Source organism: Anabrus simplex, chromosome 2, assembly GCF_040414725.1.
Source record: "Anabrus simplex isolate iqAnaSimp1 chromosome 2, ASM4041472v1, whole genome shotgun sequence".
NCBI lineage: Eukaryota > Metazoa > Arthropoda > Insecta > Orthoptera > Tettigoniidae > Anabrus > Anabrus simplex.
In genome coordinates, this window is record NC_090266.1 from 834,263,530 (window position 1) to 834,407,708 (window position 144,179).

Sequence of the window (144,179 nt, forward strand, 5' to 3'; positions counted from 1 at the left end):
TTTTCTGTTCAAATTAGTCACGGTGTATTGTTTCCGGATCCACGGCTAAATTGTCAGCGTGCTGGCCTTTGGTCCCAGGGGTCCCGTGTTCGTTTCCCGGCAGGGTCGGGAATTTTAACCATCACTGGTTAATTTCGCTGGCACGGGGGTTGGGTGTATGTGTCGTCTTCATCATCATTTTATCCTCATCACGACGCGCAGGTCGCCTAGGGACGTCAAATCAAAAGACCTTCACCTGGTGAGCCGAACCTGTCCTCGCACACTCCGCCATTTCATTTCCTTACGGTCTATTGTGAATGATGAAATCTTCCCATTTATTCTGCATCCTAACACTTAAGTGTTAAAAATAACTTTGTATAAACGGCATGGTGGTGAGAAAGGGATTTGCAGACCGCACGAAGGGAGGGGGCGCCAAGTAGAAATGATTGTGAACCACTGTATTAGGGCATCCGAGGTCAAGATAGTCTTACAATTCCCTCTTCTTTCATATTTCCCTCTCCTCTTGTTCTTCGAGCGATCCCTCCTTTACGTTTTCCTTCTCATTTCGATGGTCATCATCATTATCTTCTTGACAAATATGGACTCATGCCCAGCAAGTTTTGCATTTTATAAAAACGATCACAACTACCATCACCATCGTCAGTTAAGTCATGACGAATAGAACACCTAGTGAGACCACTCACAGCGCTCCCGCAGAGTTGCGCTAGTGGAGTCTAAGACCAACGCTACACGGTCGGCTGCTATAATGAAGGTTATATTGTTATACAAATACTCAAATACAACATCCAATTGTTTAGACTTATGAATAATATTGTCAGAGAATTGTATTAATATTCTCAGTCCCCATGTAGAAATATGTTTGGACTTTAATAAGAGAACATACGAGATAAAATGGGACATTATAAAAAGCAAAACCAATAGTATGCTTTCCATAATTTAAAAAATACCTTTTTAAACAGAGCGCGTAATAAATTAAACACATACCAGACTGAAAATAACACTGACACTTTCCTCAAGAAAATATATTAAGTAAATTACCTACCAAAACTAGTTTGAGGCCACTTTCGATTGTTTACATATGGACTTAGCAGATTGTCGAGCTTGAAGATCTGTGCGGATTTCTCTCGCTCTGATGAAGAATCGGTACTTTATATAGTGGTAAACCAGTTTAGGAATAATATCCAAAGTGTATTCAATACAACATCCAGCTCCTGGACGCCACAATTCAAGTCGCTTCCATCGAGTCAAGACACTCGTAAACAATTATCGCCCCTCATTGACCTAGACGCGCTCAGTTTTTCATCAATTTTCCTGTCAGTCTGCAAAGTAATGTCACACACACACTCTTAGAGGGACGTGTTAGAAACCTCGTGCCACTGCTGGATCCGTAATCTTTAATTTCCGCAAGAACTGACAAACGGCTTTCATTTCATGACGGAGAGAACGGACACAGGATATACATTTGATCAATTTTGAGGATTGCCTAACAACATACCCCGCCACATGATAAACATTTTTCAATCGAATATTCGGGAATGAGGCTCAGTTTCGGCGCAGCCATTTCCCTACCTTCAATATTTAAACAGTCTTTAATAACGATTTTTTTTTCTTTTATTGAAGATTCCACTGACACTCTGCGGTCTCGTTGCGCACTTCCATATTCCAGGCCAACATTTCCATCTAGTTTACAAAAGACGTCATCACGAATTCCCTTTTCGGCTCACAGTTTCCTTCAGGTATTATTGCCTGATTTGCAGGAACATACAGTCCATACATTGTAGTAAATCTATCATGGATGGATGGTCATCTGAATCTGAGTGAGCACATGATTCTAAAGTGCCGCTCCAAAGGATCTTGAGTGAGTTTTCCTGTCAATAAAAATGCATAACCTCTTTCTCAGAGCCACTAACTCATCTCTAATGTACTTTGAAGTGTTACCATTAAGAATTGCATGGTCCTGGATGAGGTAAACGCGTTATCTACAGATTTTAGGTTATGAAAGAAAGTGAAAATATTTCTGTGGGATGATGAGTTCTATAGAGAGCTTTGGAAGTTATGAATGCATTGAGTGCATCAGAAACATTGTTCAAGTCACTTGTAAATGCCTCAGCGTTCTCACTTCCTAAAAGTCCTGTCAGTCATATTTCTCGATAAAATTTTGGTCCTTTGGTGACACTATCGCCGAATACTTGGAATACTAGCCTGGTATTCATTCTCTGAAAGGAGGAAGGATATAAATGAGCTTTTGTTAGCCTGGTGCAAGCCCTAAGTCCTGGATACGTAGAGAGATCTTCCTTAAACAGTTCCCTATAAAAGTCAAAATTGATATTTTTGCTATTGTAAGATAGTCCTGCTTTCTAATGGAAAAAGTTTCTTATACATTTCAATATATGCAGATTTACCGTTTTACGTCTGCTGGATTCAAAATATAATATTTTGCTTGATATTTCTTCCCACTAATTCCTAATGATTCCCAGGCTTTCTTATTTTCCTGACTACCATCACACATGAAACGTACCACTCTCGCCCCAGCCTTCTCTAGCTGCATTATAGCCTGAATTAGATTTTTAGCAAGGATATCTCCTTCAGTAGCATATCTGCTTGCATAAATGGCGATAGGTTGCACCGAGTTATGATCTGCCATCTGATTTTCTTCACCTAATCGACCGAAACATCCACTTTCAGTACAAAACCATTAAATCGAATTTCTTCTCTCAGTTTAACCTCATTTAATATAACTACCCCGTACCGTTTATCACGTCCATTTCATCCTAAAATTTATCTGAAGTAGCACTTATACAATGAGGATTTACACCATAGGGACATTAAAGTCTATTGAAGAGTTTCCTCAAATGGTTTTGTGAGGGAAGAGGTAACATTCTACGCCACAGACACTGCCTATATCTTTTAAGTGATTTTATTCTAAGTAATAAACTCTCTAAAAGAAAGTCTCTATTGTGTCTAACACCATTGGGAGATTTTACTTGGCATATCTTTAACATAAATTCTATCGTAATTTTCTGCTTCTTACTAAGAAAAGTACAATCTTTAAATTTAAATTCCGTGTTCTTAATCTGACCCCGTAGGAAATTAATCTTAGCTTTGGCTGAGGAAAGACCGCATTTAGCTCGCTTTAAATTACTAGTTGCGTTCTTTTGTCGCCTTTTGGGAGACGATATTGTCTTTTCTGCATCGATAACAGAACTAGAATGGCCCTGAATTTGACTACAGCTAGGATGACCTTGAACTTCACCGCTTACTGTTGCCATCACTGCTTCACTCACATCGTGATTCTTGTTCTTGTCCTCTGGATTCTGTCTTCATGCCTTTTCCTACTGGGTGCCTTTCACGATTTTACCTCAGCGGCTAATTATTTCCGTAAATTTGGAAAAAGATGAGGTACCAATCCTAGTTTTAATTTCCACCTCACACGAGGAAGTTCCTCCTTTCCATCATTCACTACGAAACAGTCCATACTTATGATTCAATCTGCCGAAAAAATGCAGATAACGTATTCTGCTTTTGGCCAACAGTTGGTCATCCTTCCACGGAATAACTCTCGCCCACTTCGCAAAGAGATTGTTTTATTTTGGCAGTGTAAAACAATCGTCTGCCATTATGTTTCCTTCCGTAACCCAATTTACAACCAGAAATGAAAGAGTACGACATTTCCTCGAAATAATAGAAAACTAGTTGATAGCACACACAAAGCACTGCTCAGATACTAACACAGATTTTCGTAAAATATTAAAAGAAACGAATTTAATCCATAGGTGTTTAAAATTATTATCATGACTTTCGTCGACACGTGCTGTTGCAGCTGGTTCCTGGCGACTGCAGCGCCACACTCTGGCCGGGCCGCTAACGACAATGCTGAGAGAGCGGAGTGATCACACTAGGTATTCTATTCGTCATGATTAAATCGTTACCGTGGCAGCTGAAAAATATTTCCTCATCAGTGAAGCTGGATATTGATGAACTTATCAATAGAAATGTAAATTTATTAATATCTCTGCTAGCATAGCTCGTGCGATAATCTTCTATCAGATAGAAATGATCGGAAATGGCAGTTTCTATAATTTGCCTTACGCAGAGTTTTAACGTGGAACTGAATTTTCTGAAGGTATTTAGAAGTTTGTGAAAAACGTAATAATCGCAAATATCTCTGTTATTTTGCCTAATACGGAAAATAATTATGAAATGTAGATCAGAAATTATATTTTGAACCACTGTTATTATTTTTCGATTCAACTAATATTAGCGGAGATATTTGACACTTCTTTCCTTTGACCCCTTATACGTCACTATATACTGATCAAATAATATATATCCCAATGTGAACAAACAGAAATCTAACTAGCTAACAAACAAACAAACAGAAAGAGACAAAACAGAAACTGAACCTACATTCGACTTTTGTACACATAATCAGAGAAAAAACAAGTATGAGGCGAAAATATGAAGTGTATAGACAAAAAATTTAGTTTTATATATATACATTATCACTTACGTATGAAGTCTAAACTGTCCGAATACATTCTGCTTAATCTTGCATTAACTAAACCAAAGGAAACAAACGGCAAAGTAGGACGGGTGATTTGGGGATCAATACCTAAACTTTAAATAGACCTAAATGAGTGCTTGAATTCGATATGTTTGTGTCAAAAGATTTACAGTCACATTAAAGACGTACTTTTAAGGGGAAAATCCTGGTGCATCTTTAGACCACGAATTGACAATAAACGAATAGCAGTATTCAAAACACGTAGAGTGTACAATGATTTCAACTAGAGAGTAAGAAGTTGTTACCACACAGGTTCAATCCCTCCCTTCGAATAAAAACTTAGGAGGGTTATGGAGAATACTTATTTCCAAAGGTAATTATTCTTCGCGCTAAGCACATTATCCTAATAACACATAGCCAACGTACATTTAAGGCCAACGCAAAAATGTTTTACGCATTAACGAAAACTAACAATTTATTTTAAACATACAAACTAAAAGAGAGGTAAATATTGCTTCTTTTCCATTCTTAACATACAATTATATATAATAATTCAAATGGCTTCTGTTTCTTTCTCGATGGGTGTATCCAAACATTTATCTGCTGTACGCGTAATCTTTCTTTCGTCACAAAAGTATTTTCATTTTGTATTATTACTCTTATGTTAAAACTAGAGGAAAAACAAATTGTTCTTCCTCTCAGGGCGTATCGAGAAAATTAAGAAATCAAGCTGTAATTGTATGTTTAGGCTGGCCTTAATTACTGGCCGTGTCCCCCTCTCTTAAGACTGTAATAGCTGCATTATCAGGGACCTCCAGCGATGCAGGAGGAACCACTTGACGGACAGGTGGATGGAGAGGAGACGTCTTCATGTTACTGCTTGGAATCTTGTTTCTTGGAAATAATGACATATCTCCAATTCATAATCACTTGTATCACTAATTAGAGGAGGTTGTGTTATGCAAATACAGTAGCAACAACGATTAAATAAAAATTCATCAAACCTCGTGCTAAACTCCGTCCGGTTATTTCTCACATGCACCGGGTGGTAGTTAAGTAGATCTCCACTCACACTCAGTTTCTATCTCACAAACACAGCATTATTCTTAAGATCTATTCACAATCAGATGCTTAATAATAATAATAATAATAATAATAATAATAATAATAATAATAATAATAATAATCGTAATAGTATTGGTTTTACGTCCCACAAACTATTTCGTAATATTTTTCAGAGAAATTGAAGTGCCGGAATTTTGTCCCGCATGAGTTATTTAACTTGCCATTAAGTATACTGACACGAGGCTGAGGTATTTCAGCAACTTCAAATAACACTGGACTGAGCCGGGATCGAACCCGCCAACTTAGCTCAGAAGTATGAAATATAGAAGATCAGAAATTATATTTTTTACAACTGTTGTTATATAGTCTACAACTTTTCGATACAACTAATGTTAACGGAGATATTTGACACTTCCTTTCTTTTGACCCCTTATACACCACAGTATACTGATCAAATAATATATAGTTCAGTGCGAACAAACAAAAAAGTAACTAGCTATCAAACAGACAGAACTTGAACTGAAGCTTCTTTGGACAATTGTACAAAGAGAAAAAACGACATATGAGTCGAAAATTTGAAGTTTACAGACAAAAATTATAGTTTTATTTATATAGATTATCACTTCATCGTCTGAGCTATTAAGCCCGGTATTCAAATTCTTTCTTGGAACACTTAGTAATACTTAACTCTACTCCAAATGAGTTTCTTTCTTCAAGCACTGGGTAATACTTCAGTATTGCTCTCCCTCACCCACGATAACCCCTCTCATTCATGGTGTAATATGAGTAATAAAGAAGCCAGATGCAGAACGCGATATGCCCAAAAAATAAAAATTTTGGTTTTAATGCCAGGATGGTAAATTTTGAGACGAAGATTATTATGACAAAACTCGGTATGATTCTAGTGCCCCTAGAATACGCTGTTCCTAAAATAAAGATTCCGATACTTTCATTACCGATAACTTGAAACTGGTCGTTGGCAAAATACAATAAGTTATAGCCTACATATCGGGCTCTGGCATTTTTTCACAGCAGCCAAGCAATGGGGAATTAAGATATGTCTGAATTATTGGGTTGTGGAAGATTCTCAACCAGTCATAACCTGACGTATTCTAGGCTACATAGGGCAAAGTAGTTCCAGGGAATATATTCCAGCCGGCTGGTAGCTATTGACGTAAAAGGTGCTTTGAAAACCTGAATGAAGAACAGTAAAGGGCTTTTTATGTGTTTATTTATAAATGCTAGAAAGTGGAACAAATTTATATTTTGACCAGAGGAGTAACAATCTCGGAAAAATGTGGTGAAAGCAAATCTGTGGGAAAACAGGCATCAATCATGACTAGCAAATCTCTGCTGAATGTTCTTTGAAATTAGATAGGTGAACCATAGTTGTCTGTGAAGAAGTGTTCCAGTGTGAAGTAACGAAATTACAAATACATTATTTAGTGGAAAAGTTAAACTTTCTGTGCCACTTGCTTCTCTTGAGAGTCGAAGACGTCGACGTGAACCCCTAAAATATAAAATCGAAAAACAATGTCAGAGCACCTACAGAAATACCCGAATTCTGAATGTAGCTAAAGAAGTAACATAAGAATGCTGTATAGCGGATACAAAATGGAACATCAAAATTCTGGCTCGTGTGACTTATTGCGAGAGGTATTCAAGTCAACAGTCCTGATGACGGTTGTTAGATATCTCCTTGCAATGTTGTTCTTCTAGAACCAAGGTTTATTTCGGTATTGTTGCTTGTAGTGTTGAGCAATGTGTGTTCTTTGATGGCCAGTTCTGGTTCTTATTTTAAACTACCCTGATGAAGTCAGTATATGGAAGTTGAATCTCTTGAAACACGCCACTGATGATACATCCTTTCGAAAGTTGATCCGCAGCTTCATTGTGTCTTATAAGGATCTGCCCCTTTACCCATAGAAAATATATTTGAGTGCCGAATATTTTGGCTTAACAATTTTTTTTTAAATATAAGGTCTTAAAGACAAGGCTGCGTGGTAATGTTTTGGATTGGGTGTTGCAGTGTTCTCAAGGACACTTCTCGCATCGGTGAGTATGAGCATGTTGTTAAAGTGAAGAAGTAGACCATATTTTACGATAGCAATGATGGCTAGAGTTTCGGTGGTACGGGTAATTTTTCTGGAGGAAGTTTGAAAGTTCTGTAAGTGAACAGTGAAATGCACACCCTGATCCTTCTGCGATTTTTAAGCCGTGAAAATCTGAATGAAGTTGGGCCAGATATTATTAATGAAGTGTGAAAGGGCGATCTTCAAAGTGTTATACTGTTGTATTTATATATTATGGAAGGTGATACATGGAAGACATCAGAAGAGTAAGATTATAGTCATATTGGGAGGTAACGTTGAGGGCACTTTCAAAATCAAAGGTATCCTTGTATTATTTCCGTTGTGATTACTGAGGAGCAAGGGAAGTGGTTGGGACAATGGTACGTCAGCGATTACCCCTGCCAGGCTCTCCAATTTATTCTGTAAGGGGTGTTCTGACATTGAAGCTATACGAAGTATAAAAACATCCGTAAGAACTTAATGACGTAGAGAGAGAGACATTTATGTTGCCTCAATCAACAAAACATTTATGGGAGTTGGCTTCATTTGCTCCTACACATAGCCTGATGGATCGGTGATGGATACAGGCAGTTGCTGAAAAATATGTTTTGGTGTGTTCCGAAGAAGGAACAACCATAATCAAATATTGGACGAATCTGATTTCGGTAAAGAATCAAAAATTTCGCAGGGTGGGCTCCCCACAACGTACGTGTTACAGCCCGTAACATATTCAATGATTCGTTGATGTTCGATGTGCCGTCTCCATGTTAATCGATTCTCGAAATATAATCCGAGCAGATTTAATGACGAGACACAGGACCAGTCGAATATTTCTTTCATCGTATGTAAGTAATTTTCTGGTGAAGATATTGACTGAGGATTTCGATGGAGAAAGAGTCAGGCCATGTTCTGAAGATCACGAAGAAAGATCTGTCACTGATTCATTTAGGCAAAAAACAAGCTCTTAACTTGCATTGGGGAAATAGTCGGTTCGAACCCCACTGTCATCAGCCCTGAAGAAGGTTCTCCGAGGTTTCCCATTTTCACAGGGGCTGTACTGTAATTGAGGCCATGGCAGCTTCTTTCCCATTCCTAGCCCTTTCCTATCCCGTCGTCGCCATAAGACCACTCTGTGTCGATGCGATGTAATGCAACTTGTCAAAAAATATAGACAGACCGAAGAATCAAACAGTTACAGATTGTGCGGAAATGCTCATAACTTTTCAAATTCATCTGTTTTTTACATGGTCCATGACAATTTTTAAGATTTATTCATGTTTTGTGTACATTTCGAAGCAAAGATTAAACGACTGGTAAATGGGGGCTCTGTTGGTAGCGCGTTAAACTAAAGACTTATAGGTCGCTGGTTCGATCCCAGGTTTCGATACTACGACTTTTTTAATGCCAGTTTGATTCGAATGAAATTGACAGGCGAACGGGTACAATAAAATTCACACAAGATACTTAAATGAGCACTAAAATAATATGTGTAAATCTACGCTCGAATAAAATTCATCCTATCGGGAAAACTTGAATTTATAATCAGGAATATATTTGAAGAAGATATCAAATGGAAACCTCTGTCAGACCTTCTATGTTGATTTTTTCTAATAACACCGAGTGAGTTGGCTTCACAGTGCGATTCTTGTAGCTGTAGGCTTGTATTCGGGAGACAGTGGACTCAAACAAGATAGTTCTCCGTGTTTTCTCATTTTGACGCTGGGCAAATGCCAGGGTTATAACATAATTAAGAACACGGGTGCTAATCCTTTTCCCATTCCACCAAAAAACGGCATTACCGGTACGTTAAACAAATATAAAGAAACTTTTCCGATATTTAGGAATATTGACACGTTTTATTCCTTTTCAGATGATATATTACATACCCTTGCTTACGTAAATCTGTATCTTCTGCCGTCTGGGAATGAGTATGAAAGAGTAAATCCGAATTTCTGTTTCGAACTCGAATTTTGTTACAAATATGCTACTTGTGTGATTCGGGATTCTAAAAAGTATTCCTGGTTTCAACCCATATTTGGCACAGGCATTACTATAACATTAGAAAGGAGATTTCCACTACTGGAGAGATTCACTCAGCCTACACCAAAATGAGTAACAGTTTAATTCCAGGGAACAAAGGCAACCCGGTATGGAAATGATTACTCCATTCTGATTAATGCCAAAGTTACAAATTGTGGACCTCTTACCCGGAGGTCCCGGGTTCGATTCCCGGCCAGGTCAGGTACATTTACCTGCATCCGAGAGCTGGTTCGAGGTCCACTCAGCCTACGTGATTACAACTGAGGAGCTATCTGACGGTGAGATAACGGCCCCGGTCTAGAAAGCCAAGAATAACGGCCGAGATAATTCTTCGCGCTCACCACACGACACCTCGTAATCTGTAGGCCTTCGGGCTGAGCAGCGGTCGCTTGGTAGGTCATAGCCCTTCGGGGCTGTTGCGCCTTGGGGTTTGGTTTGGTTACAAATTGTGGAAACTACCCTTCACTCCTCAAAGAGCCTTTCGAGGTGTGTCAGGAGAAGGCTTATCTTATTATTATTATTATTATTATTATTATTATTATTATTATTATTATTATTATTGTTGTTGTTGTTGTTGTTGTTGTTGTACCAGAGGTACACCTTCTCCGTCCGTTTGAATTGCGCGCCTTCTACAAGGCCATCTGTGCTGTGAACCCTGAACTATGTATCACAAGATACTTGGACCGGTAATCGTTAGGTGTCTCTACTATCGGCTCATGTGCCCCCTCTGGCGAGAGGACGGATTATTAATTTTTAAGGGAATTTTCTATTTTCTAAGTAGGTAAACCTTAAGTATTTGTAGATTGTTTTTTATGTGCTGAGATTGTCAGCACTACTATGGCTGCCTTCTTCCTTAAGTGATTAACCAATCAGAAATGTTTGTGCATTTTTCTCTGGCCAATTAAAATTGGGGGTGTATACAGGCATTCTGTCTTGGTCAAGAGAGTTCTGGAACTTTCCCCTCGGAGTTGCTATAAAGGCCGGGCGCTTTAGGGCCGTACTGTCATCTTCATCGCTCCGGTCTAAGCGTGTGTACGGCGTAATATGCGCAGGGATAGTCTTGCCTACCTCGGAAGGCCCAACATCTCAAGGTAATGGCAGACATCTTTTATTGTGTAATTGCTCCAGACAGTTAACTTGAGGGGTAGGTTTCAAACTTATTTCTAAATGTAAAATTCTAAAGTTTAATTATTATTGATTTAAGCCCACTAAGGAGCGCTGATGACTAGTTCTTCCTCGATGCTCTCCTTTGTTCCCAATATCTCTTGAGCCCTGCTGATAATTTCTCCTTTCTCTCCTGTGAAAGGGCCTTCCGACTTCTAGGAACTCTAGGTGGTGGGGTCCAAGACTGTACCATAGCACAAAATTTGGAACGATCTTCTATATCAATGTCTGAAATTCCAGCCGAATCCAAGTCCTTCTGTATTTCATTAAGCCACAAGCTTCCAGTCTTGTAGCTTTTAACCAAAGACAAGATCTTCTTGGTAAGCCTGTTGCTGTCCATTCGTTATAGGTGTCCGTAGAACTTAAGCCTCCTACGTCGCAAGCTGGTATTGGCTGATTCTAACTCTCGATACAGCTCAGAGTTCGATTTAAGTCTGTAGGTTCCATCTGGGAGCAATCTCGGTCCATGAATTTTCCTGAAGATACGTCTTTCGGCTTTCTCTAGATCATCCATGGTGCCTTTTTTGTTAATCAGGAGGGTCTCTGAGGCGTACAAAAACTGCGGTCTGACAACAGTTTTGTAATGACAGATCGTAGCATTTTTCGAAATGCACCTCTTATTATAATGGTTGTGGGATAGTTGGTACGCTGCATGTGAGTTTATTACACCTTTCTAGGATGGATGTACCGTCTCTACCACTGGGGTGGACCCATTCACCAGGATAGCGGAAGCGATTGACTCTCCCAATCGTTCCATGTATCGTCGTCAAAGGGGTGTTTCCGGGATGCCGAGTCTCAGAGTACTTAGTTTTGTCGTACGATATGTGTAATCCTGCCTTCACCGCTATCTCGTGCAGGGCTTCGATAGCAATGCCATCATCCTTAGAGTTGTTGGTTAGGATTGCAATGTCATCTGCGAATGCTAGGCACCTGATCTCAATCTTTCGGGTCCCGGCTCCAATGGCAACTGGTTTGATTTCTAGATTCCTGAGTGTACATTCCCAGTTCTTGATGACTTTATCAAGCACTAGATTAAACAGAATGAGTGAGAGCCCATCACCCTGTCGTACTCCAGTTTTTATCTTGAAACTCCGAGATAGTTCTCCCCTGAACTTCACCTTAGATGTTGTATCCGTAAGAGTCTGTTGGATGAGGGTGCGTGTGTTGTAATCAACACCTCGTTCTTGCAGTACGGAGAAGAGTGTCTGGCGGTCGATGGAATCATAAGCTTTTTTAAGGTTTAATTTCACCTTTTAAAAGGTAAATTTTCAGGCAAGTCTGAAGACTTGGTACAAATCGCTGCTGGGAAATATGTAAATTAGGGAATAAAGAGTGTTCACCCTCTATTAATTCCAATTCAACTTGGTATGGGGGTGGCTATGATTTTCTAAAGCTCTAAATTCTTCACTCTGTTTGGAATCTAATATTTTGCGTATAGTCACCCCTCTGTAGTATAGGCTTATTGTCTGCAACTTCTGACCATAAGCCCATTTAGGATTTTAAGTCCCTTTCAAAAGGTGTGCAAGTGTTCCGCCTCCTAGCATTTTGTTCATGACCGATCGTTTTGAACCTTTCATGCTTGTACATTAAGGCCATTTAGAATGGGCACTCATTGCCCCTGTGTAAATATTCATTATTTATAAACGAGTCTGTAATAGACTGTCGAGCAGAAATGACAGTAAACACTGTTTTTGAAGTTTATCAATTGTAAAATTTGACAGGAAATGTGTGCCTCAGAGAGGGTAGACTGTAGTAAAATTATCGAACTCAGTCTCCTAGAATGTGTGTAGAGCAATAATATGCTCTTATGAAATAATGTATATTTAGAGCTACAATGCTCATTCCTTTGTAAACTATTGTACCGAAAATCTTCTCTATTGTACCTGATTTTTTGACTTATAGACCACCCTTCTTATCCGAGCTGACGAGCACTTTAACTGTTATTTGTTGTTGCTTATTCAGATTATCTATCAATTTTTAAAAACTCAATAAAGGAAAGAAGTACAATTTCAACATTTAGTGTTTTAAATTATGCTCTCGTCTTTTCTCTGTCCATCCAATCACACCAGCGCCTTCTTACACCTCTGCGAACCACGAAAATCCCGTATCATTTATTATTATTATTATTATTATTATTATTATTATTATTATTATTATTATTATTATTATTATTATTTCTTTTTCTTCTTGAGTTCCGGCCTTCTAAGAACCACGTTACAATTTCAATTGTTCCTCCTTAGTTGTTCATTCCTTTTCTTTCAGTATTCTTTCATTGTTTCACTGTGTTTCTTTTTCCTGTCTTCAGTCCACTTTGTGCCTGTTTTCTTTTCCTTCCTCCCTTGGAATCCTTCCATTTGTAAGACTTTCTTCCTAAAAATCTTTCTTTCCAATAATTCTTCTTCTCGTATGTTGTTCCTTTCCAGTTCTTTCTTGACTTCTTGAATCCAGGTGGTAGTTGATTTCTTTTCCCTAAGGTACTTGAAAATTCGTTTAGATAGTCTATTGTCATCCATTCTGTAAATGTGTCCAAGAAATAGCAATCTCCTTTTTCTTATTGTTTCTGATATGTTTTCTACGTTCTGGTAAGTTTCATTGTTACTACTTAATTTCCAAAACTCTGCACTTCTTAGAGGACCTAATAATTTCCTTATAATTCTTCTTTCTAATATTTCTAATTTATCAAGCTTGTAGTTCAGTGCTAGACATTCACTGGCATAAAGGCATTCTGGCTTCACTAATGTGTTGTAGTGCTTTATTTTAAGTTTTCTTGATAAGCACTTTTTGTTGTAAGTATTCGTAGTTATACCGTACGCTCTTTCCATCTTTTGTATCCTCTTCTCTATAACAGATTTTTCTAAACCATTTTCTTGAATTGTCTCACCCAAATATTTGAATTTCTTTACCTTTTCCATTTGACCAATATACGTTACTAAAAACTTTGGGGCACTTTTTATATTCGTCAAAAATTTTGGTTTCTCGGCAGAGATTCTCAAGTCTGTCATGTTGGCTGTCTTTTCAAGCAGATTGACTTGCATTGCTGCATCTGTAAGGCTTTCTGAAAGTATGGCAAAGTCATCTGCAAATGCTAGGCAATGGTAATAATATTAACCTGTTCGTCCGAATGAAGGAAGAAAGGAAACACGGATTTCTTAGTGAGATATGTAACATTCTGTACAACTTCTCGAGTTCGTTATTGAAATGTGTTGTTTACAGAAGATTATGTTTGGACATACGAATTGAAGAGAAGGAGGGATATACCATGGGGGAAATGAGTGATGTTTCTAGTTTTAAAGAGGTTGGAAGACAACGTCTCAGCACGGGAGGTCCACCTTGGCGAGGCAGGTACTGTAAGCGCTTGGCGCCGGAGTCGCGTGACAGCCTCGGGTTCGAGGACAAAAACGTCAACAGCTTACTTATTTAGTTAAATGGATTGGTTTAATGTTTGGAACAAATTATGACCTTTTTTTAAGTAATGAATGGAAGTCTGCTTCATCAAATCCTTCAAAAATATTCGTCTCTTTTTTACGGAATCTGTTCAGTTCTTCAATTTCTTGTGATCCTAACGTCCTATCAACGTCAGAATTGATGTCTGTGATCATTTATATGACGTGCAATCTTTAGAACTGAGGGAGCTTGCTAGGCAGCGCGCTCTTATCCTGTCAGATATAACGAAGAACGTATTTGTCCGATATTTCAGCCATGTATAGCAAAAATTAACCTTGAGTATGAATGCAAAATATAATTAATTCATTCCCACGTCACGATGGCTTTCGCCTTCGCTCTCCCCCCCCCCCCCCCTTCCCAGACCTTCCACTTTGTACGGTTCTTCTTACGGTTTTCTATGACAACTCACAAAAATGCAAGCATATTATTGTATTACAATTTTCGGTACACCGCTCCTGTTCAAGTCCCTTTGAAAATGCAGTCACTCATTTGAACAAAATGTACACTGAAGAGTCTTTCCCGTGACTGACGACCAGATTGTTACAAATTGGTATTTAGAATCTCCTTTAAAAATAAAGAAACACGTATTTTTTTTCGGAAAATCCCTATAGGAGGGGTGAAAAGAAGTGAAAAATGGGTTGAATGCCTTTAATGAGGATACTTATATCTCAGAAACTGAAGATATTACAGACCTGAAAAAGAGTATTTGGGATCTCCTTTAAAAATAAAGAAAGACGTAGTTTTTATTTTGGGAAAATCCAAAGAGTGGAGGGTTGAAAGGGGGGTGAATTTTTAAAATGAGTGGATCTATATCTCAAAACTTATAAGTTTACAGATGTAAAAATTGGTACATAGAATCGCCTAAAAGTAAAGAAACATGTATTTTTTGGGAAAATCCCAATAGGAGGTGTGAAAAGGGGTAAAGAATGGTTGAATGCCTTTAATAAGGATCCTTATATCTCAGAAACTGAAGATGTCACAGACCTGAAAATCGGTATTTGGGATCTCCTTTCAAAATAAAGAAACATGTATTTTTGGTTTTGGGAAAATCCGTATAGGGGAGGGGGTTAAAGGTGGGGTGTATAAAAATGAGTGTATCTATACCTCAAAACTTTAAATGTTTGCAGATGTAAAAATTGATATTTACAATCTCCTTTAAATATAAAAGAACAAGTATTTGTTTGTTTCCTGTAAATCCTAATAGGAGGGCTGAAAAGTGTGAATAAGTGGTTGAATGTCTTTAATGAGTATACTTATATCTCAGAAACTGAAGATATTACAGACCTAACAATTAGTATATGGGATCTCCTTTAAAAATACAGAAACATTAATTTTTTTGTTTTTAAAAAATATAATTAATGGGGGTTAAACACTAGTGACAAATTGGGGTGAATTTTTAGAAGGACTATATCTACAGTATAGCTCAGAAATGTAAAATGTTACAGACGTAAAAACTAGATTTGGAAACTCCTGTTAATATAAAGAAGCAGGTATTCTACAAAAATCCAATGAAGGGAGGGGGGAGGTGAAAAAAATTGAAAAATTAATTGAATTAATTGTATGAGGATACTTAAATCTAATAAAAACTAAAGTTGTTACCGACGTGAACATTGGTATTTAGATCTTCTTTAAAAATAAAACGACGCGTCTTTTTTTTGGGGGGGGGGGAATCATCTTTGGGGGCGGGTGTGAAAAGGAGTTGAATTCGTTTCGTGAGGACACATATCTCAAAAACTGAAGATAATCGGTATTTAGAAGATCCTTTCCTATTAAAGAAACAAATATTTTTTGCCGAAAATTTCACTAAACGGGGGGGGGGGGGGTGAAAGTAAGTGAAAAAAGTGAATTATTTTGGTGGGAATACTTATATCTCAAAACTGAAGCTATCACACGTGAACATTGGTATTTGGAATCTCCTTTAAACATAAAGAAACACGCCTTCTTTTCTCAGGGGGGGAGGGGGAAATCAACTTAACCGCGGTGGGGTGAAAAAGGAGGTGAGACCAATTGATTTTACTGTTGATAATGTACTTATAAGGAGCCTCCGTGGCTCAGGCGGCAGCGCTCCGGCCTCTCACCGCTGGATTCCGTGGTTCAAATCCCGGTCACTCATGTGAGATTTGTGCTGGACAAAGCGGAGGCGGGACAGGTTTTTGTCCGGGTACTCCGGTTTTCCCCGTCATCATCCATTACAGCAACACTCTCCAATATCATTTCAATTCATTTGTCATTCATTAATCATTGCCCCAGAGGAGTGCGACAGGCTTCGTCAGCCGGCACAATTCCTATCCTCACCGCTAGCTAGGGGCTTATTCATTCCATTCCTGTCACGACTGAATGACTGTAAACAGGCTATGGATTTTCAATGTACTTATTCTGATCATAAACCGATCATTTTGAACTTTCCTGGGTTCATTTTCAAGAGCCATCTTTTCCTTTGGAGAACCTTCCTAGATTACAGTAGATTCTCCTCGCATATAAATAAACATTTAAACACATTTGAAATAAACATTAGGAATAAGGTTGACCGTGCAATTGTTCACCTCTATGATAAGGTCAATAATGCACGGAAATATGTCATTCGTATCGCCAAAAATCCTGCGCACTTGCTTACGGGCGACAATGGTTCTGGTCATACTGTCATCAATGATAATGGCAGCAGATGTAATTTACCGCCTGAACTTTAACAACCACATTAATTCTAAGGTTTCTCAGAAGATGTCTTTACTGTAAATTTTGAAGTGTTCTAAACTATGTCGGTTTCGATTTGTTTTTGTTGCATCTTGCTGTGGGGTCCAGAACATCAAAAATAAAGGCATCCAAGACGACACCACCACAGATCTCCTCAAGGATTTGATCCACATTAAAAATGCTTATAGGAAAAGATGGCGAAGATTTAGGGACTCAACTGACCGGGTGGAATACCTGGACCTAGCCCGGGAAGTACGAAATCGATTACTGGAAAAAAGATTGAAAATGGGAGGAACGTTGCCGTAATCTGTCAGAATAATAATAATAATAATAATAATAATAATAATAATAATAATAATAATAATAATAATAATAATACTACCTAAATTCAACTAATTTCACCGACCCTAATAATAATAATAATAATAATAATAATAATAATAATAATAATAATAATAATAATAATAATAATAATAATGTTCTGGACCGTCGTCAAAATATGCGGACCGCGCTGGAAATGGGTCCTGGACGGGTAATGACTACGAATGCAGTCCGGCCGCGGGTTCAGTACCGCCAAGGCATCCAAGACGACACCACCACAGATCTCCTCAAGGATTTGATCCACATTAAAAATGCTTATAGGAAAAGATGGCAAAGATTTAGGGACTCAACTGACCGGGTGGAATACCTGGACCTAGCCCGGGAAGTACGAAATCGATTACTGGAAAAAAGATTGAAAATGGGAGGAACGTTGCCGTAATCTCTCAGAAAAGGAGTCAGATCGCGAATTTTGGCGCAATCTCTCAGAAAACGAGTCAGATCGCGAATATCGGCAGCTTATATATAAAAAGTTAAGCATTCAATTATAAACTTCAGTATAATACCGTAGAGAAGCACGGGTATCTTGCTAGTATTATATAATCTTGCACGTTGAATACATAACATTGTACATCATGAATAAACATCCACTTGTCAATTTGACTAGGTACTTTGTCGTGCATTGACAGATTAGATTTTCTGCGTAGAATTTATAATAGAGGGGTATACATTTCAATACAGTACTGTAGGTGTTTAACCTTCTTGCAACGATCTTGCTTCTTGAACAAAGCTGTTATACTCTTTTTGTAGGTACCTTAGTTGGATAAATAAGCCCTTAATTAATCTTACTACCTGGCGAGTTGGCCGTGCAGTTAGGGTCGTGCAGCTGTGAGCTTGCATCCGGGAGATAGTTGGTTCGAACCCCAATGTCGGCAGTCCTAAAGATGGTTTTCCGTGGTTTCTCATTTTCACACAAGGCAAATGCTGGGGCTCTGCCTTAATTAAGGCCAAGGCCGCTTCCTTTCCACTCCTAGGTCTTTCCTATCTCATCGTCACCATAAGACCTATCAGTATCGGTGCGACGTAAAGCAAATAGCAAAGAAAAAACTTTTTTTACTCGACACTTATAATGTGAGAAAAGGACGTACAATGTCGAGCATAATTTTAGATAGACGTTTCAAAGCTGACTTTAATTATAGGGCTTGAATTCAAATTCAAATCTCTGACCATACTTTCTATTCACTTGATTTACAAATGAAACATATTTTCGAAACGGTGGTAAATGAAGTAATAAAATTAATATTATTGCCGACTACTTGCAACATACTGAGTGATTGATCTAGATAGTTTATTGAACCAGACATTAGCTGTTTTATCTATCAGATAATGTAGTTCTTCTTTCCTTGCTTTCATTGGGTTCTGTTCTCTGATTTCTGTATTTGAGGATCACTTAAAGGAAATCTTCATTAAATCAGACACATGCAGTGGGAAATCCACCAAATGTCTACGCTAGCAGGGTACTGTATCTAAACATATATGTGCCATTAGATGAATTTTCAAAGCAAGCTAAATCCCTATCTCTTTATAATACTGTACCGGGCGGTACACCTCCACGCCGCTAATTCAAACATTGCGCCAGTTGAAACTCCTCTACTGGAGAAAGCCTGAACTTTAACAACCACATTAATTCTAAGGTTTCTCAGAAGATGTCTTTACTGTAAAATTTGAAGTGTTCTAAACTATGTCGGTTTCGATTTGTTTTTGTTTTCTCTGTAGTAAGAAGTGTGAACATTCTCTCCTAGATGGCACTACTTAAGAACTACAATTGTGCACCCTAGTGCGAAGTGAAGGAACTTTTCTTTTGAAGAAATTTGGTATTCATAAGTTTGTTCTTTGTTAAATTTCTTTCAGTCATTGTTTGGGTTGGCAGTATAACCCTTCTCTTTCCGCCAGTTTTGAATTTGACCAATAAGGAATTTCTGTTATTAATTTTCCACCAATAAGGTGTTTCTTCTTCGTCTGGTGTATTAGTTTTTGCCATTATCCAATAAAATTTTGTGGGCGGGTTGTAATCATTCATGAAACGTCTCGAATTTTCCACGAGGGTATATAAACTGCTGATTTTCTGGTCTCCTGGCCACTTCAGGAACATCTCTCCTCGTGTGATTATGTAGCAGGGGGCGGGAAGCGCCTCTTTCTTCGGGCAGCAGTTCATCCACAAGGTAATGGCCGTTTAATAACTTTATTTCTTGCTAGCTCAGCAGTTTAACCCTCGGGGCAGGTTCGAAACTTTTCTCATATAACCTATCCTTAAAATGTAATAGACACTTGGTAAAACTTCGGCTCTTTAACTATAAATTGGGATAGAGAGTGCAAACCCTCTCCAGCTCCCACTCCTATTGTTTTGAGGTGACTTTGTTTCACAACCGTTTCTTTTTTTTAAACGTAATAATGTCTTCTTATACAAGTCACCTCTTTAGTATGGGATTAGCCCTTGTGTATGCGGCCTAGTACCAAGTAGGTTTTAAAAAGGTATTAGGAGTGCAAGTTACGCCTCCATTCTAATCAGAATTTTGGGCCATGTAATTGACCTGTTTCTTTACTGAATAGGCCTCAGTAGGTTGGGTATCATTACCCCTGTTCTTGTATGCCCGGAGGGCAGCTTAAAGGTGGAGTTTGGTGTGGCCTTTGAATAGGCTTGAACTTTGAGAGCGGGTTGCTCTTTCTTAAATTTGGTTTCTGTGTGCCTCGAGCAGGCTTAACTGGGTAACTGGGAGCTAGTGCTCCTTGGCATGATTGGGGTTTTCTGCCCCTTTGTTGAACTTTGTACATAGGTAAAGTTGGGCTCATTGCTCAAAGATTGCGTGTCTGGGCTCGAAGCCCAAATCCATTAACAAATTGCAATTGTACATTCTTAATTTGTTGATATGCTACTGAGTACCTGTTATACTTGTTATTCCTTGATCTTGAAAAGAAAATATAACCTTTGTTAAATTTTAAATTAACTTTAATTTCGTAGATGAGACCTGTTCCCGCCCGCACCTTCTTTCACCTCTAACTACCACGGATATTTCCGTTACAAGTTATAGCAGAGCGTGGTTGAATGGGTCTCAATTTAGCCCCCTTTGACGGCTAAACATTGTTTTTAATTCGAACTCTAACAATTTTCTCAGTTGCTGGAATTTTTTTGATTTTTTCTAAAAAAAATCTGTCATCATGACCGGCCCTTGCGAGGTTCTCCATCCTTTCTATTTGCGTAAAGAAGAATTAATTTATGAACTATCTCTCAGAAACGTTCAATCTGGAGGCACAGTTGCAGTCGATTCCAATAAGCTAAAAGATTACCTTGATTTGCCGATTACCATCCCAACTTTGGGAGAGAAAGAGATTGACGACGCTCTCTCCACGATCAATGATAATATTACTGAGCTAGCATCTGTAGTTAGTTTTTTTGAAGTAAGTGATCCATCTCCTAATCAACTCAAAAGAGTACAGGCCAAGTTGTACCACTTTTATAACAGGGTATGCGATCTATTGTCTCTGAAGTTAAATGACCTTCAGGGTAAGGAAGCTAGTGCCCTTGCTGAAAACTTGTCCAAAATGTCTAGTAAGGTTAGTCAGTTGTTATCTGGATCTGCGACTCCCAAAATCGACCAGCCTATGGTCGTAAATATCGTAAATGTGGAGGATTCCTTTAAAGAGGAAGGAAGGAAGTAGTACTGAGGCGACTACACAGCGAACATCTGCCCCATTAGGAACCGAGTCCGATCGTCGCACGTCCATTCCACCCTTTGTGTTAAATAGGGCAACTTCGGAATCTGCTTCTCCGCCAATTAGGCCCCTTTCTACTATGTCACCTGGTTTCAACAGTTTACCCCATTCATTAGCTATGTTACTTAGAGGTACTTCCTAGTTTTCTGTTAACTCCACAACCGATGTCATTGCTTTCTTAAGGTTTTTAGTTGAATTCCAAGATCATGCCCTTGTTTTTTCTCTGTCTCCGTGTCAAATCCTTCAGATAATTTACCCTTATTCTATTGGTGTCCTCTCAGAGAAAATAGTTAGGGCAATTGCGGAACAGTCATCCATAGAAGGCTTCCACGCCCATCTGTTAGCTAATTTTATTCCGGCTCGAGCTAGGTCATCTCTAATTCAGAAATACTGTTATAGAGTGCAGCGATTTGACGAAAACCTGGCAGACTTCATTCAAGACATCAAATTCTATACTAGGGTATTTGCCCTTCACTTCCCTGCAGATCAGATTGTACAGGCAATTGTGGAAGGTATTTCTCCACCGTACAGATCATACTTGTGTTTTGCGTCGCGTCCGCAAACTTTTGCTGAGTTAGAGGCTATGGCTGTCTCAGCCGAAGGAGTTAGATACACCGATACCTTGCGTGTCGCGAGAGAACCCCCTCCATCCTCTAGTAGTTTTCGGCCTCCACCTCGCCGACCCGCCACATCCCGTAAATATTACGCTTGCGGGTCGCCTGACCATCTTCGCAATACATGTCCATTGATTAAGTCTAGTGGGACAAGGAATGGAGCACGGTCATCTCAAGGTTGTTTTAAATGCGGCGCGTTTTCCCATATAGCCAAGAATTGCCCAAATTCGAATAGCACCCCCTCCTGCTCAACTTCTGGTGCAACTTCCACCAAGGCCAATAATAATAAGTGACTAATGGCTTCGGCTGAGTCGACTAACTCCTCTGTCCGAGGCTCAGCCCCAAGTAAACATGTCGAAATTTCAGGGAAAACTCAGTTTTCAAATTTATCTTTTGAAGGTCCCAAAGAATGTCTTAGGATTGCGGCGGATACCCCCGCACCTGTTCCTTTTCTCAAAATCGAATTGAATAATGAATCCGTAACTGCTCTCTTAGATTCAGGCAGTGTTTGTTCGATTATTTCGGCTGAGTGGTATTCCAAATTAAAATCTATTTGAAAACTTCCTGATCTTTGCTCGTCTTCGGTTCAATATGTTTCGGCTAATTCTTCTCCATTAGAAATTTTAGGTTCCTTAAAGGCCAAAATTCGTATTTCTAAATTTACTTGGAAGGTTAAACTATTGGTGGCAAAGCACTTGTCTTGCCCCTTTATATTGGGAGCAGACTTCATGTCATATACTGGTCTAGTGCTCGATCTTCAGAGCAAGTCGTGCACATTCAAATTTGCTTCTAATGTCAAAATTCCTCTGTTAAAGTGTAGTTTTGTATCATGTTCATCTATTTCGCCTACCCAGGATGAGATGTTGATAGACCTTAGACATCTACCTGAGGAGCAGGCTGACAGTATTCGTAAGTTGTGTCAGTCGTTTCCAGAGGTGTTCTCTAATACTCTTGGTGTTACTGACCTTATTGAATACAAGATTGAGGTCACGGATTCGATTCGAGTCCGGTTTCCGCCTTATAGGCTGTCTCCTCCTAAAATGAAAGCCTTGAAGGAAATCATCGATCAGATGCTAAAGGATGGTATCATTCGACCCTCTAAGTCGGCTATTCTTCGCCTATTTTTCTAGTCCCGAAACCCCAAGGGGGCTTCAGGCATGTGATTGATTATAGGGCTCTCAATCGGAAGGTGCTGTTAGAATCTGTGCCACTTCCAGACCTTGACTCTTGTTATCCATGGTTTCGAAAGGCTAAGTTCTTTACCATCTTGGATCTTAATCAGGCTTATAATCAAATTCCTCTGGCTGAAGAATCTAAACATCTTACAGCGTTTGCCACGGATTGGAATTTGTATGAATACAACCGCCTGCCTTTCGGGCTCCCCACGGGAGCAGCTGTACTCACTAGACTGCTAGATAGGGTCTTCTCCGACATCAAATTTGAGTACTTGTACCACTATCTTGATGATGTCGTATTTTTGGAGACCTTCGAAGAACATCTAGATCATCTGAAAGAAGTTCTAAATCGCCTTCGTAAGGCTGGGTTAACTGTGAAGTTGTCCAAGGTCGCCTACGCCAAGCCTTCCATTTCATTCCTAGGGCATATTGTGTCGCCCGATGGTGTTGCAGTCGATCACTCTAGAACACAGGCCATCCGTGATTACAAGCCTCCCAAGGACATCAAAGGTATTGCTAGGTTCATTGGTATGGTGAATTTCTTCAGGAAATTTATTCCAAATTTCGCCAATAGAGCGGCGCCCTTGAACTTACTACGTAGGAAAGGCGTCAAATTTGAGTGGGGACCTTCTCAACAAGCCGCTTTTGAAGATCTCAAATTAGCTCTGTGTAATGCCCCTGTTCTGGCTATGCCCGATTTCTCCAAGAAATTCATCGTCCAAACCGACGCGTCGTCGTCGGCGGTAGCTGCAGTCCTTCTTCAAGAGACTGAACTAGGAAGGCGACCCATCGCCTATGCCTCTAGGATTCTATCGGCTAAAGAAGCCAAGTATTCCATCTATGAGCTCGAAAGTTTGGCAGTCTTATTTGCCTTAGAAAACTTCCACCTTTATCTGGAACATGTCAAGTTCGACTTGGAGACTGATAACCAAGCCTTAAGCTGGGTCTTAGGTAGGCAGCGTCGTAATGGTCGTATAGCCCGGTGGGCCATCCGAATTTCTGCCTTCCAGTTTGAAGTCAGGCATGTAAGAAGTACTGAAAATGTTGTGGCAGACGGACTAAGCCGTATGTTTTCGAATGATGTAGAGCCCCTTGAACAGGTTCATAGCTCTTCACCTCCCGAGTCCATACTACCTGAGGTTCATGCCATTCTGACTGATGCTCCCATGTTGTTTGGAGATATTGAAAAATATCAACGTGAAGATCCAGTGCTGGCTCCCATTATGGAAACCCTTTCTTCTGGGGAACATGTCGTCCCTTATGTATTGAGGAATGGTGTTTTATGTTGATCATCGAGGCATGATCAAAAAATGAAGGTTGTAGTTCCAGCTGTTCTTGTACCAATGATCTTCAAGTACTATCATGAGACCCCATTAGGGGGGCATTTAGGCATCTTCAAAACCCGAGAAAAGATTCGTGAAATGTTCATCTGGAAGGGTATGGACGGAGAAATCCGTGAATTGGTAAAATCTTGTCAATCATGTTGGCTTAGTAAACCTACCATGTCCACTAAGCAAGGGCTTTTGTCTTCACATCAAGCGTCGCGCCCCATGGAACGTCTCTACATAGATTACGTAGGACCCTTTCCCCAGTCAAAGGGGAATGCCAATAAATTCATCCTTGTGTGTGTAGATGGCTTTACTAGATTTTCTTGTTTATTTCCCACTAAGCTGGCTACCGCGCAGTCCACTATCTCTTGTTTAAATTCCATTTTTGCTTCTTTCGGTCCGTGTCAATATATTGTGTCTGACAATGCTAAAGCTTTTACATCCAATCTCTTTCGTAAATTCTGTTTTGATCTGTCCGCATCGCATGTAACAACATCTGCTTACTATCCTCAACCATCTCTAGCGGAACGGGTCAACCGTAATCTGAGGTCGGCCCTTATTGCCTATCATCACGACGATCATTCTAGGTGGGACACGTCCTTGCATTGGTTAGCTTTTGCTTTGAATTCGGCGGTTCATGAATCTCATAAGTTTACTCCAGCTTCTTTGATGTTCAAGTTTGTTCCCAACACGCCGCTCTCTAACCTTTGGTCTCTTAGTGACATTCTACCTGAGACAATAGATCCTGATAATATTAAAGATCTTTGGAAGAAGGCTAAAGCCAATCTTAAAGTGTCTCATGAAAAGGTTAGGGAAAGATATGATCGTGGACGGAGACCCACCCATTTGAAGGTAGGCGACCAGGTTATGGTCAAGAATTTTGTTCCCGCGGGCAAGCTTGCCCCCAGATTTCATGGGCCATGTATTATTCCCGATTTCATTACACCCGTTACTCTATTATTAAGCAATCCAGCCACCGAGAGGATTTTTAGGGTTCACCTGTCGCAGGTGAAACCTGTGTAACTTCCGCGCTAACTTAGCTGTTTTTTTTGTTTTTTTTTTACATTTTGAAACAATTCGGAAGGTTATATATTTCTTGTTTCAATTTTAGGCCTTCTGCCCCTTGAATTAGGTTCCTTGTATATAAATATTCATTGTACAACCTCCCCCAACCAGTTAAACTGCTATCCTGTCCTCGCCACGGCCATTACCATGCTCCCGTCTCCTGCTCAAACACACCAGTGGCTAATTAAAATGAAATAAAAACTTCCACGCCGCTGGCCCCTCAGCCTCATCACAAAGACTGTACCCTAAAAACATTTCTGTCCAACAAAATTCTGCCGCCGAGATCTTAATGTTTCAGTGCCCCCGCAGCCGTGCGGCGCCGTACCGCTAGTGGAGTGGAGCACGGGCCCGATCTACTCCAGTGAGGTCAACCAGTGTACGGCGAGCCGGAGCCCTCCTCCCGGCCAAGGCTGATGTTCGGCGCTCCTCCTGCAAACTGCCCGCGGCCTGTAAACAATCGTCGCGTGTGCGGCGTGCTTCACCACCACTACCCCTCTCGTAGTGCGGGAGAGCGGTATCTCAGGGTACTTGAGGGGTCCGAGCGGCCTCCTCTGGACACAAGCTGCCGCGGCTGGTCTCGCCGTCAAAGTAATTGGCAACTAATGAACTTATCCAGCTACATGGACATTCCATCTCCACAATGACTACATTTTTGGATTCGGCTGCAACATGCGGTGGACTTAGAATTTTTTTTGTCTATTCCTTTCACGAATTAAAAGATTTTTTTTTCTGAATTCAACTACTACAAGCATAAAGACATTTCATCAAAAGCTACTACAAAGAATTTTGAAACTGGATCAAATCAATTTAAGAAAATTTCTGATACGGAAAAATTTATGTCCTTTTGGTGAATCCTCCTGCAATTAATTTCTATATCAACATCATAACTTGGACCTTGTTTAAAAACAAATTTGGTGTTCTTCTGCGTCACCCCTTGGAAGGACTTTTGGGGGGGGGGGGGAGGTCTGTAACGGGCGGTACACCTCCACGCCGCTAATTCAAACATTGCGCCAGTTGAAACTCCTCTACTGGAGAAAGCCTGAACTTTAACAACCACATTAATTCTAAGCTTTCTCAGAAGATGTCTTTACTGTAAATTTTGAAGTGTTCTGAACTATGTCGGTTTCGATTTGTTTTTGTTTTCTCTGTAGTAAGAAGTGTGAACATTCTCTCCTAGATGGCACTACTTAAGAACTACAATTGTGCACCCTAGTGCGAAGTGAAGGAACTTTTCTTTTGAAGAAATTTGGTGTTCATAAGTTTGTTCTTTGTTAAATTTCTTTCAGTCATTGTTTGGGTTGGCAGTATAACCCTTCTCTTTCCGCCAGTTTTGAATTTGACCAATAAGGAATTTCTGTTATTTATTTTCCACCAATAAGGTGTTTCTTCTTCGTCTGGTGTATTAGTTTTTGCCATTATCCAATAAAATTTTGTGGGCGGGTTGTAATCATTCATGAAACGTCTCGAATTTTCCACGAGGTATATAAACTGCCGATTTTCTGGTCTCCTGGCCACTTCAGTAACATCTCTCCTAGTGTGATTATGTAGCAGGGGGCGGGAAGCGCCTCTTTCTTCGGGCAGCAGTTCATCCACAAGGTAATGGCCGTTTAATAACTTTATTTCTTGCTAGCTCAGCAGTTTAACCCTCGGGGCAGGTTCGAAACTTTTCTCATGTAACCTATCCTTAAAATGTAATAGACACGTGGTAAAACTTCGGCTCTTTAACTATAAATTGGGATAGAGAGTGCTAACCCTCTCGAGCTCCCACTCCTATTGTTTTGAGGTGACTTTGTTTTCACAACCGTTTCTTTTTTTTAAATTTAATAAAGTCTTCTTATACAAGTCACCTCTTTAGTATGGGATTAGCCCTTGTGTATGCGGCCTAGTGCCAAGTAGGTTTTAAAAAGGTATTTGGAGTGCAAGTTACGCCTCCATTCTAATCAGAATTTTGGGCCATGTAATTGACCTGTTTCTTTACTGAATAGGCCTCAGTAGGTTGGGTATCATTACCCCTGTTCTTGTATGCCCGGAGGGCAGCTTAAAGGTGGAGTTTGGTGTGGCCTTTGTATAGGCTTGAACTTTGAGAGCGGGTTGCTCTTTCTTAAATTTGGTTTCTGTGTGCCTCGAGCAGGCTTAACTGGGTAATTGGGAGCTAGTGCTCCTTGGCATGATTGGGGTTTTCTGCCCCTTTATTGAACTTTGTACATAGGTAAAGTTGGGCTCATTGCTCAAGGATTGCGTTCTGGGCTCGAAGCCCAAATCCATTAACAAATTGCAATTGTACATTCTTAATTTGTTGATATGCTACTGAGTACCTGTTATACTTGTTATTCCTTGATCTTGAAAAGAAAATATAACCTTTGTTAAATTTTAAATTAACTTTAATTTCGTAGATGAGACCTGTTCCCGCCCGCACCTTCTTTCACCTCTAACTACCACGGATATTTCCGTAACAAATACAAATGTGAAAGCACGCTGGATTGCCCACGTCGTTTATGCCTCACTCTAGAGGTCTATTTTGAGTCTCTGTTCAAAAACGTTGTAATGCTGTTACACGGCACCGTAAAATCGGGGAGATCGGAATAAAACTAGGGATTTATAAGATGTTGGTGTGGGTTAACGTACCGTACTGTAATAATATGTTTCCGAAAAATTAAATGAAGTGGTCTCACTGTACACTATGCTGTATCACGCAACAGAATTTATTTAAACACTGATTTAACTAATTACTTGAATCTTTCATACGGGGTAGTGTAACCGAATACCAGTGAGGGTTGTGGGAGATGGGATTGATAGCCTCCCGCTGGGTCAGGGGGTGTAACAGAATCCCTGTTATACATGTTTAGGAGCCTTGATAAAGAAACATTGTAGCCATAACAGTAAACACACTGGAGGAAAGATTAATTTGTGTTGTTAGGAGTTCAGCAACGCAAATCTTCAAACTTCCAGATAACATTGTCAGGAGTATCAAAGACATTACATTTGATTGTGTTTAAATTGTGTCTTCTAGTATTAATTACAGTAGTATTACTTATGACTTTAATCTATACTAATTGGTTTAGTGTAAGAGAAGGCCCAATAGCCTCAACTATGCCAATAAAGACATAAGACATTTATCTTATTTTATTCTCAAGAGGCACGCTATGCATACAACATAGGGGTAGGGTGATGTGTTCACCCACCTGAAGTAATTTAGAACTTTAATTCAACAGACAGACTTTAAAGTGCAATTGTTTCTTTTCCACTAAACAGAAAGCGATAAAATATATGGCTTCTTTCTAAACACATAAAAAACCTATGCAGCGGATATGCTACATCATGTAGCCAAGCCCAGTAATGCTCAAAATGCGAGAGAGCTGTGTAAAGTAAGTTTACTGATTATAGATCCTATTTTCAGGTCAAAATTGTAGCATTCCGGCGTCTCTTAAGACAGTTACAGCAGCTGAAGGGACGTCAAACACATTTCATTAGAGTAAATTAATTTCTACGCCGGCCCCGTGGTGTAGGGGTAGCGTGCCTTCCTCTTACCCGGAGGCCCCGGGTTCGATCCCCGGCGAGGTCAGCGATTTTTACCTGGACCTGAGGGCTGGTTTGAGGTCCACTCAGCCTATGTGATTAGAATTGAGGAGCTATCTGACGGTGAGATAGCGGCCCCGGTCTAGAAAGCCAATAATAACGACCGAGAGGATTCGTCGTGCTGACTACACGACACCTCGTAATCTGCAGGCCTGCGGGCTAAGCAGCGGTCGCTTGGTAGGCCAAGGCCCTTCAAGGGCTGCAGTACCATGGGTTTTTAGAAATTAATTTCTATTCCCCGTCAGGAAGTCAAATCATTTAGGAGACGAGATTTCCACTTCTGGAGTGGCACATATCCTTGAGGTCCTCTCAGCCTACATCAAAAATGTGTATCAGGTTAGGTCTTGGGGGCAAAGACAGAGCTAACTACTCTAACACTTAGTGCCGACGTTGCGGGTAGCGGAAGCCTTTACCTTCCACATTTGCAAGGGCCTTAATGGCCAGTAGGCAAATGGCTTTGCTATTGTTATTATTATTATTGCTATTATTATTATTATTATTATTATTATTATTATTATTATTATTATTGTAGGTTAGAAGAGAAAATTCATACATCTCTTCATTTTTCGCTGGATATTACTGCATGGGAATAAAAATTTGAGTGGATTCCTGGTATTACTTTTCGTAACCTGGAGGTAACAAACATTTATATTGTCAGAAGTACTGCTGACATGAACATTACTTCCTTTAGACATTAAGACGCGGAGCGAAATCTCTGCGAAAAGTAAAGTATTCTTCCTTGTATTTTTGACACGGCAAAAGGCCAAAAGCTACATTAATGTGTCCATTAATACGGCCCATGAAAGCATTATTCTAAATATTACTTACTTACTTACTTACTGTTCCCGGTATTTCTGAAGTCACTGGAGTCACCATGCTCGTTTTGGTGTTCAGTCCGTATTCCCTTATTGATGTTACTTGATTTTCCAGGAGAAAATTCCGACCCGGTATCCACCGGGATTCGAACCTGTACTTTTCGGGTGTAAAGCCAGAAACAAAGCCACTTCGCTAGTATCTCCCTCCAATTACTGCTCAGAGAAACAGGTGGGAACGATGACTGGACGGAATCGGAGGTACAGGAAAGGGAATGAAAGCAAGCAAACAGCCCTGGTGAGTCCTGGCCTACCAAGCGTCCGCTGCTCAACTCGAAAGTCTGCATATTACGGGGACATTATTCTTGTCTTTCTAGAACGGGGCCGATATCTCGCCGTCAGATACTGTAATCACATAGGGTGGTTGGCCCTCGTACCAGCCCTCAGATCCAGGTAAATATCTAGGTCTGTCCAGGAATCGAACCCGGCGCCTCCATGAAAGTGGTCGTTGTGGTAGTGGTTGTGATTACTGTATTAAGAGGAAATACAGCTGGGCAACCATCTTCTAGGCCACTGGTATTCAAACTTCATTGTCAGCGTACCTCCCTCCCCCCCCCTCCCAAAAATCCATTTGTACCCCCAGGTACGAGTATTCTGCGATTATACCAGAAATAACACATTATTGTCCCTGTATGCCAAATAAAATTAACTATAATCATCATCTTCCGCAGCTTATTCCGCTTGGTCAGGGTCACTGCACGCGCTGATGCATGAAAGTGCTGTGATCGGGGATTTAAGATCGCGTGCCCTTTTTGACACCAAGGGGTTTTCAGCTGAAAATCCCACCGCAGGTACATTTGGAAATCAAACCACGGTCACCGGAATGATAGGCAAGCAGCTAGTCCGCTACACCACCCTGTTCCCCGATGATAAATAATGTATTGCATATATATATGTATATATATATATCGTCGCTCGGCAAAGGATACCTCGTAACTCCTTTGGAATAAACTTTACTGAAGAAGCCCAGAAATGAGCGGTAATCAATGTCCGAAAAAATGTTCCTGCCATTTTCAGTGCTTAATGATAGACCAATTATTCTTCCATAGGAATCTTCTGTTCCCTTCTCAGACAACGAAGTAAGGCAGATGGAGACACGTGATTTTCTCTTCATTTTTCACTGCCTAACAACGGTATACAACCTGTGACAATAAAGTTCGGTGAATGAAGTCAGAACGGTCTGGCAACACTCGCGACACGCAACGTTGCACCAGCGCAGCAGCAGGTTTTGACCACGTGCTCCCAATGTTGTTCAGTTGAGCATCGTGTGTGTGCCGTGTAAGACCTGTTTGACACAGTGCGTGTTTAGTGAGTTGGTTCTGAACTGCGAACAGGAACATGTACGAGTGGTTCGCCCGTGTTCGAGGAGGCCGGGAAAGTGTTTCTGTTAGTTCATGGCAAAAAGAAGGGTGGTGCAACTTGAACATCGCCCATACTCGCCAGATCTCAATCCTCCAGACTTCTTCCTATTCCCACAACTCAAACTCGCTTTGAAAGGATAGAGATTTGACGATATTCCTGACATCCAACGAAACGTGAGGAGGCTTTTGAACACTATCCCAAAGGAAGCCTTCTTGCAAACTTTCCAGGGCATGTTTCGCCGATCTCAGCAGTGCATAGGTATGGGAGGGGACTATTTCGAAGGACTGTAAGGTCACTATCGTGCATTGTTCATCTATGTTGATAGGTACAAGACTATTCGCCGAACTTTATTGTCACAGGTTGTATATAGGCCTACGAGTATTTAATATTTATGCAACAATTACTAGTGTACACTTACTGAAGAAAAACTGAAGTGATTTAGTGGATTTCGAAATACAACATTAAATAAAGGAACAGTGCGGCACAAGTAATCAATTTTAATAGTTCAGAAAGGGGATTTTGTGTAGTGATAGACAAAAACACACAATGTAAACAATATTTGATTGAAAATGAGCTGGTTCAACTCTTTTCTGAAGTGCTCACTGAAAACAAAATCTACGATAAATATGTGTACCCCTTCAGTCGAACCCGCCTACCCCTAGTGGCACGCGAACCTCACTTTGAATGTCACTGCTCTAGGCCTCCAGGAAGGATGGAGGCTTCCTACCCTGAGACCACGGAGCCAACTCAAAGAAAAGAGGAAGACTTAAGAATTTGTCGTACAGCAAAGTAGGAAATATGTGACAGATGAAGGAACTTTCCGGTACGCAAATGCAGCAGTGGAACGCAATGTTGCCCATTGCTTTCCAAGTGTTTATTAAAGAATATTATTTGGTTTCTCTTACAGGATGGTGTTTGTGTAGTTTCTTGTTGTTTTGATATGCTGTATCGTTGTTTAATGGGGAACAGCCCGAGTGCTGAGTGAATGTTGGTGGTCAATCTAGGTCTTACTAGATCCTTTGGTGAACTGCGTTTCACGTCGAGTCAGTGTAGTATATACGTTTTCCCCTACCTAATCCAATGTAAATATTTGTGATATTTTAAGTATGTTGTGATTATTGTAAATGTAGCGTAGGTAAATGCCACTAGTATTTTTTGTAGTTCATATCATGTCCCATCGCGTCTTAATTTTCGTTTAATGGTAACGTTTTGCGGTAATTTCCCTGAAATTCAATCCGTATTATGGTGATACTTAAAATCGTGCTATTCCATACGCATATAAATATGAACAAGAACATTGGACAGTAATGTGACGATATTTGAAGCTCACAAATATTTCAGATGTAACGATTTTGAACTTTCATATAATTGTGTGCGTAATTAACGTTTTGTTGTCCACATTCCTTTCAATTTTATCCCTTTGATAACTTCATACTCATTTCTTTTATTTGAATTTTTATTTGTTTTAGTGTGATTCGGGGTTATTTTATGTAATAAATTCATCTTGCCCAATATTATTGTTTCTTATTCGAGTTAAACCTCCATTATACCTGTCATATGCTTATAGTTAAGTGATAAACTTCGACATTTAGACTTACCCTCGACAATCAAACCACTTCTCTGCCCAACTCTGAGTTAGTCGGATGTTTAATCAGGAAATGGAGGCATCGTCCTAGAGTGTTATTACCCCTGGGTACGGTATATCCCACTTTGATTTACAGGATTTCTATAACAGGTAATATATTGGATGAATCTCGTAGTTTTTGGCCATGGAGTTCCCTAACCCGATGTGTTTGCAGCAACTACAGTATAAAGGGAATTCATCTTTCAAAATTAATTCCTTTTTTGCTATTTTGCTTTACGTCGCACTGACACAGATAGGTCTTAATGGCGACGATGGGACAGGAAAGGCCTAGGAAAGGGAAGGAAGCGGCCGTGGCCTTAATTAAGGTACAGCCCCAGCATTTGCCCGGTGTGAAAATGGGAAACGTCGGAATACCGTCTTCAGGGCTGCAGACAGTGGGGTTCGAGCCCACTCTCTCCCGGATGCGAGCTCACAGCTGCGCGCTCCTAACCGCACGGCCAACTCGCCCGGTAAATTAAAATTCTAAGACCCGGTCAGGAAACAAAACATGGACCAGGATGACCGAAATCCAAAACGCCGACCAGTCAGCCATGCAGGTGGGCAGAACAGGACTGATTACATTCAGCGTTATTGTTTTAGTTTGGGCTCGTGAAACAGCCGTGGTGCGTTTCTCCACAAAAACAGTCGCATGTAGATATATAATTGAACTCCACATGTTTTCGCCGTAATTACGCGACAATGAGACTTAATTCATTAATAGCTCACGTAGGCCTACAGATACACATTTTTCTCATATTTCCAGAAGTATTATGGAGAGGCAGGCAACAGGCACTGTGCACGGTCCAAAAGACGACTTCGCTTGGCTGACCAGAGTGCAGACCCCCACTCCTCGATTTGGAGCAATAGCGCTGTCTCGCTAGCTCTCCCTGTCTTCCTCTTCCTCACTTGCTCCGTAGCGCTCCAAATCCGAGCTGAGTTTAGCCGAGTTGAGCCGAGCTTAGCCAAGTAGCAGAGAGACGAAGCGTTGGTCCGAGCGGAGCCGAGGGGTCCGATGCACTGTGCACAACAACTCTGCGCCGCTGTTTGCACGCGTCAGATTTTGGGCGTTTGAGAGGCCCTGATCTAGAGCGTGCTCTTAAATCACGCAACAGTGAGACAGGTGTTATATTTGATTTTAAAGGAGGCAAATCCATCTCCGTACAGACCGTTACAGCCCTCGGACAAATGACACCATAACCTCGGCACTATGTGCCAGGTTGAGTAGCTCGGACACGGTAGGGCGCTGGCCTTCTCTGAGCACAACTTGGTGGTTTCGATCCCGGCTCATTCCGGTGGTTTCTGAAGTTGCACCAATACGTCAGCCTCATGATGGTAGATTTCCATGCATATAAAAGATCTCCTGTGGGACAAATTTCCGGCACACTGACGTCTTCGAAAACCGTCAAAATGTAGTTGATGGTTGCAAAGCGAATAACATTATTATCATTCGGCACTATGTGACACACAGTGCTCAGCTCTGTGCCCGGTTGTCCTTGCCTCCGAGGAATTAACATGGTGCTCATTTTTGGTGTAAGCTAAGTGAACCTTAAGGCTATGCTATGAGCATCTCCAGAAGTAGAAAATTCGTTTCTAATTTTTCGACTTCCTGATGAAAAATTGAACCCACGTCCTCTCGGGTGAACAAAGCACTAGGCAGCCCCTGATGTATTCGATAGCATGCTAAATTTCAAAATTTATATACAGACATACACAGCCAATACCACGAAATCACTTAGCATTCCCTACTACGGCCAAATTATTTATTTATTATTATTTATTATTATTATTTATTTATTATTATATATTTCGGAAATTAATTTATGTGACCTAGAGAAACCGTTACATTTCGTGTGCTTGAAATAGCGCGCCTGACTACGCAGGTCTGCTGGGCGAGAGATCATGCCACTAATCTCTTTCATCCCATTAATAACTGCGTAGCACGTCGTAACAATGATATCGCGTCATTTAGTGAAATAATATAACTTATATTGAAGTGCATGGTAATATATTTATATAAACCATATGTACATAAACAATATGCTCTTGGTTCGGCTCCTTAACTGAGTGGTCATCGTAGTGGCCCTCGGTTCAGAGGAGCCCCAGGCTCGATTTTAACTTCGCTTGTTCAATTCCTCTACCTCGGGGGTTGGGGATTTTGTTCGTTTTAATACATATCTCCATTTACATACAACTCATTACACCACAAAGCACTCCAGGAACACGCAATAGTAAATACATCCCCCACATAGTGTTGGCTCCAGCAAACGCATCCCACCGTAAAACGGGGCTAAAGCTATCAGGAAGTGTGCCGACCCCAAAAACTAGGAAAAGGCTAGGAAGAAGGAGAAACAATATGCTCTAAGATCTGTTTTATGACACGTCTATTTGACTTTGCATAAATAATAATTATTTCTGCAAAAGTTAGAAGAAAATATAATTTATGATCTAATATTTTAGATATTCAAGAGAATATTGATTATATAAGTAAATCGTTCCTATAAAAGACACACATAAATATTTAATAATTGGTGGTTTTTGTGAGATAAACCGTATTAGGAATAAACAGATGTTTTTAGAATTTGTTTTACGTCGCACCGACGCATATAGTAGGTCCTATGGCAACGATGGGATAGAAAAGGCTTTGGAGTAGAAGGAAACGGATGTGGTCTTCATTAAGGTGCAGCCCCATCATGTGGCTGGTGTGAAAATGGGAAACCACGGAAAACCATTTTAAGGGCTGCCGACAGTTGGGTGCAAACCCACTACCACCTGGATGCAAGGTCACAGCTGAGCGCCACTAACCACGCGGCCAACTAACCCGATAGGAACAAACAATAATCATACTTGATAACACTTCAACAGGTAGTTAGTGGGGCTTTGTTTAAAAAATATGAATATTATTTCATGAATGGTAATGAATGTATGTTAAGCATGCCGATTTTGTTTTAGTAGTATTCCTAGAGCTGAGCTATAACATTTTGAATTGTACTAAATTTAACTCAGTGAAAGTTGTACGTGCTCCATAAGTTAAAGACGGAATGTGACGTTATACGCAGCATACCTTCTGCAGAAGTTCTCCATAAACATACTTTATCATATATTTCATATTAATAATGTTGCTGCTCTTATCTTGCAACTTGATCAAACTACTCTTGAAATGAGAAACCATTACAAGAATGACCGACAGTGCAATTCCTGCCCACCTGTTCTCTAAGACAATAGAAACTCGCCACACCGGCTTATGCTTTAGCATGCTGAGTTATGTACGAGCTGTATGTGTAAGTGCTGAATCTAGAAGTGCAAGGTTTACGAGAGCCTTAACGACCATAACAGTTTCAACTTAAATCATGACTTTGGAGGAGTGCTTCCAGATACTGGAGAAACAGCTGTGATGCAAGCATCCCGGGTTGAAATCCTGGCGGCTACCGGTGGACTTCTCAGTACGACCAGGGCATGGCTGCAGGAAGGAAATCCGATGTCAAACCCACAGTCAGGTCCAAAATTCTGTGAGAGAGCTCCATTGACCCCATATAAACCCCGAAAGGTGACGCTGGGAAAACAGACATTTGTAATAATAACGTGAATAAGTTCTTAGATGTCACATAAGTTGTAGGAACGCCCACAAATTTTCCATACATTTTACAATATGAAAATTCCTGTACGTGTCTGTCCGTGGTTTACGCGCATTAATCCGAAGAAAAAAAGAACAGATTTCTATGTGTTTCCCACCGTTGTGTAGTGAATGTCGAGTAATGTCTAGGTGTATGAAATATTAATCTGCTGTGATAAAAGGGAGCCGTGTAGTGGCAACTTAAGTGAAGAAAAACAAAGATAAAACTGACATCTGAGCACTTTCTTGACTAATGCTGTCTGGACCTTCAATAATAGACCGCAAATATATGTGGAGGAATATCGTTGAAAATAAATATTATACAAAAAAATCCGCGACGATATATCGACCTCTAATTCCTGAAACCCACATGAAAATGATATATTTTAAATGATACTTTTATATTAATAAATTTATTGCTATGAACAAATATTTATTTTTAACACAGTTAGATACGTTATTTTAATTTATTTTAATTTTTGCAGTATTTTTACGTTACACCGACACAGACAGATTTTATCGCGACAATAAGATAGGAAAGGTCTAGGAGTGGGAAGGAAGCGGCTATGGCCTTAATTAGGGTACAGCCCCAGGATTCGAATGGTATGAAAGTGAGGGAACTACGAGAAACCATATTGAGGGCTGCCGACAGTGGGGATCGATCCCACTATCTCCCCAATGCAAGCTCACAGCTGCACGATCCTAACCACGGCCAACTCGCTGGGTGCTCTTAGAAGAAATAAAATTTTGCACAATTTTAATACATGACAAATTAGAAGGATCAAACTCTTGAATTAACCTCTCAGAGGAATCACAATTTCTGCAATAATATTGAGTAACATCGAGCCACATTCCCCAGCTAGCAAGGATAGGTTGAGAGGAAGTGGTAGTGCATGGGCTATTTATTTCATCTTCTGTATTCGATGTGGTTCTTGCAGGAATATTTTCTTCCCATCAAAAATTAGTCTATGTTGAAGAAGTTGCCTCGAACCTCTCCTGCCACTCTGTGCAAACCATGCGGGAGACACATAACATGGACCATTTTGTGGTAGATTAGTTTAAGCCCTTTCCCTGCCTTGGTCATGCGCGGGGTGGTATCGGTTTAAAACAGCAGAATGCTTCCCTCCTTACACCCTCTGACCAGAGTAGTGTCATAGCATCATCAAACAGCACTGCAATGGAGGAAGTTAGTGGCAACCCTTCACTAGGCCGGTCCTCTCTCATTATATCAATAATAACATTAGCTACGTATCTCCCACATTCATCGGTTGTTTCGTCCACCAAAACCCAAATCGCTGCTCATATGCCAAAACCACGAATGAGATAATGCTCTTCCTATCCATTATTTCCCTGAAGACTGGTCACGCTTCCCAGCCACATATTGATATACTGTACAGTCCATCACAACAATTTTCGTTGAGTTAACTTTCCTATGCGCGTGTGTAAACGAAAATAAACCTTACTTGACCGTCCTGTAGGAATGAATGTTTGCAGAACATATTCACCCACTCCTAGAGTATGATGTATTTAGGGTTAATTTTCCTTTACACATGAGTATAGGAAAATGAACTCAACGAAATCTGTTCTGATGGACCGAATATCGGTATGTGGCTGGGAGGCTTGAGCAGTCCTAAGAGAAATAATGGATAGGAAGAGCATTGTCACATTCGTAGTTTTGGCATAGGAGCGGCGATATCTCATTGTTGAGAAACGTAGATCTTATCTTCTTTAACATATCTTTATAGCTAGAGGATATAGTCATTGCGCCTCTAAATACCGCAATGTGACAATGTTGAGGGGAGAAATACTGACCCGCAGCACATGTATCACAGAACGAAGGAAAATTCGTTGATGCAATAGTGGACCCTAGATAACAGAGCCTTTCTGGTCAGAATGCTAAGCTGAAATATGATCACGTAGCGATTTTTCTAGGCGTAACGCCGATATATAGTTTTTCTAAGTGTTGATTCATTAGGTATTGGCTAACTGATGTACTTCTTTGAGAAGGATCTGAATCTGGTACTATTTACTTTTTATAAGAATATTGGAAGTAACCAACATAATGCAGATATCTTTACAATATTATCTTACAATGTTATGATACTGCCTGTTCGCCGCGGCGTAAAATCGTTTTAAATACCTTTGATGCTGGCCAGTATCGCAGTGTTGTTGCACAATAAAACGCCTTTGACCCGATACCTTAACTTCACAGAGTTTACAGAATAAAATAACATCATTACTACTAAAAATCCTTCCCTCAAATCCTTGAACGAATTGCCTCAGTTTCGCACTCTCTGAACACTTCCCTTCAGGCATGTTAATATCACACTGAAAGACTGATGTTGCGATCAAACCAAGGACAGCTGAAGGGTGGAGGGGAATTTGGTTCAGTTGTCTCCGCTTTTCCATGAAACAAAAATCCACAGTTCTAGTCCTTCAGGCAAGAAACACACTGTTTAAAACTTCCTAGGGATATGAGCTACGAATTTTAGGAAAATATAAAATAATATAGTATGAGAATATATTCTTTCTTTTTTTTAAATTACAATCCTTTTGTTAATCTTCGTTATTTGGTCGATAAGATTAGCAGTTTTTCCTTCTCTACCACTACGAACGCTACTGTGAGTCAATGCAGAGTTTCACTTAAGCCCTTATAACTACTTTCGGTGTGGACAGTTTTCAGAAAATCAAAAAACGCCTCAGGGCATTGCACAAAGAGAAACATTACAGAAATAATTATGCAAATAAATTAATTTGGCTACGATTTGAATAAAAAAGAAAACGAGTAAAGAAACTGCGATTTTTGGCTACTTTTCCGGAACTGTATTTAGGCCGGAAGTGATTTTCAAAATTTGCCTTGCCCCTTATCCCTTCAACGATCGGCACAATTGAGGAAATTGCTTAATTTAACGTTTTTCGCATTATGGAGACCCCTACTTTGTCTGCTACGAAATTTTTTCAACCTTAGAAAACCTGGCGACGTGACTTCAGATAAGATTGAGATTAAGAAACCCCAAGTGAAGCTGCCTTTTTCAAAATACTGTCTTTCACTGTCAAGATTGAGCTCATTAGGAATTTCCAATAAGCCTCCTTTATTCATGCTTTTACTGATATCCGCTTCATGCTAAAAATAGACTACCGAAAGACACCATCTACCTGTTGCAGCAATAGTATATGAAAGTTCACCACAGAAACTCACGTACCATTAATATAAAATTCTTTTTAATATGACAAATGTATGACTTCGTTCAGAATTAAGCAGAAATATCACCAATGACTCAGAAAAGTCCAAAATATGACTTTTATGGCAAAATAAATAACCCACAATTTCCTTCAGAAATCTTACACCCCATATGTTTTTACATAGTCAGACATGAAAATAAACCTCTTAGAAAAATAAGACATACAGGAATCCGCCTCACACTTAAATCTCTAAATTCAGCCAGCATAGAATTCCACGTGCGTATGGTCACCAGTACAAATACATTGTTGTGCATATTGTATCGTCGTGATGTGCGAGGAATGGACAGTATGGATCGTGTTGATGACATTAAAGGTACTCTACCTGAAGGCGAGACGTAACTGAAATCTATTCTGAGCTGTTTGCAGTACTTGTTAATGAGTGGAACGGTACGGTACTTAAGTCTCGGGATTGCTAATGGGAGGATTGGGCTAATGCGCGAATGGAGTGGAACATTTAGAATGAATCTAACGCAGGCATTATGCGCCCGTTCAAGTAAAGTACCAAGGGAATAACTTAAGTTGTTGTAGACTATATCACCATAATTGAATATAGGAAATATTAGTCCCTGAGCAAGCAATTTCCTTGTGTTGACTGGTAGGAAGCCTATCATTTCGCACAGTGAGTTCTATGGACAGAATACACGTTGGCACATTTTTGTAACGTGTTCCTGTCAACTCAAGTACTTGTTTCACTGATCCTGATAACCGGTACATTTATACTTACTAATTTGATATGTGCTTTGTTAGATCCTCTTGTGATGGCTTGTGATTTTAATGGGTTTACCTTCAGGCAGTGGCTAATAGTCCATTCGTCCATGTTTGATAGGTCTTCGTTGCTTCTTGTACGTCATTCGGCTTGGTAAATATATGCAATTGAATGTCGTCAGCGTATAAATGACATATTTTACAGTCCGTAAATCTTTTTGCTGTCGCTCGTAATCCTGTAACTTATTTAATACATTATACAGTGTGACATCGTCCGCAAAAAAACCTTATCTACGATCCTAGTTATTTACTCATATCATTTATATATGAGGAAATATATAGGTCCAATAATACTGCCTTGCAGAACCCCTCCCTTAATCACAACATGATCAGATAATGCTCCATCTACTTTAATTCTGTGAGTTCGATCTTCTAGAAATTTAGCCTCCCATTCAATCACACTTTCAATGAATTATATTAACCGTATATTATAACTCATGTATCAATGAATCAATCAAAGTGCAATTGTTCAAGGTGTGAATTTTAAAAAGTGGTAAACCCTCTCTCTTACGTACGCCACTGATCACGACATCTCCATTGACTCAATGGAACACTAAATTAAGATATTTATTACTTTGCAAGCACAGCTAGGCCACTTTTAGACCATCCTGTAGTTGAGATGGTGTCCTCTTTTAGAACGATACAGTTTTGTTCGGGGTGGGATCAAGGGAAGGTGAGGCTGCGAGCTAGCTCCAACGTGCCCACACACGACGCAGGATTATCATTCCCATTCGTTCCGCTCGCCTCTTCCCCCTCACACACTCCTGCTGCCTATAGTTTCAACATTACGTCCCATCAGTCACGGTCGGATTCTGGTCTGCTAACCCCCTCATCAGCAGCACACACCGTACAAAATATTACGGGAATTAAAATATTTTATGAACAGTTAAATCACTTTATTACCGCTCAAAAATAGAAGACTACCTGTTTTCTTTTAAAAGCCACATTAAATTTCCCAAACTTGGAGCTATCCCAAGATTCACAATTACTTTCTCTGGATAATTCTAGGAAAAACAAATTTATTCAAGACAGTATACTTCTTAAGTTTCTTTCTAATAATTAACGAAATAGAAATGTTTTATTGATCACTAAAATGAATGTGTTTTCCTTGGATTACTCTCTTTCATGGAATTCTTAATTTTGACAATTTAACCACTCCGGGGTTAATTCATTATTCTACGATGTAATGACAAAATGATGAGAGTCGATGATCTGAAGAAGAAGTAACTATCCAGAAAGGAGTGAGATAGGGCTGTATTTTGTCCCTTTATTTATATACAGAACATGCTGTAAATGTAACCAAGGAGGAGTCAGAGTTCAAGGAGAAGATTCAAAATTCTGAAATTACGATGATATTATTTTAGCTCCGTCTGCTTCAGTACAGAATAAATTACTGAGTGGTATGGACATACTCATGGAGATGTAGTACGTGATGAAAGTTTTTTAAGTCCACAAAGTATTACTATTATTATTAACTTATTATTATTATTATTATTATTATTATTATTATTATTATTATTATTATTATTATTATTACCACCGTGATTTCGTAGAGTACAGAGGTGAAAGAAGGTTCGGGCATGAATGGGTCGATATACGACAACCAGAAGTTTTTTAAAAGTTTAAAATTATAGGTGTATTTCGATCTCAGCTATCTTTTGGTTTCTTTTCAAAGTTAGATTTTATAATTTTAGGTGCCAAAATTTTGCTTACAAGCTAGATGACAACGTTTAGAAAATCAGAGCAATCCACTAATGACAAATTAGCAAACTTGAGTTTACAGCTCCATAATTATCAATGTTACATGAGCGCAACTGCTCCCAATAACAAACAGTGAAAGAGACGGGTCTTCCAAGATCTTTTACATCAATATGAAGAGCGTTATCGCTCAATCAATTTACACTTAGAAGTCTATTTCCGAAACTTCACACTTTTCAGGCCTATTGACGGCACAACCTACATTTTACAAAAATCAAGCAGTATTCACTGTCTTAAATGCTCAACAGTCTAACATTTTAACATCAAAGGAATGAAATCGAATTTCACAGGGGTATTGAATACCCATTCTGCTGGGCCTTTGTGAAAATCAATAGGTTAAAATTACTGGCCCAAAAATCACAACGATGTGGAGCCAGACATTTTCACTCCTTGAAATTTGCAATGGAAAGCTTAAAACCCTATTTAGACTTCTGGCCCGAAGTTACAAAGGCTGAGCCGATACTACTGAGGTGACTAGATGGAGAAAATATTTAAGTTACAAGCAGATAAGTGTTACAAAATCATAGTCACCTCAAAATCAAATTGATAGGGAACACGAGAGGGTAGATCACTCTCTATTTCCTGATTAAGTTCCTTTGGATGGTTTGAAATTTACATTTCAGAAAATTAAGGTTACATTATTAAAGATTGGAAAACTTCCCCTCGAGCTAGCTTTCAAAGACTATCACTTAGTTAAACCAGGACTGCCATTACCTTCAACCGATGGACGTCTCGACGATGAACGAGGCACCCCCGCCTCCCATTACAATCACACACACTAAACTGGAGCGAAGAATAAGACCACCTGGCTCGAAATATATGCCAGCTTATATACCCGAGGAGAAGGCTCCAGAAAACACCGGGCTAAAGCCCGACACACCCCTAATTTCCATTGGGTAATTAAATAGACACAAGGCAATGCTTATTGCCTGAAAAATAAATATACAGAATTTTCTATTGGTCAACATTTGTAGTTGAAGGGCAGAGATAGAAGTGTTGCAAATTTTAACACCCCACAAAGAAAGAATAATCCATTCAGTTTATGAAACCTAGGAATACCTACAAAATTACTTAATAAAGTTAGTAGTCAATCTTCATACCAGAGGGCATAATATAAATTTATAGTAGAGACATCTGTAGGGAATTGTCCAAACTTCTAGTATTAGTTGTTGCGTGTTTTAGTTGTAGGTGGCATTCTTCAAGGCGCTTCAATTGAATGAACGGGCCGGGTGTTCATACCGGTACTATTACTATTAATAATAATAGAGAATTGGCATTAGGCACAACAATTTCCAAATATGTACGCAAAAGGACACTAAAATCTCTAAAACAGGTAAGATTATAGGCACTAAAATTATGTATGTATGTATGTATGTATGTATGTATGTATGTATGTATGTATGTATGTATGTATGTATGTATGTTTGTATGTATGTGCTTACGTATGTATGTATGTATGTATGTATGTATGTATGTATGTATGTATGTATGTATGTATGTATGTATGTATGTATGTATGTATGTATGTACACCGGGGCCTGGGAAACAACCTAGGGGTTCACGCAAATCTGGAGATTTTGACATATGGGAGTGTTATGAGATGATGCAGGCCAACAGCGTCAGTAACATAAGGATTCAGAATAAGTGAATCCTCACAGCCTCTCCAATCCAAATCCAAGCATTGACCTGCCCGGGGTATCCCCTGCTAAGCCGAGCAACCTAATGGAATGTTGGGTATCTAACCCCAGCGGGAAGCTGGATCGGTGAACAGACTAGTGTTTGGAGGGCTGAGAGTTTCTATTCTCAGTTAATTCTGTTTTCCCAAACGGATTATGGGTTGGTGTCAGGAAGGGCATCCGGCTATAAAACAGCATGCACAACCAAACAAACATGGCAAGTTCTTTAAGTTCGGCCTCGGAAACAGCTAGGGCGTTCCTCATAGACGACGCGCAAGGATATCGCCTGCCCCTTGTGAAAAGTGTGCGAAGGCTAACGAGTCAAGGGCGGGCTCGGTTAAAGAAGCAAGCTCAACTTAGAATACGTACGTTGAATATAGGGTCATTGACTGGACCAGGAAGAGAAGTTGATGATTTAATGGTGAGAAGCAAAATTGAAATTCTCTGTGTACAGGAAACTCGGTAGAAAGGGAACAGTGCTAAAGAGGTTGGTAATGACTACAAACTGCTGTATAGCAGAAATGGTGAAGGAATCATTCTATCAAAGGATATGCAAGGTGAATGCAAGCGACCGAATAATGAGTACTAGATTGTGCCTTGATGGAATGATTAACATCATATTATGTGCCAATGCTCCCCAGATAGGATGTGGGGAGTAAGAGAAAGATTCTTTCTGGAGCGATTTGGAAGAGGAATTTAGTAGCTTACCAGCTGAAGAGAGAGTAATTCTGAGTGGAGACTTGAATGGACATGTGGGTAATAATTATAATAGCGGAGATCTATCAAGGAGGGTTCATGGAGGCTGGGGAATAGATGACAAATGCAGAAGGTGACAGAGTGATAAATTTTGCAATGGGATCAGACCTTGCTATATGGAACACTTTTTTCAAGAAATGTGACCAGCAACTGGTAACCTATAAAAGTGGAGGAAAGGAAAACCAAATAGATTATCTCATGTGTAGGAGACAACATCTAAAGTAAGTACAGAACTGTTAAGTGGTAGCGGGGTAACACGTAGTCCCACATCACAGGTTGTTAGTGCTAGGGTGCGAATAGTATAATTGCAGTAAGCTACGTCTAGAAAGGAAAACGATGCCTAAAATTAAGTGGTGGATATTGGAAGATCCTGATATGAGAGAAGAGTTCAGAAAAGTCTTTAAAAATATCAACAAATACTATGAGTACGGAAGTGGTAGGAAGTGAACAGTGGAGTGATCAAACGAGCGAGAGAAGCTTTCCTAGGCAAAACCTCCGGTAAAGCTGCACCTAGGAACAAAGAAACATGGTGGTGGAATAATGAAGTAAAGGAAGCAATCAAGGCCAAAATGCTTGCCAAGAAGAGCTGGGATCAACCTGGGTCTGACGACGACAGAGAACTTTACAGACAAGCAAATAAAGCCGCTAAACGAGCTGTAGGAAAGGCAAGGTCAACCGCACGGGATGATGTGTACGAGGAGCTGGAAACTACCAAAGGAGTAAAGAAGATTTTCAGGATAGCAAAGGCAAGGGACAAATCTTCGAAAGATTTCACGCATATCAAGCAGATGGAGAATCGAGAAGGAGTTGTTTTTGAAGATGATAACCAGATCAAAAGGAAAGATGGGAAGTGTATTTCAACCCCCTGCTTAATGAGGAAAATGAAAGGCTGGTTTTTGAAGATTGTGTCCCCAGTCAGGGTTTAACAACTGAAATTACTAGGGAAGAAGTAATGGTTTCTCTTAGGAAAATGAAAAATGGAAAAACAACAGGTCCTGACGACATTTCAGTGGAAGTCTGGAAGTGCCTTGGAGAAACAGAAACGGATTTGCTCTGGGATCTAATGCAGCAGATTTATGAGGAAGAGAAAATGCCCATGGAGTGGGGGCAGACAAAAATAGTGCCTAATTACAACGAGAAGGGGGATCTCCAGGACTCTTATAACTATAGGGGGATAAAACCAATGTCCCATAGGATAAAAATCTGGGAGAAGATTGTTGAGAAAATGCTTCGAGGAGAAACAGCAATCCGGGATGAACAGTTTGGTTTCATGCCGGAAAAGTACTATTGATGCAATTTTTGCGCTCCGACAAACCATAGAGAGGCACAGGGAGAAAAATAAGAGGTTACACATGCTCTTTATAGACTTAGAGATTGAGTCCCGAATCAGGAAGTCTGGAGAAGTTTGAGGAACAGGGCAGTATCGGAAAAGTTTGTGAGAATTATCCAGGAAATGTACGAGGGAGCTATAACGAGAGTAAGAAGCAGTGTAGGGTTGACTGGATGGATACCATTTCGAGTTGGGTTACATCAGGGATCCTCACTGAGTCCATACATATTCAACCTTGTGATGTATGTCTTATCTGATGGTGTACGAACTAAAGCACCATTATGCATGATGTTTGCTGATGATATTGCTTTGTATCGAACCAGTAGGATAGAACTGGAAGAGAGGCCGGAAAGCTTCAGAAAATCCTTGGAGGACAGAGGCCTAAAATTAATAGAAGGAAAACCGAATACCTGTGCCTGGGAGGTGAGGAGAATGAATTGTTAGAGATGGATGGTACATGCATAAAAACAGTGGATGGTTTCAAGTATTTAGGTAAGACAACCTAAACACGGAGATTAACCACATAGTGCAGTCTGCCTGGATGAACTGGCATCCTGTGTGACAAAAGACTTGGCATAAGGGTTAAAAGAAAAGCCTACAAGACAGCAGTGAGGCCAGCTATGTTGTATGGTGCAGAGACTTGGGCAACAACAAAGGCACAATGCAATAAATAAATAAGATGTGATGATGATGATGATGATGATGATGATGATGATGATGATGATGATGATGCTTGTTGTTTAAACGGGCCTAACATCTAAAGTCATGGGCCCATAAATTAGACGTTGCAGAGATTAAGATACTAAGATGGATGAGTGGTGTCACTAGAATGGACCGCATCAAACATGAGAAAATCAGAGGAACAGTTAAAGTGACGGAAGTATCTAAGAAAGTACAGGAGAGAAGACTGCTATGGTATGGACACATTATGCGAAAAGGATGAAAGCTATGTAGGGTGGAGAATGGTGGATATGACTGTGGATGGGACCAGAAATAGGGTCAAACCAGGAAGGAGGTGAACAATGTTCGAGAAGGTCTGAAGGAGAAGAAATTAGGGGAAGATGATGTGTGGGATAGGATAAAATGGAAAGGACCTGCCAGATACATCGACCCCGCTTGAAGCGGGATAAGATGAAGAAGAAGAAGTTAGAAGTATGTACACCGGGCGAGTTGGCCGTGCGGTTAGTGGCGCGCAACTGTGAGCTTGCATCAGGGAGATACTGTGTTCGAACCCCACTGTCGGCAGCCCTGAAGATGGATTTCCGTGGTCCCCATTTTCACACCAGGCAAATGCTCGGGCTGCCCCTTAGTTAAGCCCACGGCCGCTTTTTTTCCACTCCCACCCCTCTCCTATTCGATCGTCGCCATAAGACCTATCTGTGTTGATGCGACCTAAAACAAATTGTAAAAAAAACATGTACTCTGCTTAAGTGTAAATTGTAAATTGAATCCATTGAGGAATAAGTACGATACTACTCGATTACAGTATATGTCTTTAACATTCGTGTGCTGTGAGCGAAGAGATCATCGTTGGTTACTGTTCTCCTGATTTCCTTCCACACAGAGCAATATTATGTTTCGCAACTCTCACATGGTGCGAAATATGGCACTTCTTAGCACAGATAATTGGTGTTTCACACACTTTACAGGATTGGATTGATCCGCCAATCGAAAACACATCACCAGTGAATTCTTCAACGAATGTTATTAGTTTGGTACTTAAAGTTGACATTTCTTTAGGCATGGTGAAATAATTAAACTGTAAATATCAAGAAGAAACTACTGAACAGAAATAGCAGATTTCAATGGACGAAGAAGGAGAACTGAATGCGCTGAGAGAAAGTTTGGCGTTTTACTGCTGTCGTTGATTACGACGTGTGAGAAAATGTAATTTTACGTCTCTGTCCAAATTCATAAGAACAGAGGTTATTCACCGTTCTTTCTAACAATAAATAGGGGAGGTCATACTGTAGTTGCTGAGCACCTATTTTTCACAGAGGGATGACAGGTTAATGACACCATACCGTCCCTTCGAATAGTAATATTGGGCCTCTTTAAACATCATCATCATCATCATCATCATCATCATCATCATCATCGATTAGTAACGGTGCAACTCAATCTTAAGGATCAGGGCAGTCTCATTTTTCAGTGATTGTATGTTGCGTAATTTTGAAAATAACATTTTAGCTCTTTTCAATTCAGTGCTATGTTAATTTCGTAAAAGGTAATCAGCACATCCGAGATTCATTGCGAGGGCGGGTTCATGCACGTACCGATGTTAAAAGTGCGTCCACACTGCCATCAGATCGGCGTATCTGTATTAAGAATTGATTCGCGATCATGATACAGCCTTATTTTGACAAGGCTGTCCGATCTGTATCGTGTATCTGTATCATCTATGCGTATCTGTTAGTTTTCCACCCATTGGTCTTGTATCATCAGTTGAGTGTTGGTTCCGATATGGTAACAATGGCTCTCTAGCAACAGTTGACTCGTGCCAGCTCTTCAAAGAGTCGCAAGCAGATACTCCATTTCCTTTTTGCACTATTCGATAGTGCTCCCAACCTCATTGGGGAGTTTCTTACCATGCAGCATTCTTTTTCAACGGATTGCAATGTTGCGAATACTTTGGAGCCTTCAAAACGGTATTTTTGTTGATAATAACTTATCAGATTATCAACTGATGAACTTTTTCCCTGGACCACCCCGCATCCATTTTTCTTCAAATCGGAAGATCCCCAAACAGAGCATTCTAAAACTAAACGAGGTCGGAAGGACGGTGAACAAGGTACGGGTGAAGGGAAGAGTAACGGAGGCTTGAGCATGGGCAGCACATGAGGCGATAATACGGAGTGCTGATTGGGGAAACGCTCTGTCCACACTCTCCGTATCTCTATCACGCATCTTCCCTTTGATGCGACGGCAAAATACCGACTCTCAGTGGGAACATTCCCGATCTGATCATTGTATCATATTTGATCCACGAACTTGATACAGAACTCTGTTTTTACAAGGTCGATAATGATGCAGATACGGTGATCTGATACAAGAGTGGACGCACCTTAACGGAGGGCATTTTGAACATTTCATGTAAGAAATAGTTTCATGTTGTACGCTGGTACGTTCTGTTCCTGTGGGTTCCCCATTATTAACATACTATATAGAGTTGTAGATAATAAATTATAACGTGAAAATGAAGCGTTTCTGGACCAACGTCTATATAAAAAAAAATCTTCATTAACGTGCGAGGAAAGTGTCCTGAAAATTTGGCCGTACATTATTGTTACACGCTATGTTATCTTACATGTAAATGAGCTTAGCACTACTGATAACATAAGCAAGATAAAGCCGACTTCGAATTTTAGGCATTGTGTAATTCTGCAACGTTATTGGGTAAAATAAAAAACTTAAATTAAAATGAAAATCTCAGTACTGAAATAGTAAAATATAAAATTCACGAACACAATATAAATTTAACAAAATCCCTAAATGATCTAATCCAAATAATTTTCAACATTTTAGAACCTAAAATACGACTGATGTAAATAAATAAGTGGCAACGTAGTCCAAACACTCACAGGAGATCGGGCATGGGAGCGGTTAGGTGTCACTGTTGTTAATGTGTAGTGGGCATTCGGTGGATTTGGGAGTGTTTTGATGCGTGGCGTTGAAGTGAAGAGTGTCCATTTCATTACTCTAAAACATGTTTTCAAAAGGTGTTCAGCGTTAGTGGGTTAAAACCGAGATTACCCGTGGCAAAACTGCATCAGCATGTTATCGAGGATTACGTGAAAACGCAATACCGTATAGGACGGTTGCATGATGGGTCATGGCGTTCCTTGCGGGTCGGAATGATACTGCAGCGGTGGCATTGGGAGGTCCCGGAAAATCCTCCGTACTCACCAGACATGATTCCTTGTGACTTCGACATGTTTCCGAAGTTGAAGGACCCTCTCCGAGGCAGTCGATTTCCTGACGTGGCATCTGTACTCCGTGCAGTAGGGTGCTCCCTGACTGTCATCAACAGAGAACGCCTTGCCAACGGTCCTCAACGGCTTCCCGACATTCGGCATAAGGTAATAGACGTTGCGGATGACTTCATTGAAGGAATGTAATGCAACTGTAGTAGTTAGTTCATTAAATATTGCATTCTATCAATATTGGTACTAGTTTATTTACAGCACTCGTATACATAAATGCAGTCTAATGAAGTCAGGTGATACAAGAATAGAGCCAGAAATGAATTAGATGAATGTTGTAAATGAGCATCCGAATAACAACGATGGCGAAAGTAATAGCACATAAAATGCAGAGCAGTACAAGCAAGGAAGGCCTTCCCTAAAAGGAATTTGCTCACTTCAGACATAGATTTGCATATTAGAAAGATGTAACTGGGAAGGCAGAGGAATGTAAGAAGTCTTCTTAAGTGGCACAATTAATATAATGGTACCCAAATACAATTATGCTCACGAAAGAGTATTTTTGGTTTGTAAATATCTTGAATATATTATATCAATTATGCGTGTAATAAACCTAATTGTGAATTTGTTGTTCGCATACTGTTTTTGTGATTATTTAGTTAGTAAATTTACTTGAGAAGTCTATAACTTAACTGAAGCATTCTAAAGGCCTCAATCACAAAAAAGTTTTTACTTTTATATGAAAAATGTAGTAATGCACTAACTCCAGGAAGAACTCAACCCTACTCCAACCGTAACGTGAGGAGGAAACAATACATTCATTATCCAATCCAGCCGGTTTCAAGTGTCAAGTAGCACCAGTTCCGTAAATGCTCCATACAATCGGTCACCAAATTGGACATAAAGCTTCAGATATCAAGGCAAAAGAAACTGGAGTACTCAGAACCTCACAAGTATGCAAAGCGCGTGGCAGAAACAATGGCAGTATCTATATAAGAGTCTCGCTGTAACCTGTTTTGATCAAGTAACACTGATTTACAAGGCTTAGATATCTCAGGTGATATTTACCGTTTCTAGTGCAGTGTTTCATGCTGATTTCAAATCTGAAATGCGTTTTGCTGTATCACGTCCGATTTTGAAGATATTGACAAAGTTTTATTTTCCATGCAGCAGCGTTCATCGATAATTGCTTTAATTGCTTTTCGTTATTTTTCATGTAAAGCCGAATATTTTAATTTGTTTCTTTTCCAATTTTCGGTGACACTGGACATTATAGAGTCCAGAATTTTCATAAATTCACCAGATCTGTTTTGCTACGTGTGCGGCTACGTAACGAACAAATCGAGTACGTGCCATGTGTTGCATTTGCACTAACCTTAGCCAAAGCCTTGTTCATAACTACTCCATGTAGCAATCAATGCTCTAGTGAAACTTCTGGCTTTGAGTTGTTTTCCTTGATGTATTGTTAAACGTATGCAGATGGTTGATGTATATCTCTAGGACTCTGGCCGATAGAGACAAATGGTTTGTATATTTTGAATCAACATGTATTAGTTGTCTTAGAACACTTATTGGTTACCAAGATATCCACCAAAAGTATTTTTTGTTGTTGTTGTTCAGTGTAATCAAAGTCAAACGTCATCAAGTAGCTCCTCTAGGGAGAAGGCGCTACTTCCTCCATTCGGGACGGCTGGCTGCCGCTTGGGCAGAGATAAGTGGACGAGCGGGTTGCACACCCTAGCGGTACATGCAGTAACCGCACGGAGATAAAGTTTTCATATGGACAATAACAAATAATACTAATAATAATTTCGAACATGGATCATGAGGAACCAACAGAACACAGATTATAGAGTATAACATGATAAGAAAATTATTCATCGCCAAAGGGAAATACAGCAGTATTCAATATGTCCTGAATAATTTTCCTTTCACGATTAACCAAAGGTTTGGGGATACGTGCATTTATTGAAATAAAATTTATGTTGAACGTCGTTTGGTGTGAGAATAACGTGCATCCCCGCTGGCCTTCAGTTCGTATTACGTCATGCATTTCCCCTCCATGCTCACTCAGCTGCTCTCGTTCATCAACAGCGGCGATCAAACTGGCTCCGAAGTTGTTTCGCTCTGAGTTGACGCTAGCTGATCTAAGTTACGTGATGTTAACACACTATGTATATTATAGTATAGTACAGTCCCAAGCTGTTATAGGTTCTCTAACAGAAGAAAAAGGTGAAATACACAGTGATTGTGAAAATTGATGTTGATGATAATGACGATGATGATGTTGATGATAATGATGATGATTGTTGCTGTTTAAATGGGCCCATCTGCTAGGTCGTCGGTCCTGGTGAAAATTAATGTTTGAAGCTCCTCAGTACACAGACTAATTATAGTGCTTTAATAACCATTTTCAATTTGTATTGAAGGAAAGTTGTGCTGTAGTGTCAATACAATTACATTTGCATACACTTCCTAAAGATCTGTGTGTTATGGAGTTGAATCCTTCTAATATTGGATTCATCAATAATTTTATTGTTCAATCATATGCTTGCAAGTTCTCTTGCATGATCATATTACTTAAAACAGCTGAGAAGGTCCCTGGTTTAATGTTCTGTACATGGAATTATGAATAGGATTTTATGTCCTCCTATAGATTACTTGAATAAGGTCAAGTGAAGTGCGTTTGTCCTTTTGTTTCGTGATATCTTGAAGTATGCACAGCAGTAGACCCAAGAGGTAGACTCTGTCTTATCTACATTTGTTCGATAAGACTGTGGCAATACAAGGTTTGAGTTGTTTACAGTATGAAGAATATTTGCAATCTGAATTACAAAATGAAAATACTGAACTAATACTTTAATTAACAATTTAATTAGAAATATTTCTTCTCGTTTCAAAATAGTTTGCATGTGTTGCTAACACGCCGGTTGAGTTTGCACGACTTCATACATATAAGATACGAATGAAACCAGGATGACGTATGACAATAAATTAAGTGTTAAGAGTGAGCACGTGTGTGGGATATCAGCAAATAACTAAGAGATTACTTCACTTTATAGACTACGTGCATAAAGAGAAACTGCATACGAATTTGCACACAGAATAAAATATAGCGTCCGAATTCGTTCTCAATTTTTCTTCGAATTGGCTCCCAAGAAAAGGAATTCGCTTCCGAATTGGCTCCGAAGCACTACATCGACCCACATTTGTCAGCATTTTCCTTCTCGGTTTAACATACTTAGGACAGTCTACATTACGTGGATCTGCTTAGAAATGTTATTACAGTTGTGCAGTACTTCATCCGTTAGTCTTATCAGGCCTACTAGCTTTAACATTAGTAGTAAGCTCAACATATAGTAAAATTAAAATCACTGTTGCCATAATATTCAAACATCTAATATCTAGTGGCTACGTAGGCCTATAGAAGTAGCCGATATAAAACTGTAAATTAGCTCCAAATGACCACTGGCGCAATTTATACAATGGTGAGGGTCATCACCCGACTCAGCTACTCCCCATTTCAGTGAGAATTGATCCCGGCTGACGCCGATGGCTTTTTGGTATGTTTAACACTTTTTTACAAGTTGCTTTACGTCGCACCGACACAGATAGGACTTACGGCAACGATGGGATATAAAATTGCTAGGGGTTAGGAAAGAAGCGGCCGTGGACTTAATTAAGGTACAGCCCCAGCATTTGCCTGATGTTAAAATGAGAAACCACAGAAAACTACCTTTAGGGCTACCGACAGAGGGTTCGAACCCACTATCTCCCGAATGCAAGCTTGCAGCTGCACGCCCCAAACCGCAAGGCCAACTCGCTGCTGTTTAACACTCATAACCGTTATCATGCACTTAATTCGGACATTCTGAACCTTTGAGTTATTATACGCTGCGTGCGCAACATTCTAGCAGCCACCGGATTAATTAAATGTGAACTTGCCGCTTCATTTAGATAAATGGAATCATGAATGTAGGGTAAGAACGTGCAGGGGAAAAAATTAAGGGGAAGTTCCGTACTGTGCTGTGTTGTAGGGTGTTCCAGTAGGTACAGAAATACTACTTATTATGTTATTAATTTCCAAAGAGGATAACTGAGGCAGAAATGGAGCAGAAATGGATTCAAACAGTGAATTGTAAAAAGTAAGTTTTGTCCTTTTTCACTCATTGACAGAAATTACAGATCTACTCAAAAAATCTATTTTCTTCTTTCTATTAGCCCAGATGTTTGATGGTGGGAACTAACACAACACTGAAGAATTTGCAGTGTACATTTCATTGGTAAAATGCGGTCTGGTCATCGTGAAAATCCTGCACATTGCACCCGCTCACGCCTGAGTCCCAGACTATCATTTATTACAGGGGTGATCGGTTTTTATTAAATGTCTAAAACAAACTAAAGTATTCAAATATGGCGCTGAAGTAACTACAGGGATGAACGTGGCATGCAAATTTAAATAGGGGCAAGGGATCATTCGTAGACACTCAAATGAAATACTCCACAATAGGACTAGAAAATGACAGAATTGACTACCATGGGCATGACTATATATCTATAATAGAAAGATAATGTAACTTTTGAATTGCTGAAAGAAGCAATTTAAGTAAAAAGGCAAAATGGCAATATTGTCAATATTGTGTTATGACAGAATTTCAAATGCGGCACTAAACAAATCTTTAAAAAACTACAACTTGTGTTTTCACCATCCTACCACTTTGATGGTGGGAATAATATTATATGAGGTCGATCAGCGAACCGTATGCTTGTATATGTAAATCTGAATCAGTCGAACACCTGATTCGTATGGATCGAACAAATGACCCATATACTTAGACACGTAAAACTGAAACCATTTGAGGAGACGTGCACAAGCAGAACTTGCGATGCGGTCACCTCCACGTTCTTTAGATGAGTTAGACTACCTCCGGGTTATTCACACAGAAGATAGTTCAGAATCCTATCCTAGAAATGTTATCGTAACAAAGGGGACAACTAGACGGAAGGACCCTAACGTAATTATCCAGAGTCACGAACATACCAGTAATAGCTCGACAAATTGAGACTCAATTTAATATTCACCATTGTCAGTGAGACCTATAAAAGTATCGGAAGGTGACTCTAAAAACATCATATTAATCCTGACATTTAACAGCCGTGGTGTCACTCATGAAGTATGAACCTAGGCATCCAAGGGAAGCCTAACTTGTTACTCAAAATCAACCCGACTCCCTGCGACTGTAATTATTACTTTGTTTACAAGCGTCGAAACATCAATATTATGATTATTATTACTGATGTACAATCGTAAATTATTATTATTATTATTATTATTATTATTATTATTATTATTAAGATTATTATTATTATTATTATTTGTCCCATTAAAATTCGTTTAATCTATCATGATTAATCATTCCAACTCACAGTTACTCATGCGGACTATCAACCTCTCTGATCTCTAGGCCCGTAGTACTTCAAATAAGTACGCATGCAGCCTATCCTTCTCGTACATACGATGACGCGGTGCGATCCCTACACTCTCCGTAACTCAGTCTTGCTCTATCCCACGGGCTGATAATTTCATTTTCCAGTATTCGGACACTAACATTCTCTGTGTTTCTCGTTGACTTCTTTCTATTACTGAATCGAGTTTTCACACTATATTTCATCGTAGCTTTATTCTAAATTTCCCTGATGCGGAAATCCTTCTTTCCTCATACATCAGAGTAATATTCCTCAATTATTATTTACAGTGTTCACGACTGATTATATTCCATCGACGACATAGTACGACATATTTATTCATTAACTGCATGATATTCCGAATTATCCGCATTACACTTGATTTCCTGTATGAGACCAGTCTCCACAAATGCTCGTAGAGGTGTAATTTTAAACTCCCATAACTTTGAACGATTGTGAGTACGTAATTATTACGTGGTCCCAAACCGCTATTTGCACAATATAATTTTGACCATCATTTATAATTCATTAGAACTGCGATTTAAACAGTAAGTTTAAACCCCTATTTATCATTTATTATAACCGGCGGCAGCTTTCTGACTCATTAATTAACAAAAATTTAATTAACACATCACTTAGAACCCAATTCGAAATTACGTCATTAGTGATTCCTGGTCATCCCAGTATTTTATCCATTTAAGGTTCTAAATTTAACACTGTTTACATTTGAATGTCGTATTTTAAATCCCGACAATTTAATCGATTTATAACCACCGGCAAAATCTCGGCATCGCAGTATTATTATCCGACCTTTCGTACGTAAGCCACACATTTAAATTCACTCGCAATTTCATATCTCTAGATATAATGTAACAACATGCCTTATTCCTAACAATAAAATCTAACATTGACCAAAGCGGTCGAGAAATTGTTTTAAATAAATGAGTGAGCGTACCACTCTCCGAAACACAACAGTGAATAAATAATATACCGATAGTACATCTATGTACAACAAAACAAACTTTAATTAAATGATTTAACCCATATTTACAGTTAATTTAATTATGTCCATCCGTCTTATCTAAACTAAATCATGGAACCGAGAAGCGGTCCATGTGTTACGGCATTTCCCCATTTTAACGCGATTACCTTTCCACGTAATTAATCAGATTATCGTCCTCATCGCTTCTGTAGGCTTCTTGGCGTTGATCGGAAAATGGGCTCAGGCCCCCATCCGCCTTACTCTACGGTGTTGCCCTCCAGAACGTGGAGCTGAATTAATGCTATACACATATATCACACGCATCTTCAACTAAATTTTACACAAGCATATGCAAGTATTCTGACTTCTCGGTGGCTAAGACCATCAACTGAATTCACTGAATTGTCTTCGTTTCTGTCCGAAATAAGAACTATTGATACTATGCGACGAAGTATCATATTGTGCGACTCGACGCGCTTCGCTCGTATCGAACGCGGCACTCCCGGAAATTATCATTGTCTAAACCGTCTAGTGTTCGCTGCGCTGATACGGTCTTCCTCCATAGATGACGAAGTATCACCGTGTGAAATATTACGGCTAGGTTGTTTTTACCTACCTACCTCCCTTCCAAGCGAATGCTGGAAATGTTCCTTCACATGTCTATTCACAGTCTGGCTCAAACGACGAAAATCTCACGCTTGCAGATAGAGGCGCAATAGCTCCGTGCACTGTGCATCGGTTCCACTCGGTTCGGCTCGGAACAACGCTTCGTCTCTGGGCTACTCGGCTAAGCTCGGCTCAACTCGGCTCAACTCGGCTCGAATTTGGAGTGCTACGGAGCAAGTGGGGCAGAGGGAGACAGGGGGAGCGAGTGAGACAGGCGTGGGGAAAGAGAGTCAGCGCTATTGCTCCAAATCAAGGAGTGGGGGTCTGCACTCTAGGCAACCAAGCGAAGTCGTCTTTTGCACCGTGCACAGTGCATGCACCAGGCGCACGCACCCTGAGAGGCCCTGGTCTAAAGTATTCTGACTTCTCGGTGGCTAATACCATTTACATATTCACTGAATTGTCTTCGTTCCTGCCCGAAATAGGAACTATTAATACTACCTCCACGCTAGGCACATTGCCTTCATTACAAGTGTTTCCGGCGTATGCCGGTAATTTACACTTAATTTAATCACTTCCTACGTGACGAGAGACATTTTAACTGTGAAACTGAATTTATCACTGTTTCTTTAACCAATACGAACTCAAAGTACTCGGGTTATATGTTGTAAAAAGCTTAAGTGCGCGCGGATAATTTTTGCGCTGAGCGTCAGAACTTCCGCCCTCGGCTAACTGTTCAAGTGTTGTTTGTCTAGTCTATCGGGAGGCCTTATTTATACTTTCCTGCCCTCTTCCTCCAGTTCATACGAGGTCATCCCAGAGAGAAGGGGTGGTTTTATTGAGTAGGTATTTGGAGGCCGGCCTGGCTGTTCAAATTTTCACCATTGAACGGTCCGATAATTTTAACTCACACGTCGTAACCTTTTATCAAGAATCGATCCTGGATTGATAAGATACCACTAGATTTCCGTCTTCCACGTTTCGCGGGTTTCTAGTGTCGCTATCGGCGTGGTGTAGCTCTGGCTAATAGCAGTCCAGCTGGGATCAATTCCTTGAAATTGATACCTAAAATTATTAAAGTTATTTTAAATGTTCATGATGATCTTCTAAAATCCCCACAGTTGAAGTTCTGTGATTAGTATGTGTTATTTATTATTAATTGGAAAGAGAGGCAGATTTCATATTTACAGATTCATAGCTGGTACACCTGGAGAGATGGTCAACATACTCACCAGAATTTTGTCATTGGCCTAGAAAGTAAAGCGGGCATTTTAAATTTTCCTTATTGTTTCCGTAGCCGACTTTACGAATATATGCCCGTAGACTGATAAATGTTGCTTCCCCATTTCTAGAATTTTTGGCGTTGTGCCACTTCGCACTGAGCAGGAATATCGATATTCTTCTCGTGGTAGCAATTGGTGCCTTAGTCATGCCTCTACCCTTTCCACTCTCGTAGTTAAGGGAACAGGCACTTCGTGTGATTTCTCCCGAGATAATCACCTTAACTAGCCGGGCTGTTCGGAAAGGAAATGTTCATCTCAATTGTCCATATAATCCTCCTGTTTCCAGGTCTGTCTGAAAGTACTTACGGGTGTGGTAATATTCCCCAAGTGAGCAACCAGCTTTCCAATGTGTATCTCACTATCATATAAATCATATCAAATCATGATAAAATGGCCCATCCTGCACGGGTACAATATGTCCCTACGATCCATCCAAAATAATATAAGAAAAGGAGAAGGAATATTTCAAATGATTTGGCTGATGAGCATTTCAAAAGCTGTTAAGTATAGGCGAAAGGGAATGTAAGAGAAGATAATGAGGTCCTAGATGTAGATGGTAACAGTAGGAGTAAGTTTGTGGATGCATGTACGTAAACTGACATACGTAATAGTGTGACGCAAGAGCTTGTTTTTACCTGCACGATTGATGGTAGTGATATTGCTACTCAAGCATGTATTCCCGTCAGCTTTGGTCTAGGTGGGGATATAGTGAAAAAACGTAATAATGATGATGGATTAATTGAGTCAATAGGTTTCGAAGGTTACGCGTCAATAAAAGAATATTCTGAACGCAGAGATTTGACGGGTGTAAATAGAGAGGTTTTCAAGTTGTCAGATCAGAGGGAAGTAAATGTTATTAAATCAAATCGCTTACTCCTTTTTTTTATGAAGATGAAAACTGGTTTGTCTTATTCAGCATTGAGAGTATCTAGAATTTTTACAGAGACCGTTAAGACTTTTTGGAGCGATTGTGGCGAACTGTTTTATCTGACCTAGTAAGGAAAGTATGAATGAAACTATGCCCTCATTCTTTCAAAATAAATATACCCATATCAGAGTAATAATAGACTGCACAGAAATAAGAGTTGAACAACCAAGCAGAATTTGACCATAGAATATATCTGTACTCACATTACAAGGGATGTTACACAGAGACATTTCTCATAGGAACCACACCAAATGTTTAGTTCTACGCTGGCAGGGCCAGTGACACATGTATTACTGCTAATGATAGCGGACTGCTGTCATCATTAGAAACTGGTGATGAGATAATGGCTGACAAAGGGTTTCCTGGAATAAAAATAAACAGTCGCGGCATAGTTGTTGTAATGCCACCCTTCTTACATGAGGGAATAAACAAGACTCACTGTAGTGCTAGTGTCAGAATTCACTTCGAAATATGTATTCAACGTATTCAAATATTTCATATGTTAACTAAATTGCCTATCGAAATTCTTCCGTATGTGGACGATACAATTCAAAAGTGTTGTGTGTTAACTAATCTTCAAAACCAATAATTAAAGAATAACATTATTTACTTACGAATGTACTTAGGAATTTAAAAATAAGTGGCAAGTAACAATGCAAATATTAGCTCAGCTTTGCGGTAAACTTGTCTTGGAGAAGGAGAATTCATTGTTGATATAATAAAATACAATTGCTATTGAACCCTTGAACTTACCGTTCCATCGTTGGTAGTCCTCGGATCTTGGGGTCGTTACAAGTTTTCTGTCACTTCATTGACCAATCGATATTGTTCAGAGGAGAGAATAACTACTTGAAATGAGGAGCAAAAAAATGCTTACTGAAATTTTATTCAATGTAATCACGATAATTAATTTTACTAAATAGGCAAGAAAAATAATTTAAATTTGTAACAACATGTTATAACGCAGTCACAATGCGTAACGTGAGTGGAAACATATATTGAAATTGTTCTTATTATTGTCTTCCAACGAATGAAAACGCAATGTAAGATTCGTGGACAGCAAAAACCAGAAAAAGAATACAAAGACTGAAAATAGGGCAACATTGATCCAAACGATAACTGAGAGTTAACCCACACGATCCGTGGAAAATCTGGCTTTCAACAAGTAGAATTCCAGATATACATTTAATTAAGTTTATCCAGCAGTCAAGAATCCTGTCGGATAGCGGAACATACCCCGAATGGATCCTTAATCGAACCAAATCGACTATTAGGTGCTTCGGATACGTTGCGAATTATTACTTGAAAGCATGGTGTTCACTACAAATTATCAGCAATTATCACAATCAAAAATAAAATTTCACCATATATTGTCATCTTGTAACACCCTAACGTTTTTTTGTTCTTGGCTTTACGTCGCACCGACACAGATATGTCTTATGGCGACGACGGGACAGGAAAGGGCTAGGACTGGGAAGGAAGCGGCCGTGGCCTTAATTATGGTACAGCCCCAGCATTTGCCTGGTGTAAAAAATGGGAAACCACGGAAAACCATATTCAGGGCTGCCGACAGTCGGGTTCGAACCCACTATCTCCCGAATACTGGATACTGGCCGCACTTAAGCGACTGCAGCTATCGAGCTCGGTACACCCTAAAGTTACAGAGGAATACTGATGCTGAAACACGCATCACACCAAATAGATGTTCAGAAGGAACCAACAACACTTGATCCGAGGGGATCTTACGTTACACCGTTCTGAAGGAACAAACGTGCGAAATGCAGGAGAATTCAATATGCGTTTAGAAGAAATGACAAACACTGAAGTTAATGAAAAGTGATAAATCACTTGGGAATGTTCTTAATAAACCAACTTTCAGGTTATGTAACTATTACGTCATTAAATTTGTTAAAATACAAGCCCACAATATAAAACAAATAATATGAAATCTTTCCCATTCTCTATAACTGCGACTACAATTACAAATCTGTCTTCCTACACTTGTCCCATTAAACCAAACTGCAAGTGATCGGTAGATCAACGTCTCACATACATAATGTGAATAACGAAAAATTGAAACACAATATGATAACAGCTGACGAATCGACACCGCATTCGTAGTGTAAATCCTACAAAATTAACAGAGTGTCAACTCACGGCACTATCATAACATACCGTACACCCGCACAATAAATCTTAAAGTAAAGAAAAAGAAACAAATAGAAACAAAAGATCATCGAACTTGTACGCACGCGGCTAAGTAGTAGGGATCAGCCTCCATTAGCCAGGTTTCCACGTTGGGCAACACTTACATTCATTCTGCTACTGATGCAACGCTATTACGGGAGCACCTTCTGGCTTGTAAGGATTGTGCCGAAACATGGCCTAAATAGTACCTGCTAGTATCTTCCACACTAGTATCCACTACTGCAAACGCTAACATCGTTGAAGTCGATTCGCTAAAATGCCTAACCAATGACTTGGCTGTGTACAGACGATGTCCTAATCCTGTCGTTGAGTCAACATTACTGTGCCTACTCACCCTTAACGATTATTATAATACACACGGTGTCCTGAATCTATCGTTGAGCCAACGTTATGGTATCTACACATCACTCACACTGCCAGGTGAAATCAAAACTTGAACACAATGTCCGGATATTTTTATCTGATCGTCGTTGAAACTCTAATACATGAAGCGAAATTCGCTACAGAAATGAACTCGAATCTGGAAATATTACTGTGTCTATTTCTTACGATAAAGCGTGAAATCGAAATTAAACAACAGGTTGGAAAATTGTAATCCATTCCTAATTACAACTTACACACATGCGGTGAAGTTCGTTAAATAATAATAAACTCAAATCTCGTTTGATATGATGTAATATCAATGAAAACAATAATCACCACCATTACGACATTCAGGGCATAACTCGAGTGTGAGGCTCCACCTGACCTGCCATATCAACACTACGAACATGTATCATCGTAAACTGTCCAGTGAAGCAACTTCTCATCAATCTATGCAGGCTAAACTCTCATTCCAATAACATTCATTCTCGCACTCGCCATGTTTCCAGTCCGCGATGTCTTCGTCTCGTAACGATACAGAATAACATTCAGTTTACAATAATTAGATATTATCTTGACCGTGTGTCAGAATGCATTTTGTTCGTGAGGGCGGCTATCACAAAATGCACTTCGCTGGTATCAAATAGAATCGTCACCTAGATTTAACTGCTGTTACTTACGGTCTTCCAGAAAATAATAATCATGGGAGAACATCAACTTATACTTAAAATAGGCGTTACAACGCACTCACTTGGATTTGATAACCCTTACATACTTCAATCCTTGTGGATCGCTAAATGACATCGCTCGTCTTGTACAGCCTGTCTCAGAAATATTACACATCAAATTATACACCATGTCACAAAAATTCCTCTCCATCGAACTACAGGGCCTGTTCTCCTCGCCGTCCTGCTTATCCTATATCACTCAAAAATACAGGCTTACTCTGCATTTAACTTCTTCCTAATTATTCTCATAATATTGCATTTCTATTCCAATCCATTTTCTTCTTACTTGAAACTTTTAAAAACAAGCGATCCCATAACCAAACAACTTTATAATGATCTCAAATTTAACTTCTCAAATTTTTTCCACGTCTTAAGAGCAAAACAACGTACCGTATTTATCTAAATCACAAATGCACGGTGCCACAATATTTAAATTTCCCAAAATGCCAAACTTTACCATACTTCACTGGATTTCGATATAAACAGTAAATCACTCTTACCTAACTGCTGAACGCATTATTATTATTATTATTATTATTATTATTATTATTATTATTATTATTATTATTATCATTATTATTATTATTATTATTATTATCTCAATTTAATCCTGACGTGAATATTATTATGATTGTTATTGTCGTTGTTGTTTTTGTTCTTGTTATTATTATTGTTATGTGGTTATTTGTCTTTATCACATTTATAATAGTTATTTTTATAGTTATCATTATTATAATTTTTACCGACCCGAATATTATTTCATTGATTTTCATTATAATATTTGACATCACTTTTTAAATACATTTAAACACAGTTTAACGTCTCGCGCGCTAACATAAATAACAGACAATTCGCCTCCAACATAGAATAACGACAAGACACATCATCGTGATCGCAAAATGCTAAATTCTACACACGCCACATATACAACGCGATGTTATGATTTATTAATTAATTTAAAGGGCAAGCATTTACATCTCTAACTACAAAAACACAGGAGGCATTCTTCGCTTAAATACTACGTTATCAATACACTGATTCAGCACTCGTCTTGAAGCAACACACACCAATTTTCTTTAAATAATTAAGTTAACAAGAAATTTTATTTACTTGCCCAAAAATTAAAACCACACAGCCTCGTGTCCAGTATTCAACTGATGCAGTTTGCCGAAAATTCCCACCTCCATTTCACCAGGTGTTCCACAGATATGGATGACAGTGAAACAAAGGATGTTATATACCTGCCAGACTCCAATAGTCCTCCCTTACAGATTATCAAAATAACTTTGTCCGCAAACAATTCAAAAGAGCTATCTATGACTCCGCTGTCTTCCTACGCAGAAGTTCAGGAATCCTACAAATATTAACTTATGGTATTCCCACCCACCAGGATGGATGTTTTAAATAAAATGTTTCAGTATCTAAGTTGTCTCCGTTCCCCCATTACCCCTTTGTAAAATTTTCACCTCTCAAGCCAAATGGCTTTTGAGATTTCCCCGTCCATCCAACACTTTCATTTTAAAAGTCCTCTTCCTAATATCATTCGGCGTAGATTCACCCGCTCGGACAACTGAATGATGACTGACTGTCTTGCTTGTAAAGGGGCGATTTAAGCATTATGTAGAGATGTGCTGCATTGCATTATCTACAGTTGTGCAATCATTCCATTTGAAGACCGCTGGACCGAATTCTTTGAGACTCACCCCAGAGATTCCGCCAATTTTTGCAGTCACGATGGTGTTTACCGCTTATTTTTTTCTGTTTCTTTAACGTTCGTAATTTATGAATATCGTGTACGACGGTTCCTGCGCATTTTGACCGTATGTCCTTGACACGCGTAAATCCACTCTGCCTGGATGGATGCTGACTTCTCTCCCAGCATAATTAAATACATTTCCACCTGTGAAATTATCTTCATCAAGTGTTTCCTAAAATTCTTAATTACTTATTTCCTCATTAATGACAGTGCCGAAATATCTCACAATGAGGATTATTAACCAGAATTACATTATTAATTGCCCGAGGTCTTCCGAAAAGTTCCGACCTCGTTCGATGTTTTGAGGGATCGCCTCTCGTTGGGAGTTGACACGCCACGGATCACGAGGTGAGCTTGGAATAAAAAAATGTATGCGCATTATTTTTCTCCATCTCGCAGTTGACATGTCAGCAATGTAGAATTATGGGCTCACTATGTGTTTACATTATCCAACTCCTGCTGGTCAGGGACTTTCTCCACTACCGGGCGAGTTGGCCGTGCGCGTAGAGGCGCAAGGCTGTGAGCTTGCATCCGGGAGATAGTAGGTTCGAATCCCACTATCGGCAGCCCTGAAGATGGTTTTCCGTGGTTTCCCATTTTCACACCAGGCAAATGCTGGGGCTGTACCTTAATTAAGGCCACGGCCGCTTCCTTCCAACTCCTAGGCCTTTCCTATCCCATCGTCGCCATAAGACCTATCTGTGTCGGTGCGACGTAAAGCCCCTAGCAAAAAAAAAACTTTCTCTACTTACTGTACAACACTGCGCTCCGAATCAATCTAAACAAATTCCAATAAAAGTTAAAATTTCATATTTACTTAATGCAATTGGAATGCAAGTGGAGTCCAAATGGAATGGATAACAAAAATACACACAATTATACGGTTATCTGGAATTTACTGTGTACGGCGGTAGTATCACAGACGTATGCCATATCACATTTGCAGAAATAATTTATCTATCATCTGTCCTTATTTCCTTCACTTAATTTACATGTCCACATATGCACGAAGTTTCACTCTTAGGAAGTGACGCGAAGCCAAATTTTATACTATTGATGGGTAGAAATCCGCATTCAATGCTCAGATCCATAATTTCTTAATGCCACTCCGGAACTCCTCAGTAGACGCAAAGTCCACATTTAATTCGCCTCAGTAACGCTGTGCGGCGCCACTAGTACATCCCGCACGGTTCTTATAACCTCTATCAGGTATTTAAATCGGAAATACATTACTGTAACTAGTCTCTCTATGTAATTCTATTGTCATTTTGTGAATTAATTTTACGTTGGCAGGAAGCACTAATTTTGTTTATGGGATTTTTATCGGGAGGCCATTTCTCCAATGTACTTCTATAAAATAGACCATCTGGATCTTCAATCCTTAAATTATATCGCGAGTTTTGAAAATAATAATAATAGTAATAATAATAGAAATATTTGCTATGGCAATATACGTCTTATCAAAACGAGGAAATGAGAGAATTTTTAACTTCCCAGTTACTTACTGATAGTAGGGGAGATGGCGGCTTCTTAACTTCGATAATAAGTTGGAAGCTTGAGACGATTATATGCCTATCTAAAACGAAAGAGTTGAAAATGAAGTCGTTCTCCAGGTTCGAACAAGAAATCTCGTCTCCTACTGCCGAACTGAATGGCTCAGGCTGTAGAGCGCTGGCCTTCTGAGCTCAAGTTGTTGGGATCGATCCTGACTCAGTTCAGTAGTATCTGAAGGTGCTCAAATACCCCATATTCACGTTGGTAGATTTTCTAGCAAGTAAAAGAACACATGCGAGTCAAAATTCCGCCATCCCGGCGTCTCTGATAGCCGTAAAATTAGTTAGTGGGACGTAAAATTTAAAGCAATGTTATTATTACTTATCTACTCCCGTAGGATAACTGTAAGACGTCAGTTAATAAATAGGAGCCTAAGCCAATACAAATGTTATTAGTCATCAAATTAATAAATATATACGAATAAATAATCGGTTTTCTTCGTGCCATCTCAAGCAAAATACAAGGGCAAATCGAAGTTCCCCCCCCCCCCTGTTATTTAAGTCACAATAATAAACCACATAATTCAATTGTGAATGAATTTTATGTTGGCACTCAACTAAGTGTCACCATTGTGGGTGGGGGTGGTAGATTACAACCACGCTATCACACGCTTGTCGTAACAGGCGACTGAAAGTGGGACTTGGGAACTTGGATTGGTGATCATGGTTCCCCTAGCTGAGTCTTGGATTGCTTCCACTAACTTGTGTCAGGCTCCTCACTTCCAACTTTCCTGTCCGACTTTTCTTGGTCAACTCTTTTTCTTTTTCGACTCCGACACCATTAGGTTTGCGAGACCTAGGGTGTCTTTCATTTTCACGCCCTTCGTGGCCATTCCCCTTCTTTTGCCGATACCTTTATTATTCGAAGTATCGGACCACTGCTGTTTTCCTTCTGATTAATGGAGGATGGTTGCCCAGTTGTAGGCTACTTCCTCCAAAAACAGTAATCACCACTATTCTACTGCTTGAAGATCTGGCCGAACACAAGTACAGTAATTCCTCTTCTTCCACATCTATGGGGTCGTGGGTGCTGACTGTGTCGCACAAGTGGATTTGGCCCTGTTTCATGGCCGGATGCCTTTCCTGACGCCAACCCTATATGGAGGGATGTAATCACTATTGCGTGTTGCTCTGGTGGTTGGTAGTGCAGTGCGTTGTTTGAATATGAAGAAGAAAGTGTTGGGTCGAACAGAAACATCCAGTCCCCGGGTCAGGAGAATTAATCAGACGCCATTAAAACCCCCGACCCAGCCGGGAATCGAACCCCTAGGCCCTCTGAACCGAAAGCCTCGACGCTGGCAAATTCGGCCAATGAGTCGGACAACACAAATACTGTCATTATTGAACAATAAAATGGGCTAACGTGTGTCCTTTCATTCCAGTAGACGAAAAATGTTAATTAAGTAATCTTGATTTAGAATACTTATGCGTTCTTCGAGTAAGAGCTGGAAGATCTTGTATAGTTATTCACAGAACTGCACTTCATTCAAGCAGTTATAATAAAATCTTACTAATTCTTTCCGCTGGAGAAGGGCTCATGAGGTTCCTTTACTCATGTGATATGCTTCGAAACCCGTTGTTACGAAGAAAACTCAATCTGTTTTATTCCTCTAATTTATTTCAGGATGGCCTTATAAATGCAGACACACATATTTAAACACAAACAATTCTAACCAGTTATGAATGGCCACACTAATTACTGGTCTATTTCCAAATCTCTCTTCTGTACACACACCTGGGGTCGCGGCCGGTTGTTACTTGGGAACGGCTATAATGCTTATTTTCACTTTCTCAAAGTCCAGTTACCTCCTAAAGCCGTTGTGCGTAGACAACTGGATTTGAACACAGTACCACTGGCTATACAACACACGACGACTGTTCGTTGGTTCGACTCCGCATATAGTCCAGTACTTCACACAGTCCCATGCAGTGAACAACTAACTAAACAGCTCAACAGTATTCAACAGCAGGACGATACTCACAACAGCGAACATCAACACGGGTCCATTTATCCTCGCACTCATGATAGCGCGTTTCCTCGGTGGCTCACAGCGATCCTCAGTCCACAGAATTACACGAACACACAGTACAGTACAGTCTACCGTTCTGTCGCCTCCATTTCATGCACTCACTGGTCTCTCCGACACCACAACAGCTCCTGGTTCAGACCTCGGTGGGATCTAGCAACAGCCAACACTTCTGTCGCCCTCAGCCCAGCCAACGAACCCCAATTCACTGAGTGTCACACTGGCTCCACCTCGGAGCCCAACTGTCACTCAGAGACCAACAGTGACTGACTCTCTGCCACTAGCCTCCCTTTTTATAGCGATTTGGCCCAGAAATTTCACGATGTCACTAGAGGCAGAACATTCTCCTTGAATCTCCAAAAAACTCGCAGGTAAGCCGGCCGACGAGAACAATACACGGAAAGGCCGGCCTCACCCCCACAAACTGACTGGGAGATTCCACGCTGTCTGAGTTAACCAACCCCTTCCTGGAAATACCGAAAGGGGCTACCACGGGGCTGGCACGTAACACCTTAATAGTCAGAGCACAGGTCGGAACTGTAGGAAGTAACGAAGGATATACCCTTAGTTACGACCATCCTCATGAATGACGTTCACTACAGTGGTGTTAAAGGGCAGGCATATCATAACATCGCCTTGGCTTAGTCCATTTGGATTGTGATAGGTTCTGAAAGGGGTCCTCCATCTCTAAATCTGCAGCGAAATGTCTGTCATAGGAACTGCTACATTTCGAGCTGATTTCCTCATCGTCACATACAGTTGACCTACCGTAGTGTTGATATAAGAGGTGGTACGTACATCTTATTAAAATACTTGGCCTTCCAAGACGACTGCAATCAGATAGCTTTCACATATGGGAATATTACGTCATCAGGGTAACGACATACTCAGCTGTATTCTCTGATTTTCTTGACCGGGTCCGCTACTTCTCCCATCACACAGCTCCTCAGTTTGTCCAACCATCAGTCCAGAATTTATATATTTTGACTGACCGGAAAACAAACTCACAACTTCTGGCTGGCACGTTACTCCTGCGCCACGGGTAGACAATTAGGAAAAAACTACTCTAATTATGCTTTTGCTTCATTGGATTGAGAGAAACTGAAGTTTAATCTATGAGACAGTGATGAAGAGTCAGATTGCAAATTTGCTGGTTCAAACTCGGTGAATGTAGTCGAATTTTTAAAGGGCAGAAAACGGCTTACCACTCCATGTCATATGTAAAAGATCTCTGGTGACACACTCATTAGGTGTTTACCGGAAAGAAGTAATGATATCTCAGCGGAGTTACGATTTTTCTGCCATCTGGTAGAGATGATCATCCGTTCAATACAAATGGAGTCAAATCAAAATACCCGTACGCTGTAGCTAAGGTCATAAGATTATTCATATTAGAGATACTGGAGAACTTTGTCAAATATTTCACCATATCACTCAGTTTAACGACGAATCTAGGCAACAACCGTCAATTTATTTCACTTTCTATTCGCACTATGTGGAAATGAAGGTTAATTTTTCACAATACCTTACACAGCCTCGAACCTCACGTTTTGTGTTCAGGTTAGAATTGTTCCAAGAGTTGCCGATTCCGCCACCTCTTAAATTTATTGCAACACTCATCCAGGAAATGATCACCAAGAGAAATACTGCTTGCAATTCCCGCAACTATATCTGTAATTGACTTGTGACAGCAAGCGTGAGTAAACTGAACTTAGAAATGTTTTGTATGTTTGACGGGAGGCAAGGAATGTACCTGAAGGTGTTGATATTCCACGCAGGGACAGCATGGTCTATTATTCATTAGTTCGTAATTAACTCCCTGTAGTGTGGTCCCACACATTAGTATGCAGCACCATTTCTCCGCTCGGGAAGAATACAGACACACTTTTCTCATCACTTGTTTTTACTTAGTTTTTAATTATTTCCAGCCTCTTAGTTCCATTCAGTCACTCTTAATTATTTTACACTGAGAATATCCTAATTAGAATTGCAGCTAACTCATGTTGAAATTTACCTAAAGGTCACGGATGATTTAATGATCGAAAATTTCGTCAAAAGAAGTTTACCAGATTTTGAATATGGAAGATAAATAATTCAGTGTGATTCAGTGTACCGTCACAAATTCAGACAACAATCGTAAATTAGTAGTAGCAGTAGTAGTTACTAGAGCAGAGAAGACCGAGCGAGTGATCGCGTGGTTTGGGACACGTAGCTGCCAGCTTATATTCAGGAGGTAGAGGGTTCGAATCGCAGTGTCAACCAAATCAATCAGTCATCAATAATCTACATTTAGGGCGGTCGCCTAGGAGGCAGATTCCCTATTAATTACCCCAAACCCCGTGGTACTACAGTCCTTGAAGGGCCTTGGCTTACCAAGCGACCACTGCTTAGCCCGGAGGCCTGCAGATTGCGAGGTGTCGTGTGGTCAGCAAGACGAATCCCATCGACCGTTATTCTTGGTTTGTTAGAGCGCGGCCGCTATCTCGTCGTCAGATAGCTCCTCAATTCTACTCACGTAGGCTGAGTGAACCTCGAACCAGCCCTCAGGTCCAGGTAAACGTTCCTGACCTGGCCGGGAAGCGAACCCGGGGACTCCGGGTAAGAGGCAGGTACGCTACCCCTACACCACGGGGCCGGCCTTCCCTATTAATTGTTTACCTCATATTTACATTTATTTATAATTGTTTACCTAGCATTTTCTTGAATACTTTCAAAACTTGGAAATTTATCAAACATTTCACTTGATAAATTATTCCAATCCCTTACTCCTCGTCCTATAAATGTATATTTGCCCCAATCTGTCCTCTTGTATTCCAACTTTATCTTCATATTATGATCCTTCCTACTTTTGAAAGTTCCACTCATGCTTATACTACGTATGTCATTCCACGCCAGCAAACCACTGAGAGCTCGAACCATACCGCATAGTAGAGCGCTGACGCTGATTCAGAATTGTTTGATAAGACAATCAGCTATGATCGAAACGATATGGAAAGTAATGTGATAGTAGCAGGTGATCTCAATTTACCAAATGTCAATTGGGAAAGTAATGCGAACGACAGGAAGCATGACCAACAAATGACAAATAAGTAAATATGGGAAGGGCAGCTGATTCATAAAGTGATGGAACCAACTAATTTTTATTTTTTATTTTTGCTATTTTCTTTACGTCGCTTCGACACAGATATGTCTTACGGCAACGATGGGATAGTAAAGGCCTAAAAAATGGAAGAGGAAGCGGCCGTGGCCTTAATTAAGGTACAGCCCCGGCTTTTGCCTTGTGTGAAAATGGGAAACCACGGAAAACCACCTTCAGGGCTGCCGATAGTGGAGCTCGAACCCACTATCTCCCGATTACTGGATACTGGCCGCACTTAAGCGACTGCAGCTATCGAGCTCGGTGTGGAACCAACTAAAGGGAAGAATATACTGGATGTAGTGCTGGTAAAACCAGATGAGCTCTCTAGAGAAACCAAAGTAATAAATGGTATTAGTGATCACGAAGCTTTTTTTGTCGTAGTTAAAAAATAAGTGTGAAGGAAAGGAAGGTATTAAAATTGGGACTATTAAGCAGTACCATATAGCTGATAAAACAGGCATGAGGGAGTTTTTAAAAAGTAACTATGATCGGTGGAAATCGGTAAATAAAAATGTAACCAGACTCTGGGATGAGTTTAAAACAATTGTTGAGGAATGTGCAAATAGCTTTGTACCTTTAAAAGTGGTAAGGAATGGTAAACATCCACTGTATTATAACAGAGAAGTAAAGAGACTAAGAAGGAAGTGCAGCTTGGAAGAAATAGAGTTAGAAATTGCTGTGGAAGTAAGGATAAATTGAAGGAACTTACTAGGAAATTGAATCTAGCAAAGAAGTCAGCTACGGATAACATGATGGTAAGCATAATAGGTGGTCATACAAATTTTAGTGAAAAACAGAAACAGGTTCCAAGAAAGACATTCAGGAATCATTAATGAACAAGGGGAGTGTGTATGCGAGGATCTTTAAAAGGCAGAAGTATTCAATCAGCAGTATGTAAATATTGTTGGTTACAAGGATAATGTCCAGATAGAGGAGGAGACTGATACTAAATAACAATTAAAATTTACCTATGATAACAATCACATTTGCAGTAAGATACAAAAGTTGAAATCTAGAAAAGCGACTGGAATTGATAAGACTTCTGGCGATATACAAAAGACAATGCATTGGGATATAGCACCATATCTGAGGTACTTACTTGATTATTGTTTGCATGAAGGAGCTATACCAAATGAATGGATGGTTGCTATAGTAGCCCCTGTGTATAAAGGAAAGGGTGATAGGCATAAAGTTGAAAATTACAGGCCAGTCAGTTTGACATGCATTGCATGTAAGCTTTGGGAGAGCATTCTTTCTGATTATATTACACAATTTTGCGAAATTAATAACTGGTTTGACAGAAGGCAGTTTGGGTTTAGGAAGGGTTATTCCACTGAGGCTCAACTTGTAGGATTCCAGCAATATATAGCAGATATCCTGCATTCGGGAGGTCAAATGGACTCTACTACGATTGACCTATCTAAGGGATTTGATGGGGTGTATCATGGTAGACTACCGTCAAAAATGAGTGCAATTGGACTAGAAAAAAAGAGTGACTGAATGGGTGGCTATATTTCTAGAAAACAGAACTCAGAGAATTAGAGTAGGCGAAGTTTTATCTGACCTTGTAATTTTTAAGAGGGGAATTCCTCAAGGCAGTATTATTGGAGCTTTATGTTTTCTTATGTATATATAAATGATATGTGTAAAGAAGTGTAATCAGAGATAAGGCTGTTTGCAGATGATGTTATTCTGCACAGAGTAATAAATAAGTTACAAGATTGTGAGCAACTGCAGAGTGACCTTGATAATGTTGAGGGATGAACAGTGGGCAATTGTATAATGATAAACAGGGTTAAAAGTCAAGTTGTGAGTTTTAAAAGTAGGAAAAGTCCTCTCCAAATCTGCATCAAGTAGTCGTGGTGAGGGTCACATACTCTGGACCCATACGTTAACTGCGGTCTTTCCAGAGACTTAAACGCCCTCTCCTTTACATCCTTACTATAACCCCTAAATACTCTTATAACCATGTGAAGAGATCTGTAACCTTCCTTAACTACCACTTTAATGTGATTATATGATTACCCAAATGAAGATCATTCCTGATATTAACACCTAGGTAGTTTCCATACATTGTTCCTAGTGAGCTACTTTCACCCGATCAACACAATAATTAAAACTGAGGGAACTTTCCTCTTTGTAAAACTTACAAATTGACTTTTCATCATATTTACATTCGTACAATTGTCCGCTGTCCATCTCACTACATTGTTTAAATCCCCCTGCGTTTCTCACAATCCTGCAACTCATTTACAACTCTGTACAGTATAACATCATCCACATAATATAGCCTTATCTGTGATTCCAGATGTTTACTCATATCATTTATAATTATAAGAAAACATAATCGTAGAATAACACTGCCCTGCGGGACCCCCCTCCTAATCATTACACTACCAGATAACGCTTCATCTACTGTAATTATTTGAGTTCTATTTTCTAGAGATGTAACTACCAATTGAACCACTCTTTTGTCTAGTCCAACTGCCCTCATTTTTATCAGCAGTCTCCCATGATCTACCCTATCAAAAACCTTGAATAGGCTAAGAGCGATACAGACCGTTTGACCTTCGGAATCTAAAATATCTGCTATACCTTGCTGGATTCCTACAAGTTGAGCTTCAGTGGAATAACCTTTCCTAAACCTGAACTGCCTTCTATCTACCAACCCCCATGCCGGCGGAATTAACGAATTATGGTTAAAATTCCCGACCCTGCCGGGAACGAACCCGGGACTGCTATCAGCAAAGGCCAGCACGCTAACCATATAGTCATGGAGCCGGACACTTCAGTAGTCATTAGTGATCTTTTCTATTTTTATGGTAGGTATGGCTGGGGAGTTCGCTAGGCGTTAACTGTTCCGAAGAACATTTCGCAAATTTTGAAGCCCTACAACTTGTGTCCAGAAATACCACAGTAGATATTAATATTCCGGTGTTCGTTTCGACACGCAAGTAATGTACTGCAAAATTCTCACGGTGATTCTACTTTCCTAAGGGACATAGTTCCCTCGTCAGTCAGACCCCTTGCAGAGTCAGAGAGCAATTTATCAAGGGTTGTGTCCCATTTGAGATCAGTCCCATTTGCGATCACAGCAAAATTTGTCCCATTTGAGGTCACTGTCAAATTATCAGCAGCCTGTCAGGGTTTCCAACGTCCAAGCAGCAGAGGGACAAGCTAATTAGGACGTACTCCAGATAACCAACCAGTCCCCTCTCTCTTACACGTTTCTTGAGGTAATATTTTCCTATAGTTGTCAACATACTTATTCCAGCTGTAGACATCCATCATTGATTCAGCTTCTGTTGTTATCTGCGTGTTTACTTACGAGATGGAATTCATTGAGACGAAGAGAGGCAACCCTTGTACTTTATATACTTTGGATACTCTTTACAGAAATCTTTACGATTAAGTCAAGGATGTTTTGTGAAATGGGCATGTTTAAAACAGAAGATATCCCGGTATAAAGGAAGACTAGTGTGTCAAAACGACACAGTGGCGAGAATGATCCATCATCAATGCGTTCGTGACGAGGCGAAATTGGACGCAAAGAAAGCTATTTTTCGAGCAATGAAGCGATCCCGGGAGGACAAAAGTGCGGTAGTTCCTGAGGTATTTGACGAACAAGTACAGTCTTTACTACACAGGGGTTACGAATTCGTTACTGGTACGCCGAAGTTCTACAATTTAAAGATTACGTTGTACCGAAATAGAAACCATGCTCAAGAAGTACAAAAAGAGCCAAGGACTTCCGAGGAGGTTGTACTTCGTGAGGAAATCGTTAAAAAGTCTGACAGGGAGAATTTTCTCCTGACTGATGATGGTGTAAAAGATAGGTTGCTGGTTTTCGGAACAGGCAAAGGAAAGGAGATATTGAGAACAGAAAACTATTTCTTCATGGACGGGACATTCAAAAGCTGCAGTGGTCAGTTTAATCTAATCTAGTCCATGCATGTCGATCTTGGAAGCATAGAAGACGAAACAAACGGTGCACTAGTCGTACTTGCTCTTCTTCCTGACAGAAAGAAAGAAAGAAATTCACGGATAATGCTATTGCTTCTATGAGAATTATCTGACTGGAAGCCTGAGACCGTATATCCTGATTTTGAAACGTCAGCTGTCTCCGTCTTAAAGGAGATATTCCCCTCATTTAATATCCGCAGGTGTTTTTTCTTTTCATTCTACGTAAAGATTCAGATAGATGAAAGTATGCTAATTATATTTTAAGAAGCTGTTTACTTAACGTGTCAGTTTGAATATTTGAACAGTTTGAGCATTATTTAAGCATTAATTTACACTGACTTAGCAAATGTCTTGGGATAGTCACCTAACAGCGTGTGGGGCCTCCTCTGGCCCTGCGAACTGCAGTGAGACGTCGTGGAAGTAAGTCGACAAGTCCCTGGTAGTCCTCTGGACGCAGCTGACACCAAATCGTTTGCAGAGCGGCCGGCAATGCTGGTCTGTTCGTCGGTGCAGGATCCATGGCACGGAGCCTGCGTTCCGGGACATCCCAGATATGCTCCATAGGGTTCATATCGGGGCTCCTGGGTGGCCATGGCAGTCGTTGGACTTCCGCTGCATGTTCCTGGAACCATTCCCGGGCAACGTGGGAACGATGTGGCGGCGCGTTATCATCTTGAAACACCGCAGAACCGTCTGGGCGCAGGAAGGCCAAATATGGGTGGAGATGGTCTCCGAGCAGCTCAACATACCGCGTACCATTCAAAGTCTCTTCCAGAACAACTAGGGGGCCTATTCCATACCAGGAAAATGCACTTCAGACCATAAAAGAGACACCAGCGCCCTGGACCACACCTTCGAGGCAGGCGGGATCAATCGCTTCATGTGGTCTGCGCCATACACGGTGCCTCCCATCGGCATGGTGCAGTTGAAATCGAGATTCGTCCGACCATATCACGTTATGCCATTGTTCCAGTGTCCATCCCTGGTGACTGGCGACAAATGCGCGTCGTTGTGCCCGATGACGTTGGGTTAACAGTGGCACCCGTGTGCGGCGCCGGCTCCCATGCCCCATAGAACCCATGTTCCTACGGATTGCCCACTGGGAGATGTGTCTAGCACGGCCTGTGTTGAATTGAGCCGTGATTTGTTGCTCGGTTGCCCGTCTGTCACTATTGACAATCCGTCTCAGATGTCGCCGGTCACGGTCATCGAGGGTTGCTGGACGGCCGGTCGTTCGTCTCTTGTTGACGGTGACACACGCATTCAACCATTCACGATACACCCTGGAGACGGTTGATCGTGTGAAGCTGAATTCCCGCACCACTTCCAAAATCGCACTTCCCATCCGTCGGGCACCGACAACCATACCCCGTTCGAACGGTGTCAGCTCACGACGACGTTCCAAGTTACACCTGTCACATGAATAGCCACTGCTCAAAAGGTCTCCTATACAACTGCCGCTGGCACAGGGGGCGTGTGGTGCACAGACAACAGACCTACGCATCAGTGCTCCGCTATCCCATGACATATGCTCAGTCAGTGTAATAAAGAAGCGATTTGCTTTGCGTCCCACCGACACAGATATGTCTTATGGCGACGATGGGATAGGAAAAGCCTAGGAATGGGAAGGAAGCGGCCGTGGCCTTAATTACGGTACAGCCGCAGCATTTTCCTGGTGTGAAAATGGGAAACCACGGAATGTATAAGAAAGTGTCAGATTACTGCAAAGTTGGAGATGAGCTAAAATTGCTTCAAAAAGGGGTAACACAGTCTAGGAAGAAAAAAGTCTTACAGCAAAAATGTATTTTGAAGTTGAAAAGTGTAAATTCAACGGTTTTAATACGCCCTCCTTTTGTCTTGCTCTTAAAAACTCATTTGACCGCCTTTACACCCACGAATCAAAGGTTCATTTGAGACTTATTTATTCTGTCTCTCGCGATATTAACGTATCAGACTCAAATGTTAAACATAAGTAATTTAATGAGTTTCAACATCAGAATCCTATAGTATGTAGTTTTCGCCAGTTACTTGAGGACTGTCTCCTTGTATGAGTCCTTCAGTAGGGAATTCCGTCATGGCAACCGGAGTGTTTGTAAGTCATTATGTTCTCACTGATAAGAGTAACCGCAAATCGGACAATGCTCAACACGTCAAAAATACATTAGTCTTGTATTTTAACTGAGTGATCGCAAATGGCACGAAACCTTATCAAGTGCCACTGAGCGAGAGTTTACTAATGTGGGGTGGCCTGTTCCTTTCGACACCATGTAGCCCACCCATAAAATCGCTGATAACGCCCAATATTGGTTAACTTTGGTTGCGGCGTTGTTCATCCAAAGTCCTGTGCTATATATCTGAAGGAAATTAATACTTGTGTACAGCGGCGGCTCGTGACCAAATTTTCAGGGGGTTCACAACAAAATTTGTGTTCACGTCTGAAATATACCAAAGTAGAATGCAAATAAGTACAAAATCACTTACCTACTTAAATCATTTCACTAAAAGTTCCTTGTACGGTTGCTTCTCTACTCATAATATGGTAGAACCCTTATAACCGAGGATGCATTTTCCCGAGACTAATCTGTGAGCGTACAAGAAACGTAAAATTACGCCTGCGGGGCTGAGTCGCTCAGGCTTTGGCTGGGCTGAGGCTCTGGCCTTCTGATCCCGTGATTACGAAAACTTGTTCAGAATTAGCTACTAGCGAAATCTTCCGGCGATATAATGCAACAGTAACTTCTGGGAGCTTTGGCCAACAGTAACAGGGTTGGTGGCGGACCCTTGTGGTCAACTGTAATACTGTCTCTGGTTTCAGGGTAGTTGTAGACGGAAAGGCACATTCTTTACCGTGCTCCTTACTTATGGATATATCTGTGCATAAACCATGACGTCATCTCCATGCGCATGCGTACAGTCGTAGGGTTCATAGCAAAATCTCCAGTGTGCTCCCTGGCATTGTCAGTCGAATCGAACAGCTGTCACTGTAACGGAACTTCGATGTAAGTCGAATGCTTTCGAACGATTGACGAAATCACAGGTCGAAAAAAGGAAACAATTTTGAATTACCGGTATCCATGAACGCGTGAATACGCGTTACAATTGGGTGTTCACGTGCTCATGTGCTCCTGAGAGTCCACCGCCACTGCTTGTGTACCCCTTCCTGGCCGGTCCCGTGATCTAGCGGTGGCGTGCCTGCCTCCTGCCCAAAGGCCCCGGGTTAAGGGATTTTCACCAGAATCTGAGAACTAGTTCTACGACCACTCAGCCTATGTGAGAGCAAGTGAGGAGCTACTTGACGGTGAAATAGCCATCCCAGTATAGAAACCCAAGAGTAACGGCGGAGAGAATTCGTTGCATTGACCACGCGTTACCTCCTAATCTGTTCGCCTTCGGGCTAAGCAGAAGTCCGTTGGTAGGCCGAAACACGTCAGAGCTGTAACACCAAGGAGCTTGGTTTCATTTGGGACCCCTTTCGGATAAATTAGACCGTTCTCATCGATTCAGTAACCCTTGATTTTTTTATGAATACATTGCCCAAGGAGATAGAAAGGAAGAATCCTGTGCCGTACGTGAGCAGCAGAGCAACCAGTGTTGTCCCACAGGTCTTAGAGCCTTCGAATAAATCAAAGTTGGTCAAGAGAATGTGGCCCTAGCTCGTCTATCATGGCACCGAACATGACCATTGTTAGGAGGAAGCAAGTTTCCATTTACAGCTTACCTTGTGCTCGCTGGAGCTGGACCAGCATCTGTTGGGTGCGTAACGAGTTCCTTGACATTTCGTGCCTACATTTGATAGTGTTGAGAGAATTTTAATTACTTCATGTTGTAGCCTATCATCGGTCACTACACAGCCCGCCAGATGCGCTCACACCAAATTTCATGAGCACTTCGTTCGAAAACAAGCCTTGTCGGATGAAAATATCCTGTTATATTACAATTATCGTTGCAATTTCCGCCAACTCACTCCAAGATACCTTCGCGAAATCCGAAGACAGACATCGTTCTCTCTGCCAACCGCACACACGTTTACGCTGTATCTAACAGCCGGTTTCCTCACAAGATGAGTCTAAAATCATTCAAATTATAGAAAGAAGAAGAAATTCATGTGACCATTTATAGCCTCGTACAGTTGTGTTGTGATGGATGAGTTTCAGGAATGTCGGGAACAACACAGAAAACCCTTCCTAAAACAAAGAGAATTAACGGTAGCGTATAAGATAAAAATAGCCGGACCCGGCCGGGAATCGAACCCAGGGCTCGGAAATCCAACACGCTGACTACTCAGCTATAAGCTGGCAATTATAACCTGCCTGATGCGTGCGCGTTTTTGTGTGTGTGTATTTAATAGTAGTCCTATAATCAACACAAGGCTACTGGAGAACGTATATACTAGATTATTCTAATTATTTGCTTTTTAGCTTTACTACTGAAGTTCGTACAGTGATTTCTCAGAAGTTGTAACTCATTGTCGTACAAAACTTTAATAAAAACGTGGTTTGAGGCGTTAAGGTAGACTACTTAATTGCGAAACTTGATTATACAGGCTGCGTGCTTGGTAATGCGTGCTTGGTTTACCTGGAAGGACGTGGGTTCGATTCCCGTTCAGGGAAACGAAAATCTAAAAAAAGAGATTTCCAATTCTGGTCAGGCTCATTGCCCTGAGGTTCACTCAGCCTACACCAAAAATGAGTACCATGTTAGTTTCTGGAGTCAAAAACATCCGGGCATATAGCTAACCACGCTATCCTATTTAGTGAAAGCTAATCCCTCAGGACACCAATGGCCAGAAAGGAAATGGCTTTGCTTTCCTTTTTGAAACTTAATATGCCAGATAAAAGTTGCAGTAGTTGTTGATTCATGTATGGAAGGTGAAGCATGTTTTATCGTTACTCTCATAAACTTACAATTGAAGGAGAACAAGTGAGAGTATGGGCAAGTGTACCGGTAACAGTCTGTGGCTAGGAGTTGAGTGGTGTCCCAGTAAATGAAGTATAATGAGTGTGAGGAAACATATCCAATATAGCCGCAGTCAGCATGAGGATTTGAACCTCAGATCTCCAGCAATGTAGCTTCCCTGTAAAACCACGCGAATAATAAAATGCATAATTGTAGCCATTTTTAATTCTCCAATCCCAGGTCCATGTCTGGTGAAATGTACCGTTTTCACTGCCCTGTATCTTTTGGCATGCGCTAGAGGAAGTTGATTTCTTTCATCGACTTTTCTCAGTCTCATCTTGGACGCTGAAAATATGAAATTGAATGAAGTGAGCACTGCTCGCAACGTCATTCCGATGTACTATCTAAATATTGCACTGTTACGTACACAAATATGATGAACGTCTGACCAAATGAATGAATTAACCTATGAAACACCTGTAACTCAAAAGATATCTCAGTTCAATGTGCAGTGTGCGTCAGCCTCGTAGAGCTGACACCAAAATTACTAGAAATCTCTTAAATGCATTCCAAGTGATAGGTTTTAAAATGATACGTACGGTTGTAACACAAAATAAGAAACACTAATGAACTACTGTACTTGCTTGGACAAGTAATTTCGCTTACTTATTCCCACCATAATCGTTCAATTGCTCCTTGAATCGTAAAGTATGATTTATCGTGCAACCACCATATTGAATAGAAAACACGCTTGTTACCTTTTTATTTAGTTATACGATATTTTAAATCGGATTAACGCCTGATTTAATATGTCCGTACTGTACATACGAGTCACCAGCTATCGTAGCAGCCTTCCATAAGATTCCCACGTAGATGGTTAAAAAAGAAAAACACATACATATTGGTTGTGGGAAAAACGCCTCTCAAGTATGATTTATTCTGTAAAGTTTACTCTTCGTACTCTCTGGACCACAAATGGTAGTGTCTGACGAAGTCTCCTACGAACAGAATCCTTACGGTCCGCAAAACCATGTCCTTATTTCTTACCATACAGCCGTATGCGACCAATCTAATGCTTCTACTATATTGTTTCCCATAGCGTCCACATTCCAAACAATCAAACTGCATTCTCTCATAACCTGAGCCATTCTGTTGTTCCTTGACGTAGAATACACATCCAGTCGGAATCTAGAGGAACGCAGAACATAATATCTCGATTACTAATATGGACCAGTGTATCAACTATCAGTAGCTATCCGGCATTCTCACGACACTCACCAAGAGGGAGAGACGAATTTGTGAGCCATCAAATATCCAGATGGAGATGGACACACTCAAAGTCACGTTCAAGGGTAATGGTTACAGCAATTTGCAGATTCATAGAGCCCTGCATCCCAGAGAAACGATCAAGCAAAGCTCACAGAAGGAAGAAGTGAAGGGAACTGCCTACCTACCTTACATTTACAACACCACAGATCAAATTGCCAACGTCCGCAAGCACAATATAAAGTGTTTGGCACCGTCACTATAATTGCTCACAGTCTGGGTAAAACCAAGGACAAATTGTCCCCACTTTTACATCCTGGAATATACTAAATTCTCCTTACTTGCGGCAAGGTATACATTGGCCAAACACGCCGGTCCATTGGCACTGGAATCAAGGAACAAGAACGAAATATTCGTATCAACCAGCCAGACAAATCAGCAACAGCTGAGCACGATCTATCGTCGGGGCATGTTGTCGTGTTCCAAGTTGATCGAGCTCTTACCCACACTAGACACTACAGGTCCAGAATTCTACGGGAAGCTGTGGAAATACGTAGAAATCATAACAGTTTCAGCAGGGACACCGGCTATCAATGAAGTAATACGTGGATGACAGCCGTTAAAGATTTACGTAGGTAGTTCCCTTCCCTGTCCCTTCACTACTGTTATTTCGCTTCGGTGTTTTAGAAATTCGTACGTTCCTCACCGCCATATGTTTCATTCCAGGCTTGTGTTTATGTCATACTTTCATATGTGTACACTCATGTTATGTTGTGTTATGTTATGTTATGTTATGTTATGTTATGTTATGTTATGTTATGTTATGTTATGTTATGTTATGTTATGTTATGTTATGTTATGTTATGTTATGTTATGTTATGTTATGTTATGTTATGTTATGTTATGTTATGTTATGTTATGTTATGTTATGTTATGTTATGTTATGTTATGTTATGTTATGTTATGTTATGTGACTCCCTCTCAGATTGATTGTGATGGTTCCGACAGCTTCCGCTTCGAACGCTAGCACTCTACCGCGTCCGAGAGCCATCTGGTGACGAATGAACGTACCACTTCCACTTCTATTATAACGTCTAAATTCAAACCTCATTCTTTGAGAAGCCATTCTCGTGAACAGTCGAGATTTTCTTCTGAAGACGCAGAGCAAAATTCTCTGCGAAACGTAAAGAATTTCGCCTTATTTTCTTGAACACGGCATAAGCCCAAAAGCCTATATCATATGTATAAGTACGGGCCGTGAAAACAGCAATGGCAACAGAACATATATTATCGAGAAGAATGAAAAGATAAAACATCGCGTAGGTTGTGTGAACGACAAGGCCGCGAATTTTAGGCATGACAACATCTACGTGCCGAATCTAGTGAAATGAAACGTAACTTATTTATCGAAAGTAACCGTAAGTCAGGGAATAAATTGAATGAAACACAATGTTCACTCTATTCGCCGCATAACCGCGGCCGCACTGGAAAAGCGAAGCATGTCACAAGATAGCGGCGCGGGTGACATCATGTCAGCGTCGGACGTACTGTGATCATATTGATGGGTGCATATCTTTTGAATGGATGAAGATACCTCGATAGTTCTTTAACCATCATATTTGTCTTCTTGAGTTATGTATATGCTGGATATTTCAGCGATATGTATACAAATAGGAACGGAGACGCAGAACTCGCGGGCACATTTAGCCTCAAGATTTAAATTTCACCCGGATTTCGTAAATATGCATTGTCACAAGTGATATACCTCTTGTGGAGTTTATGTCCATTAATCTTTAAATTATACCTGAAAAAAATTAAATGACACGTCAACCAGCAACGCGAGTCAAACGGTACTGAGCACGCGCTCACAAGCGCCGTGTCACCCCGCGCCTGAGGAGGACGGGAGTGAATGTAAGTGTTCCAAACGAGTGAGGCATCCGGTAACGTAACGACACAAGAACAATTGTTTTGTGGTCTATAGTCAAAAGCGGTAGGCTGTTATTACTGAGGTCTATTTTCGTTGCCCATTGTTTCAGAGCACACAACCCTTCTCCCGACAAGAAGAAAGTTATCCAGCACCCTAGTTCCTCCCTGACAATACTTAGATGGGCCGGTAACTCACCGATTAGATCGCGCTGCAGCCAGACGTCCGCTTACAGCCTGCATTCACACAGAAAATACAGTCAAGTATCAGGACTAGTGAACTTTCTACTGGAGTAAAAATGTATAAGAGATGGAAGATTGAGTTCTCTCGTTTTTGTCAAGGATGCTTCGGTGTAATTTTAATATTAACAACGAGAAATATATAGACTAATCTAAATATTTCCCTTAATATTCGTCACAAATCAATTTCTACAGCGCATAAGATCGGGAATTTTATCTTCTACTATTTCTGTTATAATTTATTCTAGCATTATCGACTTGATATTATTCATGGAAATCCCCAAAAATTTGCTCTTAGATCTTCCCTTAAACTACTACTTCACTCAGAGCGAAGAAATTATTTATAGCCTAGTTAGTGGTTGCATCTCCCCTGAGCTTAAATACCTATGATCATACAATTCTGTCCTGCCATTTTCTTGTTTTGCGTTTAGAAACACACAAAGACAGACATGACGAAAATGTGAAAATCGGTTTTCCTGGACATGACCGACAAGGAATAACATACTTTTTTAATTCTGACTAAAGAACAGAAAAAATTCTTTATTTATTTGGAAGATAGATTATGAACGTAAGATTTCAACATTCATAATTCAAAAAGCGTCCTTTTCTTAATCACACATTACACGCAACGGTCAATTCTGGAGAGAACATTTCATTTAATCCATTTGTTCTCGTTCAGGTATGGGAATCAGATTTGTACATTCGTTTCTTCTTCTTCTTTTTCAACTACCTTTCAACGTTACCATTAAACTTCGTTTGGAAATGAAGTTCTTTATTTATCCACTTGAAGTCTTTTTGTAGAGTCCATTGTCTTCTGAAAAGCAGATTCCCCTCTGGCGTTATGGTATTACAGTCTTCAATATTTCAACATGGACAAAAAATCTATGGAATAATGGAGCACTAGGAAGTCATCATTAAGAAGTGAGACCAAATATGGAACCGTCATTCTCGCTGTCACTTCTCTTCGTCAGTTGCATTGTTTAGTTCTGTATCTCTACTCTTTTTGTCGCGAGACTTGTTTATGTAGAGCGATTTCTCTGACGTACACACTCGAAATTAATTTAGCACACGAATGAGGGATCATTAAGCCACTGGGATCTAAGCGAGAGTTATTAAGAGCAACGGAATAGAAGTGAGTGGTGTCGCTCAGTTATCTTACCTGATTAAATGTTCCTTCAGTTCACGACTACAAATTCTGGACCTTTATCTTATGGTTCCCATTGGTTATTCCTACAAAATCACGTAGGTTTGTTTCCACCGCTTCACACGTCTGGCTAGCTACAGTTCTCCAACACTTTTAGCTCACCAAACGGCCACATTCAATAAAGTAATACCCGATCCCCGAGGGAATATTTGAGGTGAAAATATATATATATTTAAATGCCAAATTTGTGCCGCCCTCAAGTATAAATGTAATTTATAGGGCTAATATTGTTCCTCACGGTTCGATGAAAATTGTCCGACTACTAACTCATCCGATATCGCAGGAGTTTATCCTTGGGGCGTACAGGTTTATCTTTGGCTGATGATGGGGGGGGGGCGCACATAATAACTTGCATAAAACATCGAAGACTTGTAGATACATTTTATAGCCTTGCATTTTTATGTAAGTAAAGTAGGATACAGCACTAACAGAATACTAAATAACACCTGTGTTGATAAACTTAGAAGGATCTATAATCCACTTTTTCCCTTTATTAATAGTTAAGTCAAATGGAAGTTAATAACAAGTCCGAACCTCGCATGAATCCGGTGAACTCAGGTAATAACACAATAGAAAATAATTCCTTTGCAAACGGCCAAAGGTTGTTGATTAGGTTATAACAATGAATACAATTCAATCATGCAATCATTCATTCAGTAATTCACGCAGTTATATTGTAAGTCTTTTCAGACTTGTGACATAAATAAATACTTGCATTAATTCAATTTGACAATGGTAAGATACATTTTGTCCTAGACCAGGCCATTCCAACTCGAGCACTTAGTGCTGGGGCGCACCCACGCTGCACTCAGCAGCACCGTTCCCCTCCTTCCCCACCTACCCCAAGTAGTGGTCGGTACATGTATACGTAAGAGACAGTACATTCATTCACATTATCTCTTTGTGTGTGTCATTCTCAGTAGAATCTATTCGATAGAACAGACAGCGGAGCAGTTGGTTTCTCCTTCGTTAAAAATGTCGTTTAATCCTTTATGGGTGGATTCATATTTTGTTCTCAATACCGAAGGGAAAGCTCAATGTTTAATTTGTCATGTCATTTTAAGCGTAAAGTCTTCAACCGTTCGACGACACTACCACAATAAACATGTTTCCACCTATGATGACATTGTTGGCGCAGCAAGGACCGAACAAATTGCTAAGTTAAAATCGGAATTGCCAAGTTCTTCAGAGATACGTAATAACTTACTCATTAGGAATTGATTTACATGCAATTTAGGAGATTTGTTTTCGTTTTTGGTTTTGCATTATTAAGAACTGTTTAGAATTAGACTTAGATGTGCTGCTAAGAAAACACTCCGTGCGAGTTGGCGGCGCGGTTAGGGGCGCTCAGCTTTGAGTTTGCATCCGGCAGACAGTGGGTTCGAACCCCACTGTCGGCAGCGCTGAAAATGGTTGTCCTTGGTTCCCATTTTCAATCCAGGAATATGCTGGGACTGTTCCTTAATTAAGGCCACGGCCGCTTCCTTCCCATTCCTAGCCTTTTCCTATCCCATCGTCGCCATAAGACATATTGCAAAAAACACTAAGGTAATTATTTTAATTACTTTATCTCCCTGTCCCACAGATACTTGAACCCAACACTTTAGAAGGCGCACTTCGAGCACGTTATGGGCTATTGTTGCTCTGAAAATTGCAAAAAGTGGGCGACCCTTTACTGATGGTGAATTTGTAAAAGAATGTTTAATAGAGTGCTTGGAAGTACTGGGTCCACGCACTGTGGCCCACTATGAGGCGATAAGCCTGTCAAAGCAAACCATCTCTCGTCATGTAGAGGAACTTACGTTTGTCTACTTATGAAAATCTTGGAGACTATCAGACGTCGTTACAGACTTTGCACACTGAACTCAATGCCCAATTCAAAGAAACGAATGATATGGTACCTCAACTTGAAATATTGATGACCCCATTTTCAGCACGTCTTGAAAAATCAGCATCATATTTCCAAACAGATCTGATAAAGCTAGAGTGCGACGCAATCCTAAAGGACAGGTACTACCACTACAGCGGTGGTTTAATATCCTTTTACAAAGGTGTTCAACCGCAAGAATTTCAGAAACTTCAAGCAGTTGCCTTAAAATTTACGTCAATGTTCGGTACAACGTGTGCATGCGAACAGATGATTTCAGTTCTGAATTTAAATAAATGGAGAACTAGGACTTCTCTGTCTGATGCGGACTTAAAAGCTGTACTTAGAATTTTTACTGCCAAATCGATTGTACCCATTATTGGTAAATTAGTTGCCGCAAAACGATGTCAGCAATCGACTTAAACGCTAAATGCACATTAAGGCAAACGCAAAATATGTACAGAATAAATTGTGTGTTTATATGTTCACAGAACTGTCATAAATAATATTGTTTTCATAAGCTGCGCCTGACTTGACGACCTGTGGTTCTGCCTCTGCCACTTCCCCTCCTTCCCCCACCACCTAGCCGGTGCTATAGCACAGCACCAGGGCTGCTGCCTGGGCCGGCCGGGGCCGTGGGAGCACCTCAGTTGGAATCGCTTGTCCTAGACTATATAACACTGTTAACGCCCAGGACAAAAATAAATACAATTTTTAAACTACAATTTTGAGATTGGGTGTGAATATTGATTAGACTTAACTGCAGTGTTTATTGTAGTAATAGATAAACTAATTGTAACAAGGAAAATCATGCATGTATCATAAAACAAATTGGATTACGTTAAATTAATACTCTGTCCCCAGTTCCAGGCGATCCGGAACTAAAAGATGGGGGTATTCTATTCTACTCTATTCTATTATATTGTACCGGGAACACCGCTACGACAGAAGTCCGAAGTATGTTTGTTGAACTTCGCGCGAGATGGAAGGTAGGCAGCCCGCCGAACGCAGTGACGTACCCAGCGAGTGACGTGGCCGCCGTAAGCCAGCTCTCCGCTACCATATATGGTAATGATCCAGCTCGTCCTCAAAAGTACATCTTTGAGCTAATTTATCGCTATTTTGACACTGCCATCTTAAAGGCCCTTACAATAGACATCATCTGTTCAGATTTCAAGAAAATCCACCGAGTATTATAGAAGTTATAAGGGTAGATAGTACCCGAGTTCTAGACACTTCCATGCGAACGTGTATAAAAGGAAGACCACCCGACCTACGAATTCAGTGTCTGTCACTCCGCCGTCTCTGTGACACGGGTGACAAGAGAAGTCTTGTGTGTGTCGAACTTCTAGTCGACAGTCTGCGATATCCAAGTTCGGTATTTCTCTAAGTGTTGTATCAGGACTTTGCCATATTCTTGAAGTGCCTGAATGGGACTTTGTTTTCTGCGAGCATCGTATTGGAACTTTGTCATATTGACACATTGGGACTTTGTTTTTTTTGTCGTGTGTCGTGATTGGACTTTGTTTTTTTCTTAAAGTGCCATATAAGAACTTTGTTTTTTTTCTGAAGCGTCTCATTGGAACTTAGTTATTTTCGCCGAGTGTCGCGATAAGACTTTATTATTTTCTTAAGGTGACATACTGGAACATTGTCACGGAACTTTATTTTCTTCGAGTGTCGTGTTGGGACTTTAACATTTTGGCACATTGGAACTTTGTTATTTCTACACATTGGAACTTTGTTTTTTTTGAAGTGCCACATAAGGACTTACTTATTCGACGACGATTGAATTTTCACGTGTGTTGTGTATCACATTGAACTTACGCGAACTTATATTTTTGAATCAATTTCTGGAACATTGAACTTAGGGGACATTAAACATTACGTTTAATTGTGAAATATGCGATGCTTTCCAAGTGCTGCACAGGGACTTATGTTTTGATTCTTGAAGACTGTGACAATTCGGAATACGCATATCGCATTTCCCTAAAGCCTAGAACTTTCCAGTATTTTGAGTGATCCATAATTTATGAAGTCAGACCTTTTCTTTCAAATATTACTTTCTTTAATGGCTATTCACTTCGCTTATTAATGCAACAGGACAGTTTCCGAGTGCTACTTATTCAGTTCATTGCCAATATGTTTTAAACCTTCATAACTGTGCATTTAGGGCTGCAGTAACAGTAATCCTCTAGAACATCCTGACTTACAGTGAGCTTGCCTTATGAACTTGCATTTCTACCAGTACTTGTTCTTCGAGTGATTATTCTAGAACGTTTTTGCAGTAATCATAATTAAAAAGGTCATATCTGTTCAGACAGTGCCCTGAATGTGTGGAGTGCCGTACAGGAAATTCAGGTGTGAATTACGTCTCGAATCGAACCCAGGAACGCATACCAATCTTCGAGACATTCCAGAACATCGGGACATTCCAGAACGTCGAGACTTCCAGAACGTCGAGACACTTCCAGAACCTCCAGACGTTCCAGAACTCCTCATCCGAGCAGGTGTGGTCCCTGCCCAGTCGATGTCCAGCACCATCCCAGGACTTGGAGGTACCAACCAGCCACGACATTTCCACGCTGCTGTATGAAGGTGATATGAACTTGCTTTTGATGATCAATAAACTCAATTTATCAAAATAATCTCTCAATTTGATAACTATACCTCTCTCTGTACCAGCTCCAATGATAAAGCCACAACCGAGATTAAGAAGCATGCTCGTTCATTTAATATCAAGCGCCTTAAAGATATGAACACATTTTTACGGGTACAATATTCTTATAACAATGAATATTTCGACTTCTATTGTTGCTAACAAGAGGGTAACCAAGAGTTCCACGTCCGTAATTCTTCATGAAATTCTCCGTTTGTATTGCCAGATGAAACTAAAATTGAATATTGCGCCCCAAAACATTACAAACTGAATCACAATGGACTCAAATATACTATTTATTTCAGTTATTAAAGAAATCAATTTGTTTATTTTGAGAGTTTTATTTGCATATTTCTTGATGTAACTTCCTAAGCCTGTATTTCTTAACGTAGTAATAATTCCTCTTAACATAATAAGCAAAAGAAAAATGAAATAATGACGTTACATTAACTCTAATCTATTTAAAACTTGAGTAAAGGTATCTCTTAGCGTTAGGATGGACACATTCAACTCTGTGTACCTGTAAAACAATCAAAAATTACAAACTCTGGATCATGCTGTAAAGCAGTCCTTCCAATCATAATACATGCAATCATGCACAATATCTAACCCATCAACAACAAAAACAAACGAACACGCAACGTAGCTCCTAACATGAAATAAATAGACAAAGAAATTATGAACTCTATACTACATGTAAACACACATCCTAGCAGTACCAAGGGTCTCGATATAATCTCTCGTTCCTCGAACCATTCTGATGACTGTTCTAAACATATATATGTTAAATATGGATGTACCTAATCTCAAAAAATTAAATATGGGAAAATTCGAATGAATTTTGTAGCATGAAACCCCTCAGCTTCCATGAACATATCTTTGTTACAATACTGACTTTTTATATCAGTCCTCAATACAAATTTATCACAATGCCTCGCAAGGAGTTCTTACAGATCTGAACCGTGAAATGTCTCACAAGACGATATGCTACCCACAGCATTCAATGGGGGCATCAGATCGGTGTACGCAGTAAACTCTGGTGGAGGTAATTTCACCGCGTAATGGGTCATTGGCTTGGACGAAGACGGGCAGTTTGTCATACCGGATGCTAGTACATGTGACGCACAGGCTGGGTGCATCTGCTTGTCATTCAGTGCCCAGTGTCTAATTTCACTGCGTGCACAAATTGACTGTCCATTCTGAATTGCTTAGGAATGTAGAGAATTATGGAAAAATAAATAAAATAAATTGTCCGTTAGGTCATTCCTGAGATTCTCAGACCTGCCCTGACGCAGGGTTTCATCCTATATTATGATTTCCTACTTGTATTTCGAACAATCTATAGGTTACTTCAGTTTCTGCGCATTGTTTCAATCAATCTGTATACAAAGAGTGGATCGCACCGGAAAAGACAACGTAGCCACAGTATTTTTTAAAAAAATAAGAAATACGTGACCAAGGAAATTAAAAGAAGAGAAAATATGCACTATTTAAAAATGAAGGATAAGTTAAAGTAAATATTTACAATACAATATATGACACCATTCACAATCTGGGACTTAAAAATGAATGAAGAAATTTCCAGCCTGTTTCAACCGGGTCAGCAATGTAATGAATGACGCCCTCATCTAGCGGTAAGGACAAGAATGGTGCCGGCTGCCGAAGCTTGTCGCACTCCTCTGGGGCAATAAATAATCAATAAATATAGGAATTTTAGGGGCTAACCTTAATTTGTTTCCTATTAAAATGCCTAAATTAACCTGTCTTGCACAGAAAACATTAAATAAACTTCTCTAACTGTGTTTTGGTTGCACTTTTCCGCACTTTTTCCCAATGCAAGCATCTTTTTGCACCTTTTCTAAATGTCAGCAGCTTTTTCTACTTTTTTGATACTCTTCGGCTTATTGCTCCATTTTCTTTATAAAGTAAAGAAAAAGAAAAACGAACGTTACTATGAAGGCCGGTAAATGGATAGGGTTTCGTCATAAAGCTTAGTTCCTCAATTCGCCGCTAGGATCGCAGACACCCAATACTGCACTATTCGGGATCTAATAATGAACTTGGTGAGTGATTGTTGAACAGCTTATCGGCCTTATTAGTACGACGTAGGCGATGTTTCAGAATATGCTTTGACAGTATGTGGTGTCTGCTATGTTCCAGTGTTGCCAGCATTAGTATCAAGCATGCCGAAAAAGAAAGTCAACACCTGGAATATACGTAATATTGCTAATCAGTTTACTGCAGATGGTATTCAGAGTGACGGGTCTGTTCTGAGGTGCAATATTTGTGATATATCCAAAACAATTTATGAAAAACACCAACGTAATCGTGGTACGCAGGATATAGCTAGCACAAAACATGTGAAAAATAAGTAACTGCAATGTAGTAAAGGTGTAGTTAGACAATTCATTGGTGAGGGTTCATCAAATTAAAAAAAGAATCAACATTTTTTTTTACTGAAACAGCTAACAGGAACTTCTTGGAAACAACTTGGCGAACGAAATGGAATTCGATGGGATCTATCAGTATTAATTGGGCTTATGGAAGAAATAAAGTAGAACTGGCTTAGTCAGCAAAGAGGATTCACCTGGATGTGCTAGGAGTAAGTGATATTCGGGTAAGGCGAGACAACGAGGAAAAGATAGGAGATTATAAAGTGTACTTGACGGGTGTCAGAAAGGGAAGGGCAGAGTATGGGGTAGGGCTGTTTATCAGAAATACCATTGCACGCAACATAGTTTTTGTTACGCACATCAATGAGCGAATGATGTGGGTAGATTTGGCAGTTGGAAGAATTAGGACAAGAAATGACTCAGTGTATTCACCATGTGAGGGTGCAGATGAGGATGAAGTTGACAAGTTTTATGAAGCATTGAGTGACATCGTGGTCAGGGTCAACAGCAAGGATAGGATAGTTCTAATGGGCGATTTCAATGCGAGAGTTGGAAATACAACTGAAGGATACGAAAGGGAGATTGGCAAATGTGGGGAAGGTATGGATGATAATGGGAATGGGAAGCGTTTGCTGGACTTCTGTGCTGGTATGGGTTTAGCAGTTACGAAAACCTTCTTCAAGCATAAGGTTATTCACCGCTACAGATGGGAGGCTAGGGGTACCAGATCCATAATAGACTATATCTTAACCGTTTTCGAATTCAGGAAGTCTGTTAGGAATGTACGAGTTTTCCGGGGATTTTTCGATGATACAGATCACTATCTGATCAGTAGTGAACTAAGTATCTCTGAGCCTAGGACAGAAAAAGAGAAATCTGTCTGCAAACGAATAAGGGCAGGAAATCTACAGGACGAGGTAATTAGAAAGAAGTACATGGATATGATTAGTGAGAAGTTGCAAACAGTAGACAGTAAGAAGGTTCAGGATATAGAAAGAGAATGGGTGGCATACAGGGATGCTGTAGTAGAAACAGCACCGGAATGCCTACGAAAAACTGTGTGTAAAGATGGGGAAAATCTAACATCTTGGTGGAATAATGAAGTGAGAGCAGCTTGTAAACTTAAAAAGAAGGCTTATCAGAAATGGTTACAAACAGGGGCCGATGCAGACAGGTCATTGTACGTAGATGAAACAAACAGAGCAAAACAAATAGTTGTTGAATCTAAAAAGAAGTCATGGGAAGATTTTGGTAATAATCTGGTAAGACTAGGTCAAGCAGCAGGCAAACCTTTCTGGACAGTAATAAAGAATCTTAGGAAGGGAGGGAAAAAGGAAATGAACAGTGTTTTGGGTAATTCAGGCGAACTCATAATAGATCCCAGAGAATCACTGGAGAGGTGGAGGGAATATTTTGAACATCTTCTGAACGTAAAAGGAAATCTTCCTGGTGGTGTTGCGAACATCCAAACTCATCAGGAGGAGGAAAATAATGTTGGTGAAATTACGCTTGAGGAAGTGGAAAAGGTGGTAAATAAACACCATTGACATAAAGCAGATAGATGATATTAGACCTGAACTGCTGAAGTATAGTGGGAAGGCAGGGATGAAATGGCTTCATATAGAAGTAAGATTAGCATGGAGTGTTGGTAAGGTACCTTCAGATTGGGCAAAAGCAGTATTTGCACCTATCTATACGCAAGGGAAGAGGAAGGGTTGTAACAACTATCGAGGTATCTCATTGATTAGTATACCAGGCAAAGTATTCACTGGAATCTTGGAAGGGAGGGTGAGATCAGTCGTTGAGAAGAATTTTGGTGAAAACCAGTGTGGTTTCAGACCACAGAGGGGCTATCAGTATCATATTTTCAGTATGCGCCCGGTAATTGAAAAATGCTACAAGAGGAATAGACAGCTGTGTTTATGTTTCGTAGATCTAGAGAAAGCATATGACAGGGCACCGAGGGAAAACATGTTCACTATACTGAGGGACAATGGAATTAAAGGTAGATTATTAAAATCAATCAAAGGCATTAATGTTGACAATTGGGCTTCAGTGAGAATTGATGGTAGAATGAGTTCTTGGTTCAGGGTACTTATAGGGTTTCGACAAGGCTGTAATCTTTCACCTTTGCTGTTCGTAGTTTACACGGACCATCTGCTGAAAGGTATAATGCTACAAGAGGAATAGACAGCTGTGTTTATGTTTCGTAGATCTAGAGAAAGCATATGACAGGGCACCGAGGGAAAACATGTTCACTATACTGAGGGACAATGTAATTAAAGGTAGATTATTAAAATCAATGAAAGGCATTAATGTTGACAATTGGGCTTCAGTGAGAATTGATGGTAGAATGAGTTCTTGGTTCAGGGTACTTATAGGGTTTCGACAAGGCTGTAATCTTTCACCTTTGCTGTTCGTAGTTTACACGGACCATCTGCTGAAAGGTATAAAGTGGCAGGGAGGGATTCAATTAGGTAAAAATGTAGTAAGCAGTCTGGCGTATGCTGTCGACTTGGTCTTAATGGCAGATTGTGCCAAAATCCAGCAGTCTAATACCTTGGAACTTGAAAATAGGTGCAATGACTGTGGTATGAAAATTAACCTTTTGAAGACTAAATTGATGTCAGTAGGTAAGAAATTCAACAGAATTGAATGTCAGATTGGTGATACAAAGCTATAATAGGTAGATATATTCAAGTACTTAGGTTGTGTGTTCTCCCAGGATGGTAATATAGTAAGTGAGATTGAATCAAGGTGTAGTAAAGCTACTGCAGTGAGCTCGCAGTTGCGATCAACAGTATTCTGTAAGAAGGAAGTCAGCTTCTGGAAGAAACTATCTATTTATCGGTCTGTTTTCAGACCAACTTTGCTTTACGGGAGCGAAATCTGGGTGGACTCAGGATGTCTTATTCATAAGTTAGAAGTAACAGACATGAAAGTAGCGAGAATAATTGCTGGCACAAACAGGTGGGACCAATGGCAGGAGGGTATTCGAAATGAGGAGACAAAGGCTAAGTTAGGAATGAACTGGATGGATGAAGCTGTATGCATAACCCGACTTCGGTAGTGGGGTTATGTGAGGCGAATGGAGGAGGATAGGTTACCTAAAGAGAAGAATGGACTTTGTTATGGAGGGTAGGAGAAGTAGAGGTAGACCAAGACGATGATGGTTAGACTCAGTTTCTAACGATTTAAAGATAAGAGGTATAGATTTAAATGAGGCCACAGCACTAGTTGCAAATAGAGGATTGTGGCGACGTTTAGTAAATTCACAAAGGCTTGCAGACTGAACGCTGAAAGGCAAAACAGTCTATAATGATAATATATGTATGTGTGTATGTATGTATGTATGTATGTATGTATGTATGTATGTATGTATGTATGTATGTATGTATGTATGTATGTATGTTTGTTTGTATGTATGGATATATGTATGTATGTATGTATGTATGTATTGTACCATTATATCTGACCGCAAGCATGGATATTTAACGCAGTAACAATTTTGCAGTAGGGCGCCGTTTGTGAGGGCGTGATGCTATATAGAGCGCGGGAATCGAGAAGGTGATTTCCCGAGGCAAGGCGGCGTCAGGTGTGACGAAGAAAGAATATGTGAGGAAGAGAGAAAGAGAGATGGGATTTTGTCGGAGGGAGAGACCTGCCATCTTAACAGAGATTTTAGCGGGAGCAGACAGGCCCACCACATTACGGAAATTGAGCCGTAATTCCCGTAAGTAAAGGTTTTTCAAGAAAATAAAAAGATGGAAATGGTTACTAGAATTTTACGAAGCGGTAGATACCTCTAAGGTTATTAACATAGGATTAGATCAATAAATATGCTCCAAGCAGAACCACCGTGGGAAGCTCTGTAGTGGCCACATTCCAGACTCAAGTTGTTTCTCGGGACTTCCCCTGGCGTCCTTAGGTGTGCGGCCTCATATAAAAGCTGAGTGATATGGGGGGAGATCATCCAGTTGACTATCATATTGCTGCCGGCACGCGTCGCACGTCTGCCTAGATTGCTCCAGAAACCCTTTGTTCAGAACAAAGACAGTGTGTAATTATTACAGTGCGATAACTTTGATCCAGTGGATAGGAGACTTACGGAGACAGGTGTGGATCTGTAAGTGGCGCTATATTCAGATACCTATCAATGAGATCGCGTGTGCTTAATGCTATCAGTAACCATAGAAAGCTGTACTTGCAGACTCGACTAAATAGCGGTAGGGGCGAAGCTCCCGAGGTGCCGAGGAAGTGTGGACAATAGACTGTGGAGGTCTATATTTATTCTCTGATAGAATGTTGAATCCGAATTAAGCGGGCGTAAAAACAATAACTGAGTAGATAGTTTCTAGAGCAGAAAATAGTTCGTGGTACAGTACACAAGTTAGCGAGTACGCTGCTATATGTGAAGGGAGGACGAGGAGTGTGCATTGCAAAGTGTTAGCGCTGTGTGCTAGCTCAACCTATGTAAATGTCCAGAATGTGGCGTAGTGGTTAATGTGAATCTCTCATTATAGTAAGAAGTCGAGGTATTCTGAGGGGAGTGAGCGGCTAGAACTTCAGAACGTGGCTTCGAAGACGTCACCTTGAACGAGGCATCCCTCAAGAAGAAGGCGGCACTATGGACCAGTGGGGCAGGAAGAATGGACTCCAAGAATCGAACCTGGATGAGACATCTATCATGATGAACTAAATCATGCTAGCCATACCCGGAGGGAGAGACGAGGAGATTATTTAAGATAAGTGGACCAATGAATTATTAGATGTATGGTAGAGTTAAGGTATCACGCAGAGATAGTAGAATTAAACGTGTAAATATTCATATAGGATTTGATGGTGGCCCATCAGGCTGCATATTAAGATGGTTTGATATCTACGGGTAAGAGTAGTTAGATTTGTTTTCTTGTATCTTTATATAAAGCGGACAATGAGGTAATATTTTGTTATCGCGGCAAGACGTAGTGTGCCTTGTGATACATGTTTGTTTGCGTACCATAGACCGGATATTTTTCCTTTGGGGGTCGATCGTGAAATACATGTTACTTATAGGATTTGGCAATATATATAATTCCCATTATATTCTAAGGGAAGGGCAGATATACCTGCGTCGTGTAAGGTATGCAGGCTGTTGACATTTATTTAGTTAAGGGGCTCTACTTACGTGTGTTAGATGGGCGTAAACTATAGCGGAGGTGCAGGTTTTAACGCTATTCGACTCTGTGCTACTCTGCCAAATGTGGGATTTGAACCTCTGACTCCCGAGGTTACTGTTGTCACGCCGCATATTGGCGGTGATGGTTTGATATGATTGAATTGTAGAACACTTCATGTGATTCGACTGCGACCCGAGTGGGTGGTTAATTGAAGTCAGGAGCGTGATGTGAGATGCGTTTTTCCTCACTTATTTTATGCCATTGGATGGTATGTGTAGAAGCTTGAAAGTCCCTTTGTGAAAGAATGTAGGGTAAGACGTCTAGCGGGAGTTTGTTTACGTTTTTTTGTGTGTGGAAGGGGGCTCCAGACCCGACTTCAGGTCAACGTTCGCCTGCTCTGTATTGGGGTGAGCTCGGCCATTTTTAAAATGCTCTGGAGGTCGGTCATTCTCCTTTGGCAGGGAGTATTTTGCAAAACTATGCGTCATTTAATGTTATACATTTTACCTTGTATTCCTTTCTTGTTTGATTCGTGTTATTAGGGTTGTGTAGTCTACTAATGTGATCTTGGCACTATGCCACTGGTATGATTGACATGTTGGCACATGTTTCTGCCTGGTGGACGTGGGTTAATATCCGTGTACATATGTAATTGAGGGCGCTAGAGTGGGTCATCTTAGTTTATTTTTATTTACCTATTGTGCTGCTAATTCTTTGTGTATATAAATATCCCGGTATGGGAGGAACTTTCATAATAGCGGAAATCTCTGCAGGTATCCTTAGTTCTACCATTATATCATTTTATGTCGCAGACATAGGGATGTAGTTTCCAAGAACACATCCGGTTTTCTTTCCTTGGTTCACAGATCGACAAATTTCAGCATAACGTCATCATCCAGACTGTATTTGCTTGTTGTCTTTTTAATTTGTAGAGGTGAGCCTTCGGCGCACGTATTTTGGCACTACAGGTGCAATCCTTGTAATTAACTTGTGTTATGAATACAAACTTATGCTCAAAATTCTGATCATAGCGAAAGTGTTCCTCATTTGGTAGTTTAATGTAGTATTGAGTTCCCCATGATCCTCTCGTCATAAGAACCCAAAATTATCGACCCTTTTCTGCCGATGGTAGCTGAGCTGGTGCCCGTATGCAAGAATAGAAGAGCAGGTAGGTATCATCCTGCAGTATTAATGTGCCCTGTAGGGTACATAAAAATGGCGCCCAACGTGGGGCGAGAGTGTCCATGGGGAAGGATAATAATATCCACCATAATGTAGTAATCTGCCTTTAATTGAGTATGACGTGAGTATAGATGCAGACGCTATGAATATCCAAGATAGGATACAAAAACGTGTCTGAATGAAGGTGGATTATTAGTTAGGAATTTTCTTTGATAAACGAGGAACGGAACAGAGAAGCCAGTAGTTTGGCATTGAATCTGTTCAAGTTTAGTGCGTTATTTTAACAGTGAATATTGTACATGTCTTGGTGTCGGTATTCTGTCCTTTATTTCGTAATCATGGTGAAGATGATCTCTTTCAGGACTGTGATATGGTAATTAACCATTGTTATGCAACACACTGTTATTTAGATTTAAACTATAGTGTGTTATGTCATTTTTTTTCAAAATTTCTGACATTTGTGTTCATATATGATCAGACAGAGCATAAGCGTATAGGTAGAAATTTAACGAAATCTAGGGTGATGACGGTGTGCGGGTAAGACCTCTAAGTCTCTCTTGACGGGTTGGCGTATTCTCATTGTAATAAAATGTCGTTGACATTAGAGGAGATAAGCGAGATATTGAAGGCAGGATTAGAGACACAGATGTCCGAAATCAGGGCGCAGATAGCTGCTGTAAAATCACAGGTTAATGATGTAAGTGAAAAACAGATGAGTAAAATTGAGGAGCAGAAAGTCGAGTTAGAGACTCAGGTAGCTGCGATAAAATCACAGGTTATTGACGTAAGTGAAAAACAGATAAATAAAACTGAGGAGAAGTTAATAGGACTAGAAGCCCGTACGAAAGAACAATTAACGGCTCTAGAAGAGCACACGAATGTTAAATTAGACCGGTTAATGGCGGACAATCAGCAGACGCAGACGCGACTCGGGGAATTAGATGAGAAAATAGAAAGCGTGCGCATGTGCTGCCTGGAAACCACAGAGGAATTGAGGAGGCAGGTATCAAATATGGAAAACGTAACAGGGGAACAAATTGCTACATTGAAAGAAGTAGTGGGGACGCTAGAGGAAAGGACCCTTAACAATGAAGTTCTGATAGAGAAGAAGTTGAAGGCATACACTGTGGACATAGATGAAATAAAGAGGGAGATAGATGAAACTAGCTCTGGCCTGGTATTGTTGGAAAAGAAGATGGATTCTAGGATAGGAGCAGTAAATGAGAAGGTAGCTGACAGGATGGAACGAATTGAAGATAAGACGAAGGCAAAAATTATTAGTCTTGAAGCTCAAGTAGAACAAACCGAGACGAAAATGACTGCCCGAATGTCAGGTTTAGAACTTCAAGTAGGTCAAATGAAGCAGCAACTAGAACAGAAAAATTCTTATGAGTATCAGGGAGGAAAAAGAGAAGAAGGGCTGATGTCATCAAATGAAATAAAGGTGCCGGTAGAAATTAAGGTAGAGGGCAATCCCTTAAGTGAGCCAGCGGCGGTTAACGAGTCTTTAAACGTACAGAAGCCAATGATACGGAGCTCAATGCCGGAGAATGGTAATATCATTCCTGTGTATAATATAGTGAGATCAAATGAGGACAAACCTAAGAAGTTCTTAGCTAATGGCGAATGCACTCCCCGTTCATTTCTCAGGGAGATTGAAGAATATATGGAAGATTGTCGGATACCTAAAGAGAAAAGACTTAGAACAGTAGAGAGGTTTTTAGGAGGGACTGTGTCTCAGTGGATGACTGCTTTCAAGAACACCTTCCAGTCTTATGAGGACTTTAAGGAAGCCTTTCTCAGGAGATATTGGAGCCTCTCGGTCCAACAGAATTTAAGACTGGAGCTATATGCTAGACGATATGCTAGCACGCTGCCCACGCGCTTTAATGATTTTTTCATTTCACAGCTAATTAAAATGCGGGAACTAGACCACCCACCTCCAGAGAAAGAAGTTATTACGACCATCATGAAACAGCTACCGGTCGAGGTGCAAAGAATTTTGATCGCCGCCAACGTCGGTACAGCTAGTGAGGTTGAAACGATTTTAAGGCAATTAGATCAAACTTCGGTACAGAATCAGCCTCGTATTCGGCATACTGAAGCGATAAACACGCTGGAGGTGATGCCAGAAGAACACCCACACGGAAGAAATAGCCGGCAAGAAATTCAGGACTCGGGTACCCAGACATCAAGATGGATGAGAGAGGAAGGACAAAACCGGCAACAAAGGGGATCGAATGGAAGACCCTGGTATAGGAATAATCAGCAAAGATATAGAAATTACAAAGAAAGGAGAGACGTTTCGCCGGCAAGTCATAACCCCGGACCGCCAGATAGACAATATCGTCCACGGTACGAGGGAAGGAACGTGGCGAGAAAACCTTACTCCGACTGGAACCAGAATCGAAGGCGGGACTACCAACAGCACAGAAATGATTAGAGACCTTGTGAGTCGGAACGTGAGAGAGAACATAGGCAGTATGTGAACAAGCTAGAGCAAGAACGTAACAATTCAGAGAATTGGAGGAATGCCATTCAGCAGGCGAATCCGATACAGTGCGGTGCGCAGAGTCTGGAACTGCAGCAACACATTAACGAAAACCGAGGGTGTAACTTGAACCGTCACGCGCCTGAGTATAGCCGGGGGAGTGCGGGAGCTAAAAAAAACTACAAGGTCCACAAATGGAGATAGCCTAAACCCTGAAGGGGAGGGCAGTGAAGAAGGATGGATGACGGTGACAGTAGACAGTTGGGTAATAAGGCCTGAGGACTTATTAGATGACCACATTAAAATTGATGTCAAGGCGGTTAAAGAATTACCAATAATATATGCACGTATACATGGTTTAAAGACACGTATCCTCGTAGACACAGGCGCGTCAATCAGCGTTATTTCTCAAGCGTTGCTGTCAGAAATAAATACTAGAACACGAATTCCTTCCATTCCTATCGCCAAACTGAAAGTCAGAGGGATCGTACCAGATAAGACAACTGTATGCAAGGAACAGGTCTTAGTGGACATTGAAATAGGCAGGTCAGTCATATCTCACCCGTGCGTAGTGCTCACGAAAATGGAGTATAACGTGATCTTAGGAGCAGATTTTCTTCGTGAACATCAGGCAAATATTGACATGGGTAACAATGTTATTAGATTACACTTAAGTCCGATACCCGAAGAAGTTAAGATGAATCAGAATGAGGATTACCACCAGGAGGAAAGAATCTGGCTAACTGCAGCAGAAGACGGGAACATGAGTGAACATGAGGACAGGCCAGCGTTCGAATTCGAGGATTATAAAGGGATTTTTCAGAAGTGTGAGAGTATGGTAGCCAACTTAGAGGACGAAACAGAGAGAGAAAATTTCGAGGCGATAAAGCCACAGAAAATCGCGGAAGCTAAAATTGGGGAGGAAGACAAGAAGAGATTACAAGATATCTTGGAGCGGCATGCGACAGTTTTTGGTTCGAAGCCAGGAAGAATTCCTAACTTTCAATACCGTTTGAACGTAACAAATTGGGAACCATATAAGCAGAAACCATATCCCATACCGGAAAAATTCTTTTCCCAAGTCAAAGTTATAATAGAGGACATGGAGAGAAACGGCATAATATCAAAGGCGGCCACGCCGTCCCTGAACCCCATATGTACGGTTCCTAAGGCCAACGGTTCGATACGTCTGTGTTTGGATGCGCGTGTATTAAATGGCCGCTTAGTGCCCGAATATGAGTGTGCCCCGGCCATAAAGGACTTATTGACAAAATTCGGTGATATGGAGTACTTTAGTACGTTCGATTTGACCTCTTCGTTCTTCCACATCGTCTTAGACCCTGCAACAAGCATGCTGACAGGCTTCATGTTCGATAACCAGACGTATCGCTTTAATCGTCTCCCATTCGGGGTAAAAACCTCAAATTCCGCTCTTATCCGTGCTCTGGAAGCGAACCTAAGCCCGGAAGTAAAGGCGTTTACTCTCAAATATGTGGATGATTTAATAATAGGTTCAAAGACCCTGGATGAGCACTTAAAGAAGGTAGACATGTTACTAGAAGACCTCAATAAGAGCAACTTTAAGATAAACTTCGAGAAGTCTCATTTCTGTCAGAGAAGCGTTTTATTCTTGGGCCATGTAGTGGATGGAACAGGTGTAAGGCCTAACCCTACGAAGATAGCCGCGATACAGAATTTTCCCACACCTAGTCGTGTGAAGCATATTAGACAGTTCCTGGGTCTATGTCTCTTTTTCGCGAACCATTGTCCAGGTTACACGGAAACGGTCGCCCCACTACAAGACTTATTGAAAATAAATAATCGTTGGAAGTGGGATAAGATACATGAACAAGCATTTCAGAATACTAAACGACTGCTGGCAAAGTCTGTGAAGTTAGGATATCCCGATTACACTCGCAAGTTCGTAATACAGACAGATGCATCAGAAGTGGGGATAGGTGCTGTATTATATCAAGAAACCCCAGAGAAAGATAACCCAATAACGTATCTCTCCTTCATGAGCCGAAAATTACGGTCTCATGAAATGAAGTACACAACGACAGAGTTGGAAATGTTGTCAATAGTCACGGCTCTGAATTATTGGAGGAAATATGTTTATGGTTTTCCTGTCACAATCCGAACAGACCATAAGGCTCTCACGTTTGTATTAAAGACAAATCTAGCGAGTGGGCGCGTTACTAGATGGGCGCTTTATGTCCAGCAATTTGACTTAACCTTTGAGCACTGCCCGGGGAAAATGAATGTACTGGCAGATGCGTTGAGCCGTAAAGCGAATCCGGAAGAAGTCTCAATAAACTTGACAACACTGGGACAGGAAGATCAGGAAGTCTTAGACCAGCTGCGGAACATAGGGCATGAGCAATTAGAAGACCCTGCCACTAGTCTCATGGTGAAGTATTTTAAGAAAGAATTGCAACAAGGAACCCCAGAATACATTGAGGCAGAGAAGAAGGCTGCATCCTACCATTTCCTTAATGGCATGTTGCACAATTTTGTGGACGAAGAACACACCCGGTTACGGATAGTGGTACCTTCTAATTTACAGACAGGATTAATTTGGCTTACACATCATGCCACAGGACATGCCGGTATTGATAAGGTTACTACGACGCTACAAGAAACCTTCGTTTGGCCTAAGTTGAGAACTACAGTTCAACAGTTACTTAAGACCTGCGATATATGCCAGCGGGTGAAACCAAACCCCTACCTATTAAAGCAAAAACCGAAACCGTTACTCCCTACGGAGCCAAGAAAACTTTTCGCAATAGATTGGTATGGGCCAATTCCTGCAGCGAGCAGAGGCTTGAAATACATATTAGTATGCATGGATGTTTTCAGTAAGTACGTAACACTGTGTCCAGTACGGAAGGCGAATACCCGGACGGCGCTAAATCAGATGAAAAACAAGATAATTCCTTCCATGGGGAAACCTGAGAATTTATTATCGGACCACGGTGCGCAGTTTACGTCTGAGGCCTTTAAAAGGGAACTGGAACGCCTGGGAATCAAACACGTGCTCTCCAGCATACGGCATCCTGAAGCAAACCCAAGTGAAAGAATAATGCGAGAGATTGCTAAGTACTGTCGTATCTACTGTCCGCGAGAACATTATAAATGGTTAAGTGTGATACCTATCATAACCGAGTCCATCAACTCAACACGACACGAATCCACGGCACAAATTCCTTCAGTTTTACATCACAACATCTACCCCTGTCGCCCGTGGCAAAGTGTTATTCCGTGCCCCACCGACACAAGAATGTCACAAGAGATATGTGTGAGGAGGGCGGCCGAACAGCTGAAGGCACAGGCGGAACGTAGAATGAGGCGAACTAGAAAGAGGCGTTTTCACCGCCCATTACGAGTGAATGAATTAGTGCTCATTCGTCGCCCTGCTCCCAGTCAACCGTCAGCTAGATTTTATCACAAGTTTGCCGAACTATATGTGGGACCTTATCGTATAGTTCAGTGTTACGATAACAATGCATACAGGGTACGAAGCTTGGACGGTAGGACGGAGAAGGTATTCAATGCAGCCAATCTTAAAATTTATGTTCCCAGAGGACAAATGCCAATCGAGGACAACATCGAGAATGAAGAGATGGAGGGAGAAGAGGATGATGGAGTAGAAGATGAAGAAGAAGAAGAAGAAGAAGAAGAAGACGTGGTATGCGCAGACGAAGTACCGGAGACGCACGACGATGAAAATGAAACCCTTGACCACAATCCGAATGAAGTATCCCTAAATGTAGGGAAGGTAGAAAATGTTTCACCGCAGAGCAGCGCAACAATAGGAAGGGCTGCTGTGGAATGCAATGAATGTGCGGGGAATCATAGAAAATTCTTGGCTTTGTTGGATGCCTACTACGGAGTGAGGAAGGAACGTGAGGAACTACTGGAGCAAGTTCCGGAAGAACTACAGGTTGAATTGGAGTGAAAGAAAAGGCCACGCGAGCGTTAAATATCAGACGCAAAGAAAAATACAAAAAAAATAAGATTTTTTCATATTTTTCTTTGGTGTGTAGGGAGGCAAATGTACCATTATATCTGACCGCAAGCATGGATATTTAACGCAGTAACAATTTTGCAGTAGGGCGCCGTTTGTGAGGGCGTGATGCTATATAGAGCGCGGGAATCGAGAAGGTGATTTCCCGAGGCAAGGCGGCGTCAGGTGTGACGAAGAAAGAATATGTGAGGAAGAGAGAAAGAGAGATGGGATTTTGTCGGAGGGAGAGACCTGCCATCTTAACAGAGATTTTAGCGGGAGCAGACAGGCCCACCACATTACGGAAATTGAGCCGTAATTCCCGTAAGTAAAGGTTTTTCAAGAAAATAAAAAGATGGAAATGGTTACTAGAATTTTACGAAGCGGTAGATACCTCTGAGGTTATTAACATAGGATTAGATCAATAAATATGCTCCAAGCAGAACCACCGTGGGAAGCTCTGTAGTGGCCACATTCCAGACTCAAGTTGTTTCTCGGGACTTCCCCTGGCGTCCTTAGGTGTGCGGCCTCATATAAAAGCTGAGTGATATGGGGGGAGATCATCCAGTTGACTATCATATTGCTGCCGGCACGCGTCGCACGTCTGCCTAGATTGCTCCAGAAACCCTTTGTTCAGAACAAAGACAGTGTGTAATTATTACAGTGCGATAACTTTGATCCAGTGGATAGGAGACTTACGGAGACAGGTGTGGATCTGTAAGTGGCGCTATATTCAGATACCTATCAATGAGATCGCGTGTGCTTAATGCTATCAGTAACCATAGAAAGCTGTACTTGCAGACTCGACTAAATAGCGGTAGGGGCGAAGCTCCCGAGGTGCCGAGGAAGTGTGGACAATAGACTGTGGAGGTCTATATTTATTCTCTGATAGAATGTTGAATCCGAATTAAGCGGGCGTAAAAACAATAACTGAGTAGATAGTTTCTAGAGCAGAAAATAGTTTGTGGTACAGTACACAAGTTAGCGAGTACGCTGCTATATGTGAAGGGAGGACGAGGAGTGTGCATTGCAAAGTGTTAGCGCTGTGTGCTAGCTCAACCTAAGTAAATGTCCAGAATGTGGCGTAGTGGTTAAAGTGAATCTCTCATTATAGTAAGAAGTCGAGGATTTCTGAGGGGAGTGAGCGGCTAGAACTTCAGAACGTGGCTTCGAAGACGTCACCTTGAACGAGGCATCCCTCAAGAAGAAGGCGGCACTATGGACCAGCGGGGCAGGAAGAATGGACTCCAAGAATCGAACCTGGATGAGACATCTATCATGATGAACTAAATCATGCTAGCCATACCCGGAGGGAGAGACGAGGAGATTATTTAAGATAAGTGGACCAATGAATTATTAGATGTATGGTAGAGTTAAGGTATCACGCAGAGATAGTAGAATTAAACGTGTAAATATTCATATAGGATTTGATGGTGGCCCATCAGGCTGCATATTAAGATGGTTTGATATCTACGGGTAAGAGTAGTTAGATTTGTTTTCTTGTATCTTTATATAAAGCGGACAATGAGGTAATATTTTGTTATCGCGGCAAGACGTAGTGTGCCTTGTGATACATATTTGTTTGCGTACCATAGACCGGATATTTTTCCTTTGGGGGTCGATCGTGAAATACATGTTACTTATAGGATTTGGCAATATATATAATTCCCATTATATTCTAAGGGAAGGGCAGATATACCTGCGTCGTGTAAGGTATGCAGGCTGTTGACATTTATTTAGTTAAGGGGCTCTACTTACGTGTGTTAGATGGGCGTAAACTATAGCGGAGGTGCAGGTTTTAACGCTATTCGACTCTGTGCTACTCTGCCAAATGTGGGATTTGAACCTCTGACTCCCGAGGTTACTGTTGTCACGCCGCATATTGGCGGTGATGGTTTGATATGATTGAATTGTAGAACACTTCATGTGATTCGACTGCGACCCGAGTGGGTGGTTAATTGAAGTCAGGAGCGTGATGTGAGATGCGTTTTTCCTCACTTATTTTATGCCATTGGATGGTATGTGTAGAAGCTTGAAAGTCCCTTTGTGAAAGAATGTAGGGTAAGACGTCTAGCGGGAGTTTGTTTACGTTTTTTTTGTGTGTGGAAGGGGGCTCCAGACCCGACTTCAGGTCAACGTTCGCCTGCTCTGTATTGGGGTGAGCTTGGCCATTTTTAAAGTGCTCTGGAGGTCGGTCATTCTCCTTTGGCAGGGAGTATTTTGCAAAACTATGCGTCATTTAATTTTATACATTTTACCTTGTATTCCTTTCTTGTTTGATTCGTGTTATTAGGGTTGTGTAGTCTACTAATGTGATCTTGGCACTATGCCACTGGTATGATTGACATGTTGGCACATGTTTCTGCCTGGTGGACGTGGGTTAATATCCGTGTACATATGTAATTGAGGGCGCTAGAGTAGGTTATCTTAGTTTATTTTTATTTACCTATTGTGCTACTAATTCTTTGTGTATATAAATATCCCGGTATGGGAGGAACTTTCATAATAGCGGAAATCTCTGCAGGTATCCTTAGTTCTACCATTATATCATTTTATGTCGCAGACATAGGGATGTAGTTTCCAAGAACACATCCGGTTTTCTTTCCTTGGTTCACAGATCGACAAATTTCAGCATAACGTCATCATCCAGACTGTATTTGCTTGTTGTCTTTTTAATTTGTAGAGGTGAGCCTTCGGCGCACGTATTTTGGCACTACAGGTGCAATCCTTGTAATTAACTTGTGTTATGAATACAAACTTATGCTCAAAATTCTGATCATAGCGAAAGTGTTCCTCATTTGGTAGTTTAATGTAGTATTGAGTTCCCCATGATCCTCTCGTCATAAGAACCCAAAATTATCGACCCTTTTCTGCCGATGGTAGCTGAGCTGGTGCCCGTATGCAAGAATAGAAGAGCAGGTAGGTATCATCCTGCAGTATTAATGTGCCCTGTAGGGTACAGTATGTATGTATGTATGTATGTATGTATGTATGTATGTATGTATGTATGTATGTATGTATGTATGTATGTATGTATGTATGTATGTATGTATGTATGTATGTATATACGTATGTATGTATGAAACAGCTAAGACATTTGTGGCGTATGGTGTTCCTCTTTCCACGCTTAACAACTCTGTTAAAAAATGTATTTGCAGAAATACACAGGAAAGTCTGTTCGAGATGACAGAACCTTATGAAAATCGTATTCGTAGGCCTCTGCACGAAGAAAAGTTGCAACAGCTCAGGCAAGTAATAGCTGAAAATCTAGTATATTTTCTACTAGATGAAACTAGTGATAGGCAAAACAGATATGTTCTAAACCTTTTAGTATCACACTTAAATGGACAGGAAGTGAAACCCATGCTGTTGAAAATGTACTTTCTGAATAAAACAAACAATTCCAGTGTGATGAAAATTTTCAGTGATGCACGTGTTGTATTGCGACATGAAGGATTTCAGTATGATCAAGTGTGGCTAGTACATACGGACCAGGCGACTGTAATCTAAAGCACGTGATCTGCATTGATCATCGAGTTTGTGAAGCACTAAAGGATAAATATTCGTATGCAAATACATTTTTGTCTTCCATTACGAAATAGCAAAAGAATCTCCTGTTAGGATACAAACTGAATTTTTAAATTACATGACTACCTCTTCCAAATTCCCCAATTCTTACTAGATCTGGTACTCGGGTAAAGGCTGCGGTGTTTATTTGCAACCATTCTAAGGCTATATGTGTTTTCTTAGATGTTATAACAAACGATTCCTCAGCTGTGTAAAAGGCCAAAGAACTAGCAGGTAAACAGGAGTTGCAAGATGAACTTGTTACTGTGCATGGTTACTCTTTTTTGATAACTGCCATTAAAAAATTGGAGGATCAGTGTCCTCATAGAAAAGAACAATGGACTGTTCTGATTGATGTGAAGGAAGCACTAGATGGTACTACAAATGCAACTACTAGAAAAGAATATCGTCAAAAACCCTGATGTTGAATATGTTGCAACGAACAGTGATTTGAATTATCGACTGCAAACAAAATATGCACCACTTGTATCTGCTGATGTAGAACGTTCTTCTTCATCGTATAGTAATTGCTTAGTGCCCGGAGATGCAGCCTTACTGAAAAAGCATTGAAATATTAAGTGTTATCTGTTTTAAGAGGTTTTTGGATGTGTAAATTTTATTAATATTGTATTCGGGGACTTTTTATATAGATTTTTAACCCAATGTCGTTGATGGGTCACTTGCCATGCTGAACGCTCGTAGTGTTCGCGACACGCGCGGTCATTCTAAAAGTACGTTGACGGAAATACTGAAGGGTCTCGTGAAACCCTGGTGCTTCCAGTGACTCTGCAAGCTCTCAGCATCTTGTTGACAGTCTTTCCTGTGTGTATTTCATAAGCAGACCTAGTTTAGTAACATCGTATTCCGGTTAGAGATTATGTTCGAGTTTTCATCATGTCGTCTACTTGCCGCGGAGAAGTGTCGAAACGTTACAGTAGAAATTACTGGCGATAGTAAACTTTCTAGTAGGGGTTCATAATAATATTCTGATGAATGCAGTACAGATACTTAATCCTAGGATCATAAAAACGTGAAGAAATATTGCGTGAAGACCAAGGGACAGGGTACATATAAATTTTACTAGTAATATCGAGATTTTCTTTCTAATGAACTGGAAATATGGGAAAACAATGCTGGTTCAAATCATAATTTACTTTCTGGAAGTTCAGAATATTTTTACAATTATGGGATGGGAATTTTATGAGTTTAGACGAATATTCATCTCGAGTATTTACAGAGAAAAACTGGCAAAATATTACGCTGATTATATAAGCGCATATGTGGTGATCTAGTTTAAACGGATTTGGCTGTTTTAGCTGAAACTGACGATTTCTTAGGAGACTTTTGCGACTGCCCGTTTGTAAGGCAGGCAATGACACTGGAATTGTTTACGAAACTTGGGCAATATTTAGATTCAGAAATAAGGAGAGTACAAATATATAGTCTACGCACTGATAATTTAGAAACGAATTGCAAAATAAACTGCATCCATATATTTATTCATTTGACTTCTATGTTGTTTTCTTTAACGAGTGACACTTATGCTGCTGTCAGAAAACACGGTAATTCCGGCTGAGCAGCCGCCCATAAATGGGAAACGACAAAGGGTTTTAATACATGATAACACCAAAGAATTTTGCCATATATGATATAAAACTTGTTTTGATGATGTTTGAACATTTACATATAAAATTTCCACCTTTTTTGCACCTTTTTAAACTAAATGCACCTTATTAACCAAACTTTCGCACCTAAAACTCCTAGCTCTAATAATGACTGACAGATGAAATGAAATTATGTTGGGGAGTGTTGCTGGAAAGAAAGGTGACAGGGAAACCCGCAATACACGGAGAAAAACTTTTTTTGCCTCCGCGTTGACCAACAAAAATCTCACATGGAATGACCGGAATTTGAACCATGGAACTAAGCGGTAAAAGCATTGCGCGCTGCCGCCTGAGCTACGGAGGATTCTTAAAAAAATTAATATAACAGGTAAAATTGATGTCAAGCAAACCCCATGGCGCAACAGCTACGAAGGTCCATAGCCTAGAGTGATTGCTGTTGAGCCCGAAGGCTTGCAGATTACGAGGTGACCTGTGGTCAGCGTGACGGACCCTCTGGGCCGTTATTCTTGGCTTCCTAGACCGGGACCGGCCATCTCACCAACAGACAGCTCCTCAATTGCATTCAAGTAGGTTGAGTGGACCTCGATCAGCCCTCACATACAGGTAAAAATAGATGATCACACCGGAAATCGAACCCGGGGCGTCGGGGTAAGAGGCAGGTACGCTACCCCTACACCGCGGGGCCAGAAAAATAGAAGTAAGAACACTATTAATATCGATTTCCATACTGATAATATATTAATAGTAGCAAATGGCTGCAATGTGTAATGTATCAAATAATTTTGATTACAAGAAAATAATTCCCTCACCACAGTTTCTGTTGACCTGGAGTATTGTATTGTAGTTTATTTTATTGTATGTGGGATATCTGGCTCCTTGGCTGAATGATCTGCGTATTGCCCATCGGTTCTAAGGGCCCCGGGTGCGATTCGCAGTCTGGTCAGGGTCTACTTTATTCCTCAAGCTCGAGGTTTCGTGTTTGTGTTCGTCTTTATAAACATATGCTGTACTTACAACACATCTCACTACCAACTACCCATAGAATCGCGCAATAGAGAATATGTGCCTCCACGTTGAGACGGCGTCACGAAAGACATTCGGCAGTAAAACTGGGCTTAATCCACATTGGTGTCGACCCCGGATAATTGGGAAAGAAGTCAGAAAAGAAGAAGAAAAAAACATGTATGTGGGAGATAATCTTTCCTGATCTTTGTGGTATTACGACGTGACGTTCTTGCGAGAGCAGTCAGCAGAGAAGACCACACTAACCACACCTTTCTTTGTGAGGTATTTTGTAAAAAAAGACAGGTTTTATTATATTTCTTTCTTTCTTAATCTGCTTAACCTCCAGGGTAGGTTTTTCCCTCGGACGCAACGAGGGACCCCACCTCTATCGCCTCGAGGGCAGTGTCCTGGAGCGCGAGACTTTGAGACGAGGGATACAACTGGAAAGGAGGACCAGTACCTCGATCAGGCGGCCTCACCTGCTATGCTAAACAGGGGCCTTGTGAGGGGATAAGGAGAATGGAAGGGAATAGACAAGGAAGAGGGAAGGAAGCGGCCGTGGCTTTAAGTTAGGTACCATCCCGGTACTCGTCTGGAGGAGAAACCACGGAAAACCACATCGAGGATGGCTGAGTAGGGAATCGAATCCCCCTCTACTCAGTTGACCTCCCTAGGCTGCGTGGACCCCGTTCCAGCCCTCGTACCACTTTTCAAATTTCGTGGCAGAGCCGGGAATCGATCCCGGGCCTTCGGGGGTGGCAGCTAATCACACTAACCACTACACTACAGAGGCAGCACAGGTTTTATTAATTGGAGGTTTTGCATATGTAAGGAAGGTGGAAGAAGAACTGATAAAAACTTACGAGCTATGTTACATTCCAGACAAAATCATGTCCGTACAAGCCTTTGAGGAGAGGAGGGTAAAGAATTCCACTATGCGTAACCTCGGCACGAAGTGGACGGAGTGGTTAGCTCTATGGTCGACCATCTCTCCCCCACTTACCCCCAGAATTTAACCTTATACTCATGTTTGGACTAGGCCGACAATCATATTAATTCACAAAAATTCACCACAGTTCGCACTCGCGACTCCACAGGTTTGGGAAAATTGGTATAAGAACAATAAGAAGGAAAAGAAGATTTTCTAATCATTATTATAATAAAATATAGGCTACTCTCTAAAGGCTGTTATAATTTGAGTACAGCTCTGTTATGGGCATGTATAATAAATAAATAAAAATAAAATAAACAGAGTGTATATTGTGCTGCTGAATGTTCTGCCTTCTTTTCCACATCTCTTACATTGTGGTTGCATGGACATTAGCAGTAGCTCTATGTAATCCGCCGGGCTCACAAGCCCAGACAGTTGAGCGTTGGTCTTCCGAGATATAGTTATCGGGTTCGATTCCGGTTCAAAGCAGTAACATCTGAAAAAGCTAAAAACCTCATCCTCTTACCAGAAGATATATTGGCATGTTAGTAGAACGTAAAACCGATGATATTATTATTATTATTATTATTATTATTATTATTATTATTATTATTATTATTATTATTATTATTATTATTTTACGGGGATACCAGTGGAGCAGAAAGAGGTTGAAGAAGGTGCCGGGGTGAATGGGTCTATCTACAATATCAAAATTAATTTAAAACTTAAACTGAAGGTTATATTTTTAGCACTTCAAACTTAACAATTTTTCATAACAATGAAACATCAGGTACAATGACAATCTTGAAACAAGTCAAGAAAAATATACGATTAGTGAACTTTATAGATTCTGGGCTTCAAGCCCTCGCTTTACAACTCCTGAGCTCCCAGCTCAAACTTATCAAAGACCACAAAGTTATTCAGGGGCAGCCATCCCCTAATTCACAGAGCATTCGTTCCCTAAATCACAATATCTGCCCTCCCAGAGGCACACTTTACAGTTACAAAACTTGAAAAAGAGCTAACAGGCTCTCAGGTTTCCAAGCCTACTCAAGGCAACATCAACTTACAATCACTGGCCTCCCAAGGCACAACTTACAATCTGAAAATGATTTATGCAGGGGTATTTAATACCCAACCTAAGGGGCATTCATGATAAAGGAACAGGTTAAATAACTGGCCCAAACACAAAATGAATGGAGGCGTACACTGCGCTTCAAGATAATGAAAACTTAAAAACTTAGAGGGCTCTAGGCCGATGAAGCAGGGGCTATTCCCAAATTACTGAAGTGACTGGCATATAAATTACTTTAACACATTACAGAAGCAAAAACAGTTACAAAACCTAGTCACCTCAAACCAAGATGAAGGGGAGCTCGAGAGGGTACATCACTCTCTATCCCCGATTTACTGTTAAAGATTTATTAAATTTTTACATTAGCCGGAAGAAAGTTACATTTTAGCAACGTAGGTTACATTGTTAAAGATTCGGACCTTCCCACTTGGAATAATCTGCGGAGGTAGCTACAACAAGAAAGATGTAGTTTATGTGGCAATTACCTTATAGATGTTCGGCTGCCGACGAAAGAGGCCGCCCGCCTCCTGCTTAACACACACCCTCGGATAGACGACGATGAATTGGCCAAGAAAAGCGAAGAGCCGCAGTTTATAAACCATCCGGGAAGGTTCGAGATCATTCAAGATTAAATCAGCCACACCCTCTCAATTTAATTTGTTAATTTCAAAGTTATACTCAGAATCGAACAAGAAGCCCGTGATAGGTTGAAAATTAATTAAAGAATTTAGTGATTGGCTAGATTCAAAACTGTCGGAAAGAAAAAGGAAATATTGCCAACCCAAAAATAAATGAACATCAATCAATTACAAAAACCTAGAAATACAAAACTTCTTTAAATTATAAGTTCTTTCACTTTGCACCAGAGGGCATGATCATAAATTGTTAGTGGTGTCATCTGTAGAAAAATGTCCAAACTTCTTGACGAATGGCAAACAAAACAAGAAAAAATTCACTCAGTTTAGGAAACTTCACAACAAAACATATACTTAATTTTTCAGTGGAGACATCTTCTGATTAAAGTTCTAAGTTCCTGTTGTAGTAGTTTCCACATTAGTTCGATAGAGGAGTTTATTTAGTCACGGAGAAGCCGAGGTACCGAAATTTAGTCCCGCAGGAGCTCTTTTACGTGCCAGTAAATCTACGACACGAGGCTAACGTATTTGAGCACCTTCAAATACCACCGGACTGAGTCAGGATCGAACCTGCCAAGTTGGGGTCAGAAGGCCAGCGCCTCAACCATTATTATTATTATTATTATTATTATTATTATTATTATTATTATTATTATTATTATTATTATTATTATTTACCTCCATCGGGCGCGTCCCATTGGGATTGGGGAAGCTCGCTGGCTCTGCCGCCAGCAGAGTCAGAGGGTAGTAGGGAAATAAAATACCACCGTGAAAAAAAACTGGTCCCTTGCCAGGGTTACGGCGAAGACTGGTAAATGACCAGAAGCCAGATAAGATCTTGAGGCAACCTCTAGGGCTAACAACCCTAGTTGTAAAAGGATGGGTACCCGTCCAAAGCAAAGTCAAGTAAAAAAGCATGATGGTACAACATTTCAAGAAACATACCCCAGGGGGTAAATCTTCGGATAAATCCCTCGTCGTGAATGCCACGGCGCACGAGTCTCATTCGGATTCTGGGGGAGACTCGACATCATGCAAGAGACGAGTCGGAGCGCCTCGGTGTACCCCGAAGTGTCAAAAACTCAGGCCAAAATCTAAAACCTTTGTAGCAACTTTCAACATAAATTCACTTACACAAACTGGCAAGCTGAAAACCCTCACCAAAGCTCTTCACGAAAATCAGATATCCATAATGGCCCTACAGGAAACAAGGTACCCAGATGAAGAGATTTTTGAATCCGAAGGCTACCGATTTTTCAAGAGCAAAGCGCAAAGACGAATCCTCAATGGAGCTGTGATGCTTGGAACCGCGTTTGCTGTTAGAACCAATATCCTTAAATCGGTTGCAAATTTCGAACCTGTGAATGACAGATTGTCTATACTCACAATTAAATGCGCGAACAAAACGTACGCCCTAGTCAACGCACATGCTCCTACAAACGATAAGAATAAGTCTGATCCAGACGAAGTTGATAATTTCTGGAACCTACTGGGTGAAAAATTAAACAAAATCCCCAAACACCATGTCAAGCTTCTTTTGGGTGACTTCAATGCCCAACTAGGTCGTGAACAGAAGTACAAGAAAGTTATAGGAAATTACCCTGCTCACAAAAGAACCAATCCCAACGGCGAAAGACTGGTGTCCACTTGCGAAAATCACAACCTGCAGGTCATGTCGACCCACTTTCGCCATCTACCCAGAAAGCAAATGACTTGGCGTTCTCCCGTCCAAGCTCTCGGAGAGTTCCAAATTGATCACGTTGCAATCTCCAGGAGAAACAGCCCTGAGATTATGAATGTGAAGGTAAAGAAAGGCATCAATGTGGCCTCAGATCATTATATGTCTCTTATCAAATTCAAACCAATTCCCGCAAACACAAGGAAGACAACCAAACAGATCACACGCTTCGACAACGATAAACTTCGGCAAAGGGTCGAGGAGTTCCAGGAGAAGGCTAGACCGAATGACTGTGACTTTAACAACGCCAAAAGTCTCCTTGTTGAGGCTGCCAAAGACGTTGCAGAAATCAAGAGAAGCAAAAAGCATGCCTGGTGGAATGGTACCTGCGAATTAGTCCTCCAAGAAAGACTCAATGCATGGAAACAGTACTACTCTACGAAATCAGAAAATGATTGGGAAACCTACAAAACCCAACGTGCCCAAGCAGCTAGGGTGTTCAGAACTGAGAAATGTAAATACGAAAAATCTCTCATTGAAAAGATAGAACAAAACTTTAGGAAGAATGAAAGCAGAGAGTACTACAGAGTCTTCAAACGCAAACTCACTGGCTATAAACCACCATCTCTATGCTTTGAGCGAAAGGACGGCACACTGGCGACGTCTAATGAAGAAAATTGTAGCATTCTGGCAGATAACTTCAAGAATTTACTTAATTGCTCTAAACCGCAAAGCGCCATTGAGACCAAGGAACCCTTACTCAGGTACCCAGATTCCAGACCACCCGACAGAGATGAAATCTAGCGCCACATTGCCCGTCTCAAAAATAACAAAGCGCCGGGTGAAGACTCAGTAGTAGCAGAACTATGGAAATATGCCCCAGAGGAATCACTTGATATCTTGCAAAAGCAAATAGAAGAAATTTGGAACAAGGAGACCCTATCCGAAGATTGGAAAATAGCTTTGATCCATCCACTACACAAAAAAGGCAGCATGAAAAACATCAACAACTACAGAGGAATATCTTTGCTACCCGTGACTTACAAAATTCTATCACTTGCCATCCTGGAGCGTTTGGAAGCACAAGTCGAACATCAAATAGGTGAATACCAAGGAGGGTTCAGAAAAGGTCGCTCAACAGCTGAACAGATCCAAAATCTCAAAACGATCATCAGATATTGTACACTAAGGTCCAAGCAGTATGTGTCTGTCTTTGTGGACTTTAAGAAAGCGTACGACTCCATTGACCGGGAAGTCCTGCTAAACATCTTAAATGAATTTGGAGTTGATTTCAAACTGCTGGCATTAATTAGAGCCACCCTGACCGATACAAAATCCAAGGTGAAGTTCCACGGATGTCTCTCGCATTCCTTTGACATCAAAACAGGAGTCCGACAAGGTGATGGGCTATCTCCGATACTCTTCAACTGTGTTCTTGAAAAGATCATCAGAACCTGGCGGGTGAGATTACAGGAAACCAACTACAGTCCATTGAGAATAAGAACCAAATCCAAGGGGATCGCAACAGACTGCTTAGCATTTGCCGGTGATATTGCTGTTCTCTCAAACGACATAGAAACCGCTAGAGCTCAAGTTGAAATTTTAAAGGAAATTGCTGAACAAACTGGTTTGCAGATATCGTTTGAGAAAACAGAAGTAATGACTAACATCAAAGAGGCTCCACCAAAACTCCAAAAAAAATACGGGGACATCACCCGAGTAGACAAATTCAAATACCTGGGTGAGATCATCATGAAAAATGGACTGGACAAAGAAGCACTTCAGGAGCGAGTACGCAAACTGGAAATAGCCTACCAAACATCCCGCACAATCTACAACAAAAAATGCCTTTCCCAAAACACCAAGGTACGTCACTATGAAACAGTTCTGAAGCCAGTAGTTGTATATGCAGCCGAAACCCTGTCTCTAAATGCCAACAAAGGACTCCTTGAAGAACTGGAGAAAAGAGAACGCAAAATGGTGAGAGGAATCTTGGGATCAAAGTACAAAAATGGAATACATCAAAAGAGATCCAACAAGGAAGTCTACAGCAAAATAGAGAAAATTACCGACACAATCAAAAAAAGGCGGGCACGATTTCACGGTCATCTGAAAAGAATGGACGGAAGAAAGTTAACTAAAGAAAACTTTCACTTTTTTGATTCAAACCCCGAAACCACAATTCCCTGGTTTAGAAATACCAAAGAAGACCTGCAAATGCTACATATCTCAGCTGAAGACGCCCTTAACAGAGATCTCTTCCGCAAGAAAATATTGACGAACGGGCTAAACCGAGACGAGCAACCGAAGAGAAGGCACGGTGCCCCTTGGACAGAGGAGCGTAAGCAGGCCCACTCACAAAGAATGAGGGAAATTTGGGCTCTAAAGAAGGCCAAGTTCAGTGTCAAATGCAACAAAACGTGGTCCTTGATGGCCCCAGCGAATTATATTATTATTATTATTATTATTATTATTATTATTATTATTATTATTATTATTATTATTATTATTATTATTATTATTATTATTATTATTATTATTATTATTATTATTATTATTATTATTATTATTACATGTAATCGCCTCAATGTTATCAATACCTTGAGCAGATAAGGTGAACACTATAAACACTGTACTGTACTCTAATTAGCAAAACGTATAGGTGGCGTTCATTTCTAGGTTACGGCATCTGTTACTTGTCATTTAAGAATGTTGTAATGTGAGAGACAATGGTTAATCTATTTGCTTCTTTATAAAGACCTCTGTTTCAGTGCAGCATTTCAGCATTCTATCCCTGAAAACACATGGTAGTTGTGTGGAAGATGAAACATAATATACCGGGCGAGTTGCCGTGCGGTTAGGGGTGCGAAGCTGCGAGATTGAATCCGGGAGATAGTGGGTTCGACCCTCCCTGAAGATGCTTTTCCATGATTTCCCATTTTCACACAGAAAAATGCTGGGGCTGTACCTTAATTAATGCCACAGCCGCTTCCTTCCAACTCCTAAGCCTTTCATATCCTATCGTCGTCATAAGACCTATCTGTATCGGTGCGACGTAAAACAAATTGTAGAAGCATAATAATAATCTACTTGACAAATGTTGTACTGATTTCAACTTTCATGGCCTGCACAGCACCTTTGCAGTCACGTGTGCTAAAATGATTTAACACAATATGCACCTTACAAGCTATCAAGTTTTGTAATTACACTCACTAATATTAGAAATTTCTGACCTAGGAGGAGTCCTCTTATTCAAGAGAGTGACAATACAGATCAAAGAAATAAGTGATTATAATATCATTGAATCATGACGAAGATCCGTCGTCCTGTGGTGAAGAATAAAGTCTCATTTAGTACCTCATCGGACAGCCTCGGTACTTGCAGTGAAACCACCGTGCATGGAATCAAACAGACGTCCTATGTTATTTTGCTTCAGATTTGCAAACAATTGTTACAAATTATGTTCCAAATCATGGCCTCACAAATGTTGGATAGATGAGAGATCAGGTGAAAGGGCAGGCCAAGGAAGTGTAGAAAGATGACGTAAAAACTCCTAGAAAAGCTACTAGACGACTGGGAATGCTTCTGCTAGAGTCAAGATGTCCTTGTGAAGCTGCAGCATATCATGTAGTCTCGTATAGTGGACACGGAAGCTGGCGGATCTGATCGCACCTATCTGACAACCAAACGGTCCTCTCTCTTCGGAGTCTGTCCGGGTCGTCAGAAATAGTCCACTGTGTAGGAGTTCCTTCACGTGTCCATTGCTCCTATCCTGACCTGACTGTGAAGTCCCAGGGACGAAAATGACGAGAAATTCGGTACTTGGTCCACCCTTACACCCTTGCAATTAAGCAATCTCTTTCAAACTCCGACAACTGTTCGTACTGATATTCCGTGCGTTTTGTAGGTACACATATTGTTCAAGGATCAAGTAACAATTAAAATGTATATAACATCACATGGTTTTCTCTGAGGACTGTTCATATAAGTCTAAGCTACACGAAGAGTGGCTGAAGCGCCCTCATACGGTGTACAGTATGTGCATGAGCCATCGCTCAAATCTTTTAACAGTTAGCAAATTTTTCATCGCTGTAGCTATTTACCTACTTCCACGTTTACCTTTTTTTCTTTACAATGTGTGGAAATGTTTTGCCAGGCAGTAGGTCTATCTTTAAACCGTAATTTGTTAATAGTCAGTAGTAACGTGAAATGACATTGAGTGGTAATATAATATAGTTTATCATAATTGTATAGTAACCTCTTAAAAATTAATAAAAATAAGTATGGTTCAGACAATGGAAGTATCGAACTAGTGTGCCTGATAATACGGAAGTTAGGTGGGCATCGTCATAGGTGTTCATCTTAGTGGGAGAAGGATGTTCCTTCTCAATCGTTGTAGAAGACATGAACTTTATTCGAGGGCTTATTATTTCTTATCATGAAGAGAAGAATCTTGCCTAATCACCTCATGGCCGCCGACCACTGGTCTAATGCACGGAATTACTACAATTTCAACTGCTTCAAAAACTACATGTTGGCGGTTTGTTGTTAAAATGTTGAATGCCAAAATAAGAATATTGGGAAACAAAACAGGCACAAAGAAAACAAGATTCATGACTTTAAAATGTTTATGTCCCTATTCACACTAATAGGACCGCATTACTTAAATATTTTCTTAATAGCTTCTCCATCCTCGGCTCATTGTACCGGTACAAACTGCTGCATTGTTCCAGGCCTCTCCTTATTTAAGCATAATATAATTTGAACTTTGTTATTGCCCAAGGAAGTTAAGAACAGGAGTATGTGAATACATTTCAATGTTATGAACCCTTCGGTAGCACGAGCCCGAATAGTAATATAGAAATAGTGGTAATACTTTGTAGTACTCCTCGTAGTAGTAGTAGTAGTAGTAGTAGTAGTAGTAGTAGTAGTAACTGTTGTTTTTGTTGCTTCTACTTCTCTCTTCCTTGATTATTTTTTCGGGAGCTTACCTAAGTTTGTGGAATAATAATATTTTAATCCTTGAAGCCCTGGGTTCAATTCCTGTCTCCTCCATTGATTGTAATACTCTAATGAAAGATATTTGAAAAATTACGTCATTGTTGTTCGTATTCCACGCAAAAATTTTAGTTCCTTTGGCTATATTCCCGATATCGGAAGTCACGTTGAATGAAAAGTTTGCTGTAGCTCTCTTGTAGTTAAACATGCATAAATGGCAACCGACAGCATCGGTATTTGACACCACAACCTAAATCAGGGCTAGCAACCTGTCTAAGAATCAGCACTATTCTCGTGTTTGTAGTTATTCGTAACTACATTACTTGGAAGCTATGCAAATTGACATATAATGCCAGCACATTCTGGTTCAGTGAGGAAAACAATGGGATATTACCTCGCTTCTCATTTCCCTAGTACGTCTCTTCAGTTTTACCCAGGATGTCTATGACAGCTGATGGTGGATTTGGTGAGGATTCACTAAACCTTTAAGCTGAGAACTCAACAAACACATTACTTGTACCTAGGATTGGGATCGGTGACAAGGAACTTAGAACATGGTATGCACGTCGAGTGTTCACCTGAAGGCTGGCTTAGTTCCCAACAATTCCACCATGAGTTGTCATAGAAAGTCTTAACATTACTGAAGAGCTGTACGAGGAAAATAAAGCGTTAGTTAGCTTCCCCGTTGCTATCCTCACTGAGCTACAAGTTTCTATTACATGTTAGTCCGTCAAGCACGCTGAAATTTGTATAGAGGAATTGGGTTGATAGCGGTTTTGCCACAGTAAACCTAGCAGTATCCAAAACCCGTGGGCAAAGGTATTATTATTATTATTATTATTATTATTATTATTATTATTATTATTATTATTATTATTATTATTCATCATCATCATCTGTTTACCCTCCAGGGTCGGCTTTTCCCTCGGACACAGCGAGGGATCCCACCTCTACCGCCTCAAGGGCAGTGTCCTGGAGCTTCAGACACTTGGTCGGGGATACAACTGGGGAGAATGACCAGTACCTCGCCCAGGCGGCCTCACCTGCTATGCTGAACAGGGGCCTTGTGGAGGGATGGGAAGATTGGAAGGGATAGGCAAGGAATAGGGAAGGAAGCGGCCGTGGCCTTATGTTAGGTACCATCCCGGCATTCGCCTGGAGGAGAAGTGGGAAACCACGGAAAACCACTTCCAGGATGGCTGAGGTGGGAATCGAACCCACCTCTACTCAGTTGACCTCCCGAGGCTGAGTGGACCCCGTTCCAGCCCTCATACCACTTTTCAAATTTCGTGGCAGAGCCGGGAATCGAACCCGGGCCTCCGGGGGTGGCAGCTAATCACGCTAACCACTACACCACAGAGGCGGACATTATTATTATTATTATTATTATTATTATTATTATTATTATTATTATTATTATTTCCGATGAGGCCTGCTAAGGACCACGTTCCAGTTTCAGTTCAGTTCTTCATACTGTGTTGTTTTCTCTTCCGCTCCTTCCAATATTCTTTCATCCTTTCACTATGCTGTTACCTTCTGTCCTCGGACCACTTCGCACCAGGCTTCTTGTTCAATCTTCCTTGGAATCCTTCCATACTTACTACCCTCTTTCTATAAATTTCTCTGTCCATAGTTTCTTCTTCTCGTATATTATTTCTTTCCAAATCTTTCCTTACTTCTTGAAGCCAGCTAGTTGTTGCCTTTTTGTCCCAAAGGTACTTCAAAATCCTTTTTGTTAATCTGGAATCATCCATTCTGTAAATATGTCCGAAAAATTGCAATCTCCCCTTTCTTATGGTTTCTGTTATGTTTTCTATGATCCTGTATATTTCATCATTAGATCATAATTTCCATACTTCTGTTGTTTTCACAGGGCCTAAGATTTTTCTCATGATTCTCCTTTCTAGTACCTCACGTTTATCTAATCTATTGTTCAGTACCAGAGGCTAACTGGCCGAGGCGGTAAAGGCGTGCTTGGTTCGTCCGGAAGGACGTGGGTTTGAATCCCCGTCAGGAAGTCGTAAAATTTAAGAAACGATTTTTCCACTCCCGGAGGTGGATATGGCCCTGAGCTTCACCCAGCCTACACCAAAAATGAGTAGCAGGTTAATTCCTGGGAGCAAAGGCGGCCAGACTAGGTGCCGAGGTTAACAATGGTGGAAGCCTTTACCTTCCACTCTTCCAAGGGCCTTCATGGCCTGTACGGAGGTGACTTTGCTTTGCTTATAGTTTAGTACCAGGCATTCACTTGCATATAACCATTCCGGTTTCACCACTGTAGTGTAGTGCCTTATATTAAGATTTTTAGATAAACACTTTTTGTTATAAAATTATTTGTGATACCATTATTATTATTATTATTATTATTATTATTACGCGGGAGTTCGTTTAATTGTTGCTATTATTGTTATTATTATTATTATTATTATTATTATTATTATTATTATTATTATTATTATTATTATTATTATTTTCATCGCAAATGGGAAATATCCCGGTGGCAGTGGTCACTTACAGTAGTGTAATAATAAAATAAAGTTAACATAATTACCCAACAACAGGAGATTATACCGAGATTATACGCGGGTAACGTGTGGTCCATCCAATCTTCTTTGGACAGAGCAACTGATGTCCTTCACACGATTAGGTTTTCATTTTGAACGTCAAACTTTTGATGCAGAATGAGTTTACAAGAGAATTAATGTAAAATATGCAAAAAAATAATGTGAGGTGCTAAGACAAAATAAGTAAGTTTAACGTGTTTTTTTTTTAGAATATGATTATGTACATAAAATTTAAACAATTTATGCCCTGATAAGTCGTTTTCTACCCATCGAAATTTGCTGTCCTGTATTAAACACTTGCATTGTCAATTCTGTCCGCCTCTGTGGTGTAGTGGTTAGTGTGATTAGTTGTCACGCCCGGAGGTCCGGGTTCGATTCCCGGCGCTGCCACGAAATTTGAAAAGCGGTACGAGGGCTGCAACGGGGTCCACTCAGCGTCGGGAGGTCAACTGAGTAGAGGGGGGTTCGATTCCCTCCTCAGCCATCCTGGAAGTGGTTTTCCGTGGTTTCCACTTCTCCTCCAGGCAAATGCCGGGATGGTACCTAACTTAAGGCCACGGCCGCCTCCTTCCCTCTTCCTTGTCTATCCCTCCAATCTTCCCATCCCCTCACAAGGCCCCTGGTCAGCATAGCAGGTGAGGCCGCCTGGGCCCTCCCCAGTTGTATCCCCCGACCGAAAGTCTCAAGCTCCAGGACACTGCCCTTGAGGTGGTAGAGGTGGGATCCCTCGCTGAGTCCGAGGGAAAAGCCAACCCTGGAGGGTAAACGGACTACGATACGACGACGATTGTCAATTCTAAGTAGATCTTGTCAATGCCTCTCTATGTTTTTCAAGATAATTACGCGGGAGTTCGTTTAATTGTTGCTGTCGATCTTGATTTGGAGTTCATACGATAAATATGGATTTTCGTCTGACTGCACTGGAAAGAAGAATGTTAATAGAATTATTTATACTGCACGTTAACACATCCGACCTTGCAGTGTTTGATAGTTAAAACTTGAGTAGCATAACCGAAAGATTAGTAAGTTGTGTGCATTGCTCAGAATGTCTTACAGTCCATTTTCATTAGTATATCGTGTGGATCGGAAACGAACAGCTGGGCAGTTCCCCGACAGCTCTGATTCAGTTATATATTCGCTGAACGGTAATGATAAACGGATGCACAAGCTTAGCATTTCCTAATTGGTTTGTTTTTTCATATCAGAGTAAAACAGCTAAGAGCTTGAAGTAGTTGATTTCTCAGATATCTCGGACACTGAATTCAATATTTCTGTATGATTGCCATAATATAAAGGTGGGGAAACAAATGTAGCTTCTGGTGATGAAAACTATGCAGATCCCCCACAGATTAAATCGTGCCCACCTTCAAGATGGAGCAGGGTTAGTGCTGTAGGAATCAGTAAACGATAGCTTCATCTCGGATAATTCTCTTGAATTCAGTGGCCTTCCTGTTTCAGTGTCACCGGGCGAGTTAGCTGTGCGGTTAGGAGCGCGCAGCTGTGAGCTTGCATCCGGGAGATAGTGAGTTCGAACCCCACTGTCGGCAGCCCTGAAGATGGTTTTCCGTGGTTTTCCATTTTCACACCAGGCAAATGCTGGAGCTGTACCTTAATTAAGGCCACGGCCGCTTCCTTCCCACTCCTAGGCCTTTCCTGTCCCATCCTCGCCATAAGACCTATCTGTGTCGGTGCGACGTAAAGCAAACAGCAAATAGCTGTTTCAGTGTCAGAATATGGACAAAGTAACAGCAGTGACTTGGATATAAATCATAGTAATGAAGAAGTAGATCATACTATTTATGTTGGGAAACAGAGGATATAACAACAAACAATGCCAACCTAGAGGTAGAGGGTAACGCCCTCTCTCTGGCCAAGACAGAGGATATGAAATGCCTTTCTATATCTCCCTTTATCTTTATCTTTCACGATCCTGGTAAAAGTTTCTTTTACGACTTCTTAGCACTCTGTAGATTACTTGGATGCAAATACTGTTTAATGGATTCCTACAAGAATAATGCCTAAATTCCCACCACAGCTATGGAATTTCTCTAGATGCTCTGCATTCTATCGAAAAGGTAAAAAGATGATTCTGTATAAATGAGGAACACACCCAGAGAGACGAGGTCACAGACGAGCGCCAGAGGAAAGAACACCACAGTCGTTTCCCAAAAAGTAACCAACCCAGGCTGATTCAAATTTTGTGGTGCCAGCATATGCTAGCTGTAACTTTCCTCTTTCTAATACCTGTTTCGCAATTTGCCATGAACGGATCTGAACTCTAGTGTTGACTATGTGATCTAGTTACGTATTCTGCGAACAAAATATTACTTTGTGAAAGTGAGCGAAAACTATTATTGACGTTAACATTTTATAACTATAGTACATACAACGTACGTCTTGAGGGTCGGAGAGTTCTTGGTTTGATTCCCGGCCGGGTCCTGTATTTTAATTGCGCCTAATTAATTATTCTGGCTGTTTGTGTCTATCCCAACACTATCCTCTTCATATTAAGACAACACACTACACTACCAACCACCACAGAAGCACGCAACATTGATTACACCCCTCGACATAGGGTTGGCATCAGGAAAGGCATCCGGCCGTAAAACAGGGCCGTAGAACAGTTTGCACTCGCGACAAAATAGGATTTGGAAAAAGCGTTATAAGAAGAACAATTTGACATATGTTAGTAAGAAATAAATTGTTGCTTATTCTCGAGCAAGTGCTCAGCGTGTCGTTAACAACCCATGTGTTTATAGAGGACTAAATGAATGAAACAATTTTAGTTCGTATTTACGTATTTCGTGAGTAGCCGTCCATATTGAATATACCTATGTGCAAATATTCAGTCTGTGAACTAAAAATAATTTGGGTATAAATGAATAAACTTTGCATGAACTTAAGTATGGAAATCAGAACTTTAAACTTCTCTAGCTATATAATTTAAATCAATATATTTTACTTCAAGTATAGTCCGGCTTCTTGGCTGAATGATCGGTTCCAGGCCGGATCGGGGATTTCAATCGTACAGTGAATGGTTAGTTCCCTTGCCTCCGGGACTGAGTATTCCTGCTGTCCCCAACATCCTGCAACTCATACAACACACAAAACACTATCCTCCACAACAATAACATGCATTTTCCTGTTCATGGCAGATATCGACCACCCCCGTTGAAGGGTCAGCCTTACTAGGAATGCAACCAAGCTAGCAATAGCGCACGATATTATTATGTTTTAATTAAACATAACCATTGCGATACAGACTAAGATTATAAGGAAATTAAAGTAGAATTTGAAACAAAAATACTGGGTGCTAAGTGTTATTAAGTAATAATTTAGCAAATCGACCCCTCCAACTAAGAACATCGTAACTGACAGTTTTAAAATTTTGAGATTATTCGCTTATCATGTTCTAAAAAATGAGCTCCATCAACTGGAAAATTATTCTGCCCTAATTCGTAATATATTATTAACTCAGTATTTAAAACATCGTAACTGTTATTATTTAATTTGTTTTAATTAAGGAAATTGTAAATTAAGATACGAAGTTCTTAAATGGAGTGTTGCCTATAACATGTTCTGTAAAAATGAAATTATGATCATCTCACAGGAAGTATTGAACTCTTTCACTCAACACTATACGTTAAGGATGGCGCTGATTTTGCGCATCTGTCCGCAATGACGCACCAAGACGTTACAAGTTTCCATTCTCACTGCGTTGTGAACTGAGCGATCATGACTTGATTATAGTTCTCTTTTTAGCATCTGGGGAGGGACATTCCCTGTCACATAAGTCGAGACAGTACAAGCGGGAATGTTACCGGTGCAATGGAAAACGTACTGTTCTTTTTTTACTATCTTACGTGCACATTATCTCATTCCAGATATGTATGAGCCCTGCTACCAAAATCTGAAAACTGCTGCAGCCGAACCAACTTAATCAGTCACAATTAGTGACTAATAAAGAGTTCTAAACGTAGGCTCACAGTTCAATAGTTAGGTTTTTATATTTTCCGAACAATAAACAAATTTGAAAAGGTAATAGTAATAACAACAATAATAATGGGTCCTAGGAGTCAACCTAGGAGGGGTCTTTAAGGCACTGGCAAATGGGAGTGAAGTGCGTCGTTGTGACCATCCACAGCAATAAACTATTGGATTCAGCAAAAGAATCCAACTAGCCTCTTTCACTCCAACTCCAGAGCATAACCTAGAGGAGGTGCCCCTGTTAAGCCGTGCAACCCTTCGGAATGTTAGGTAATCGATCCCAGCGGGAAACTGGGTCGGTGAACCGATCATTGCTGTGGGCTCCAAGCCTCACAACCTTGGTAGTACCTTGGTCGGTGCGAAATATCACCGACCCCATTCTACAGTTTTTCAACTGTTAAAAGCATGGAGGAAATTTCAGCTAAAGCTACTACCCCAGGTGGTGACCAATCCACCGTTGTCTTGTACGACGTTAGCGGGCCTTCGGATTCTTGGGATCCTGCACTGACATGCTCGGAGGTATCGGAGACTCCACGAAAGATCAGACATACAGTAGAGCCAAGAATTTCTTTGCTACTTTTAACGCCAATTCTCTCCAGAAGGTTGGAAAACTGAAAAAGCTCACCGATATCCTATCTGAACAGCAAATTTTGATTGCAGCAATTCAGGAAAAGAGATTTACAGATGAGCAGGACTTTGAATCTTAAGGTCACAGGATCTTCAAGGGTAAATCCGGTAAACGTGTCATACAAACAGTTCCCCACCTCGGCACTGGATTTGCAGTCAACATAAAAGATTCTGGACTCAATCACAAATTTCACCTCTGTGAATAGCAGAGTCTCGAATCTGTCCTTTCGAAGCACAAACAAAATGTATATTACTATGAACGTTCATGCGCCAATCAACCAAGTGAACAAGAGAGACCCGGAGGGAATTAATAGATTCCGGGAAGAACTTGAGGATATTTTATCCAAGATTCCAGACAAACATACCATCATCTTGCTTGGAGATGTCAATGCCCGGGCAGGCAAAGAGAGGAAGTTCCGAAACATCGTTGGAATTTATCCTGCTCACCAGAGAACAAATCGTAATGCAGAAAGACCAATAGAGCTGTGAAGGGCATTTAACTTCGAAATGAAGTCTACTGCTTTTAAACACCTGCCTAAGAAACAGAAGACCTGGAAATTCCCAAATCCTCACCTTGGTGAATTCCATATTGATCATGTCGCGATCGCACGGAAAACTCAATGAGAAATTCAGAATGTGAAAGTTCTAAGAAATGCAAAACTGGACTCAGATCACTATCTATCCAAGATAAAAATCAAACTGCTCGCGAGAAACGCAAGGAGAGTTCTAGCCAAAAAGACTGAAAGACTTGATGGAGAAAAACTAGGATCTAACCATGAGTTCACGCAAAAACTACAATCTGCGGATGCAGTGAACTGGGAACAACTGCGCAACTGCCCTCGTCGAGAAGAAAAAAGAAATACTTTGAGATTTGGGTTGGAAACTCTTCAACAACCTCCCTACAGTCCAGATCTCTCCCCGTGAAATTTTCACATTTTTGGGGAACTGAAAAAGTATTTCGTGTGCATCAGACGGCAACGTGCGTGACTGGGTCGGCAGCCTGCCAGCTTTTTGAAGAACGTGATTGACGATCTCATCACCTAGTGGGATAAATATCTAAAAAGCTCTGGTGATTACTTTTGAGGTAGGTACGAAATGCTCCAGTATACCTTTTGGCAGCTGTTCCGTTTTCATTTGACTGTCCCTTATATTAATACATTAACGGACTTATATCACAATAATCCAGCTGACTCTGGATGAAAATTTCGAGTTAAGAAGGTTGGTTCCCGTCATCGTTTTATTTGTCGCGAACTCATTTATTTCAGCCAGTGATTATTGGATTATATTTTTAAAATGTATTTATTTAATCCTTTTACCCTCCAGGGTTGTTTGTCCCCCGAATAAGCAAGAGATCCCACCCATATCATCTCAAGGGCGGTGTCCTGGGTAGTGAGATATTTGGCCGGGGATACAACTGGGGAGGAGGAATTATACCTCGCCCGGCGGCCTCACCTGTTATGCTAAACAGAGGTCTTGTGGGAGATGGAGTAATAATCGTGGTCGCCACGACATTTACATAATTTGATTGTCCACCCGAATTAATTGTAGTCTATATATATGTATCATGTATCATATGTAATTTTATTCATTATTAACGTCCATCAACATCATTTATGTAATTGTACGTAAGAACGAGAAATAATTTTTAATTGTAATATATTAGAATATTCCGTGGTAATGTCAAGACAGGTCTTGCGCTAACAGGCTACTTGGTGTCTCGCAATAGTCCAGGAAGGTTAATTTTGGATGGTTCTCGGAAACGTACGCAACAGCAAGAGGAAGATACATAATTTCGTTGTTGGGACGCTAAATTACCCCATATCACGTGCTCCTATCAGGAGGGCTTTTTCTGTCAAGGAAAGACAGTTTATCTATATATCGACAGGGTGGTGACGTATATCGGCTCTCATTGGAACGAGATGTCATGTGACATCAAGGGAGAAAGTGGGAATATGAAGAGGATTTATATAGATCTACACGGCGTGGTGAAGATCATTCTGCATTCTGCATTCTGCATTCTTGAGTCTCCATTCTCAGGTAGTCCACGGGCTTTTAGAGAGTCACTCTGCTATCTGAGTGCATCGCTTACGATGTGCTTATACTCAATATTTCTTATCGGCTCTGTGAGACTTACTCAGATTATTTAGAAAGACAAGTTCATATAATATAGAAGGACTGGATGTTTTCCATTCTCTCTATTCAATTAATTCCGATGTGGAATTTCACATTGTAAGGCTGGTACTATGTTTTTGGTACTCAGCACAATAGGGAGTGATAGATTCAGGGTGGAATCCATTCCATGAAGCAGATGCCAAGGATAATGCTGGTGGAAGAGGGACGACAACGATCAACCACGGAAGTAGACGACGAAAAGATCAACCTCCGTTAAGCATGAGTTATCCCTGTTATCGCAAGTCCGCGCGTGCAGTATTGAATTGTAATCTCAGGCAGTAATTTTTTAATTTTGGTAAAAACTCGCGTTTACGTAATTTCGTATTTTTTTGGAATAAAACTTTTTATTTTTACATCGTTAAATAATTAACTTTTTAATAGGTTCCCTATGTTTTTCCACATGGTATTTAATGGTCAGTATCCTTATACCTCACGACCGGGATAGTCTCATTAAATTAAGTTTAGTACTTTTTAGATCTAAATTCGGTTTCAAATTACATTTAATTTCGAAGCCTGGCGTCCAGCGTGCAATTGTTGTTAATTATCTATATAGGGTGTTTAATCCGTTACAATGGGAAGATTGGAAGGGATAGGCAAGTGAGAAGGAAGGAAGTGGCCGTGGCCGTGGCCTACCTGGAGAAGAAGTGGGAAAGAACGGGAAACCACTTCAAGGTTGGCTGAGGCGGGAATCGAACCCCCTCTGCTCAGTTGACCACCCGATGCTGAGTGACCCAGCTCCACTCTTCGTACCAATTTTCAAATTTCATGACAGAGCCGGGAATCGAACCCGGGCCTCCGAGTGAAGGAGCTAATCACGTTAACCACCACACCACAGAAGCGGTCTGACGGTTTCTTACAGCCTGCATATTTGAATAGTTTATTTCAGAAACAACATAAGTCAGTCAACAGTGACTTTTTAGTAATTACAAAATTACAATAACCTCCTTTCAAGATTATTTTTAACATAAACATACTGTCAATTTTGTCAGGAGTTCTATGTCGTGTTTAAGATGGTTTTTTTTCTTTGTTTAGTAAGAAACAAATTCTAAATCATTCTTTTACATTTACAAAAACCTTTGAATAACGTTGCATGGTTAAACTAAAACTCAATCATTTTTAAAATATTTTGGAATAAATTTGAACATAGAAACCCTTCAAATTAGTAACTCAAAGGTTATGTTTAAATTAAAAATATAGTAGATACAAAACTAAGATATTGCTCTCTATAAATTGATTGTTCCAGTCCCTGGAAACATTCTGAAAATGAAATTATTTACTCACCGGCCAGCTGTGTATTATTTCTGCATATAATATTGTAGTTTCTTCCTAATGAGGGATATACTCCATTAATTTGAGACTGTAATTATGTCTTTTCTTCTTTTCTCCCTCAGTAGGAAAAATTAATTGATCAACAATTTTTATACGGAACATACGACACTGTAGGGTATCAATAATAACTACACTGACATTATTTACATCATGGCTGAAGTGCACATACTGGCTGATTTTGAACTGAACTACTCTTCCAGATGCTCAAGGGATGCCGCAGTTTTCTTGCAATATCTTCACCACCATCACTTACGGTCTGTTATATCGGAATAATCGAGGATAATTATTTCAAGTAGGTTTTTGTGTCCTTCATGTATGGGCTGTTATGTGCAGAAACAATTACGTATGTGGTACCAGCATTAAAAGCCACATCCGTAACAATTGAAATCTCTTAATAAAATCCTGACTTGTGCCTTTCATATTTAAAATGATGGATGTATAGGTAACTTCACTGTTAACTCAAAATGGCCAATAAGGTGGCTTAATTTGTTTCTCAAATAAATGATTAATTTATTTGTTTGACTATAGTATGTTAGGATTTCAGTCTTCTTTTCTTTTCAGGTAAAAGCATAAATTGCCGGGCTGAGTGGCTCAGACGGTTGAGGCGCTGGCCTTCTGACCCCAACTTGGCAGGTTCGATCCTGGCTCAGTCCGGTGGTATTTGTAGGTGCTCAAATACCTCAGCCTCGTGTCGGTAGATTTACTGGCACGTAAAAGAACTCCTGCGGGACTAAATTCCTGCACCTCGGCGTCCCCGAAGACAGAAAAAGTAGTTAGTGGGACGTAAAGCAAATAGCATTATTATTATTATTATTATTATTATTATTATTATTATTATTATTATTATTATTAAAAGCATAAATTCTTGCGTAATTAATAAAATAATCAGTTTTCCTAAATACGAAGGAGAAAATACTTGAATACCGGTAAGTATGGCCTGTGTGCTACTTGAAGACAGTTTTGGTTTTTCGATCGGCGAGACTAAAGACAAATGACAGCAGTGGAGCGTGTGCCTGGCAGCAGGCGGGCAGCTGGTCCACCGAGACAACATGAGCCAAACCTGATCTCCACTCAACATAACCAAATTTGGCCCGCCCGCCAGATTTGGGAAAACAGAGCTGTCTATTGTAAGAACTGGGAGTCCCTTGTATACAGCCTGACACTTTATACACACCAGACGGTCGTGGGAGGGAGAATTCACAGCTGTACTAGGAGCAGAAAGTACTTTATTATATTGCAATACGCTTCGAAAAAATTACTTCCATCTTATTCACGGTAAAGAAAACAAAAGACTTCGTGTCCTCTTATCTCTGAGGTTGTGCAACATTTTTCAGACCTACCCTATTGAAGTTGATCTGACCGAGCTCGATAGCTGCAGTCGCTTAAGTGCGGCCAGTATCCAGTAATGGGGAGATAGTGGGTTTGAGCCGCACTGTCGGCAGCCCTGAAGATGGTTTTCCGTGGTTTCCCATTTTCACACCAGGCAAATGGCGGGGCTGTACCTTAATTAAGGACACGGCCGCTTCCTTCCAATTCCTAGGCCTTTCCTATCCTATCGTCGCCGTAAGACATATCTGTGACGGTGCGACGTAAAGCAAATAGCAACAAAAAAAAAAAAAAGGCCACGGACGCTTCCTTCCCACTCCTAGCCCTTTCCTCTCCCATCGTCGTCATAAGACCTATCTGTGTCGGTGCGACGTAAAGCAACTTGCTTGAAGTTGATCTGCATGCACCTTTTTAACGGCATATTGTTCTTAAATCTCTGACGATACCAGGAAGGACGGCATTTCATAACGCTCACCGTTACGCTTCGACGGCGAACTTATTCAAGGAAATTAATGACATTGTAAGAAGTCAAGAAGACCTTAAATAAAGCAACCTCACTAATCGCAGTGTCTTCAGCAAGTGAAAATAGGGAGAATATAAAAATACTTCAGTGCCGGGCTGAGTGGCTCACCCCAACTTAGCAGGTTCGATCCTGCCTCAGTCCAGTAGTATTTGAAGGTGTTCAAATACGTCAGCCTCATGCTGATAGATTTACTGGCACGTAAAAGAACTCCTGCGTGACTAAATTTCGGCACCTCGGGATCTCCGAAAACCGTAAAAGTAGCTATTGGGACTTAAAGCCAATAACATTATTTAAATACTTCAGTCCAGTGGATCCTAATGTGTTCGTCGAGACATCGAGGGAAACCATGGTTTTCTCACTGAGGTACCGCGGAATAAAGCAAAATTTTGCTTTCTTTTTATTTCCAAAGCAATGTAATGCCGGTCATGTGGTTTAGGGGTAACGAACCTGCCTCTTAGGCCCCGGGTTCGATTCCCAGCCGGATCCTTTTTCTTTACCTAGATCTGAGGGCTGGTCCGGGGTCCACGTGAGAAAAATTGAAGAGTTATCTGACAGTGAGATAGGGGACCCGGTTTAGAAAACCAAAAATAACGGCCGAGAGAATTCGTCGCACTGACAACACGTCACCTCTTGTCTGCAAGTCTTCGGACTGAGCAGTGGTCGCCTGGTAGGTCAAGGACCATCAGGCCTGTGCGCCAGTGGGTTTGGTTAAAGTAATGTAATAGGATGCGACATCTAATAGTCCCGGTGCAGTCAAATAGTTAAACTATTAACTCACTACAATAAAACCTCTACCAGATGGCATTCCAAAGCAATTGTCTACGTTACTGAATTGCTCTATAAGCTTACCGAAATGTCTCGAATCGTTCCATTTGTAGATTTACAGTTGTCTATTTCGCGCAGTGTGACGTTAGTGTTCAGACATTAATTCAAACTAATTGTATTTTAATAAAACATATTGCCAAATCAATTAATTTCTAAAGGAATTTTGTTTTATATCGTTTTATTGAATAGTAATAATCGTTGTGAAAGTGAAATAAGGAGGGAGTACCCTCAACCAGTGTGTGTAGAATGAAGAAGCATTATTATAATGAGCGTTATTTGAACTTCTGTTCTAGATCAATAACAGATGAATATTAGTTTCAGTGTAGTGAAAGTCAGTGAATTTTAATTCCATTGACGTCGACTTAATTGCACGAAATCGGTCGCTGTGTTTAAGAGGGCTTCTTTGAAACCTGCGTTCCAACGAAGTAGTTTGATGGTTGTTAAGCTGATAACAACGTTGTTAATAATAATGTTATTGTTTTTATGTGCCACTAACTACTTTTTTCGGTTTTCGGAGATGCCAACGTGCCGAAATTTTGTTCCGCAGGAGTTCTTTCACGTATTAGTAAATCTACCGACACGATGTTGACGTATTATTTCAGCACCTTCGAACACCACTGGTCTCAGGCAGATCAAACCCGTCAAGTTGGACTCAGAAGGCCAGGGCTGTACCGTCTGAGCTACTCAGCCCGGCATTACAGCAACATTATATGGCCCCTTTGGATATACTGATAGCCGAATTGACACTCCTGTTATCATTCTCAACTTACATTGATTACTGTCTAAAGAACGAATATAAGTGCGAGAGATAATTTGCTTTCACACCTACCGTGGAAGGAAGTAATATTGTTGTCGCTACAGTTTTTAACGTCGAATTAACAAATACAGATTTTCTTGACAATGGGATAGAAAAAATGCAACCGTAACATTAATTAAGGTACTTCCCCAGTATTACCTAGATTGAAAAATGGGAAACCACGGGAAAGCACTTGAATCCTACCGAGCAAGTTGGCCGTCCGGTTAGGGGTGCGAAGCTGTGAGCTTGCACTCGGGAGATACGGGGTTCGAACCCTACTGTCGGCAGCCTTGAAGATGGTTTTCCGTGGTTTCCTACACTTAAGAAAATGGAAATTGCAACACCATGAAGGCATTGGTCGTTTGTGTTGATTTTCAAGATATGAAACGATGCCATGTAGGTATGTAAACGATCAAAGTTTCAGACCCATTGGATTGTTGCTACAGGTCTCCCCACGTAATTGGTCGCGGAGGAATCAACTCCAGTATACGGACTCTGGTGTAACGTTGTTGACTTGCAGTCTGTGCATTGAAGTGTTCCCCATCAAACATGCCTCGACGACAACTGTCGCCGTTTGAGAGGGCTCGGATAATTGGGCTGTGTGAGGCTGGAATAACGCTACGGACTGTCGCCGCACGTGTTGGCCGACAGGCATCTACGGTACAACGTATATGGCAGCAGTGGCCAATGAAGGTACCCACACTCGTAGACCTGGCACACGCCCAGCGCGACAGACAACTGTGAGAGAGGATCGCCGCATCATTCAGATGGCCTGGATGGAACCCCATGCAACAGCAGCGCAAATTCGAGCGGCTGTGGCACCCCACGTTACACAACAAATAGTTGGTAATCGCCTGCGTGCAGCTGGCTTACGAGCCCGTGTCCCTGCAGAAGGTGTTCCGTTGACCCCACAACAGCGACGTGTAAGGCTGGCCTGGTGTCGAGAAACATCGACGTGGGTCGACGAATGGCACAGGGTCGTCTTTAGTGATGAATCGCGCTTCTGTCTTGCCCGCAGTGATCGCCGGAATCGTGTGCGCCGACGTACCGGGGAGAGGGGCCGCCCAGATTTTATTGTCGAGAGGCACACAGGGCCAACACCAAGCATTATGGTCTGGGGAGCTATTAGCTTTAATGTGAAATCACAATTAGTGCTTGTTGAGTGCACTATGACTGCTCGACAGTACGTTGATATGGTACTCAATCCAGTGGTTTTCCCTATGATGGCGAACATTGCTAATGGGATGTTTCAGCAGGACAATGCCCGGGTTCACACTGCACGCATCTCCAGAGAATCTCTCCACGACATCACAACCTTAGAATGGCCCGCCAGATCCCCGGACCTCAGTCCTATTGAGCATGCGTGGGACATGATGGGTCGACAACTGGCCAACCGTCCTCAGCCACCCACAACTCTGGAACAACTGACCCGTGCAGTGCAGCAAGCATGGGCCACAATTCCTCAGGAAGCGATCCAGGGCCTTACTGACTCCATGCCTCGACGAATTCATCAATGTATTGCAGCTCGTGGTGGGCACATCCTGTATTGATTGTTGTCCAAACTTGCGGTCAGAGGGACCTGAAAGTGTAATCATCGAAGCACAACCGAACACTCGTCCTGCATGTTCAATTGCAGCAATGTAGCACCACTCCTTCTGGGTGTTGCAATTTCGATTTTCTTCAATGTTTCACACCAGGAAAATGCTGGGGTTGTACCTTAATTAAGACCATGTCTGCTTCCTTACAACTTCTCTCCCTATCCTATCCTATTGTCGCCATAAAACCTATCTACCTGTGTCGGTGCGACGTAAAGCCAATTGAAAAAAAACCTCTTCATCCAATTAGCTCGGAGGCATTTTAGTTCTTAAATTTATTAATTCAGTGGCTTTAGGCCCTGTTGACCATACACCCAATTACATTTTAGGCTGTACAAGGAATGTTAAATCATTGTACATATGTAAGTTAGGTCACTTTACAAACAGGGGGTAACTGAATGAATACGTGAAAGAATGGATATCGGACCACACGCAATTGTATTCACTTGAAGAGCTGGAAATTTATAATGGACGCTGTTCATTTTATTCACACTGTATAATTATAGGACAGGTAGTTAGTAATTTAAAGCACTCTTTATTACATCTGAAAGTTAATAACAGTTAAATATTTTATTAGAGGCAGTTTTTTTTAATTGTTCACATAAATGATTCTCCTTATTAGTATAATAATACTTTTTACTTTTATTTGCAGTGGCAGACGATGTCCTGCAGTGGCGCTGACTTAGTGGGGCAAGGCGTTTTCTGCCCTCCCTCCCAAAAATAATGATCTTAAGGGTGCAGAATGCCATTTTGTCCCGCCCAAAATTCTCGTCCCACCGAGCTCGATAGCTGCAGTCGCTTAAGTGCGGCTAGTATCCAGTATTCGGAAGATAGTAGGTTCGAACCCCACTGTCGGCAGCCCTGAAGATGGTTTTCCGTGGTTTCCCATTTTCACATCAGGCAAATGCTGGGGCTGTACCTTAATTAAGGCCACGGCCGCTTCCTTCCCACTCCCAGCCCTTCCCTATCCCACCGTCGCCATAAGACCTATCTGTGTCGGTGCGACGTAAAGCAACTAGCAAAAAAAAAAAAAAAAGAATTCTCGTCCTAGATATTAAGTCCCCTTAAAAGTGGAAATTCGTAGTCTTCGGAGGCTGCTAAGGCGTTCAGTTTGGAGAAGGTGGTAGATGGTTTTATATCAAGAAATAAGATTAGAAAGCGGGCATTCTTTTAGAGAACTACATTTTCTAATAGAGACTGTTTAGGCTGGTGCTAGAGCTTTTCACATTTCTGTCATGAAATGCATAATATACAGTACGGTAACAGGATATTTATCAAGAAAATGTATTTATGGAGCAAGTTCAAATTATTTTACTTGTGATTTTTATAGCACCGTACATAAAGCATTCCTTTAAAATAATTATTTATGAATCAAGTTATATTATTTTTTCTGTTTACTTGTGAATATCATTGAAAACTCCGTACATAAGACTCGTTCAAAAATGTATTTAAGAAACGAGCACTTATTGTTCGGTATTTTCTGTTTGTTTGTGAAGTTTTATTACATAGGAATGTTTGCGTTAATAGCTGTTCCTCATTTCACATGCCTGTGCTCATGTTAATCATGCCCAAACCCCAATAATTATCCGAAGTCCTGTTGAATGTATCATAACGTCCTCCGCAACAGAGATCAAACGAAGACAGTGGTAGTTACAAAGCAGTGGTAGTTACATACCATGTAATCCTTTGGAGGAATGTGAAGTAAAGACTTCCACTTTCCGTAACCACGGCTCTAAGTCGGATATAGTGGTCAATTGCCCGCCACCTTTGTCCCCAGGAATTAATTAATCTAGTAATCAATTTCAGAAGACCCCAGGGAAATGAGCCTCTGCAGAAGTGGAGATTCGTTTCTAAATTTTCCGTCTTCCTGACGGAGAATTGAACCCATATCCTTCCATGTGAACCAAGCTGTCCCCATAATAGTTATAAATAGACCCGAGAATTATGTGCACTAAAATCAGTTGAGAAATGCTGCAAATAAGTTCTTAATAACCTCCAAATATGCACTAAAAGCTTAAACTTCCCGGTATAACATTGTATTGTTTGACACCCTTTCTTTACTAACCTAAGGTCGCAATGTTACCCCTTATACTCGTAAAAATGTAAACTGGAAATGTTTATAGGCGAAATGCACTGCTCAAAAAAGGAATTTGGTCACATCTTTAGATGTTCTAACTGCATTGTACGAATACATAGTGGGGAGGGAACTGAACCTTTACGGCAGTAGTCCTGTTTATATAAGAGGGCTTCACTGTAATCCGGATGTCTGGAAGAGTCAGTGTCAATGGAATCTACGAGTGCCTCAATTCTAAGTGTGTGTGTGAAGGTTGGTCTATATGGAGTATAGTGTTTACAAGTCATAGACAATCGTACGGACCGAGGTGGGCAATTGGAGAAGCAGTTGACGTCGAATGAAGCCACTCGTACACTTACATTGCTTCAAGAAGGCTACTCGAAAAGGTACGTTGCCAGAATGCCAGGGATTGCTCTGAATACGATTTGATATCTGTGAACACGGTTTCACGAGGTCGTCGTTTTCCGCGTCGACGACCTCTACGAAACCGCCATGTTACAGCACGAGCACTGCAGATGGACTTATAGCGGGCTTCTGGAGTACAAGTTAGTGACCAACAATCAGAAACAGGCTTCTAGAAGCCAACTTACGATCCACACGACCCGTTCAAGTGGCTGCACTGGACAGACGACATAGTGGCAGGAGACTACAGTTGGCTGGAAATCCATCTGCACCGGCAGCGAAGACACTGTCTTTCTGTCCTTTTCTTGGATGAATCGCTCTTCGTTTGACGTTGTATCATTCAGATGGTTGCCTGTGAGTCTGGAGAAGATGTGGGGAGCGATTTCATCAGACAGCTGTACAATCCACCGCTTATGGAGGTTGTTCGGTTATGGTATGGACAGGCATAAGTCTTGATACAAAAACCGATCTCTTTATCATTCGCAAAGGATCCTTAACTGCTCGACGATATATTGAGGAGATCCTAGTGCCACATGTGATTCCTAACGTCAGGCCGCTTGGAGAAGACGCAGAATTCATGCTAGAGCACTGCAAGAGCACCATGTGCAACGAACGGAGTGGCCATCCAGAAGTCCCGACTTGAATCCGGTCGAACAAGGCTGAGGCCAACTGGAGCAACATATCCGTGCAAGAAATACACCACTTCAAACACTACGAGCCACTGAGGATGCCCTTTTGGACTAGTGGGGATGTCTGCCCCAATTGAACGTGCGGCGCCTTGTTACATGCATGAGAAGGCGTTGTGAAGCTGTATATCTATATATATAAAAAAACTTGTCCTGACTGACTGACTGACTGACTGACTGACTGACTGACTGACTGACTGACTGACTGACTGACTGACTGACTGACTGACTGACTCATCATCGCCGAGCCAAAACTACTGGACATAATGATATAAAATTTTGGGGATGCAATTATAGTACAATGTAGGTGCTCGCTAAGGAAGGATTTTTGGATATTCCATCGCTAAGGGGGTGAAAAGGGTGGTGAAATTTTAAAATGAGTGTATCTATATCTCAAAACATTACAAGTTTACAGATGTAAAAATTGGTATTTAGAATCTCCTTTAAAAATAAGGAAACACGTATTTTTTATTTTGGAAAATCTCAATAGGAGGGTTATAAAGGGGTGAAAAAGGGGTTGAATGCCTTTAATGGGGATACTTATATCTCAGAAACTGAAGATATTACAGACATGAAAATTGGTATTTGGGACCTCCTTTAAAAATAAAGAAACACGTATTTGTTTGTTTTTGGAAAATCCAATTAATGGGAGGGTGAAAAAGGGGGGGTGAATTTTTTAAATTAGTGTATCTATATCTCAAAACATTAAAAGTTTGCAGATGTAGAAATTGGTATTTAGAATCTCTTTAAAAATATAGAAACACGTTTTTCTTCGGAAAATTCCAATAGGAGGAGTGAAAAAGGGGTTGAATGCCTTTAATGAGGATACGTATATCTCAGAAACTGAAGACATTACATACCTAAAAATTGGTATTGGGGATCTTCTTTAAAAATAAAGAAACATGTATATTTTTGTTTTCGGAAAGTCCACTTAACAGGGGAAGGGGTGGAATGACGTGAAAAGGTTTAATTATTTGTATGTGGATACTTACTGTATATCTCAAAAACTGAAGGTGTTACAGACGTAAACATTTGGCGTTTGGAATCTCCTTTAAAAGTAAAGAAACATGTAAATTTTGTTTTCAGTAATCCACTTAGGTGGGGGTAGGGGTGGGAGAAGAACTGATAAAGGGGTTGAATTTTTTTATGGGGATACTTATATCTCAAAAATGAAGATGTTACTGACATGGAAATAGGGATTTTTAATCTCCTTTCAAAATAAGGAAACATGTTTTTTTTATCGAGTTGAGAGAAGACTCTTTCCCACATGTACAGTTCTAAGGCAATACCACAAACGTGGTTTATAAAGAGTTTTGCGGGGTAAATAAAACTCAATTTTTCGTTGAGTTTTTATACTTTAGGGGTTTTCAGATAACGTCCTTGTACAGTACCGAGGAACGATTACTTTCATCAAATTACGAAATCCGCGTAAGCGAAGCCGCGGGTAGCTACTATATGTAAGTAATATTAATGTATCCCAAAAAATAATTCTTTATGTTCAGTGGTTTTCTCTCGGTGATGTTGAATCAGTCAGTTAGTTAGTCAATCAGTCAGGACATATTATTTCATGTACAGTACTAGTACTTCAAAGAATTCAAATTTCTTAAATTCAATCAATCCCCCCCCCCATCCCGAAAACAAAAGAAGACGTGTCTCTTTACTTTAAAAATGATTCCAAATACAAACTTTCTTTCACTTCTTTCACTCCCGTTAACTGCCTTTTCCGTAAACAAAAAAGAAGTTCCTGTATTTTCTTTTGCTAGGGGTTTTACGTCGCACCGACACAGATAGGTCTTATGGCGACGACCTGTATTTTTAAGGGACTTCCCAACAACCAAGTTTCTTGTCTGTACAATATTAAGATATGACATATACTGTAAAATGAAATGTCGTATGGCTTTTAGTGGCGGGATATCCCAGGACGGGTTCGGCTCGCCTGATGCAGGTCTTTCTACTTGACTCCCGTAGGCGACCTGCGCGTCGTGATGAGGATGAAATGATGATGAAGACAACACATACACCCAGCCCCCGTATCATTGGAATTAACCAATTAAGGTTAAAATCCCTGACCCGGCAGGGAATCGAACCCGAGTCCCTCTGAACCGAAGGCCAGTACGCAGACCGTTCAGCCAGCGAGTCGGACACATATATTGTAGATATACCGACACTCATTTTAAAAATTCACCCGCTTTTCCAATTCCTTTCAGTCCCTTAAGTGGATTTTCAGAATACAAAAAAATACATGTTTCTCTATTTTTAAAGGAGATTCCAAATACCAGTTTTCACATCTGTAACATCTTCAGTTTTTGAGATACACAGTAAGTATCCACATAAAAATATTTAAAATATTTTCACTTCATTCCACCCCTTCCCCTCTTAAGTGGACTTTCCGAAAACAAAAATATACATGTTTCTTTTATTTTTAAAGGGGTTCTAAATATCCACTTTAACGTCTGTAACATCTCTAGTTTTTGAGATGTAATTATCCTCATTCAAAGAATTCAAATTTTTTAAATTCATTCAACCCCCCCCCCTCCCAGGTGGATATTCCGAAAACAAAAGAAGACGTGTTTCTTTACTTTAAAAACGATTCCAAATACAAATGTTCATGTCTGTAACAGATTCAGTTTTTGAGATATTAGTATCCCCATTAAAAAAAGTTCAACTCCTTTCTCGACCCCCCTCAAACGGGCGAGTTGGCCATGCACCTAGGGGCGCGCAGCTGTGAGCTTGCATCCCGGAGATAGTGGGTTCGATCCCCACTGTCGGCAGCCCTGAAGATGGTTTTCCGTGGTTTCCCATTTTCACACTATGCAAATGCTGGGGCTGTACCTTCACTAAGGCCACGGCCGCTTCCTTTCCATTCCTAAGCCTTTCCTACCTCATCGCCGCGATAACACGTATCTGTGTCGGTGCGACGTAAGGCAAATGGAAAAAAATAAGAAGAAGAAGTAATTTCACCCCTCACCCCGTTAAGTGATCACCCCATCCCAATGCGTAATTCTTTACTTTTAAGGGAGATTCAAAATACCAATTTACACGTCTGTAACCTTCAGTTTTTTAGATATAAGTATCCTCTTAAAAAGAATTCAATTTTTTACTTCCTATCACCCTCCCCCTTAAGCGAATTTTCCGGGAAAAACGTGTTCCTTTATTTATAAAAGAGCTTCCATATACTAATTATCACAACTGTAACATCGTCAGTTTTGAGATGAATATATCCTCTCAAACATAATCCATCTCCTTTTCCACCCCCACGACCAAGTTGATTCCCCCCCCCCCCCCAAAAAAAATGCGTGTATCTTTATTTTTAAAGGAATTCCAAATACAAATTTTCACGTCTGTAACATCTTTAGTTTTTTGATATGAATAACCTCATACAAATAATTCAACTAATCTTTCAGTTGTTTCACCTCCCACCTCCCTATTGGATTTTCCGGAAACGAAGAAAATGTTATTTGCTTTACGTCCCACTAACTACTTTTACGGTTTTCGGAGACGCCGAGGTGCCGAAATTTACTCCCGCAGGAGTTCTTTTACGTGCCAGTAAATCTACCGACACGGGGCTGACGTATTTGAGCACCTTCAAAAACCACCGGACTGAACCAGGATCGAACCTGCCAAGTTGGGGTCAGAAGGCCAACGCCTCAGCCGTTTGAGCTTCCGACAACGAAGGAATACGTATGTCATTACTTTTCAAATACCAGTTTTCACGTCTGTAACATCTTTAGTTTTTGAGATATAAGTATCCTCATACAAGAATTCTACTCATTATTTAATTGTTTCATCCCCTTAAGTGGATTTTCCGAAAACTAAAAATATGTATTTCTTGATTTTTCAAGGAGATTCCAAATACCAATTTTTATGTCTGTAACATCTTCAGATTTTGAGATATCAGTATCGTAATAAAGAAAATTCAACCCACCTTTCAGTACTTTTACCTCCACCCCACCCTTTAAAAGATTTTTCTCGAAATAAAAAATGCTTATTTCTTAAAAGAGACTAACATTAACAACTTTCATGTCTGTACTATGTTAAGTTTTGAGATGTAGTGTAGATAGTCTAATTTTAAAAATTCACCCTCATTTTCAGTTCCGCTTAAGTGGATTTTCCGAAAACGAACTATCTATGTTCATTTAAATTTACAGGAGATTCCAAATACCAATTTTCACATCTGTAAAATGTTACGTTTTTAGATATTTTGTAGATGACTTCTTTTTTAAAAATTCAAATACTTTGTCACTCCTGTGCAACCCCACCCCCTCCTCAATTAATTGGATGTTCCGAAAACAAAGAAATACCTGTTTCTTCATTTTAAAAAGAGATTCCAAGTACCAATTTTCATGTTTGTAACATCTTCATTTTTGGGATATAATTATTCTCATAAAAGGTATTCAAACAATTTTTCACACCTTTTCACGCCCGCCCCCCCCCACCCAATGGGATTTTACGAAAACAAAAAATACGTGTTTCTTTATTTTTAATGCAGATTCCAAATAACAATGTTTACGTCGGTAATCATTAAAGTTTTTGAGATACCGTATAGATATACTCATTTAAACAATTCACCCCCTTTTCACCCCCTTAGCGATGGAATATCCAAAAATCATCCCTTAGTGAGCACCTACACTCTAATATGAATGTATTCCCAAATTTCATTTCTTTATGTCCAGTAGTTTGGGCTCGGTGATGATGAATTAGCCAGTCAGTTAGTCAGTCAGGACATGTTATCTATATATATAAAACTAGCAAGATACCCGTGCTTCGCAACGGTATTATACTGAAATTTAGAATTGAATGCTTATTGTTTTATATAGAATCCGCCGAAATTCGCGATCTGACTCGTTTTCTGAGAGAATCCACAAAATTCGTGATCTGACACGATTTCTAATAGATTATGGCAAGTTTCCTACCATTTTCAATCTTTCTTTCCAGCAATCGATTTCGTACTTTCCGTGCTAAGTCCAGGTATTCCACCCGATCAGTTGGGTCCATAATCTTTGCCATCTTTTCCTATAAGCATTTTTAATATGGGTCAAATCCTTCAGGAGATCCAGCGTGGTGTCGTCTTGGGTGCCTTGGCGATACTGAACCCGCGGCCGGACTGCATTCTTAGTCATTACCCGTCCAGGAACCGTTTTCAGCGCGGTGCGCACATTTGACGACGGTCCAGAACATTATTATTATTATAATTATTATAATTATTATTATTATTATTATTATTATTATTATTATTATTATTATTATTATTATTATTATTATTATTATTATTATAGATGTTCTGGACCCCACAGCAAGATGCAAGACCGCTACTTGGTGGTAAATTACATCTGCTGCCATTGTCATTGTTGAAAATGTGACCAACACAATTGTCGCGCGTTGGCAAGTGTGCTGGATTTCTGGCCATACGAATGACATACTTCCGTGCATTATTGGCCTTATTATGGAGGTGAAAAATTGGACGGTCAATCTCATTCCTATCGTTTATTTCAAATGTGTTTAATTTTTTATTTATATGCCAGGAGAATCTACTGTAATCTAAGAACGTTCTCCGAAGGAAAAGATGGCTCCGGAAAACGAAACCAGGAAAGATTAAAAGTGATCGGTTTATGATCAGAATAAGTACATCGAAAATCTACAGCCTGTTTCCAGTCATTCGACAGGGTCAGGAATGGAATGAATAAAGCCCCCATATAGCGGCGAAAATAGGAATTGTGCCGGCAGC